This window comes from Diuraphis noxia, unplaced genomic scaffold (genome assembly GCF_037042655.1).
Source record: "Diuraphis noxia isolate RWA-SAM2 unplaced genomic scaffold, SU_Dnox_SAM2 contig0002, whole genome shotgun sequence".
NCBI classification, from domain to species: domain Eukaryota; kingdom Metazoa; phylum Arthropoda; class Insecta; order Hemiptera; family Aphididae; genus Diuraphis; species Diuraphis noxia.
The window spans coordinates 64,932,756-65,042,740 of NW_028301712.1; the positions used below are offsets into that span (position 1 = coordinate 64,932,756).

The following is a 109,985-nucleotide window of genomic DNA, read 5'->3' on the forward strand; positions in this document are numbered from 1 at the left end:
ATAATAGAGAATTTAATTTATTTTTGTTAATTTAACTTCGTTATTTTTATAATTTTTAACAAAACATTTAAAAATAAATAGGCATCTACATATATGTTTAAATTTTAAAATATATTTATGTTTGAGAAAAAATTAAGACGCTTTGTATTGATAATACTTTTCTTTGTTTTCGATGATAATTTATTCATATATAATAGTACTTAAATGTAAATTTTGTACGAACTGCATGTTGATCTAAACATACTTAGTTTTTATATAGGTCATAGTTAGACCGTCACGGTCTAGGGTCTGGTAAACATTGATGACAACACTAGATCAATCCCTCACGGTCTATGGCGTACATGTTTACCAATGCATAAACTAATCAGAAAAAAAGTTAATTTAATATATTTTTCTATTTATTTTACTTGTTTACTGATATTAACAAACCGAAATAATGTGTATTCCTGGTAAACAAAACGTGTAGTTACAATAATATGTCTGTGTTGGACGTCGGTTATGATTATGAAATCGTAAATATGTTTCAAAACCATATATTATTATGTAATATAGAGACCCGCTGTGCCTGCGAACTCCGTGTATAATGATGAGGTTGGTTGTAGTTAGGTGAGTAGGTTCTGACTTCTAAATAAAGCAATGCTACTTATTATAACAATTGAATTTTGAGTTTATGCCACGATTGAAATTCTCAACCATACATTTTTTTAACCAGTGTTTTTTATACCTGCCACCTAGAACGAACGTTTGGTATTGCTTCAGGACACTCTATAAGACTATAGCATTTAATTACAGTTGATGGTATTTTATAACTAAAGAAAAACCTATATGAATTAAATATATATATATTAGAAGAAGTCTATATTTTTAGAATCCGAGTGAAACGAGGAATATATTGGTTTAACAATGATTATCGTGGATACAATATGTGGTCTTTTGTTTGTATTTATATCATATTTCGTATTTAAAAATTACTTCAATCTTCTACATTGTTAATGATGTTAATTATTACATGTTACAACTCAATAATGACAATAACTCATATTGCTGCAATTTCAAAATACCAAAATAAAATCAAAACAAGAAATGTACTTATTACTCTTTACTACTTGTTATTTCTTGTAGATGGAAATATGGAATAATGATTAGTCATAAGTATGATACTTAGCAATATTAAAATTCATAAATAGTATTTAAAAGTTTAGATAGGTAGCTAATCAGCATAAAAACTCTTTTTTAACTCCCTGTTTATTAAAAAGACATTATTTTCAGGGTTTCAAGGAAATAATTTTTACTAGAAAAAATATTAATTTCAGCTTAAGTAAAAACAATGTGGTGGTTAAATAATACTTATATTAAAGTGGTCTATAATGGCATCCATAGCATATTTTTGTTTAACGTAATAAACATCTATAAAAAAAAAAATTACACAATTAAAAAAATTATTATACTATACATATTATATATATATATATATGATATATATTATATATTATTATATTATGAATTTGTCTCATATTACCATCACAGGACAGTGGTTATTATAAATTCAAAATCAAAAGTAAATAATTGCATTTTTAAATAAATTCTTGAAAGAGGTATATGTTATATGAGGAAAAGGAGACGATAAATACAGCTTAACTTGTATATATAAAACACAGTAGGTTCAAGGTAAGTACCTATTTATATATAGACAAAGAAAGAAAAAAGGTCATTAAAGTAAATGAAAAATTAATTTTAGGTAGGTAAGACTCAAGCTCACCAATTCCACTATCAAATATTACGCACGTTTGATAGTGTGATAACTTAATTGAAAGCTCTGACATTGTAGCAGCAACTATCATATTGTCCTCTATTTTTTGTACTCTCATTGTTCTTGGCATTACGATTTAAACACTATCGTATTAAATTATCGTCATGCAAACCCGTTTTAACAAGACCGTTATAACGTTTGTTGTAAAAGTAAAGCATCAACTGCGTATAGTTATTAACCGGTTAGGAAGGATAGTTTGTTTACAATATATTGTAACATATATTGTATACAATATTATATATTGTTTACAATATAACTGCTACTAGATGCTCAGAATGTTATTTTAAAATTCAACAATCTATAATTGAATTTAAATTTAATACACTTTTGCAGTTTCCTATTCATTAAAGGGAGCACTTAACAGCCATCAGCTTGTTACAGCCGATCTCAGTCTTTTTTCATTTCAAACTAACGGTTTTTAAAATTGGTTGATATTCTTTTTTTTTTTTTAAATTATATTGACGACCGCCCATTTTGCATTTATTTTGATGAATTTAATATTTGTATAAGGTATATTTCATCTTAAAGAAAATTTAATATATATTTAGGTAGGTATACTGAAATTACGAATTTGGATTTTGTAATATAATAATAATAACAACACATAAGTAACGTCTATGTCCATCGTTCTCAGTATTTGTCTCAATTATACAAACTAGGAAATAATCTATATAAAGTTTGTAGGAATATATATTTTATTTTGACATATTACATTCATGAATCATGAACAATAATTTCTACTTATGCAAATAAATTATTAGCATGTATATATTATGTATCTTCATTTCATAATAAAGAAAAAAATAAAAATTTAATCCATAAATTAATTTAAGTAGGTAGAAAAGGTAGATACCTAGGCAGTTATTTTTAATTTGATTTCGAAAAGTTAAAATACCTACTGAAGCTTTTTTAACTGCATATAAAGCAAACTGATATTAAAATATTTATAGCAAGGAAATTGATAAGTCATAATTAAGACACTATCGCTTACCATAACAGTGTATTATAATATTTTATAATAATCGAGGTTCCATTTCTGAACTTGAAAATAATAATCCAAATTCATACACTTATTATTACCTTGACCGGGGTAAGCCAGTTGTACTGAATGTAAAGATTAGGAAGTTGTCCCACGGCCAACGATCTCCAATAGGAACATTTGCCGCTGAACTCAAGGTCAAAAATAAACAATATGAGGACGAGTATATGAGAATTGTTTTCAGACGTTATTCGTAGTCCAAAGTATGCACAAGTGCTCATACCTTTACGGTTGTGCAGTGTGATATTTTTTAAATCATAAGTAAATCGTAGTTGAATTTTTTTTCTAACATTTTTTTATTCAAAATTCGTGTTACTTAAAATTTTTCAGTGAATAGTTTTAAAAGATTTTATTTACATACTGTTAGAGTTGGGTGAAAACGTAAAATCACTTAATTATCGTTATTTTTAAAACAATCCTATAGTTGTTTATACTCATACAGAAAAAATGGCGTTAGATTTATATAAAAAAAACGAATTCGATAAATCTAAAAAATCCAAAAAATCTTATGATGAAATCATAAAGGATATTGTGACCGATGATTTTCCATTGAACCCATTGGAATTGGTAGGCGAACTGAGTTTTGACGATCCTGCGACCTTAGTGGAAACCGACAAACTGCCAAGATCAGATGTGCAGGAGTTCTATAACGATGCCTCTATTTTCATCACCGGTGGCACTGGATTTATGGGAAAGATGTTGATCGAAAAACTCAGTAGATCCTGCCCACATCTCAAGCATATCTACTTGCTGATTAGGAATAAGAAAGGCAAAGATGTTAATGAACGTATTGATGCTATATTTGAAGATAGGGTAAGACAATTTTATTAATCACGTTTTTGATTAAATCTACTAAGGTTAATTTTTCAGTTTTATTTTTTAAAATGTTATTAAGATTAAAATGTTTCAGCATATTACATGCTATTAAAAGTCAATAAACAAATTACAAACTACAAGATTTTTTTAAATTAGGAAACGCCAAATATTTAAACACTGTGGTTGTGCGAGCAATACAAAATAATTCTAACAGCTATAGATGACAAAAATAATTAATTCGAAATTGAATACTAGAAATATATTTTTATTTATTTCTAAAAATTTTAAACAAATATAACTATCTTGTAGTGTTCTAATTTAAAATAATCTTACTGCATTTTTAAAGTCAAAACTTATGTTTAAAAATCTAACACTAAAAATAAAACATAATTAATTGTCGAAATATCACTGTGTGCATATTATATTCATTATTGTAGTAAGTATTTTATTGAATATCGAATAAGTAGTTTAGAGCATTAATAGTTATGTTAATGGCAATACGTTTGATGGTAAAATATTTTTCAGTAAAAAACAATAACTTAATCTGCATACACTAATATATAGCTGTATCTGCTTAATTAAAAGAAACAGTTATATGAATTTATAACAAGTATTTGACAAGTTACAAAAAAAAAAAAATTAAATTAGAGCCAATTTATATTCACATTTTTTTTAACAAGAAATTATACCGCATCAAAATAAAATTAACCACTCAATTATGTTAGACTGAATTTAAAAAAAAAAAATTATGGTTAAGAACATTTTAAGGATTAAAATCAAATAGGTATTACTTATGTCATTTCAAAAACGACAAATTTACTATATTTAGGACATTGAAAATTTATTTAAACTAGTTTTCTATGTAAACAATGCATAAAACAGTTTTATCCGTTATAAATAGTGACTGTCTGATTTAATTTTACTACGTTCTTGATTCTTTTAATGATAAAAACTTATGGAACCAAAGAAAAAGTAGCAGCTATATTTCAAGGCTGACTTCTTAACGTATTTGTGATGTCTTTGGTGCTTATTTAAAACCAACTTTATCTGTAAAGTTAAAAAGTAGTAAAAACACAACTTTTTTGTTAGATAACAAATTCTGAGCTGTCTATAATTGTGGAAATAGCAATAGTAAGACATTCAAATCTCATTTAAATTTTTAGAAAATATTCTATTATTATTTTGAAAAAATCAAACAACGTATGCTATCGTCAAAATGGCTAAGAGCTATTAAAACATTTCATTTTATTTTTCGAAACACACAGACAATAGACATAATCTATGATATTAACATAGCGTAATATTATTTATGGATACATCAGTTGTAATAAAATACGTGACTCAGTGAAATGAGTACTTACAATGCATATAGATTTATCTCTAAATGGGGTCATTGATACTTTGTTATTATTGGACACCACATCGATGTCGCAGTGGTTTGCACGTTTAATTTAATTTTTTTTCATGTAGAACGACAAAATTAATGATTAATTATTCATCGGATGACCCTTATTGTTTCGTTAATATATTATATTAATATTATAAAATATATTATTGCACTTTAATGATTACAAGAAATGTCATCACAATATATTACATATTATAGAGAATCACTTTTAAAAGTGTACATGTGTACAATGTATTCGTAGAATACTAAAATCTATCTAATTAATAGATAATTAATCAATTTTTTTCATTTATTCATTTTTTTTTTTTTTTTTTTTATTTGGAAACAAATTGTAGAATAAAATTTACTTAACGAATTTATTTTGAATCATTATTATTCGTGTTGATATTTTAGTTGTTTATGCGATTGAAACACGAGAGGCCGAAGTTCTATCACAAAATATCTGCGATCGCAGGCGATGTATCTTTGCCAGGATTAGGCATATCTCCCCGTGATAGACAAGAATTGGCTAAAAATGTGAATATCGTATTCCACGCAGCAGCTACAATCAGATTCGATGAACACATACGCACCGCAATCAACATCAATGTCCTTGGTACAAGGGAAATCATCAAGCTAGCTAAAGAAATGACTAATCTTAAGGTAACAATAATTTTAACACTTGTAAATAATTAAAAGCGTACTAGACGATTATTATTTATACGCTCGAAGGGGTCAATATCATTAAAATACAATAGTACTATCAGTAGAAGTTACGTAATGTTTAAAAAAAATATATATAAAGCAAAAAATATTCGACAGTGACGCAGCCGTTATGTACTAAAACGTGCAGGTTTTGGCTGTTGATATCCTCGGTTCATGATTTTTATTTTTTATTTTTTGCCATGTATTACCTAATACTATTTTATTACCATTAATATTAATCTTACCTTTTCGGATACCTTCAAATGCCAATTTTCATATCATGACATTTTACATCATAATATTATAACTAATATTAAATATCGGTAAATCGTGCAGTGATCAAACGATCACGTTTAGTTAAAACTACAAACAATAGTAAATGAACAAATTTACTAAAACTAAATAGCTCATAAAACATTTGTACCTAAAGTAAGAAAACGAGTTGGTGTCCACCGGGATCCAATAATTTTTATTTGAAAAAAAATGTTATGGGGGGAGGAAATTCGCGAATTACCTATGTCCGTAAGAATATGTTATGATGTTATGATAATATAAAAATATTATAATTTACAAACAATGTGTTTCGAGCTTTCAAGGAATTCATCGTCATAAACGAGCTCAAATCTTAAAAAACCCTAAAAACTACTTTCCTATAACTAAGTGACGACTGACGATGATAATCATATATAACTAAGTGAAGAACATTTCCCATATATTTTATATCCAAATTACATCACAGCCCCAATAAAGTTTTATAATATGTGCATTTTTATTGTACCTAATATGATGAGTTGAAAAAATTTTCGCTGTAGTATAATTACGTTAAAATTGAGAGTTAAATAATAAATAGCTCAGGATATATATATTTATATTATTTCTTACCATTATTAATTATGATATCCGTTATTTATATTTAATGTACTTGCACGTGAATGAATATCCGTAATAAACGTAACTTGTTCGTATGGTCAACTTAAAAATCTAGTTCTACAGTCGTGTTTCGCATCGAAGGCCGTGCTGTGACACTGAATTGCAAGTTGTACTATATCGTGTAGGCAGTTTTTATGTCTTAGAAAAATATAATACACAATGATAGAGACTAGTTTTAGTTCCTGTTTCATGAATTTATTATATAGGAATTTTATTTAAACCAATAATTTTATCAAAACGTGCACCAGATACTCGTACTTTTTGTACCTAACTATTATGGCTATTGTATATAAAAAAGCAAATCGGAACTTGTCAAAATATTCTACGTATTACGAAGGTATAAATATTATAATAAAAAAAAAAAGAGTCAAAAAGTGTGTATTGATATTTTCAAATTTAAATGTGTATATACATTATTGTAGCATACTATACATTCAACTATTCAAGAGTAATTAAATACAATTTTCATTGTCTATTAATAATAGACTATTATTTTTTTTTTATCTACATAATATATTCTATTCATGCTTCGAGGCCTACATTTATAAACATCTTACCTACTATATGCGTTTATTGTGCATCTCTTTTTCCTCAGATATCTATACTGTTTGAAAAAAAAATTGTTTTAAATTACTCACTATTATTCTATACATCTTACGTATTTACTACCTATAAGTAATTACACTATTACAGATGACATATTTTAATATAATAATTTTTTTTTATTATTATTATTCTTTAGTCATTGAATTTTATGGTAATATAGTAATATTCTAGTTATATTTAATAATTAAGTACCTATTATATTGTAATTTACTGATATATGATGTATTATAGGTACCTACTTATTACAATAATATAACTTTCAACTGTTTTATCATAACTTATATATGATTATTATAATTTAAAAATTAAAATGTTATCAATAATTCAGTTGTTTTGAATTTTTATAAATGTGTTTATAGTCTTGTATGTACGTGTCGACTGCTTATGCTAATTGTGTACATAGTAAAATCGAGGAAAAATTTTACGGAGCGCCGTATAATTACAATGGAGTGATATCTTTGGTGACATCGGCCAACGATGATAAAAAGTTAGAAGATATCACACCCAGGTAAGGGAATTATTATTTCTATTCAACATAAAAATGTTTAATATAAATTTATTTTAACAAAAATGTTTGCACTCTTAGCTTAACTGCAGGTTGGCCAAACACGTACACATTCACGAAAGCTTTAGCCGAGGATTTGGCCAAACACGAGGCTGTTGGTCTTCCGTTCGGCATATTCAGACCATCAGTCGGTTAGTCGTGTACAATTTGTACAAAGTTAATATTTGTTTTCACAATTTTATTCCTTATACATTATTACTTTATTGCAGTTATTTCGACGTATAATGAACCTGTTCGTGGTTGGATCGACAACGTGTATGGTCCCATTGGTATGATTGTGGGAGTTGGCGCCGGAGTGCTTCACACACATCACTGTGATGTTACCAAGGTCGTCGATTTAGTTCCAGTAGACTTAGTTGTCAATGCACTGATATGCTCGGCTTATAAAGTCAACAAAACTATACCAAAAATGTAAGTTCTCGATAAATAATATCATATATTTCATATATTAGAACTTAGCATTGACTGAAACCAAATCTCAATTATTATAATTTTTATTTACCTAAAGTATTAAATATTTTATTAATCATACTTGTTGAAAAGAATTGATATCTTTTTCAATCAATACATTCACAAAAATAAATTCTTTTTCTAATAGCATTATATAAAAATATGTTTTAGTTAACGTTGTAGGTAGTCAATTGCAATAGTAAGAAAATGAACATCTCATTGAATTTCGAGCTTTTTGAAAATCTATATTTTGTATTCAAATGTGGTTGAAGGTCAAATAAATATTTATATTATTTTGTAAAATAAATCAATTAATTAATTTTTTTTAATGTTTTAAATATTTGTTTTAGTGAATCAAATCCACCTATTTTTAATTATGTCAGTTCTAAGCAGAATCCAATTAACTTAGAAAGTTTCTTCGAAATCATCAAGAAATACGGACTCCCTAACTGGCCTACCATCAATGCAGTTTGGTACTACTCGTTTATGCCCACTAATAATCCATATCTATATTCCTTATTGTTCTTATTATTTCACACGATACCCGGTTACTTTTTGGACTTTTTATGCCAGATAACAGGCAGGAAACCAATGTAAGAATAAAACAAAATTAATTTAATATTTATAATAATATATTGATTATAATGTGTCTATTAATTATCCACAGACTTAGTAATATCTATAAAAAAATGAAAAAAGCCAACGCTGCACTTTCTTTCTTTGCAAATAATCAATGGGAATTTAATGACGACAATACTAATACACTGTGGAAGAACATGTCAGAATCTGATAAAAAGATATTCTTTTTCGACATAAAAGAAATGTCTTGGGATTATTACGCTCGAGCTTGTGCTATCGGTCTGCGTTTGTACTTGGTGAAAGATGACATACATACAATCAAAAATGCAAGAATCAAATGGGAAAAGTAAGTTGTTTCATATTCAATTCAATAATTATTGCTTTAGTCAAATAATAAAAACGGTATACCTATAATATTTTTATAAATACGTTTCTTAAATTACGTGCCAATCATTACAAAAGTTAATTCATAATTGAATTAAGTCACCACACGTAAAATTTTTAATACTAAAAAATATATACTAAATGTATACCAATGAAATTTTTTGACAATAATAAAATTACTGTGTGACTTAAGAAAGAAAGATCAATACATTAGAACTTAAAAGTAGGCAATCGGTTATTGTTTATTGCTATTTTTATATTAAAACACCATCACTATCTCGGAGATAGTATCTCATATAAAATCGTTGATCATTAGTAAAATGTTTTAATGGCAAAAAAACACTTATATTTTATTGACGACATAACTATATTCTATAAAATAGAAAGTATTTATTAGAATTTACATTAAAAATGACAATAATTTAGTGTAACCTTTCACATATTTTAACCTTTCACACATTAACATACATATAAACTAAATCAATATATTGAAAAATATTTCTGTTAGTTTTATGGTTAGTAAAATTTCAATAAATGTTTTTTTTTTTTTTTTTATCAGATTACGCAAAGCACACTTACTGTTAAAAACAATTATAGCAATAATATTTCTACGGATCTGCTGGTTCATCGTCAACATGTGCTTTAATTAGATGAGTTACTCATCATGAGTATTTAATTTTAAATTAACATGTGTTTTATATTTTTTTAATTAAGAAATATTTAATTGCTGTGACAATGAACCTAAATGGCCAGTAAAAGCCATAAAAAGGAAAGGAAAGAAATATTTAATTATTTATTACACAAATCAAATGTGCATAATATAGTTAAGCTTATAGGATTGATTTTTAAATCAACATTATGTTTACGTTAATTTTAGTAGATGGAATGTACTTTTCAAGACTGAACAAATAATATATCAACATATTGTATATTCATGCTGATTCAATATGTTTTTTTTTAAGTATGAAATAAAAAAGAAGAAACTATTATGATATATGTATATATTTGTTTTAATTTTTGTGTTTATCCAATTTTTACCTTTACCTATTTATAAACGTATATACAAAAACCGAAAAATGTAACAAACAAGTAAAGGTAACTGTGGAATAATTCGTCCGTACGACAAGGTTAGGTTAACTCTCTAGAGTTTGTGTAAGTAAGACACTATATAAGATGTATCTACGCTAGTTGTGAAATCTCTATTGATGAACACGTTCACCATGCTTCAGAAAAAATATTCCGAGACTATTAAGGCCGCAAACACTCGATTTTCAGAAGAAAAAAATTATGTTAAAAAATTGAATTATATATAAAGGTGGAATTTTTTTTTTTTATTAAGAAAAAGCATCGGGATTATGACCATTGGCTTGATTTTACATGATAATGATAATTTAAATTAAATTAAAGGTGGAATTATATATTAGCCCGAATTTAATAATAACTTTTTTTAAATATTTTATATTTACTTTTGAAGCATGAAAACAATTTTTTTTTTTTAATACTTACAAATACGAGTTTAATATTAGAAAACTTGGTAGCTAACATTGAGTTAGTATTTATACCTAATATTATGTTTATACAATTTGTGATTTATGCTAATGCAAATCTATTTTGAATTAGATAATTTAATTTATATAATTATACCTGAATTTATGCGTCATTAGATAATATTGTAATAATATCGCAAGTATGAGAATACCTTCAAATACATCATACATAATATTTTTGTAAAAACACAACAATAAAAAATGATACTGACAGTAGATTGCTCGTAGTAATTATCTTTAAAAATGAAAGTGTTACATTTTATTTTTTTAATTAAATATTTTAAATATGCATCATATAAGATTAATATAATAACACACGTGTTCGGAAAGAACTCGTTAATTGTATTCACAATTTACGGTTTACGATTTTGAATTTTCAGTACACCATCGTATTAGTGCCGGATCACACTATGCGTTTTGTCGGTTGCCGATAAAACGCAACCGATCGGTAAACGACTGCGACATCCATAATTAACATTAAACCGCATTATCAGGACCAGACTGACCGATTCGGCGAACTGATTTAAAATCGTCAGGAACCGGCCGCAACATGTTGCGGTTGACTTTGCCGATGCGTTTCGGAAAATACCCCAAAACACTTTAGTTAATATTGAGCCGACCACACATGCGAATCATCGGTTGCGGTTTTTTAATATAAATTATAATTTTTTTAAAGTTTAATTAAAATCGGCAACCGATAAAACGCGTAGTGTGGTCGGTCTTCTCGCTTGCGGTTAATCGGGATACATTTTATCGGCAACCGACAAAACGCATAGTGTGATCCGGCACTTAATGGATCGTTAACAACATTAGTTTTAAACAATCATAAAGGACTTAAACAAAAAATATATTATCAAATTTTTTCAATGCGTTCAAACAGCGATTATTTTTATTATTTTTGTGCATAATTTTTTTTTTTTTTTTGTTAATTGATATATGTAAATTTAATTCAGGTATAATATTCTTTGATTTTGCGCAAAAGTTAAAAAATAAGTTGTTTGTGAAATTACTAAAATCGTTTCAACCATGATCAGCTAGGAGAGTACAATATATACATTACTCATGAGTGCAAATTTTCAAAATTATTCACTTTTCCTGTGTATAAAATGTATAGTAATCATACTATTCACTTCTTTACTGAATTTCTTATTAAAAGGAAAATGTAGGCAAATAAAAATAATAAAAACGACATTTAAAGTTACATAATATTTTAATAGAATAATTTTCAAAAAAAAAAAAAATCATTAAAGACGATGTAATGTGCACTCTAAAATTATTAAACTTAAAAATAATTTTAGCTCTACCTAATTAAATTGTATCTCATTTTTACATAATACAGCTGCCTATACAAAATTTAAAAAATATGAAAAATTAACTTTATATGATAAAAAATTGTGATATAATAGGTAGGTACCTATAATATGTAACGAGTGGAAAACGTATACAAATCATTATTTATAAAAATTAGTTTTTAGTTTTTTAATAAAAACTAAAAAATATTAACTATTTTATTTTATTCCCTCATAATATCACTTTATAATGATCAATTTCGAGCTCTAATAAATAAATGAATATACGATTATACTCGTACAGGTTAGATTAGTTTAGGAAAAATGTTTTTGAAAAATTTGAAGAAATTCTTAACAATGTTAGAAAATTATATTACATTATATTAGTAAAACACACTATATAGTATCTATTAACATAGTTATACATTTTTTTATTGCATAAAAACAAAATTGAAAGTTATCAAAACGAAATTAATATTAAACTTATAATTATGACTATGCATGTGATTTAAAAATTATTCACCTTCGTCTTGCCAAGAACACCAGTCATGAGAATCTGATTTCAAAATATTACAAAGCTTAATAATATGCGTATTGTTAGAAAAGAGATGATAGGAATGTGTAATTACATATTTGCATTGTGATAAATCTTCAATATAGTAAGCCAAGATTTAATTTTTTTTTTCATAAGATATAGAACAAAAACAATGGATAATTTTAATAATTAACTAACCTATTATAGTACCTATACAATCTTATAATAATCTCATAATAAATCTGTATACATACATATTGCTTGGAGGTCACTTATTTTACATAGATGTATCTAAAATAACACGTCTTGAAATATTTTAATTTTGATATACACGAAATTGTAAGTGATTTGAAGATATCGATATGCGTACTTATTTGGTTAGTGATGATTTTATTTATTGGGCAATTTTTTTTTGGATAGAAGTAATAATTTATAACGCAATGCATTCCAAAAGTTTTAAGTAGAATATATCATATTAAAATATCAATCGATTGACCAATTTTGTAGTAATTTTTTCAGTACTCGATAGCCTGTACTTACTCTATAAGTAATAAGTATTACTTATATATTTGCAAATCTTTGAAAATAATAACGAAAACCATGTAGAAAATGTTAAAATATGATTTTAAGAATAATTATATTATGTTGTGGCTTGAAAATCCTTATTGTGATTATCATAATGTGTTTTTTTGTAAATATAAATACATATTTCATTATTATTTTTAAAGATGTCTTGTTATGCCGTTATAGACTTATAGTGTATTGGGAAATTTTTATAGAATGTTATTATAACCATGATTTAATTACAGAGAGAATTTAAAGTGTGATACTAGATGATTTTATAAGCTTTGTATGTTTTTGTATAAATTTTAGATTTTATTTGATACAGAATAAACTACTTGCGTGAAACCTAGTATAAAATTTACAATCCTAGCAATAAAAATTGATTGTTTTATAAAATTTTAACAACTAAATAATTTAAAAATTTGAACTTTGAACTTTAAACGATTATAAAAAAACGCACCTATATATTTTTTGAATATTTTCCAACTGCTGTTATATAAACTTATATAACCTTGAATTCAATTTTCAAACTTTTTGATCCAACGAATAGAAGTTTATTGACATTTATAGAATAAAAGCTGAAAACTGGAAAATTTTAAATGGTTTTAAATAACTTTAAAAAAGTTGAAATAATTAGAACATTTTATCAAATTTAGTAATTGATAAAATAAACATGGCGTAAATTTCAAGTTTCTAAATTCAGATATTAGTTTTTGAATAACAACAAAATAAGGATATCGGTCAGTACAAGAGAAATCGAGTGAATATCCGATGTTGTAAAAATTTGAAATTCAAATAATCATAAAAATTTAATTTGAATTTTCAGTAGATATTTTTTATTTGATAAAAGTAGACAAACTTGTGAATAATCTCGTGTTGAATTTCCAAAACTTGGATTTAAAAAGATAATTTTTTATGAATTGCTGTTATTAAACGTATGGAGAGCCTTGTTTTAAATTTTCAAGCTTATTAAAGTTTCAAATGTCCAAAAATAACTTTAAAAGATTTGAAATATTAAAAAAAAAATTATTAAGTCCTATACAAACATACATTCATTATATATAGAGAGAGATTATTTGTATACCAATTATAGAACTTTAATTAAAAAATAATAACGTCACTATATAGACTCATAAATCTATTGTAAATGCTAAATACACATTAAAAATTATAAATACGTACTTAGTAGTATAATCTTAAAATCTTATTTGCATTTACCTATATATTATGCAAAACAATATGTAAAATTCAAACTAATGTTAGAGTTGTAGGATAATGACCTTACTAGTTATAGCCTTTATTCCTAATTATTTAGGAATACGTAAAGTTGTAGGGCCGCCAGCGCATTCTGTCATTTCTGCAACAGTGACGCGGACACCGTTAACCACACTTTTTTTGAGTGCCAGTATTGGAGTAGTCTAAGGGAGGATCTTAGTGGGCACCTAGGGCATTCCCAACCGTGGAGGACATGACGGCCATTCATTGTTGCCCTGCTTTCGAGGACTTACCGTTGGACGACTCAGTTAGAGCCGAAGTGCTCTCGGAGGAGATGTTCAGGATCTTTTACAAGATGATAAAGGAGATCTTGACTCTCAAAGAAGAGGAAGAGAGGGCCAAACAGGCAAAGGAAGGCTAACGAATGAACCATGAAAGTGACGGATGGAGGACCGCTCGCAGAGGGGCAATCTGGAATGTTATGGTAAGGGCAGCGAACTCCGGTTAGCCCGTGAAACCGGCTCATCGAAGAAGACTATAGTTTTTAACATAAATGTATTCGATATTTGTACTGGTTTTTATAAGTAACTTTATTTTTTCGTGTATAATAAACGATGGCGACGCTGTCGACGAAATGCGCAAGCAGTTCCGGCAGCGTCGTTGATAACAAGGAAAAAAAGTATACCTAAAGTTATTGATATGTAATATGTAAAATATATGTATGAAATTAGGTTGATTGGTATCTAGTACATTTATAGAAAGTGGCTGTTGTTTTTTATATGAAACATCTAATACAGTGGTTGAGGCTGGTGTCATAGAATTCTATTACACTAAATAAATTTTACCTCCCTCGGTAAATATATCTTAGGTTATATTTATACTTCACCCCCCCCTAAAACAAATTTTTTTCGGAGGGTTAATATCACCTGTTGGCTGTTACACATTTGCCAGGTGTCAAGTGATGGCTCACTTAATTTATAAATTATAATAAATCATATAACATAATAAATTCATTATAACATACCTATAAGACATTATAAAATTGTTCAATCTTATATATAAAAAAAATGGAACCCATTTAAAAATTATATTATAGCCTACCGTTGTATTTAATCCTATAATTCAAAACCTGCTTGTAATTAATAGCCTTTTTTTGTCGATATTATTTTTTGCAATAAAAACCTAACCTTTATTGTTTATATTACATTTACAGATTGTTCTAATATATAAAATAAAGAAAAAAAATCTTTGTTAAGTAGGTACATGAAATATAATAACAATAACATTTATAACTGTTATATTATAATTTTTTGCTTTTAATTAATGTTTTAATATTTCAATATAGATACCAAGAGTAATGTGGACTAATGTGTATTGAGAATGGTATTTTTAATACATTTAATAATAAAAAAAAAACAGTTTTTTTTTTTTAAATATGAATTTACAAATAAATTGATTTTATTGATATTATATTTTTTTTTTTTACCTAGAAGCAACTTATATTTACAGTAGGTACTTATACTCGTTAATGTCAAATTGTTAATTAAATAAAACTTTTTATAATAATTAATTATGATTACATCACATGTATTATCTTATATTCTTATGCAACTGTTTAAGATTTCACGTTTTTACATTTCCGGAAAAGTATAATTTTTAGTATGAATAGATTTCAAGATTTTATCTATAAAAACTGACACTTATAATGTAATGTCACAGGAACTAACAAATTAACATATTGTTTAAATTTTTAATCACCTTGTTGTTTGTTATCTTTATACAGAACATCTGGAATGTTAAAAACGGACTGATGAGAGTCCAAATCATTTTTAAAGTTTCTTCCTATAGACCACATACCAATAATAGAGTCTTTCTTGTTTTGAAAGTTAACAAATCCTAAAACATAAAAATTCGTTGTTGTTACCAATATATTGTTCCTGTTTGATCACTTCTCTGAAATACACAAATTCTACTTTATTTTCATATAACTACTTTTTTTCTTTTTTTTTTTTAACGTATTTATTTAATTTGTACAATCTGTAAGAGAAATATTTACAATAAGCACAATGGAGGGGTACATAATAGGTCATGGTTGGCTTGAATGAAAAAGCTATTCAATAATAGCACTTCGTGGCGGGATAGTTGTGATTAATGGACTAGTTAACTAGTCGACTAGCAGATTAAGGCACCAGCTATGCTTTAAACGTCATCCAGGGTTATCTGGGATTGTTCGAAAAGAGAGGTTTTGGATGAGAGAGTTTCGGTGATTTGAAAGTTTGAGGTAGAAATGTTTGTAAAGAGTTTTGGCGACGTTTTTAATTGTCAGAATGAGGAGGTCCCTGTGGAAGATGTTATTTGAAACATAAAAAGGTGCTTTAGTTATATCTGCCGGAGGCATTTAGATTAAAAAGTTTGGATACGGTTTATGTTAGAGTCTTTGGCTGATTCCCAGAGTTGAAATCCATAGGACCATAATATAGTTTGAGCAGTACCTTATAATACATAAGGATTTTGTTATGTAGTGTGACGTGTTTAGAAGAGAGGAGGAGGCGAAGCTACCTTTGACGATTATTGAGTACTAGTCGTTTGATATGTATGTGGGTAGTCCACGTGAGTCAGCGATCTATAAGTATAAACCTAGGTAACGCATATTTTGAGCGGTCGGGAGAGGTTGGTCGTTAAGTGTGATACAGGAGCAGTTTATTGGTCTGAAAGTGAATATGCAGTGGATAAATTTGGATTCGTTGAGTTTGAATCCCCATTCTTTGTATCACGTCGAGAGCATGTCGAGGTGGGTTTGGATTCTGTTGGATGCCTCGAGAGGGTCATGGTTGATGGCTTTATCGTCAGCGAAGTCAGCGGTGGTGGTAAGGATGACAATGGGTTGGTCTGATATGTACAAATTGAACATTTAACTACTTAGTGATTTATTCATCAAAATATTTTAAATTTTAAATTTCTTGGTTAGTGGTTACTGTTTAAGTGGTTAATCACAATAACAAAAATATAATAAATTTAATGTACAATTACAAAAACAAAAATGTGAGTTTTTTAAAAAAATCATTATTTTGAATTTATATTTGTAGAATAGAATACAAGTAAAACGCATAAGTACATGTTTTTAAATGATTCTTTTAAATTTGAATCCAATTATGGGATTGGGTTTTATTCTTGACTACATTTATTACGTACGTGACGTACCTATCTTTACATTGCCATAATTCCTATTATTTTTACTGTCCTTGTCTGTAATACAGTCTCAAAAATCGTTTTTTACATATCTTAATAGAAAAATTACAACCTGTTCACTGGCCTTGGTTTTATTTTCCTGCTAACGATCGCCAAAATTAAAACTTTATTTCATATATAGACTTAATTTTCTATACTTAAAAAAAGTAATTATTGTGTAGTATAATTAAATCTTAAAATTTGACAAGTCCTAATTGATATATATATATATATATATATATATATGAAAGTAGCAAAAGAGTTGTGGCCCTTGAGCCAATCACAAGTTTATAGTTGGCATATTTTGGGCTCGGAAAGGTGCCCGCAGCCGTCTATATCATTAAGTCCATATTATTATACCAACGTACCTATAACAATAGGCAGGTAATTGTTTTATATTATAGCATAATGGAAAAATTCTTTAAATTTGTTTTAATATAAATTAAGTTATTAATATTGATTGTTTTCGACTGGAAAAAAAAAACTCTAAACGCAAGTTACCGATGAACATGGCCACGTTTTTATCCGCCCTGTTTATGACGGAGATTGTAATCGGCCCTAGATATCCGTATGGAGCGTTGGCCTTGGCCATCCAATCCTTGTTGAGAAAACCGTTTGAATTCGTGCCGACTTCCGTATCTAATATCTTGACGGGTATACTGTTGTCTATGCCCACTGTACTATGCGAGTCTACGACGAACCGGACGCCTGCTAGTTTTGACGACCACGTGCCGCCAATATCCCAAGCGGACGTCGCGGGCACCTGTTGTGCAGCTGTGAATATCGACCACACAAGCTGAATTTGTATTTGTTCGATACAATGGTAAATGACAATGTGGGGGAACGACACAAACTTATATCCAAAAACACTTTTATTTAAATGTGGATTTCAATTTACATTAATTATATAACGACAACAAATTTGTACGACTTTTAGTATCAAAATTATTTTTGATAAAAGTTTATTAATTTACTATAATTTTTTTAGTCATATATTTTAAATTTTTATTTTTATAATTTGCTTCTCGTTTAATTATAATATCATACTATTAATTTCCTATAATTTATTCCAAATATCTGTGGACTAGTACTTATGTGATAAAAATGTATTATAAATTATAATTATAATTTAAACATTTGTGTAGCTGAAATTTGGTATTCAAAATATAAGTAATGTTGGCGAGGGGGCTTTGCCCTGTGTACTTAAAACGCAGTTTTTAAATCATTGAATTGAGCTCGTATACTTAATTTAGTAATCTCTAATAAATGTTTAACTAGATAGGTGATAGCCTTATTTGTATTAATGCTCTCTAGGATAAAGTTTTTTTGGGTTTTTTTTTATTGGTATTTCAAGCCATTTTTTTTTTAATGATTAACTACTACGTGAGGTGTAATATATTTTTTGTTTTGTGAAATAAAGACATTGTGTGATAAGTGCCTAATGAGTAATGATTATGTTATGGTTACCTACTATGCAATGTAATAGATAATGGTGGTATCACTGGTATTGATGGGGCATTTACTAAAACTTTGGGATCACTATGATAGTTATTTGATATTTAATATATTTACTATAGATAATATGGCCTATCTATTTCTATTTTATATTAGGTTTAAAAACAATAATATAACTTTGTTGTAGTCACCGCTATGATTAATTACAATTATTACCCTCAAAGTAGTTTAGGTAATTAATATAATATTATTAGAGTAGTAATTTACTACAGTCTAAAATACAGCATTATTAGTTGCGTAAACTTGGCCCATATAAAATCACCAATAAATAAGCTTTGATAGGTACTTAAAAATATAATGTAGTATACACCTATATATTATATTATTATGTTTGAAAATGTTAATATAAAGTAATATTTAGTAAATACAAAATATACATAACTAAGAATATATGTGTGACGTGTGTTTTTGAACATACGTAATAAAGCAACACAAATAAAATGGAATTGGAATGGAATTGTATACTTAAATTTTTCAACAGTAAATTAAAATTAGACTTTAATAATGTCAGTCTACATTGATATTTGCATACGTTGAATAAAGATAGGTATAATAAATGGAAAATACTATGTCCGATGAACACTAATTTAATTTGAATAATAATTTCATTAAGTATTGACAATAGGTTGAATGACATAAGTGAAACAATGATCCCACCAAAATCAAAAAAATAAGTAAATATGCAATAAATAATAAATTAGGTATCTGACACAATAGGGTCATTTAATTTGAATAACTTTACATTTAACGCCTTAATTTCAAATTAACTTGTTCAATTTTATAATTATTGTAGCTTTACTTTTTTTTTAACGTTAAGCCCTTTAAAATTACATTATCAGTACTATAGGTAGTAGACTTATTATTTGATGAATGACCTGATCGGTGAATCGATTTATAACGAAGGCTTCATAATCGATGGTCTCTATAGCCTTTAGTCAAAATAGTAATATTATTTAATATATTATTGGTATTTGGCCTAATATATTATATTGAATTTTAGTTATGACGAGTTAAGTGTTATAATAACATTTTGATAGTTCCGTACTCCCGGTAAATATTTTTGCTATATTTATTTATTTCAACAAAAGTCAATAACATAATAATATAAAATTAGGTAGGTATATATAAATAATAGTAAGATATCAATACGTTTATAAAATGAGCTTAGTTCGTATTTGGAATACGAATTTCCTAGTTAAATATACTTCTATATTTCTTAACGGACATTTTTTTAATATAATTGAAAAATGGACTTAATTCTCCAAGTATTGATTAAATTACTCTAATGTAACATCAGTGTTCCTTTATTATTAATTATATCTATACACATTTCAATTGTTTTAGTAATAGATTAACTTTTGAAGCAAATTAACAAATAAATCAACTATTTCAATATTGGACTATTGACAATGGACTTCTTTTTCATCCATCTATCATATCATATTTTATGTGTATTACTCATTGTACTAATTGTATACAGGTTGTAACTTAACGCTATATGAGGCCAGTTCGGTGACAGTCTATAGTCTGTCCTCCAATACTGAGTACAGTGTATGATTTGTTTCCTACACAGATGCGTGCGTTAGTATAATAATTATAAGTAGTAATATAGATTGAAAAGTTTGCATTTTGTAAAAATTGGATTTTTTTTTCGTTCCCTATGAATGGACACTAGGCCTACCAAGGTCCAAATAGGCTCCAGGAAAGTTTTGTAGAGCAACATAGTAAAGCAATAGTAGAACCTATTAAATCTTGTGAATGATTTTAATTAGTAGCAATATATAAACACTGCAATGAGCTTATATTATATAAACCATAAATTAATATTTTCAAAATTAAAAATTCTCAAAACACATTTGAGATAACTTATGGGTCAAGAAATTCTAGAATCCTTAATACTGTGAATCAAATATAATATTAAAATAGGATTACGATTCCATCACAGATGAACTACGAAATACCTCAAATGAATTAAAATGAATTTCATTTTAAATACCTAGGTTTTTTTACTAAACAGGTCTCAACATTGGGTGAATACCTAGTTTATAAATTATAAAACTATTATAATTTTTATTTTAACAATAAAAGTATATATTTTATGTAATTATATTTATTATTTCATTTTTAATGATATTTAATATATAAGTATGTAATAACTAAGATGAAGTCATTTTTTTATTTTAATTGTCAGCTTTCTTTTTTATGGGCCTTTTTTACCAAACTACATAGTAAGCCTCTTTGAGCCAGGTCGACCCTGTATTATACTGCATATTATATGACGAAGAAATATTATACCTATAATATACAAATAATTCATACGTATAAAATTAATTTTATAATGATGTATTCGATGTTATACCTACCTGTCTACCTAGCTATCATTTTATTTTATTTAACATCACAGCAAATTTCTTAAATTCAGGCAGTATTTAGTTAATAGTTATTTTGTTGTCATATTAAATCAAGTGTTATTTGGTATAATTACTAATACTTAAATGGATTTTTTTGAATAAAATAATTCAGTTTAACTTAACTCTAACTCATTGTTTAGTCGAATTTGGAAGTATTTTAAGTTTTCTTTTAAAAATGCAATCAAAAACGTGATTAATAAACACCAGTGCCTATTTATGCAAAACAAAAAAAAAACATAGCGATATGTTTCTATATTCAAAACCTAAAATTTGTATTTTATATTATCTTACTTTTAAAATATCCTGATTCCCTTTTTTTTACTTTGAATCCGTTTCGAAGATGTTTAGATGATTTTAACTTATTTTTCGTACACAGTTCTGGCCTATTCAAAACAAGATTTTTTTTTAATACCATATGATTAACTATATTCGATTCTATATTTGTATTATTTCGTTTATCATTAAAATGTGTTGAATTATTGTAATTGATTTCTTTATTTGGAATCTGTAATAAAAAAATAACTGTCTAATTTATTCATATTTGTTTACTTCAAAATACAATATTTACTATAGCAAATGAAGGTATGGTATCTTTAATGATAATAGTTTCCACGCACAGCATTAATTTATAGACGAAAACAAAAAAATAGCTTCGATTTATGAAAGTATAATAACGTATCATGGTTTTGGAATATTGTAAAAGTTATATTCGAAAAAATCATTGTTAACTATATTATATACTTTATAGTTTAAAATTGCTATGACAATCTATTGTTGAATAAAAAAAAATTATTTATTTAATACCCACCTTACGTATTTTGAGTTACTTCTTAAATTACTTTTCAGAATAAACATAAACAGGTGTAGCTAATAATCAATGACTGGGTTTTGAGCGTTCATTTTGGACTGACGAGTTATATATACCTAAAACTTGGTCACCTCGATCACCCAAAAACGTAAATAATCTAACATAATGATCGTGTTTTTTTAAGTAGGTATTACTTAAAGTAGTTCATCATTCGTATATTAATATATGATACTACCATTGATATAGTTTGTATTTTTTATTCCTGGTTATAATATATTCTAATTAATCAAACTGTTGATGTGTATTTATTGAAATATAAAAATAATAACAAATAAAAAAGTTTATGTCAATTTTTTGAATCAAACATATTAATATTTAAGCAGAAATTATTAAACAAAAACTTGTTTCGTGAGTAGGATTTTTTTAAGGTTTTCATATTATATACTGTAGGTAATGTTGTACAAAAAGTCAGCACCCTTGGTACTACAAATTTTTTTGGACGTGGAATTATATTAGAAGATTTAAATTACAGTCAATATGAAAAAAGTAACTAAACTTACTAATTATACTAACCAGTTAAAAATAACTTAACTTTGAAATTTTAACTCGTTAATGCAAAAAAAATAAAATTTTGGTATGAACTATGAACAACTCTTATAATATATATACTATTATTAAAGTAGGTTTAACCTCAAGATAGGTTGATTTGTATATTTGTATATTTGAATATTTGTAAGTATATAGTCACTAAACCATTCTAACTGAAATTATTATAAACATTTTTTTTTTCATAATTTAAATATATAAGTACAGTATCTAATGTGGAAAACACTACAGTATTCAATGAACATAATGTCATGTACCTATTTATCAAAATATTAGCATATATTATATTGTGGTACGACGAATAATAAATGAGAGCAAAACTTAACAACCGGAAAAACGGTCGACGTTTAACATATACTTATGTCCTACATTTTTGGAAATAGCGTTTTAATTGCAGTGTAAACACAATAAAACCATATACCTATTATTATGTATTACGTGTCCAAAAAATATATAGGTATCTAGATTACGTGAACGCACAACAAACAAAACATACGTAACACAACCACTGCAGAAATGCGATGTAGTAATTCGTTAAGTAATAACTATTTACTATTCATTAAAAAAAAATCTTCCCAGTGCAGAGTCACAAATGGTTGCTCATCAACAGCCTCCAACAATGGTTCTGGAAAAACTACTCTGTGCCTATGACAGATTATTACTAAGTATACATTTTCACTTTTATTTTCCTTTCCGTGTGTGACATCCGCATATTGTCTTGTGTGCCATATATATACCGCAATGTATACAAATTTTTGAGACATTACGATTTTCGACAAACACACCGAATAATTTATCATTCACTGCTCTGCAATGGTAAACAAAATTAAACACGTGTTTTCAGTTCTTTTCGCACGTTTATCTGGATATTGTTTTTTTCAGGTGTTCAAATCAGTTGTATGCGTTTTGGCGTCTATTCAACTGGTCATTTGTGCGCTGCCTAACTCGTTTGAAATGCCATCCAAGTAAGTAACTTATACACAATAATATGTATTGTTAGTAAGTGTTTGAAATATTAATGTTGCACTTTATTTTTTAAAAGTTCAATAATTTATTCACCTTTCAATTACCTATTGACTACTGAATATTCATTATCAAATAATTTTATACTTTTAGTTAGTTAGTTTGGTACATTGGAATATTAACGTATAATATCTGTTACTTTTAAGTAACGAGGACCTCGTTACGAGGTTGATCGTTGATAAGCAGTTTATTATTTGATATGCAATCGACTATAAAATTAGATTTATATTGGAATTAGACCCAGGTGGGATAGGTACACCTTTTTGAATACTTAAAATATTCCGTACGTCCGAATTGTATGCCAAAAAAAAAAAAAAAAAAAAAAAAACATAAATTGGAATGTCCGAATTGCATGCCATCTCTTGAAAGGGTCTGTCCGAATTGCATGCCACCTCATCGAGGGACGAGGTCTGAATTGCATGCCATCAGATTATCAGGTTGATAGATTATTATTTATTATACTAGGTATAACTTAAACTTTTTTTGAACTTTTCTAATTAAACTTAATTTTCACTGAAAGAACGGGCTTTTGCTAGCAATTCGGACGCAGCCAAAATAATTATACTTATTTTACTTTCATTGTTCTATGTTTGATCATAAACCCATAATTAAAATATAATACTATATAAAACTAGCCTCTAATTTTATAAAACCATACGATGTGTCGACGTACATACAGCCAATTTTGAATTGGCCATCAACAATTTTAATTTTAAGATAAGATAGTCTAATTATAAATTTATCTCAATGAATTTTTGAAAACATTGATATAATTAGGCGTAACACTAGTTAAAAATCTGAGAGTGAGCAGAAGGGCTTCTATAACCGTAATTAAATAATAAATAAATGTTAATTAGTAAATAATCATTTGTTTTATGTATTTAAAATAAAATCTGTTACCTACCAATTCATAAGAACCTTATTAAAATTAATCAAATTTAAAATTTCCCTATCACTCTGAATTTAAATTAAAAACATCATTACTTATAATTATTATTACTAAAAATATAATTTAATATACATTTATTTCATAGTAAATTATCATATTATTTTATCGCAAAAAAATATCTTCACGGTCGGAATACTTATTATAGGCCAAACTAACAAAGTAAATGCAATTAATGATGTACGCAACACTAAGAAATGTATAATAGTGGGGGAATGTACATGAATCTACACAATTTTTATTTTTTTTTTTAGTATAAAGACTCTAGGCCATCTATACAATTACTATGGTATTATACTCGTATATGAATTGCCTATTAATAGATTATCATTAAATTATCAAGATATACGATATAATAATATATATCATTCTATTTACTTGCTATTATAATAAATATATTTTTCCTACAAGAATTTCTGCACTTCAACTATTGGCATTAGTAATAAATAAATCTTAAAAATCAGGCAAGAGATAATATTCAGAAACTGTGTACCAATATCCCGTATCCCTACCTTATGTCACCACTGAATTTATTTAAAACATATTGTAGTATTGTACAGCATAATTTGTAATTGATGATTAAAAATATTTTAGTATTCATATAAAATAAACTATAGTAAAACAATCACACATACCTATTTATACTTTTGTGCATATATTTTTGAACATTCTACAATATAATTATTATAGATAGATCCAGCTTGAGGCAGATCGAGCTGTGTAGTGACACGGAGCTTTGTGACTTGATGCAAATATAAATTGTTTAGGACCATAGTTCATGTATTCATCTAATGGTTCATATTCATCAATCGAAGTGTCTCTGAGGTAACACTTATAACACCCACTACATAGGTCCAACAAAAACATTGCCCACATAACCTCAATATTCACCAAACTGGTCCTAAATAAAGTATTATAAAAGGCACAGTGGTATCCCCTTTATTTCAAATTATAGTATGAGTAAATATTGAAATGTATATTATTATATTTATAAATTTATAATTATTAAAATTACGAACAGAGTGCTCAATATTATTATTTCAAATGTGATTACCTACTTAATTACCACTTCATATAAAAATATAAAAATAATAAAAATAAATTATACATTTTTCTAATGTGTTCAATATAACTTAGTAGGTTAGGTAAGTTAAATCTAACTGAGCTTAGCCACCTCCTAATCCTTATTATATATTATAATATAGTATTTAGTATTACGTTTTTTTTTTTTTTTTAATGTTATTATGTTCGAGGTTAAATTGAATCTCTTTAATAATATTTGAGGTTTTTTTTCTAATTATATAGTGGTATGCTACCGAGTCCTGTTACGTATTTTGAAGGCGTACAAAATGAAAACAAAACAAATGCTGGAAGGTCTCCTGAGGCTAGATTTGGATACATACCGTCTTCTTTTGGCGGAGCCTCGACTGGAATGGGCGTGAGTATAAACTAATATAGGATATAACATTACAATGTGTGATGTAGTATTGATTGTATGCATTCATTAAATTTACAAAACTTAAAATTATTTACTAATAAACAGATTTAGAACTATAGAAATATTTTTTTAATTGTTTTTTGACTTTTTAAATATAATATATGTTAGGTGTATATAATGTAAAGTAATATTGTAGTAAATTACGAAGAGAGTAAGCAAAGAAGTTTTTCAGGTAGGTGAGGATGAGGTACAAAAAATCTATTGCATACTTGTTATATAAATTAAAAATAATTTTTATTAAGATAATATTTTTGTTTAAGGGATATCAAGGAAATTCAATCAGTAGCTATGGATCCAATAAAATTGATATAGGAGGTCTAGTTGTTGGCGCTGTCGTAGGGCTTGGTATTTTAATTTTCATCCCGAAGATTCTTTACTTACTGTTTTCAACAACCAATCTTTTTGGTGCTCATCCAGTTGGCAGCAGTTACTCAGGATATGGAAGGAGTGAGTTACCACAATCATAATTAATTATTATAATTAATATTAGATGTATATTATAATAATTTTTTAGATGGCCTTAATTTATTTAAATTCATTTGTTTTACCTTTACTTAATTTTTATATATTTTTTATACTTTTTTATAACTTATTTTGATTATTACTTATAAAATAACCTATAACTATGTCTTATAAAATTACATTATTCTACTTAGTTGGAGGTTTATATTAAACCTAAGTTGATAAACAAAGTAGATAGGTATAAAAAGACTGAAATAATTCAATGCATTTTATTTTGTTTTTTTACATTTTATTGATTTTTAAAAGAAACCATTCCGTTTAACACTTAGGTGAGGATCTAATGTCTGGTTTAAATGGTATAATCACAAAGTTTGAAGAGTCCATGTCCAAATATAATATAAATACAACAGAGTGTATGCAAAAAGCACTTTGTACTTATATACAGTCCACGGAACAAGTTAAAGAAAAATCAGCAGTCAACAATTTTGTGGACACTTCAATAAATACATTAACACAGTATGTATTGTTTATATTGTTTTTAGAGTCACGATAAAAAAGCGTTTTTTCAATAATTTATTGCAAAACTTTTCTTAGGAACTCTGTAATGAATTTTATGATTGATGGTTCAAGATTCAAATCAGCTCTTGAAGCTGGGAAGAATGGAGAGTGTACGAAAACCTATAAACTATGTCCATTCGACCAAAACAGCATTTATATGTTCTTAAGACAAATTTCTACTAAAAAGTAAATCATATTTTTTGTGACTTTGCATATAAAGTTATTGTATCCATATAATTTAAATTAAATTCGTACTTTTATAAGTATATTAGAAAATACATTATAGTTTATTATAAAATATTAATATTTCACTTTATTTATTTTATTTTTATTCTCTTACCTATATATATAAGTATATCATGTTTATACGTATTATTATTATATGAATTACTGTATAAAATAATCACAAAAACATTTGTTTTTATAAATTTAAAGGTTCTACAACTATAGAAAAAATGTCTATCGACAACCTACTTATAAAATACCTATTGTCATTTATGAATTATTTGTATTACTATATTTTTTTTGGTTTTAGATTATGAGCAGGGTTACATGTAAGCAGTTAATTTTGTGACGAAAAAAAATTAAAAAATTATACACGGACTTTGCCCTAACGTAACTGTAAATAACTTACCTATCCCAGTATCCCTGCTCTTGACACTATTAAAATATACTTAGGACTAAACTTTGATAAAAGACTAACATGGCAAAATCATATTATAAAAAAAATTAATAATTAATGCCCGCTCCCGTTCTCTAAAAGTATTACTTTCTAAAAATAAATTCACATCTTTAAAAACAAAACTTCAAATATACAAACCACATATACGAACCACATTTCAACTTTATAATATCATAATTGTTAGAGATAAAAGAAACTAACTACTTACCTATTTTTGCATTTATACTAATATATATAATAAAACTCCAGTTTTTGGGTATCACAGGACCCAACATAATTATTTTGATTCGATAAGATATACATTTTATTTTATACTTATTATATTAAATTAATCCTACTACTCACGGCTCACACAAAGAACATAATTAGTTTATTTGATTAGAGGTTAGTCCAATACTTGTCATTGAACTATATTAAAAATGTTAACACTTGTTTTTAATTTTTTTATTTTCGAGCAATGGTGTACGAAGACGTTTTGTCTCGTTGAATCGCAATAGTTTAATTTCGGGAGAACGCTCTTAAATTAAATCGTGTATTTCGAAAAGTTGCAAATCATTTTTCAGTTGGAAATTTATAAAATATTTTATTTTTAAATCAAACATTTTATTAAGAAATTTTATGAAGATGTGGACACGCTATTATTATTGACATTTTTATACTACTATAATTACTATAATTTTCTTGACAGGTTTTTTAAAACTTTATTTGTGATTAAATCATGGTAATTTCTTGATAAGAAAAAAAATTTTGTTAGGTGAAATTGATTTTGTAGAAGGAGACATTGGTACCGGGAAGAGATAAACTCATTAACTTGGCTCAAGTGTTCAGTATTTGGAAAAATGTCTTGGTGGGGCTTGAAGGTATTAGCTAGATGTTCGGCAAAAATAAGGGATTTTTCTTCGTCTGTTGACGCTAGCAGATTATTACTTGTGAGGAGAGGTGGAATGATTTCTCGGATTTTAGTTAATTTTTTGTGACTCTCCATAAAGAAATTGGGAGTGGGTTTTAAAGAGTAGATATAATTCTCATACTGTATGGCTTTGTGCTTGATAAGTTCTTTTTTTAGAAGATTTGAGAGGTGATAGAATATTTTTTTGCCGCTGGGGAGACGAGAATTTTGCCATGTAGATCTCGCATTTCTTTTTTGGTTTAAAAGGAATCGTAAGTTGAATGGAGAGTGTTTTTAGGTGGTGAATTAACGGGGGTAGATTTAGTTGAGGAAATAGCTGCTTTTTTATAATTTCAACCAAGTTTTGTGCTGCATTCTCAACTTGATCTTGTGTTTTAAGTGAAACTCTAAGATCTATTAAATTGTCAAGATTTGTTTTGAATAAATCCCAGACGATGGGTCCTTTGGTGAGTGAGGGCCAATCATTTTGTTTAGGTGATCCACCAATTGAGAGGATTACGGGGGTGTGGTCACTGGAGATATGACAGATATTACTGATATATTAAGATGGTTTGGGATATTTGTTATGAAGAAGTCGAGTATATCTAGGTTGCGATTTTAATGTGAGGGTCAGCAGGTAGGTTGGGTTAGGCAGGCTACTATGCCAAACACATCACCCATTACCCCATTGAAACTGAGTGACAGAAGAGATGGGAGGTGCCGAAACCGGTCGTTGGACCAAAACGCTAATTCCGAACGTAGCAAGTTGGACGAGTAGGAGATTCGGCAAGGTGAATTATCATCTTGCACAGTTTCTCTCCGGGCATGGGTGCTTTGGCAAATACCTATGCAAGATACAAAAAGCCGAAAATACCAGCTGTGTCGACTGCGGAGCGGCGATGGACGACCCGGAACACGCGTTATTCTCGTGCGACAGGTGGTGGCAGCAGAGGAGGGAACTGGAGGTGCAAATCAACACGGACTTCACTCCACCAAACGCCATCGCAGTCATGCAGGAATCTACGCGCAACTGGGATGCAGTAAACAAGTACGTGGATCTCATCCTGATCGCAAGAGAGAAGGAGGAAAGAGAACGCCAACGAGGACCACAAGCTAATGCCTTATTAACGAACTCGTTAGTTAAGTCTGCTTTATTATGGGCCAAAGGCCACTATTTTTTAGATAGCGTAGGGCTATCTGTTCTTTTTTGAACCACGGCTGTGGTCGTAATTTCTAAAAAAAAAAATGTTGTGTTTTTTTTTTTGTATATTATTTTGAACCAACCAATAAACTAAACGATGCGGGGGAGCTGGCGAATTGCCTCACCAGGTATTTCCGGCCCCCTGCGATAACACGTTAAAAAAAAGAAAAAAGGTTAGGCAGGCTGTTGGTAACTTTTGTAGGCTGGGCATCCTCGATAGTTGGCTGGATGGGGCCCTCCGCATAATGTACATTTAGGTGGCTCATCTTTGGACTTGGAACATTCATTCGTCGAGTGAGAACCGTCACATTTTACGCAACGGGTCTGGGTAGTTTCAATAGTTCTTTGTGTGCCCAAAGTTTTGGCATCTATGGCATTGGGTTAATTGTTTTTTCGAGTGAGGTTCATCGAATTTGACTACTGAGTGGAAAATTAGGTTTATTTTGAATATGTCGTTATTATTTGATTCGGGTTCAAGATCTACGAAGAAGAGAGGGAGCGGTTTTTGTTTGATTCTGCAGAACGTTTGTAACTTGCTTAACTTTGAAACCATGCTATGATAATTCGTCTTTAATAAAGTCAAGGGGAGTAAACTAATGTAAATTACGGAGTACTACTCGGAATGTTTTTTCGTCTTTGATCTGGTAGGTGTGGAAATTGACTTCTTTCAATTTAAGTAATTGGACAGCTTTTCTGAAGGTATCAAGTGTATTTAATAATTGTAGTTTGATTCCTGATGTGTTACTCTTGTAAGTAAAATCATCAGTGTCGCAACATAGTTTAATTGCAGTGCAAAATTTAAGAAAATTTACATAGGATTTTATAAAAATAGGTGGTGGTTTGTGGATTATAGGTTCGGTAGATTCGGTCGTTTCCATATTATGATCATCTTCGATGTCGAGATTACCGTATCGATTCGGTGTTGTGAGAAAGATTCCTCTTGGGTGTTTATATATTGGAGATAGTCCAGGTAATTAAGTTGAAGGTCATTTATTATTTTTAGGTGTAGCAATTACCCAGTCTTTATCAGAAAGTGTATTTTCGATTATCGACCGATTGAGATTAGAGTTTGTTTGATTGTGCTTGGTTATAATGATGGGCGTAATGAGCCATTAGTGGTTTTAGATAACGGCCGGGCCGGCGATGCCAGCGGTGACTGAGTTTTTTTTGACATTTTGTTGTTAAGAGTTAATTATTATATGAATAATAACTTACCCAGATCCCGAAGGATCGAGAGACAGTAGACGTTCTTGAAATAGTTTTTCTTAAACTAAGCTCGGTATTTCTTAAATACCTACTATCTTAATATCTCAACAATTATGCTCTGTGTAGTGTAAAAAATGAATGTTCCTTTATTTGTTATAAAATCAAAAATATATTTTCGTTTTATAAACATACCTACCTATTTTAACAAAGTGGCTCACTTCAAAATAGCTTCATAAATTTGCTGCTTCCAAAATAAAGGTTAGTGACCACCCCTGGGTTATAGGTATACTGCAGCTGTTACGTCAGTAAGTTTAACATATACGTCTGTATATTCATGTTGTTATCATATTTTTAGGTTTGTTTACTTAGAAGATTGTGGACACTATAGAATCTATAGGTTTAACCTTAGATCATATACAATCTAAGGGTTTAACAAAATGGATGAACCAAAATAATGAAGAAATATGTTTCTTAATCTTAATCCTCTTATACAATTTTAATCTGATACTAATTACTCTATTTTATTATGTTCTATTCTTCTTGTGTTCCAACTATAAATTCAATCTGCGTCCAAAATGTTCCTAAGAAATTTTTTATGAAATATTCTTATCATTGTTCTTTTTTTATAAAGCCCACGAAAACGTGTTACGTTGTTAAACGTCGTAGAGTTGTTTTGAAACCGTAGTTTGAAGCGTAAGCACAGAATAAATTAAATCTATTCTGTGGTGTGAGCATTATTATTTATTTATTTATAAGGTGTAATCTATATACTATGTTTTTAAGTGATATTAATACAATGCTTTTTTCTTTTAGTAAAAGAAGTGTTCATACTGTAAATAGATAATGATGGTATTTGTCTCAAGTTCAACGGCCGGCTTTCCAATAAATTCAGCAACTCCATAACTGTTATAAGAAATTATATATTACAAATTCTACTAAATATTAAAATACTAACACATTATTGTTTGTACTATACCGCAACGAAGTTATTATCTTATATAACTGTATAGCTGTGTATAATTTATTATTGCCCCAATTTATATTTTATTCTGTGTTATTCTATACGAAATTATATTTTTTAGGTTAAAGGTGGAATTTTTGAAAAACTATGTAATAAAAATGAGTCGATTAAATAATTAATTTTTTAATTAATGCTAGTAGTATATATTTGTATGTTCACAGCCAGCTTTTCCACGGTAAAATTTTTTTTTCAAGTGGAAAATTCTCCCTTGGAGCACACTAATTTACCGCGTAACACAATACGGTGATTACACAAGATTGTCCACCTATTTGCGCCTTACACAAAAATATTTACCGTATCAACTATTTTTTCCCTTTTTTTAAAATTTTTTCAATCAAATATCGCTAATTTTTATAAAAAGGTCATAGGTTTAACTAGGGTTAAAATTCCGGTGGGCTACAGCCCCTTTAAGGCTTTAACAAAACTATGAATATAAAACATCCCGTTATAAGATCTATATGGGGAATCCCACCGCCCCTCTACATGCAATCACAACACTATATATGACACTATCATGAGTAATGTAAGTCAATCATAAAAATGGTATACTCTACTCAACATTTTATACACAACTAATAGTATCTTACTAATTTTATAAAAATGTATTAATATTATAATATATAACTAATTTGTAGTTTACCTGTAAAATAAGAGTAAGAAAAAAGAAAACAAATCAATTTTATAGTCAATAGATAACATTTTAATAAATTAATGGTATTTTTCTATCATGAGCATTTGCAAAATTTTTTAAAAATTTTTCTGTATCAATGTTTTAGATTCTGAACGGCGTGGAGTGATGAATGCATTGATTTTACAATGATGTGTGTTTTTTTTTTGTGTGTCTGCGTACAGCATAACTATTAGAAATAATGCTTCAATTTCAAACTTTGGGGGTGGTTTCCGATGTAAAAGTGAATATACTTGGTGTATTATAGAGGTCAAAAGTAAACACTTTCCAACAGTTTTCAAAAAAATCGAGAAAAACAAAAAAAAAGTGACAGAAAAACGGAATTTTTACACAAAACCAGTTTTCGACTAAATCAATTTTTGTATATGGTTGTAATTCAAAAACTAATCATTTTAAATACTTGAAACTTTCCCCAAATATTTAAATTAGTGTTATCTATATACAGTTTAATTTTAAAAAATTTTTGACTTTTGTTGAGTTATTTATAGATCACTGAAATTTTCGATTTTTATGAAAAAATTTTTTTGAAGTGTCGGTAAAAAAATGTTGGATGACCAAAAAAACTTGAAAATTTAATAAAAGGTTCCTTATGAATTGTTCTTATTGTAGCTAAAAAAAATTAAAAATCATTAGTCACCATTTTCTTTTTATAAGCGTTTATAGTCAAATTTTAACGAAATCTGTCGAAAACGCGAAAATTTGCAAGGAATTTTGAAGTTGAAAAATCATAAAAATTTTTGTGTTAACTAAGGATTAAAAATACAACACTAAGTTTTCCATTAGTTTCCTTCAAGTAGCTATAGAGAAAACTTGAAACATCATTTGAATTTTAAATTTTTACGAAATAGCGTAACGATAACGATTTATCCTGAAACGATTTTCAATATTTGTTATTATTCAAAAAGTATAAGTCATAGATACTTAAAAAATTCACCAGTTATTTAGATTGGCATTTTCTTTACATGATTTAATTTTCTTTGAGATATTTATAGACGACTGAAATTTTTAATTTTTCTAAAAAAATTTTTTTGAAGTGTCGATAAAATTTTTTTAGCCCTATCTAAATACTTTAAAATTTAATACAAAGTTCCTCATAAGTTATTCTTATAGTGATCAAAAAATTATAAGAATAAATAAGCACAATTTTTTTTTATTAGCATTTGAATTTCAAATATTAAGAAAAATTTGTCAAAACCATGAATATTTTTTTTTGTGTCTGTCATCACGTTTTGGGGCAGTAAAAGTGCTTCGATTTTTGACTTCAGTACCTCGTTCGAGCAGAAAGTGAATCTCATTGGTACTTTGGGGGGTCAAAAGTAAAAAATTCTTAATACTTTTCTAAATAATCGATAAATACAAACTAAAATTAAGGGAAAAAACGGGAAATTTTACGCACAATCAATTTTCGACAATATCAATTTTGGTTTTTGATGTAACTTTTGAAAAAATGACCATAGATACATGCAATTTTCACCGAATGTTTATATGAGTATATACTATCCACCATGCAATTTTCGATCATTATTAGTTTTTTTTAAATTAATATCGATAAAAATTTATTTTTTGGGTAGAAGATCTTGAAAATTTAATACAAGGTTTTAAACATATTGTTACAATGGCAGATCAGTAATAAATAAAATATATAGTCACAATTTTTTTTATAAGCATTCAAAGTTTGAATTTTGACAACATATTATGTAAAAATCACGAAAATTCGTAAATTATTTTATGTTAGAAATTCATAAAAGTTTTTCTTTTTAAATCAAGATTTGTAAATTAAATACAAGACTCCTAACATATTTTTACAGTAGCAGTTGAATTTTTACATAATATAATCACGAAAATTCGTAAATTATTTAAGCTAGAAATTCATAAAAGTTTTTCTTTTTAAATCTAAGATTTGAAAATTTAATATAAAGTTTCTTATAAGTTTGTCAACGTTTATTATACAAAAAAATATCCACCAGAAATTTAAATTAAGTGTTTGTGAGTGTTTCAAATTTAAATTTTTAACATATTGGATTTTAACTAGATTTCTCATTTAGCGATTTTCTTATATCAATGTAATTCTAATTCAAATGACTCTAGATACTTGAAATTTTCACTGAATGTTTATATAGGCATTTTCTATATTTGATAAGGATTTCAAATTGTTTTGATTAGTTTTGAGTTTTTTACTGACATATTAATTTTTCAAGTTTTTTAGTTTTTTTTTTCTATTAATGTCAATAAAACAAAATTAGTTGGGTCAAAAAGCTTCAAAATTTAATATAAGGCTTCTTACATATTATTTCAATAGCATTTGAAAAATATTAAAGATACATAGATATGAAGTTGTGCTGCTGTAGTATATTTGGCAGCATAACTTGGAAAAAAGTTCCCTGTAAAAATAAAGTCCAACAAATTGTCAGATTAGTCCAACGATATCCAACAAATCACTCTTGAAATTTTTTATAGGGGTGAAATTTTTCTGACGTAAAGTTGTGCTGTTGTAGTAATTTTGGCAGCACAAAAATGTCGAAAGCTCTACCGGCGAAAATAATGTCCAACAAATTCTGAGATTGATCCAACAATGTCCAACAAGTTTGTTGGATGTGTTTTTTGAGTGTCTGTCATAGCTGTGCTGCTAACATTTTCTATATTTTATAATATTTTCAAAATATTTTGATTTGTTTTGAGCCAGGGGCGTACTCAAGAGGGGGGGGGGGGTCGTGGGGTTTGAACTCATCGCGTGACTGCGGGTTTGAAAAAAATTATAACTTAAAAAGTATTATTTATCTATCTATCTATTTCTAAGCTGAACTCGCTGGGGGTGCAGTTGCATACCCTACACCTCCCGTGTGCACGCCTATATGATCTAAACATTAAAATTATAAATATCTTAATAGCCAGCCATTACATGATTTAATGTTGGTCATTGTATTATTTTTATTTTCAATTAATTAATTTAATTTAGATACATGGTAATTTCTAAATAGCTGTGACGACAGAAAAACAATGATTTATAATATAATAATAGTATATTATTATATTATAAAAATGTTAGCTTATTTCTGTGTATAACGTTTTAGACAAATTAATATATAAACATAATAATTTTTAATATATAATAAAAACTATACGTACGTATAATGTTTTGTTTATCCCGTGAAATTACTCATGCAAATATACAGGACTGTTCCGTTCACTGTAGTCTGGCTCACCATCCGTGGACGATGACTTCTAAAGCTATATTTATATACCTATATATATAAAAATGGATTTCTGTCTGTTTGTCCTATATGCATTTCTAAACGGCTGAACTGATTGCGATGAAATTCGGTACAGATATATGTATATTAGAACTATGGTCAGAAGATAGATTTAATTAAATAGCAATAATAGACCTAAATATCATTCAATCGAATATTTGAATTATTCTTAGTCTGTTCTCGATAAAACGAATTAAATTACATAATGTTTAACTAAATTGAATATCATTGTATATATGATTATTACTTAGTATATCTTAACCGTTGTCTATTTATATGTATAAAAGTATACTGCTAGCGAAATCACATGAAACGAATTTAACACACAGTTTGAAACATGTAAGAGGTAGAATTAAAAAAAAAACTTATGTAAATGATCAAATTCATTGCATATGTTATCATTATAAATGGTATGTAATTTGTTTTAGGTAATTCAAGACGATATAGAATCAGTTATATTCAGCAAAAAACCAAGAATGTTGATACCGGAGGTAAATAAGAATAGACTTTATAATATAAGATTAAGAATAAGAGTGTTAAGTTCATAATATTTTGTGCATGCGTGTACCGTGTTGCTGTTAGGAATAAAATATAATAGTAAATATTATTATAACTTATGCTCTTTTATGTTAGATGATGAAAAACATTGCTGATAAAAAGAAGAATCAACCCTTGGTTCTTTTAAATGATATATTTAACTGTCTAAATTATATAACCACCGTCATCAAAAACCCTCCACTAGTGATCTTAGTGGAATGTATGATAGATGGAAAGATTTTTTTTTCATTCGGTAATATGTTTGTATTGTAACATTATATGAGGTAGATCTTAATGTTTGTAATATTTTAAATTATAAATTAATATTAATATTTAATTTAACTTATGTTTTACTTATATATTATGTATGATTTCTTATATGGTCACTTATTAATATGAACAATAATAATATATGCAATTTTCTGTCAAAACCTTAATATCAAAGTTATCTTAATTTATAAATAAAAAATATAAAATCTAGTAAAAATAAAAAAAAGATACGTATGTGAACAAAAAATATTGATTGGATGAATTATAGCATTGATATTTACAATTGTTCAACAATAATCAGTTAATATTGCCTTTAATTTTAATTTTGTAGGTTTATCTAAAAAGGAAGTCGCCATCTTAATATTAAATCATTTTTTCGAAGATTAAGATGATTTTAAATATATTTTATAGACTATTAAGAGACATAAATATGCTATTTATACATGTACAATTTGAATTTAATTAGGTAAAGAATCTACTCAGTATACTCTGGTGTATGATATTTAATCCATGTACCTGCTTTTATTTTTTTGTTAATTACAATTAACAATAAAATAAAAGCAGTTACATTAATTAATGTCATACACCGTAGTATAATATATCTTACCTAATTAAATTTAATTGTATATGCTATTTATAAAATTTAATAGTCTATAATATTTATCTAAAATGTTATGAAGATCCTGTGTATCGTCTATCAATAACACATTTCACAATAATACGAGATACGGTTTTTGTGAATTTACACATAGGTATAATTTCATTCAAAAAAAAGAACCCGTTGGTATTCAAGTTTTTCACGGTCTAAAAATCTATGATTGTAATATTATTAAAAAATAAATATTTCGTCTTAGGTTGTTGGGTTATTATTTTAAAATATTTTTTCAGTATCGAATAAATAACTATTATATTGCATTGTATTGCCAATTTGAAATGGAAGAATCAACTGAAAACCCATATAGGTTATTGAGTATTATTAGTTACAATATATTAGTATTAATATCTTAAATTTGTTCACCTTTTTAAAAAATAACACTTTCTAGTGTACTATATTTTTGGAGACAAAATTTTCAAAATATTTTGATTAGTTTTGAGCTGTTTTCTGACATTTTAATTTTTCAACTTTTTTGGTTTTTTTTTCTTTAAATATCGATAAAAATTTATTTGTTGGGTAGAAAAGCTTGAAAATTTAATACAAGGCTTCTAACATATTGTAACAATAGCAGTTGAAAAATATTAAAAATACATTGACACGATTTTTTTATAAGCATTTAAAGTTAAAATTTTGACTAAATACGTAAAAGTTACGGCTATATTCAACTTATCTTTGATAGAAATTCATAAAAAAATTTATTTTAAATCTAAGATTTGAAAATTTAATTCAAGATTCTTTATAAGTTTGTTTACTTTATCAAATAAAAAAAAAAAATGTCCACCGGAAAGTCAAATATTTTAATAATTATTTATATCTATTATAATATATCACAGACAGATAAACCATCTCTGCTCAGAATCGTTTTTCCTATACAATGATAGAATATCATTGAATTCAAATTTAATTCCATCCATTACAGTATCCCACTTGTAACCTACTGTACAGCACAGTGATATCCACTTTCCTGTTTTTTTTTATGCATTGATTTGTTTTTAGATCATTAATATAACATAATTCATTATATTTTTAATAGGTATGTAATTTGATAATACTTATATAAATTTAGGACTATAGAAAATGAACGTCTATGACTTTAAAATTTAAATAATTAAATTAAAATTAAGAGTAATCCAGATATCCTTAATAAAATTCCTGATTGCTACAAAAACAATATTTCTGAAGTAGTAACAGTATCAATTTTTTAATCCATTATAATAATATACAATACTTCTGAATATTTTTTGTACCCTAAAATAGGTTATCAAACTAAAATATAAAATATAATTTAAAACCATTTGAAACTTATGCTCCACTCACTATTCATTAAAGCTATATAATATAATATATGTTGGAAATCTATGAAATTAATATAGGTCTGTTTGTTCTAGTAGTTTAATACTCAAATAGGATTAAAAATAAAAAAAGCGGGAAAGTGGGTGTCGCACTGCTGTACAGTAGGTTACAAATGGGTTACTGTAATGGATCCAATTTGAAATTTGAATCCAAAGATATTATATCATTGTATACGAAAAACGATTCTGAGCGGAAACGGTTTATCTGTCAAAGATATATTATAAATTATTAAAAATTTTCAAATCTTAGATTAAAAAAGAAAAATTTTTATGTTGTCAAAATTAAAATTTGAATGCTTGTAAAAAAAAATTGTGACTATGTATTTTTAATATTTTTCAACTGCTATTGTTACAATGTGTTAGAAGCCTTGTATTAAATTTTCAAGCTTTTCTACCCAACAAAAAAAATTTTATCGATATTTATAGAAAAAAAAACCAATAAAGTTGAAAAATTAAAATGTCAGTAAACAGCTTAAAACAAATCTAAATATTTTGAACATTATATATAATGTATAAAATGCCTATATAAACATTCAAACATTCAGTGAAAATTTCAAGTATCTGCAGTCATTTGTTTTAGAGTTACACCAAAATAAGAAAATGGCTAAATGTGAAATCCAGTGAAAATCAAATGTTGTAAAAATTTTAATTTCAAATGCTCATAAAAATTTAATTTGAATTTGATGGATAGAATATACTTATATAAACATTCGGTGAAAATTTCATGTATATGGTAATTTTTTTTAAAGTTACATCAAAAATCAAAATTGATTGTGCTTAAAATTTCCCGTTTTTCCCTTAATTTTTAGTTTATTTATCCCGATTATTTAGAAAAATATTGAGAATTTTTTACTTTTAACCCCCCAAATAATACTAACTAGGTTCACTTTCTGATCTAACATAAGGTACTGAAGTCGAAAATCGAAGCATTTTTACTTCTTCAAAACGTAATGACAGACATAAAAAAAAAAAAAAAAAAACACACATCATGGTAAAATAAATACATTCATCGCTCCGCTCAGAATCTAATACTCGCATATTTTAATATTTGTATATTTATTTAAACAATTAGACAAATTTTATAAAATATTTTCTATTTGTTTTATTTACAAATTTAATATAAGAACACACAATAGCACTGCTTCACAGTGTAATAAAGTATATATAATACAATAGAATAAAATATCTAATATTAAAAAAAAAAAAATATTATTAATTATCACAAAACTTATTATTATAAGTAGTTTGGAAAACAACATCCACAACAGCAAACAAAGTCCAGCAGTTTTTTTACAGAGTCACAAAATCCTTTAGGTGGATTAGGTATCATTACTGTGATGGTCTCCTCAGAAAAATGTACGTGTTTTTTACCGTCATTTTTTCGAATGGCGAACGCTGAATCATCTTCGATGTCTACCACTGTTACGTCTTCGTTTTCTGCACTATCTGTAACAATAATTATACAATTAACACAATATAGTGATACCTACTCTTAGACCGTATTATAGACACTTCCAATTAAAGCTCATAAATACACAAAACCAAAATATCAGGAACAACATTTTAGAATGCGCATTGCAGTATAGGATGTAACAGAAAGACCTGACAAAAAAAAAAATAAAAAAATATGCTAATTGAACGTATGACCACCTTTTTTAATATTATGTGATAAGTAAATAGTTTAAGAAATATACTCATGTCGGAAAATTTTCAAAAATTATATTTTGAAAAAAGTTATTATGTTTCAGATGAATTTAACCAAAAAAAAAGCGGGAAAGTGGATATCGCTCTGCTGCATAGACGTACAGTAGGTTTCAAGTGGGTTTATTGTAATGGACAGAATTAAATTTGAATCCAATGATAATATTATATCATTAAATACGAAAAACGATTCTGTGCAGAGACAGTTATTTATCTGTCTAGGATATATTATAGATTATTATAACTTATTAATACTATTATTAAAATATTTAACTTTCCGGTGGAAATTTGTTTGTCTTTTGATAAAGGTAAACAAACTTATAAGGAATCTTGAGTTAAATTTTCAAATCTTAGATTTAAAAAGTAAAATTTTTATGAATTTCTATCTAAGATAGTTTGAACAATGCCGTAATTTTTACATATTTAGTAAAAATTTTAACTTTAAATGCTTATAAAAAAAAATTGTGATTTATTTTTAACATTTTTCAACCGCTATTGAAACATTATGTTGGAAGCCTTGTATTAAATTTTGAAGCTTTTTTTACCCAACCAATAAAATTTTATTGACATTAAAAGAAAAATTAAATAATTAAAAAGTTGAAAAATGAAATATCAGTAAACAGCTCAAAACTAATCAAAATATTTTGAAAATTTTGACAAATATAGAAAATGCCTATATAATATATAAACATTCAATGAAAATTTAAAATATCTGCGGTTATTTGTTTTAGAGTTACAACAAAATAAGAAAATCGCTAAATGAGAAATCTAGTGAAAATATTATGTTGTAAAAATTTAAATTTCAAACGCTCATAAAAACTTGATTTGACTTTCTGGTGGATATTTTTTTATGATAAAGGTTGACAAACTTGTAAAAAATCTTGTATTAAATTTTCAAATCTAATATTTGAAAAGAAAATTTTTATGAATTTCCAGTTTAAAATAATTTGCAAATTTTCGTGATTCTTACTTATTTTGTCAAAATTCAAACTTTGAACGCTTATAGAAAAGAATTGTGACTATGTGTTTCTTTTATTTTTCAACTGCTTATTTTTATCAAGCATTTCTACTCAAATAAATTTTATCGATATTAATTTAAATAAAATACTAATAATGATCGAAAATTGCATTTATAAATATATATAAATAGTTAAACTTCAGTCAAAAAATTTTGAAAAAATGCATGGTGGATAGAATATACTTATATAAACATTCGGTAAAAATGTCATGTATCTATGGTCATTTGTTTTAAAGTTACATCAAAAACCAAAATCGATTTTGTTGAAAACTGATTGTGCATAAGATATCCAGTTTTCCCCTTAATTTTTAGTTTGTTTTTCTCGATTATTTAGAAAAGTATCATGAGTTTTTTACTTTTGACCCCCCAAAGTAATAAAAAAAACACACATCATGGTAAAATAAATACATTCTTCGCCGCTCAGAATCTAAAATATTGAATTAAAAAAAAAATCCAAAAAATAAACTACTTGACTTAGATAAATCTTTTTACATCAAATTTTTTCATATAATCTGGAGGTTCACAAATAGGCTATTTTGAATTTACCCTAATTTTTTTTATTTTCAATACTAACAAATAAAATATTTAAAATATATTATATGTGTATAGCACTAGGGTCACTTAATAAAAAAAATGAATAAATAAAAAATATTTATTTAAACAAAAGTTATTCCAAAAGTCATCTTCTATCTGTTACACCTTGTATATCTGAAAATTTCCTAATCAGTCTAAAAAAAAATCAGTCTTAAAAAAAATACCTACCAATCGAGTTAAGAAAATGTTAAAAATCATATATAGGTAGTCATCGAGTTCAATGTCGAATGGAAGTTTTTATAATCCGATACTTACCTACATGTATATAATAAAAAGAAAACTACTATACATAATATTAACATAACGTTTAAATCCTCGTTAATATTATATGTCTTCAGCAACATACTCACTGAATAACATATATTCCATATAATATATATTTATATTTAATAGGTTTTACAAACAAAAATTAGTTTTAAAATATATTGTATAAGTAATCCTAGTTTGACTAAAATAATATCAAGTAATCCAAAATTTACAGTTTATATTTTTATTTATTTGTTTGTTTATTAAGCAAAACAGCAAAACGTTGAGATATAATATAATTTTTATAATAATACTATTTTAATTAATTCATAATATTATAAAATCAATGGTACCAATAAGTATACGTCTTATCCCATGTATACTCATTGACTATTGTACCTTAAGGCTTTAGGTGCATTTTGTCTGTGGCGTGCCCAGGAGGGGAAATAGGTTTTACTCCCCATCAGATTAAGAAAATTATATAATAATATCACTACTCGTTATCACTTATCGTTAAATACCTATTAATAATTCATAATAGTTATTATTTATTAAATCACATATTTTGCATGTAATTAAATATTATAAATATACCTAATAATATTTAATTAATTTCGTTAAAATACATTGGAAAAACATTTGCTATTATTCTTCCTTTGAGCCTCGTTCAAACTCTTCAATTCTCAAGTTATGTTGAAAGTACAATAAATTCTTACAGAGATAATGTAATAGAAGAATTTTAAAATGAATTTCATAAAGTAAATAATTAGAGTAAGGAATTAAATTTGAATATCAGTTTTGTTTTAACAAGAACACAAAAACAATGCACTAAACAAATGGGTTTAGATGGAAAATCTATTAAATAATTTTATGGATTACAGTCTATTCATACCTTTCTTAGATAGTATTTAAACACAATTTTATGACAAATTCTAACACAAAAATGTATTAAACAACTTTAGTTGTCTTCTACCAAAGACACTAAGATCATCGATTTTAAATGATAGAGAAAATAAGATAATAAACTTAGTAAGGGTATTATATAATATATATTATATATGATTTATTTACGTAAATTTGAATAGTGTGCAGTGTCTACCTATACTAGCTAGTCGATTTTTGAGGGATTCAACGTTTTATTACATATACGATTTGTGTTAAACTTACGTTGATTTTATGTTTTTAATTTGATTATTCGTTATAGTCGTGAGTGTCTAGCACTGGGTCAACCATCAGCCAGATAACTAACAAGATAAAGAAGCACTACAAATGATATTTAAATACGAATCATTTACGCAACAGGTTTACAATGTTGGATACGACGGTCTTCGCAAATCCAACGTATCTATATAGGCTCTATAATAGTTCAAACAAATATTGTATAAGCTTATTTAATACGTTGTCGGTGTAAGCACATTATGAAATTGATATGCAAAATATATTGTTATCAAATTAAACAAATATAATAATACGCACCTAATATTATAAAAAAATGCACAATGTAATGTTTTACTTGTAAAATATAATAGGTACATTATATTTACTTTAATATTAGAACTAACTGAACTAAGAAATACAAACAAATATTGTATTGATTTGTGGAACACCGCAAATTGCTCACTACCACGGAAAATAAGTTAAGAGAAATTAAGCACTCTGTTGAACTCTGGTCTCTGGCCGAAATACACTGACCTAAACAGAAAAAATGAGGTAATTCTTAATCGACTTAGAATAGGCCACACAAAATTCACACATGGACACCTTATGGCAAAGACAGATCCACCCTTATGCCCAACATGCAATAAAAACTATAAAACTATTCCATCAAACACATCATCGTCCACTGCCCAAACTTCAATGAAGCTGGGAAAAACCTTCAATATCCCTAATAACCTGTACGAAGCGCAATTAGTTCATTTTTTAACTATCAAAACATAATTTTATATGTAAAAAAAAAATGAATTGTACAATAACGTATAATAATGTAAAAATGTAATACTTTTGTTAAAGCTAATAAACTACCTATGTAGTTGATGCTTAATCAATAAAATATATATATATATATATATATATATATATTAGAAATGTAGAACTACTGTATGTCCGAATACCTATGTCGGAAAAATAATATTTTTGATGTGAATTTGTTCAACTCAGAACTTCAAGTAAAGTTATGATTTGTGAGTGTCATATGTAAACGAATGTAAAATTATTCTTAAAAAATAGCATTATGTTGAACAGAATCTTTAAAATACTTAATATTTGTAATATGTTTATATGAATAGTCTATATTTTATATATATATTATGTTAATTACTTATTTTAATATTGTATTGTATTTCATGTTCCTATAACATTTTTACACAGAAAACCGGTAATCTTTGGGTTTTTTTTTTTTTCTAAAAATGCGGCATTCAATATAATTATCCTCAAAAAATACACTGAACCAAAAATTAATACAAATATTTCAAAGTAGGTATACTTACCACATATTGTCATACCGAAATGAATGGTACTTTTACTTGTATACAATAATGATAAAATACAAAATTTGTGATGAAAAATAAGCTCCTGCTTTATTATTATTCTAAAATCGTTATTTTTTTTTTAGAAAATATTAATAATTATGTAATTTTTTTAATAAATATTTTTATTTATTTAAATATTCTACTATTTTAAAATGGAAAACCAATGAACATATAGGTATATACGTTTACGTATTATATCTAAAAAAAAATACATGTTCCATTAAAAAAAAAAATAATAATACAATGGTACCTATAGGTATATATTAAATAAATCCAAGTTGTCTAACATTTTATATACATACGTATACGTTCTGTATACAGAATACCTAGATTTAAATATGAATTACTGCACATTATAGAGGATATTTTATATGGGTGTAAAAACTATAATATAATATTCAACCTATAATTCCATGTCAATAATTGTATTCTTATACATAACAATATAACATAATAGTATGTTAGTTTTGTAATTATTCTAATCTATTGGTATTTGGTTGTTATATTGTTACTGGATATCAGAATATAATATATCATATTTTACAACTTCGTTAATTTGATATGATGATAAATATATTATATTCATATTGAACTTATACCTACGTAGTCATATAGTTAAGACCACCAAACGAGGAAGTTCGAGATCCATAGTTATTTTTGTTTTTTATGTAGAAATTAACGCGTGACAGAATAGATATAATGTAAAAACAACGATGGCATGCATGATGCATGTAATAATTTTTAGCGAACATGGAATCGATGCCAATGATTAAACCTAGTACCATTATTATTGTCCCTATATGTGACATAATATCTGTGGATTTGCGATAAGGATATTATTTTGACCATGAAACTAGTCATAGTTTATTCAAAATGATTCGACACGCGACATGTTCATATAGGTAGTAATTTGTTTTCTATAAGTCTCAAATACGGTCTCCGATATGCGTGTGTTGTGTACAAAATATATAATTACATAAATAGGACATTAGTATTCGTAACCTGCATGGTCGTGAGCTTAGTAGTTTAACATGACATTGCACATTTTAATTTAAAAATGAATTTTAATTGCTCTCAAAGTTTTAAAACTTTGTTCCAGAATATGGCGTATACCTAAATATATTTATTTTTTATTTAATCGTCTAAGCTCTAAGTTCACTATTGGTGTAGGCGTAGGTTTCAATGTAAATAATCCATTTTTTAACTTTAATAACAAAACTATACCATTGTAATAATAATTATCTAATTTAAGACGAAATGACTAGAAAACAATATTTAGCCCATTTAGTTATACTGTACAAAATATTAGGCCATTTATTAAAATGTCTATCAATCAATCAAATATCGATACCCTATTGAGTGTCTAAACATCTATATTTTATATAGATGTTTAGTTTTTAAATTGATCAAATTCAGAATATAGATGTAGTTATACCTGGGTAGAGTAAATTGATAGGATCTTTTTTTTAAATGGTAAAAGCACAAATTATATCAATACGGTTGTCATCACAAGCACATGAATTATTATAACAATTTTTGCAAGCCTTACATTTTTACATCAATAGGAAGTATTAAAACAGTTAAGAAAGTTTAGCTTCACAAATGTGTTTTATAAGACGTATTCAAGTATTTTGTTAAAAAATCTCAAAGTATAAAAATAAAGGTATATTATAAATAAATATAAAATATATAGCCCCCTTATTATTTTTCTTAATTGAAACATCACTACAAATCCAAAACAAGCACTGTAATATTAAAAAGTGATTTTGTGTCTGTACACGTTAGCTACAACAACCCACTATCCGATACAAATCAATGCCCAGCAATCCTCCCAAAGACTTAAAAATAAATGGTGTTGTAATTATCTCCCAGTCGAACTTAACCTCATTATCACACCCCAGGAGGGTCGTCAGTAGATGGCTTATTCTCTCCTAAACACACATAGTTAAACTAATTTAACCTAAATTATTTGTACTATACAACAATGGGCCTAAGACAAAAAAAGTGAAAACCAAAGTCATTGGCGATTTAGAATTTATACAATTTATTATGACGTATTTGTTTTAAAAAACTCGTACAATCTATCCAACCGATATAATATTTATTTCTACCGAAATAGCCTCAACAAATCGCAGACTCTAATAGTATTTTGACAATGGATATTATATTATATATTGCTGATAATAGAGGTAATGCATACAATATTATTTTTACTGTTACTCAAACAAAATATAATAATATATTGTCCGTACAGTAGTTTACAGCACACACTACCGTACGCGGTTGTTCAGAACTTGAATCGCAGTATACAAAAAAATTATTAACTCATTATAGTGTCAGATATCACTGCAGTAATTGTGATATTTTGTGAGTAAACGAAAAAAAAAAAACAAAAATAATTAATTAAGATCATTAAAATGTTTTACCTGTAATTTTTGTTTTGGGTGGCGTACCCGGCGGCGTCATCACGTTTATCCCCCGGGGTCACTCATGTTCCCCTATACACGTATATAGCTACGCCATTCCGTGGTGTGATGTCCGTCACGGTTAAACGTTTTTGCATGAATGAACGAGAATCGCTTTTAGCATTAACAGCACACTATGCACGCACACGGACGACACAGGCAGACGCGCGCGCGTTCACCCAAATGTATTAAAAATATAACCGTTGTATTTGTGGGGTTTCCTAGGAAAGGCTAAATCGATATATAGTATAGAAAAAAAAAAAGCAGACCGAGGAAGAAGACGAGGAGAAAAGGGCCGCTGTGAATGTAAATTTTCACCGAATTCAATGCGTTACATCGCCAACCCAAGTAACAATTTTCAATCATACAGATTGATAAATATTTAATTCTCATTAAATTCTTAATATTAAATTTCAAATAATCTTGAGTAACTAATAAATATTTGAAATTCAATATATGTATTGTAATATACTTATATGTTTATAAATTATTGTCTTTTAAATATTTTTAATTCAACTATTATTCAATATTTAACAATGATTAAAAATAAATAAATATCAATGTTAATTAATAGTGGTTTAATAAATATGTAAAAATTGTATTCAACAAATCATTATATTATTCAATAACTGTATATATATATATATTTATATATATGTAGGTATATATTTATATATATGTAGGTATATATTTATATATTTATTTATATGTATATATTTCAAAGTATTTAAAAAAATTACTAAGTATTTAAATTTTGTTTTTAAATACTTTTTCTTGATGAAAATATTTGAAATGTAGTTTAAATACTTCCAGTTTACAAAAAAAAAAAATAAATTCAGAATTGCACATCTATTACAAAATTATTATCGGTGATACACTAGCTGATATTCACTATTATTATACAACTATAATACTTCTATACAGTCCATGATAAAAAATAATATGAAAATCCTGCTTATAATATTGCTATAATATTATAGCACTCCTACGCGCGATTTGTTCCCTACCCTGCAACCCGGTATGACAATAGTCAATAAGAAGTAATAACAAAGAGAAACAACTCAACAGTACCTACCTATAGGCTATAACCTAAGTACGTTCGTTCAGTGTACACGGTAAAACTGTATAATAAAAAAGCTAATACGTATGGACGTGATCTATACGAACTTATATACTATAGATACATATGTCTATATCTCAATTTCAAAACAATTATACCGTTTTAGCGCGCTTTCAATAAAAACTGTCCGACAAGTATACACCAATTTCAAATAAATTGTACGTAAACGGTTAACGCCAGAGTAAACACGTATAATATTATATTGTAGTAGTGATTGTGATATTTGGAACTGGCTGTATATGGTTTACCTTCACAGAAAGTTGACGGTGGTAGCGCGCTCGTCGCAGATAGCCAGATAGGTGGTTCCTATAGGACTCTAGGTGAAGAAAAATCCACTAATTTTTATTAAAATTTATTATTCAAAAACTAATGATATGCCCTAAATTCTGACTTCATTATTGTATATTTTAATATACCTAAAATAGTAACTACTAACTATATGAGCCCCTCCACCCAAAAACAAAAAGGGTGTCCCGTAAAGAATAAATCTGAAATAATATACATTATTATTGTGTGACACACTGACGCTATAGTATTTGGTATTTTGGTATTATTTTCTGTTATCAATCACAATTCATGAAAAATCTATTTTTATACTACGCACCATCGCGGATTTTGTCACGTCATAATATTATTATTATGAACCATATTATTATAATATAATACCGTGAATATTATAAATGATATTATCAATCAACAATCAATCGGTAATCGGTAATCGGTTTAAAACACTGTAAAGCGTCTACTTCTACTGTTTCTATGTTCATCTCCGCCATTACTCGTCGTTGTTCGTATGTTGTAATTCTAATACCGTGGTTGTAAATTTCGGATCGACGTATCGTGATCGTCATTTTCATTTTCCATCGTGGTGTGTGTCCTTACTCCAATACTCCATTGTGTTTGTTCTTTTTGAGTTTTGACTTTTATTTCGCGACATTCGCGTCTCGTTCTGTAATTGTTTTACCGTGTTTTACTGTTGCGACTATAATTCATATTCTTTTATTCAAATATTGATGAGTGGCTGAGTTTTCAACAAGCGGATAGCTAATTGTCACTGGTAGGTATATAATATAATTTTATTATTAGACCCGTTTCATGGCCAAGCGTTTTTCGATTTACATCTTAGTATAATAGACGCACTTGAGTTCAAGCAAGTCGGTGAGTACGAACTTATACCATATAAATCGAAAAACTCACATAATGTACGTATGCATGGCTGTAAAACGGATGTGCATGTCATATTAATAATATTAACAATAATATAATACTTTAAATTTTGCAATATTTCTATTGTTGTTTCAGTCTCAAGATTTACCTATCAAGTTTTCAGTTGACGCCTAGGATCCGTTGAAGACCTAACAATTTCAGTCATAAGTTATAGTATTATTGTATTGTTATTGGTTAGTACCTAGAACATTATTATTACTTATTTTATTGTTTACTATGTTGTAACATTATACTATTAGTGTCAGTTTTATACTTAATTTTTATTTATACCATATACCATTTTTGTTAGTGGTGATCAGTCATTTTTAAGGCCCTTCTTGTGTTATTACTGATTATTGTTATGGAGTAAAAAGTTGTCAGATAGGTACATAAACTGTTTTTGAAATATTTATCTTTGAAAATGTCTTTTACTTTAAGCAAGTCTACTAAACGTAGACGATGTTTGGAAGAGATCGAAGAGATAGGTTTAGCCATTGATAGCAGTGCTTCTTTCAATAATCATAATGGTAATAATCAGCCTAGTTCATCCGAACAGCATATATCACATAAGGTATCTAATAATATTAGTAATGTGTGTGATCCTACACCTATTTTTTTTACAAGTAACCATAATGGAGAAATTGATTCAAACTTAATAGCTGACATAAATCTAAATAGTACAAATATTTTTGTTTCTAATTTTTCATCAGATTCTGATTATAGTGATTCAGACTATAGTGAAAAAGTGTTGATTAACATTACTAAATGGGCTGTTCAACATAAACTATCAAACTTGGCTTTATCTGATTTGTTAAAAGTATTGAAAACTAATCATAAATGTTTTGATTATTTTCCGATAGATGCCAGAACATTATTAAAAACTAATGTTAGTAAACAGCCCTTACAAATTCAAATTATGAATCCTGGTATTTTTCATTATTTTGGATTAGCTAATGGCATAAAATCGGTCATTGGTTCAAATGTATTTTCTGGTGACACAATTAAATTACAATTAGGAGTAGATGGTTTACCTTTAACTAAATCCACCAATAGCCAGTTTTGGCCAATTCTTTGCTATATTTCTAATTTTAATAATACTAAGTCTTGTGTGTTTTTGGTTGGTATTTATTGGGGTACAGAAAAACCAAAAGATAGTAATTTATATTTATCAGAATTAGTTGCTGAATTAAAAGGATTGTGTTTTGATGGTATTGATCTACCTGTTGGTAAAAAAAAAGTTTATGTTGAAGCTATTTGTGCTGATGCCCCTGCTATAAGTTATATATTAAGGACCAAAGGACATACAGGGTTTTCTTCTTGCATTAGGTGTTCAATTACAGGAGTATTTTTAGAAAGAAGAGTTTGTTTTCCTGAAACTGTTTTCAACAAGCGTACTCATGAAGAATTTCTTAACAGACAAGATGAAGACTATCAAGTTCATAATACTATTTCCATTTTATCCGAAGTACCCAATATAGACATGGTATATAGCTTTCCACTGGATTATATGCATTCGGTTTGTTTGGGAGTTGTTAAAAAACATATTTTGTTGTGGTTGGGTACTTTGAAAAATTCACCATTATCAGTTCGATTACCAAGCCAGAGTGTTAAGTTAATATCATTTAGACTAATGCATTTAAAATCAAACATAACTTGTGATTTTGCTAGGGTTCCAAGAGGGATAAATGAAGTTTTAAGATGGAAAGCTACAGAGTTTAGGACTTTCATATTATATACAGGACCTGTAGTACTTAAATCTATTATTAGTCCTGAATGTTATGAACATTTTCTATGTCTTCACGTGTCTATGACTGTTCTTTTAAGTTCCTCTCATGAATATCTTTTAAATTTTATTGATAAACTGTTGAATTACTATATAAAAAAATTTGGTGAAATTTATGGAGAAGAATTTTTGTCACATAATTTGCATGCACTTGTCCATCTATGTGATGACTATAAAAAATTTGGGCCTCTTGACAACTGTTCTTGTTTTATGTTTGAAAATTTCATGCAGTTTTTAAAAAAAATGGTCAGAAGCAAAGCTAGACCTTTAGAGCAAGTTATTAAGCGTTACGAAGAATTTAATAAGTTTGGTAGACTTGAAACAACTTGTACTCAAAAAACTGAAAATGAATGTAAAAATATACATAATGAAGGGCCATTAATTGAAGGCTGTTCATCACCCCAATTTAAAATTGTATCTATGAAAAATGTTCTGATTAAGATAAGATCATTATCTGATTGTTATATTGGATATTTTGACAGTAACAAAAAGCTTATTATTATGAATGTTGTAAATGTTTGCTACCATCGTGAAAGTCAAACAAATGTATTTTTGGGAAGGATTTTCAATACTGTTAAATCTTTTTACACTAAACCTATAGACAGTTTGAAGTTAGGAATTGCTTGCGTTTCTGATTTGTCAGATGATTTAATGATATGTAACATTAATAAAATTAATTTAAAAAAGTATATGGCACTTGACCTAAATGATGATACTAATATTAAAATTGTTTTTCCTATATTACACTCAAAACAGTAATATTGTTCAAGGTTAAATTGTATTTTTATATTCTAATTTTTACTTTGAATATTGTATTTTTTTATTCTTATATCTGTAATAAATGAATGTATTATGATCTATACAAATTAATTGTTTTAATTTTAATAGAGTTTGTCATGGAGTCATTTTATTCAGTAGTCCATTTTGTTAATGAAAATACTGTAGAGGGTGTCCCTAGTAATTGGATCAAGGATAATACCTGTGCCTGGCCATTTAACCAGAAAAATACTAAAAAAATGATTGAACAAAAATATCATCCAAATAATAAAGAATTTACTTATTTTAAAATAAGAATGCTTTGTTCTGGTATAAGTAAGTTGTATTATATTTTCATTTTCAGTTTATAACAAATGTTTGTAGTTATAAATAAAAAGTAAAACAATCTATCTGATGAACAATATTAACACTTTGTATATATTTATTATTAGAAACTTTAGAAGAAGCAAGATTTAAAGCTAAAAAAGCTGAATTAACATCAGACCTATCTGATGATGGCAATAATAAAAAACGAGTGAAAATAAATAAATTCTCTTCAACAAAGTCTCTGGAATGTCCTATGTATAATTCAGGTAATATAATTAAATTAATTTTAAATGTGTTTTATATGTAAAATATTATATTATAGGTTTTTGGTTATAAATTTATAATATATTTTTAACATTTTCAAGTATTACAATTGAATACATACTATAGACAGTATGCTAGTTATTTATAATATATATTTTTTTAAATTTTGTAGATTCTGATGATGGTAGTGGCATCAGCATAATGAATAAAAAAAATAAGAAAATGCAAATAAATCTGTTGAAAAAAAAAAATGGTTGGTCTCCCTCTCCAAAAAAAAATGAAGGTATTATTATTGTATTTTGCTGTAAATATTCAATTTAATTAAAACTTTCTAATCATCATAATATTATAACCTGTTATAATAAATATATATAATTAAAGGGGCTGAAGACACATTATCTTTCAAAAGGAAACTTAAATTTGGAGTTGATGTTTTAAAAAAAAAAGTTAATCCACTAGAAAATATTAGTCCTCATAAAAGTCCTTGCAAAAGTCCAGGTAAAATATAACTATGTCTAAATATTTGGAGATAATTATTTGTTAAAACTTTATAAGCTGTAAGTTAATATGATACTTGGAATATTAAATCACAATATAGGATGATTAAAATACCAGTAAAGTAAAGAATAAATTAACCAAAACCTGATTTTACTTATAGTATATTTCATTTACTGTCTTATAGATGCTGAAAAATCTCCATTGTTAAAAAGAAACAGTATTGATGAACATAACCACACGCAAAGATCATTATTTTCACCTCTCATGATTAATTCAGATAATGATGGTAAGAAAAAAAATGTCGAATTATAAATGATTATTTAAAACTTTTCTATCCAACCTATGTATAGAATGATGTGTGTGTGTGTGTGTGTGTGTGTGTGTGTGTGTGTGTGTGTGTGTGTGTGTGTGTGTGTAGTATATACTCTAATAAATAGGAAATGTTATCATTAAAAAAAAAGATGTAATTTCAGGTACTGAAAACACATTTACTTTCAATAAGAAAGAAGTTACATTTGGAGATAATAATTCTAAAAAAAAAGCTTATCAACTAGAAAATATTAGACGTAATATTAACCCTCGCAAGAGTCTAGGTAAAATATAACTTTGTTTAAATGAATAAATGTAATTATAATTATTTGTTTAAACCTCATAAGCTGTAGGTTATAATAATTGGAATATTAAATCACAATATAGGATGATTAAAATACCAGTTAAAAATAAATTAACCACAAACTTATTTTACTTATAGTATATTTCATTTACTGTCTTATAGATGCTGAAAAATCTCCATTGTTAAAAAGAAACAGTTTTGATAAAAATAACCACACGCAGAAGTCATTATTATCACCTGTTATGATTAATTCAGATATTGACGGTAAGAAAAAGAAAATGATAATGTTGTATAATGATAAGTTAAAAATTTTCTAGAATACCTGGCACCCCATATTAGCTATTTTTATTGTTTGAATTTATATTAACTTAAATTTTGCACTATTTATTTATGATTAATAGTTGTTACCTATAAGTATATGGACATAACCATTTGTGTGAAAAATATTATAATATATTACTTAGAACCTAATGATCAGTGCCTATTTTCATTCACACCATCATTTTCTGTGTGGAAATGTCCATAAAATTGAAAAAAAAAATCTAAAATTTACGATACCCCTACCCTGGTAAACTAGAAATTTACTGATAAATACTTTATAATAAATAATAAATTAATTATTGTACATAAATCTAAAAAAAAGATAATTTTCAGAGGCTGAAGGAACATTTTTTAACAGAAAATTTACATTTAGAACTGATAATTCTAAAGAAAGAAGATATCAAGTGGAAGATATTAGATACATAAGTCCTCGCAATAGTCCTGGTAAAGTTATACATGAATAAATAAAACAATTCATAATAATTTTGAGTTTTGAGATAAAAATTTATTTTAAATGTTTTAATGTCAAACATGAAAACCTTTAATGAATGATTAATGTTATTATTTATTAAAATTATTTTTTATACCAAATCAATCACAAAAGTGTCTGAAAAAGTTATTAAAAGTATAATTATGTTACAGATTTTCCTAACAATGCAGTCCCTTGTGATCTGGATAAATCTACTGGAAGAAAATCATATTCATTATGTGAAGATCATGATGCTATCAATGGTAAGTATATTATTGGTTCCATACACTCAAATTAATTTATAGACTTATAGTATATTATGTTGTTTTTTTTGCTTTTAGATAAAGAGTTCAAAAAACAAATCATAAGACATGTTATGTATTTCAAAGTAGAGCTGAAACATATTACAAACACACTGACAAATAATCACTATGAATTGTTAGAGAAAGTACAATCGATAGAAAAGTTTCTAAATGATAAACCAACTACATTTTATGAACAAACAAATGTAGACATAAACTGTATGTCCGATTGCTCTATACCAATTGATAATATAATGGATTTAAACACTTTAGAGGACAAAACATTAAGCGATCAAGAATTCAAAAAAGCTTTGGTAAGTATATTATATTTTAAATAACTATAAAAGTAAAACAGAATTATAATTAATTATAATTATAGATAAATGAATTATCGCATGTTGGAGGGAAAAATGTAAAAACAGCCGTAAAGAGAATCATGTCAAAATTATTTACAAATGGTTTTCTGGTGGATTATTCATTTACTGGAAAAAAGGGGAAAAAAAAATTTTGCGATTTGTTTATATTTCCAATTATTTTAAGTGAGTATATTATTAAAAATTATAATACAATTTATATAATACTTGCAAAAAGGACCCCTACAATACTCTTTAGACTTCTGTACTAAATTTTTGTCCTGGCCCTTTTTTTCATAGTATATTTAAATATAAAAATGTTATTTTATAGTATTATTTGATATAAAGTAAGTGTATATTTCTGTAGAAATTACAAAACCATTTTAATTGGCCCACACGCCCTAAAATACCTAGGCTCCTGTACTCAATGTCCAACCCCCATCCCCCCTCCTTCTTATGGGAGCCCTGCTTGCAAGCTTAATAGTTGATTCTTTCAAGACAATTTATTGGTGTCTGACCATTATAAGGTTAGGTTGTGGTTAGCATTTTTTTTATGAATAAATAAGATTAGATTGTTAAGATATTATTATATAGGTTCAAAATTACATTTAATAACCATTAGTTGAACAGAATATTTTTGTAAACTGATAACTGCTTGTTATGTTGTTACGTGCAATAGTCTGTAGTGTAACCACAATTTTTTATAAACTATACTAAAATTTAGTACAAAAAAACATTTTAAATTTAAAGGACAAGTTGGGAATACAATTGCTTATCCCAAAGCTCAAAATATATCACAATATATCAATTTTATGACTTTTTTATTTTTTAGAAGCCATTAAAAAACAAGTACAATTCAAAAGTGCAAGTGATCATGAAATAGAAGAACCGTTAAAAATATATTTAGCTCAAGCACCCTTTGCAGAAAAGCGATCAAAAACTCTAACTCATAAGATATAATAAATTTAAGATAAATATGTAACACTTTTTTTTTTCTAAAACAAATAAATTTTGTTTTTATCAATCTTATAATTTTTTTTCATTTGGTTTTGTATAGGTATGAAAGTGAGTGGAAGTAAAAACTACTTTGATACATTACTATACTAATTTTAGTTTCTTATTAAAAAAGTACCTATATTGATATTTTTACTTGGACCTTTTTGAATAAGACAATTTATTAAGCTAAATAATTTATCATTAAACCGTAATAATTTGAAAACTAAAATGGTTGAGTAATATTAATAAATAAAAATATAATATTAATATATAGCTGCAGTATATTAAAACAGTGTCAGGTAAATATAAGTCAATGTTGACTAAATATTTGTTAAAATCATGTATTAAATATTGGTAAGTAATCTTAACTGAACATTAGTTGACAATATTAGTTAAATAAATAATTTTGGTTCATTCAATATTTACTTAATATTGTTAAATGTTTAAAAATGTATCCTCAATCAATATATAATGTTGAATCAATATTTAATTTTTTTTATCTTTATAAATAAATATTTGCTTAACATTAATTAAATGATAGTTTGTTACTTGGGAAACTATACATATACGCACACGTGACACACGTATAATATGCTACACATATAGGTACATAATAATAATAAATATAAATAGGTACGCACAAACGACCGCACATAGACACCTGACCCGACAATAGGTCGGCTGATCATTAATTTCACCAACGACGACGACGACGACGACGACGACAAACATTAATATCGACGACGATGCATTGCACACGTCGACCCCACCAAAAGTGCTACGTATTCCATTATAATTTACACTTCAAAAAAGTAAATAAAAAAATAACCATTGTCTGTAGTATATAGTCGCAGCAGGTATAGTTTTTGTGGGAGCTCACCTCCATAACAACAGTGCGGTGGCGGTAGATAGGGACGATACGACGATACATTGATATATATAAGTATGCATATGAGCAGAAGAAGTATAGCATCGGGGAAGTGTGAAATAAAATTAATGCTCCAACAAATATTATTATCATTATTATCATCATTATTATTAGTATTATTATATTATACAGGTATCACGCGCGCATAGGACGCGATGTGATGTGTATATAATATATGGTATTGGGGAAGTGCGTTATAGTGATGTTTGGAAGGAATACGACGACGTGACCTGAACAGAAATTAGGAAATTATGTTTGAATTACTTACACAATTTTGTGTTTTGTACGAACCGAAGGCTGAGTTAGAACCAACGCTGCATAATGTATAATATTATATAGGCATTAAAATATGCGTTGCGTTTAATATATTATAGTAACCACTATTGAATAGGTATACATATATATTATATAGGTATATGGTATATCGTGCCAGAACTAATATGGGTGAATTGTGTATGCGCATCGGAGAGCTGAACAGTATTGACAGACGAATTATATCCACCTTTGCGATCGATATTATTTTTATTTTTATTAATTTTTTATTATACTCAAACTATAGTAAGATTCAATTAGTTAATTAGCAAAAAATTATTATCACACCAATAATAACACTTAATTATTACACTGAAAAGCTGTCATTTCTAACTCATCACAATATTACTGTGGCAAGGGTACAATGTATTTTAAAAATAAAAGTAAATTGTAAAAAAACTTTGCCTTTATTATTTGCAGGCTTTTAAAAACTTACACTACTGTGAAATGTGAATAACCATAATAAAATACCATATAAGTTACATATCCTGAACTAATATATAAATTGTATAATGTGTGTGTATTTTGTTTTTTTTTATCAAATACACAATATAATAAATTATTATTATTTTAAGATAAAATCTTATTTATTAATTTTATAATAGCTATAAATCAAAAATAATATTTTATTTTTATCATAAATCAAATTTACAAGACAACAATTTAATATTGTTAATAATTAATTAATAATTATTAATGATTGTATATATTATAATATTATATAGATTACATGATGAGCATTCTATGAGATTTTATTTAATTATAGGCACAACATATATTATATAGATTCCATTTTCAAGGTTTTGTATTTTTGTAATAAGCTAAGTTTTATTGATTCATCTAATGGTAGGTAGCTATTACGTATATACGTTACGTATGTATAGTGTATACACACACACACTCACATATATATATTATATATTCATTTTGTCAACTTTTTTTTACAAATATAAGAATATCATGTTATATAAACATTTTAGTTGCGTATAAAAAATATGAATTGTTTAAAACGCGCATATAAGTTAGTAATAAATATGCATAAAAATAATTCCATATTATTCGAAAGTAATTTCTAATTTTATAGATTTGAAACTATCAGTCTACTTAAAAGATTTATAATAATCTTTGGTACCTTATCTATATATCCATATACTCATCAAAGTCATCATTGGTAAGAACAAAAGGGTTTTATTACTAATTATAAAGATTGAGAGACTAATATTAATATTCAACCTAGGTATAATATATTTATTTATTTTAAGTTTTAAAAGAATTTATTGCAATTTATAATTTAAATATCCATTAAGTTCTATAAAAACAAAAACAAAAGTATATAATAAGTTGAATTTTTTTGTTCTACTTATGAGAAAATCCTGTTCAGTAGGACCTTTTTTTTATTTATTTGTTTAATTAATGATTAGTGAAACCAATATTTAGATACAAATTATGTTATGTTCAATACTTCAATACTTCAATGTTACATTGTTTATTTTACTAAAATTAATTTTGCTAATTATTTTACCGAACTTAAATGTCTTTATTAAACAGTAAAACTACAATAATTACATTGTGACATTGAGTATTGACGACGATTCAATAATATATATATATAGTATATACCTAATAGTAAATAATAATATAATATGTAAAAACAGCGTATATGAATGAATAAGCTAAACCTATTTCTGAAATGTTGCTTAAAACGAATATATTTCAAAATTAATTTTAATAGATATGTTTATGTATGATAAAATCTTTATCGATTCATATAAAAATAGTTCATACTTCAATAATTTAGGTAGTATCATTGGAAGACGAAATTTCCGTTATACATTGTAGTACATTTTCATTCAAAATAATTTTATGCTATTATTAAATTGAACCATCTCTTTCTAAATTGTGCATTTAGTTTTAAAAGGATCTAACTAATACTAGGATTAATTTACTAAAAAATATTAATATAGAACCGTTAAATTGTATGTATTTTCTCGATTAATGAACCTTTACAAAACTCATTATCAGCTTGAAAAGTTCGTCTTACAAAATTCTCATAAGAATGTATAAAAACGTCAATTTTTAAAAAAGCTGTATTTAGAACAGTTTTTTTTTATTCAAACCTACTACCATGCAGATTTTAAAAAAAATGTCCAAATAATTATAAGAATAATAATTAAATTACAAAAATGAATTATATCATCTTGTAGAATTTAACTAGATTTAATCTGAATAGTTATTTTTATTATATTTGAATGGAGTTAATTATTGTTTAAGTGGAATAGTTGCAACAATGGAAAGAAGGGTTAGCAATGAGATATATTTATATATTACTAGCTGAACTGGCAACGCTTTGCTATTGTTATATTCTTCATAGGTATATCGTATATTTGACCCGTTGAACTTTGTATATCACCCACCTACAATTTATCAATCTTTTATGTATTAAGCTGTCCCGGGCGTGCAAAAATAAATAAATCTGCAGGTGTCATTGATACCTGTAATACGATATTTTTTGAAATATTTATTTTAAAGAACTTCAAGGTGAATAACATTTCTTGTTTTCAAGCCATGTGGTAATATAATAAACTGATTTTCCGGTTAACTTGTTCTTGATAATCCCACATACGAGTATAACTGTACAGTGTACATGTGAGAAACAGTTAGAGCGCAAATAAATGCCAACATATTGAAATGTATGGCCTTGAGCCTTAATAATTTAATAATTGTAATAGCAAACGAAACTTAATGGAGAATTGAAATCTCTTAAACTGGAAAGGTAAATCAGTAAGAATCATAGGTATACGGGTTATTAACTATTAAGACAATGTATCCCACTGTTAGTCCAGTAAGAATAGTACCTAGCTTCGATAATATTATCACACACAACTTTTATTTGCAGTTTCGTACCGTTGCATAATTTTAGGGGATTTAAATTACGTAATAATATTATATTGGTGCTTCAACTTTAAGTTATAAAGTTGTAATATAATTACAATGAATAATATAATATTAATATAACGGAGAATATTGTCAATAAAGACAACGATAATGATACGGTATTAGGTGCTACGTAATGAAACGTAACCGTCACCGCAGTAGCATGTTCGACGACGGCGCGAAATACAAAAATTTCCCTTTCAATTTTGTACACTTTCTTCTTTTTCTTCTTCTTCTTCATCTTCATAGCCCAAAATCAAAGCAATCATTAACTATAGACATATTTGCTACAAACATGGCGAGTGCCAGTATATTATAAGTTATTATAATACGACGCAAATGACGGATATAGGGTAAAAAATTTATTTACATAGTTAATTTTTATTAACGAATTATACACTAAAACCTTCTCTCCAGGGAAGAATTAAACATAAACCACGACATTGGAGAAAGTCTAGGTCCAAATCGTGAAAACGAAACAAAACCAATATATTTCTTCAAACAATCACAAATATTAAAGTTATTATATAAGTTAACAACAATTTTGACATGTACATAATTATAAGACACAAAATTTCCAAAAATTTCCATATTTATTTTGTATATTAAAAATTAACAAATTTTTTTTTCTCTTTCTTTCTAATTATATTAATTAATCCAACGCTAATGGACCATAATAGTTGTCGATGCGGAAATTCTTTGTAAATTTCAAGACCAATAAAAAAAAAAAAAAAAACCTTCTCTGAATCTATACCTATTTATTAATGGAAAATGCACTAAAATCCGTTGACTACTTTTTGAAATTTTTGCGAACATTCAAACAAACGCTCTCTTTTTATATAATATTAACATAAAATATTACAATAAAATACATTAATAATAATAGATGATACATACTGAGCATGGTATTGAACTGATATATATAGCATACCTATACCAACAGAGCTATAAGTTAAATAGGTATAGGTACTATATAGCTTGTGTATACGCTATATATAGCTGGCTTATAAAATATATAGGTACCAATATACATTATAAATGTTAATATGTTATCACCATCATTGCCTTTCTTATGTTTTAATAATTTATTTAATTATTAGAAATGTTATACATTTAATAAACCACGGGTTATTTAATAGATAATAATTTTAAAAAAAACACATTTTTCGTTAAGACATAAAGTTTTAATTATATTATGTAGGGACCAATTTAAAAAAATATTAAAACCCATTAAGAATTGTTTTTTTAAGTATATCACCAATTAAATCTAATTCAAAATACACAATTTTATTCTGCGTACATACCTACTTATTGATTTTGCTGTAGACAATTCTAATGGAGTTTAGTATTTGTTTTATCAGTTTTAACTACCTCTAAAAATCATCAAAATTTGATAAATATGGATATTTTTAGTTGAGTTACTAAAGACTAAACTAGTTATGTATGTAGATCGAAGATTTTGTATAGGTTTTGGTTTTAAAAAAAAAAATATAATATACACATTTTTTTCTGACCGTTACAGTAGCCATGAGTCATGACAACCAAATTTTAACCAAATTTTAATTTAAAAATAATTGTTATAACATTATAATATTTAGCGTTTTTGTCGTTCAAAAAATAATAAATTTTCATTACCATACCCCGACCAAAAATAAAACGAACCCGCTCAAATTCTGGATAGAAGTTTTTTTTTCGTAATTTGATTTTTTGCAATGTTATAGGTACAATATGAAGTCACATGTTTTTGAGTTTAACAGCGAAAAAAATTTCAAATAGCACTCTACGTTATTTTTTTTCAAATTAATTCTCATAGTGTTTCTCATTAACTGAAATAAATTACAACTATATAGATACCAACTATGTTCTCATTTATAAGTTTTTACTTCGTGCCTATTTTATTATCTATAGGTTAAAGGTAAAAACCGGCGATTGTAAACTGCGCCCGAGTTTTTATCAAGAGTAAAAAAGTACAAAAAAAAAAAGGTCATTTGGGCGCAGTTTACGTATGCCAGTAAAAACGTACAAAACGCTTTATCAGCATTTATTATTTAGATAATTTGTATTTAACATAACTATATATCAGAGTAATAGTAGTACATTTTAAATTTATTATAATTAATACGAATATTATTAAATTATCTTATGCCGGAAAAAGCCGTAGAGGTGGAGTTGGTTATGTATAATAAAAAGTCAAACATTTTTTTTTTCAAACGTAAAAAATACCTAATCAATTAAATACATAGTAAGTTTATTTACTTTTTTTCCGTAAAACGAATTGCAAGTTATGCATAGACCTTAAATATAAAAAGAATTAAGTCTTAACTGCTGGTCAAATACCTACGACATTATAGCTCAGAGAATAATATAAAATATCAAAGTAGAATACATATAGTAGATATAGTAGAATAGTATGTATAGTAAACTAGTTTGATATAATATAAGAAGTATATATATCAGTACAATGCTGTATACTAGTTATTTTGGAAATCAATAATTTTAAAGCTGAAAAATAAATTGCATCTTAAAAATGTCAGTACACTTTTTTTTATTTCTCCGACCCAAGCTTAATCTAGTGAATTTGCGTTCAGAAGAACGAACCTTGTGTTTTTAGTTTAAGTATTACATCGAATTTACCATTGTCAAACTTAAAGTTGACAAGTGTTTTTTATATTTTAATGCTTATATAATTATATCGCTTTAAATTTTAAATTATATTTTAACTAAGTTTAAAATTTAAAATCGTAAAAAATCCAGCATACAAACACAGATAATATTCTTAATTTTAAGTTAGATGGCCCAACTTTCCAAAATTCGCATCGCACGCACCACGCTTAGTATTGTAGTGTGCTCACAATACTATAATCACAATAATTCTAATTCATAACTACACAACATTAACTTCTTTAATATCTGAAAGTTTTTTTTAAAAGTTTAAAAGTTCCAAAAAGTTATTTTAATTTTAACACAATAACTTAAATAACTTATGTATTTATTTGTTTCGCATAATTCCCACGTTTTTTATGAAGCAGCATTTAACTATAATGGCTGTAGTCAATTTGCACCAAAATTGACCCAAAATATACTCAATATGTGTCATTTTCGCCATTTTTTTAAAGGCGTTTGTAATTTGCACAAAAATTAATACCGATTATTTTTTCGATAGTGCCAACTTACAAAGTTGTTATATCTTTATATAAATTTAGCTTAGTTTTTATTTATAAAATAGCTAAGTTTATACACGTCATATTGTTGTGCGTTTATTAAAATCGTATAATTATGAATATAAAAAAATAAATGTGAAATTAAACTCCTATTATTATGAATATAAAAAAATTATTATTGTCGTTCGTGTCTCTCTAGTTTTGACGTAAACGGAGATATCGAGGAATAATCAAATATTTCAAAATCGAACAAACAAATAATCATTTTGATGCAAATTACAAATTCTATTTTCGACTATCTGAAGATGATGCAAATTACATACTCTTATTTTGGTGCAAATTACATATTATCCTTAATTTGGTGCAAATTACAAACTACCACTATAATATCAACTCAACTATATACCTGCTACAACCCCTCGGCTACATACTATTTGCGTCCCGAAAATATCTACGAAAAAAGGTCTAATCCGAATTGAGGCCCGAGTTTATTTTGGGTACAGACGAGTTGTGGCCCGGGGTTTTTTTAATTCTAGATAATTTAATTTTAACCGAAAGACCTTTCATGCAGTGACTTGGTATACTTTATAAGTACGTCCTGATATCTTCAACGGATGTAGAACGAAGTTTTTCTCGATTTAAGAATATATTTACTGAAAACCGTTGGCTTACTGAAAATTTATCCAAGTCTTTAGTAGTCAACTGTAACTCTTCAGGTAACTTTGAAATATTATAAAAATATACTAAATTTATTTTTGTTCATGACTTTTTATTTAGATAAGTGAAGGTTCAAAATGCAACATCCTACTTTATACAAAATACATAGCTAAATAAGTACATTAGGTATACATCAATTATTTCAAATAGATATTTAATAAATTTTTTTTTGTCCATATTACTCATTTAATGAATTATATATATTTTTCATTTTTAAACTAATTTATTTAATTAACATGCATTTTTGTTTGCATATTTGAATGAAAATCAATGCATAAATGCATGCATATTATAACATAATAAAATATAATTACATACATTTAATTAATTTAATTTTAAATTGCGGGATGCAATTCATATGTAACTCAAAAAAACTCGGGCCGCGATTCGTATGCATCCCCAAAAAACTCGGGCCGCAATTCGGAAGAAATTTTTACCGCGGGACACAACTAGTAGCCACCTAACCCCCATGTAATATCGTACTCGATTCCGTCGAAATGAATAAAATTGATGGGTTAATGATAGGATTTTGTTTATATATTTATGTGTCATTTTCTAATGAAATAGTGTCACAAAACATATAAACACTACATATTAATTTAATAAAGACCAAAACATATTATTATTTATATAATTACCAAATGTACAGGCTCTATTATCATTTCAAATACTATTATTTTTAGCGCAGTAACCACATCGTGTTTGACAGCGCGTCTGGTATATATTATATATATATACCTATTATATATATATATCATACTCATAGTAAAATATCAAAATTCATATTGATATTTAAATTGATTATTATTTTTGAAAAAACAATTCACATATTTTGTCTTCTTCAATTCTGTCCCAATTTGTAAATCCAGGAAGTAATAGAGATACATATACGTCATACGATAAACATCAATATACGCCCTATCCACTGTGTTTGTTAATATAATGTACCCATTATAATACTAGTGTAATGTATTATTTATTGTGTAAATATAAGCTGTAAAATGAATAAAGCAATAAAAATAGAAACATCGGCACCTGCTGTTGTACATAAATACTGCACTTATACATTTTTTTTAAAATATATCTAAAATGTCATTTTATATCTAGGTCTTATTATTGGTTATCAAAAAAAATAATTGATTAATATTAATTTATTATTCATATTATTAACGATATCTACCTAAATAGTATTCACTTGATCCGATTTTTGTATAACAGTTCAAAGAAACCTTAAAAACATTGTATAAAGTCATTACCTTTACAATTTCCAACCCCGCAGTTCGTTATTACTGAATTAAATATTCGACTTATTTACCGTACGTCCGTACCCCAACCATGATAAACGTGTAATCTTATATTGCACCGCAGTAAAATAGTAAAGACCTCTTTAGAATTTTCTAGGTTTAAAAGTATTACTAAATTTCTTTTTATTGAGACTAATTTATTGACTATTGAGGTGAAAAATATAAATAAAACATAATATTCAATGTGCACCGAAAAATTGTGTATAATATAATCATGTAGGTATATAGGCATACCTACATGACTCTCACAAAATAACTTTTTATATTTTCCTGTAGTTAATTTGAACTTAAGTGTTAATGAATCTTATTAGCAGTTTGAGGGCACATTAATATCTGTTATATTCTTATATTATGTCTCATTATTGAAATTACATTCAAAATAGTTTGGATTCAATATATGATCCATAAGTAATATACTTGGAATACATAGTTGTCATCAATGCTTACAATATCTAATTATACATATAATATATAAAGTAAATATTTAACTATTAAGTTATTAATATTTAAATTGTATTCAATATTAATTCTAACAAGACAAAAAAATTGTTTACCGTTACCATGTAACGCAGTGTAAGATATGCACCAAAATGGAATAAGAAAAAAAAAGTCGTATCGAACGAAAGTGCCAATAAGTCTTAAATATCTGTGTGATAGATATTAAATAATAGATATTTAACTTAGAACTATGTCGTTCAACGTTCAACAATGAAAAAACCCCAACATAGTGAAATAAATTGAATATGATATATGTGAAAAGTTTGATTACTATCGTTCCACTATTCCCAATTTCAAAATTCATATAAATAATAGTCCAATTTTACAGATAAAGATAACTTAGGTGTAACAGAATACTATTTGCTTAATGAATATTAAATTTTTAATATTCAACTGCATAACTTAAATGATAAAAATCCCTATAGATTATATATTTGTCGTCATGAATGCATGAGTATCATCTAATATAGACTTATTAAGTACTTAAAGCTTGAATCTCACGAATGTCAATTAATCAATAAATTTATAAAAAAAATTATTATTATAATTAAGAATTAGAACTAGAATTTAAGGCCAGGGAATTTTTTTCAACAATTGTATAAGATATTTACAAAAGATTAAAAAGTGCTAAATAATTTGAGTTCCTTTAATTTTTTTTTTTTATTCACTCTTCATTCCATGATAATCCACCTGCTCATCAATATAGGTTATTGAACCACAAATCAAAATCTACGTTTCGTTTAAATTAGAGGTACTCAAACTTTTTCGACCCGCGGCTCCTTTAGATGTTCATATTATTTGGACGGCTCCCAAATTATTATGAAGAAATTGAAACAATACATGGATACAATATGGCCAATATTTTATATGGGTGATAATAACTGTGACTTTAGTATTGGAAATAAAACTTCAATTAGTCACGTCGTAAGGTGTGTAATTTTCATTTCCATAATGATTGCAAATAATATTTATAATAATTATACAAGACCATGATATTAGTTTCCGGTGCTTTCATGCTGCTCGCTTTGCAAACTCTCACGACGCACAGTTTGAATACTTCAGGTATAAATTCTTGATCACTAACTGCTATATCTATATAATGTTTATATATCATTTTCGTTGATTTTATAATTGGTAGGAAATCAAATTTGAACATTTTTTATGGTATACGAATGTATCATAATGTAAATTAATTTTTCTTACACTGTTCAGAAATTAGTTTTTACAAACGCTTTAACTTAAATAAAATTGATGCAAAACATTTATGTCTTTAAAAAAAATTCTATAAATAGGATAATATAAAAAAAACCTTATCGAAAAATAATAATATTGAACATTTTGTTTATTTGCATCGCTCAATCCATGTAATATATATAAAATAGGTACTTTATTGTCCAATATTCAACTTCAAAATAGCCTCGAAATCCTAAGAGGTTGCATAATATGTCTGCTAACGAGAATATCTAATCATTGTTTTGTGAGGATAATCTTATGTCCATACTATTCTCTTTTTGTGTTTCTTCCGAATTTTCTTCTCCGCTTTTGACTGTTGACTCTTTTACTCTCCGTTCCTTGAGATGTTCGTTGTACATCCATCTATTAAAATTTAATACAACAGGCGAATAGATTAATTTATATTACAATATTTTTAATTTATCACATTATGCATGATAATATAATCTATGGTTCACTATAAACTTACAGGAATATAATCGCTGCTGGAGCTGTTAAAAAGCCACCAAATAGAAAAAACGCTCCAGGAAATGTCTTTAATGTGTGCTTATACACATAACTGTACATCGGTCCATAAATCAATGGTACCAAAGCTTCACAAACGCCAAATATTGAATTCACTTTGCCTGAAATATTTTCAGCACAATTAACATGATAATTTGTGATTTTAAACAATCCATACCTAATTCATCTGATGGTACGAGTTTGGAAATAATTGACCTCATAGCAATAAATGATGTACCGTTTATGATTTCCACAAGTGGTGCTGTAAAAATACATTAGCATGATAGGTAGTGTTTTATCTTATTGCATTTTTACAACTTTTACGATTAGAACAAATAATTAAATTACAAATAAAATACCTTTGTTCTTTTGTGACTCATAACTATTTAATTTTAACATTTATATAAATGAAAAAAACTTTTTAAATATTACATATTATTAGATTAAAGTGAATTTTATCAATTAAAATTTATCATTCTATAGTATTGTACATTATTCATAGACAATATTCTATAATTTCAGAAAAAAATATAATAAACACGTCAAATTTAGATACTGAATTTTAAGTAGGTATTATAATTTAACTCACCTAAGTAAAAAATGAAAGCTGTAGGGGCAAACGCATAAACAAATCCTGCTAATATTTTGCTCATACACGACATTACTCCAATTAAGGCATCGTCGATTCCTAACTTGTGACTGAACACACCAACTGAAAACATCGTACCTAAATGATAAAAATAAAGATATAGTTTAAATTATACAATTATTATCACAAAAGCAATTAGTTAGTAAATTATGACAAACCTATAGTGTTATTAAATATCTCAGTAATACTACGTAGGTTTATTTTGAGTATTGGTATTCGAATACTAGAAACATTTAGAAGTATTTCACTGTACTTGGGTACATTTTATCTTATACAGTTAAACCTAATAATGCATCTATGGAGAGAGAATATTTAGTGTTGATAGTTTAGCTTTAAACTAAAAAGAAAAAACTAATAGTATAAATGGTATTCATTTTGAGCAAGTCATGATTTTAAAATGTATCCAACATTAGTTATATGATTCAAGGCATACATAATTATTTAAAGAATACAACTTTTTAAAATAATATGTGTTCACCTTAATAGCTATTTAAAAATTAAAAATTTTAAATATCTTCGATTTTGTAAATAATTACAACTTAGCTGTTAAAATTCTCATAAAAATCTTTATTTATATTTAAAATTAATAAACGAATAAAAAAAATCCGTATCTTTAACCCCATTGTACTTAATTATTAACATAATATTGATATTATTTTATAAAATAAATAGTACCTAACTATTTAAATTACTTTTTAAAAGTTTTGATTATCTGATACTTTAATAAATTACAAAACTAGTATTTTTTTATAACAGTGCAAACCTATAAGATTGGTAACCATAGCGTACGTGGAAAACAAACTGAAGTCGATTTCATTCCAATTGAATTTTAGTCGTGTAAACATGTACATCATTGACATTTCCCCTAAAAATCAAAAAAATTATTAAATTGAGCTATAGGTGTAAATAGTAGGTACATACTGTATAAAAATCACAACATCTCGTGATTATATGCAATTTGATTATGAAATAATCAAATATCTGAACAATATTATGAATATGAAATGGTAAAATAATAATTAATAACTAATAGCTACAATGATGAGTTTTGTGAAATTGTGTAATAAGTATTGTTTTACAAAATGAAGTTAGATAGACAAATTCCTTATGACACATCAAAGCATAAACGTAACAAACACGAACCCGTTAAAATAAATAAATTATATAGATATTAGATAGTATGATAGGTACATGATAGGCACACGTGTTGTATGCAGCTATCTACCAATAAAATCATATTTACAAAAATCTACGCGTTCGTGTCGTATACTATCTACCAAAACAATTATATATAAAAATCTACAAACTTAAGTTACTAACCTGCACAATACCTGTTGGTTCATAGTTGTTCATATTTTTACAAAAATGTTTTTTATGCCTTGTAAAAAACATTCGGGTACATTTTTTTATTGACTTTTCTCCGCCATTTTTCTTGTAATTGTCTTTCTAGAACATTGGTAGTTCCACGAGCTCTGATTCGATACTTAACTTGCATGTGGTTTCATAAGCATTCAATAGTCTGTGTTTGAACATCTGAACGTGGATATATAAAGTTTTTGCTGTGGTTAACTGTTTGGTGAAGAAAACCATGTTCTTTAAGAATGCTGTAAGCTATCCATTCATCTGGATAAATTGTGGTTTCCGGTTTTACTTCTTGGAAAATTATGGAAAATAGTGTTTCACCACCTCATTTATCAACTATAAAACAACAGCGCTCCAAAATATTATCTTGACGCAAACAACATACCAAACACCCAAGGTCCTTGAACGCCATTTCTGTTTTGGTTTTCAATATTTTAATTTTCTTCGTCAGATTCGTGTTTAAAATCAAAACAAGAACTTGAATTAGAATAGGAATTTGCATTATAATTAGGCCTATGATCTTCTTCTTCTCCTTTTTTAGTGTTAACCTTTAAGACCATACTGACAACGATAAACTTTGCCACCATCCCTGTCCTCCGCTACTTCTCTCCAATTGGTACCGGACACTATCCTTTCAACTTCTCTTTTCACACCATCTTTCCATCTGAGCTTAGGTCTACCAAACGATCTTTTTCCTACATGGTCTTCTTTGATCATCCGTTTGACTAAGGTACCCTGTTTGCGCCAATCATGGCCTGCCAAACGCAGTTTTCGTTTGGCAATCTCTCTCACTATATTCGATCTCTGAAAGAGTCTTCGGAGTTCCTCATTATGAAGTTTTCTCCATTGGGGTATGATCACCAAGCCGTAATCTACCTCTATTGTACTTTCATTTGCCTTGGAAAAGAGAATCGTCAATCTGTACGATGTATCTTTTACCTGCCATTTTTCCTCGATGTTTAAACTGTTCGACAACAACGTCTAGACACAAATTATACCAATCTGAGACAAAGTGATGCCCTTTACCAGTAATTTTATTCTATTTGTATATTTTTAAATTGATTCGCCCAGCACCAAACAAGTTCTAATATTTCGCATAAGCTTAATCCACTATAGTCACTATTAATTTAACAATTTTTGTTGGTGTAAGTAAAAAATGGTTTTTCTTTACGTATGGATTGCCATGTTTGATAACCCATTTTTATATCGTAAATATTTTGTCGTAATAATATCTCTGTTTACATCACGTTTTCTGTTTTTTTTTTTTTTAAGTTTCTTTCATTTCACCATTAAATTGTTCTCCAATAGAATTTAACTTTGTACACAATTTTGTATTAGGTAATAAATCATGATCTTTTAAAATTTGTATACAATTTTCTCGTCATTAAAAATAATATTTCTATGTAATTCACCTAAAGTACCTACTTATTTTATAAAACCATAAATTTACAATTAATGAAAAACACACAACTACGACGTTTGATCTTGGCGATCAACGAACACATACTAAATTCTAAAATACTAAAATACAAAACTTTTAAATTCCTAAAAGAATTATAAATATATAATATAATATATAGAAACACAATATCGATACTTTCAATACGGATTTCGATAGATAACGTAGATAACGGTAGATAGCATACGATACTGACAATTTGTTGGTAGATAGCATACGATACGTGTACCCTTTTTTCAACAATATATTCTTTGTTCATTTGCTAAAATAACACGCATAGAGAGTATTTATTTAATGAGTTCATTGAAAAAAAGTCTAAGAGAATAGAAGAGACTAATATTTATTTTATTTTATTTAAATTATAAACGCCAAACGCCTATTACAAAGAGGTAGAAAACAAATTAAGTTAATAGAATTATTAATTCAAAAGTTCAAAGTACAAATATAATGTACATTTTGAGAAGACGTTGCACCAGCATATTACTCGTATGTTGTCTACAACCTACACACGTACGACATAGAAAATGTTCGTTCACTAGTTTCAAATAGTTTCAATAGTGTGTTGTTAGTTTTAATATTAGAGTGAATTTTCCTATTATAAAATGACAAGTTGAGATTATTATCTCGAGCTCTATGTAGGCTTTTATTGATATTATTATTTTTAAGTAAGTTATAATTATTTTGAAACTGTATACGTTTTATAAGTAAATTCACTCTAACAGCTACACTAATGAAACTATGAACGAAAATATACTATGCCATACGTATTTAAGACGGAGACAACACATACAGGTACAAAGTCCTCTTAAAATACGGGTATTAGTAAATATATGTTAAGAGCATGCGGTGAAGAGGTTGGTTATGGCCGTACGAGATGGCGTGAAAGGGGGATAACGAAAAGGAGCTTGTTGCGGCCTGCGGGTAGTGTACTCTAAGGGAGAATCTTTTAAGAAGATTTAAAGTATTCAAACATCTATAATTGAAGGGGAATTAATAAATAGTTTATCAAGTTCAAGGTGTTGCGAGAATAAAGTTAGTACGCAAAAGACTTCATTGATAGGAGATGGGTATTATATTTATTATATGTTTAATTTAAATTAAATATATAATATATTATGTAATATTGTAAAAATTTAAAAAAATTTTGATAAAATTAATGATAATATTAATATTTTAATTTACGAACCATACAAAGGACCCATCACGACAATGACGACAACTAACAAAGAAATAATTCTTAATTTTCTGTTGTGTTGTCCTTCCTTGAACGTCACTCGAATGGCCTCCTTAATGTTACTCAGACTGAAAAAATCCTCGATAAAATAAAAACAAGATGTCGACTTGGTTGGTTCATTGCTTTTTAAATAAGTCTCTGGTTTTGGTTCTTTGATAAATATCCAGCCGTATGAAATCGTAAATGCATACATCACTATGGCTATGGTGTACACGCCGTAAAATCCTAGTCCTCGAAACAATACACCAGACAACGCGGTACCAATAGGAACGGCTACGGAGTAGAAAACGTTCGCTATTCCAATTCTGAGTGTGCGGTATTTTACCTGAAAACCCAATGAAAGTTGAAAATATACTGTAGTCGGGAGAAATCTCAAATTTGGCTAATCGAAAACGTATTTATTATGATTTTTTACGGCGTGAGATACAAATTTTTTCACGATTACGACATAATTATTGACGTATGCTAAAACTTTTATTGTTATATAATATAAGTTTAAATTATATTTACTTTCATTGAATGAAAATATTTTCCAATGCAAAGATATTCCAACTGCGTAGTATAATAATTTAAAAAAGAACACTTACATTGAATTACCTGGTTCATTCAGAAAGTAGACAATACTATTTAAATTAGGTAAATAATTAACGTATCTAATTGACTACCTATATTAGTCACACTGTCGGCTATTTATTTTTAAACTTACCGAAGATACGTCACCTATATAGCTGAATATGGCCATGACCATTGTCATCCATCCGCCGGTCATGGCTGGAGGTAAGCATTCCACCAATCCGACCACTTCCACGGGAAGCTCGTAAAAATAATAAGTACAGACAAGTAGCCCCACGCTAGTTAGTAGCTCGCCCACGATGGGTATTAACATGCACGGCTTGCGCTTGTGGTTCCGGTCGCTCCATGATCCGATGAAAATTATCAACACCATCGGTATGCTGCTCTGTACGATCGTTTTCCATATGATCATGTCGGTCACCAGCTCCTGGACCATGACCTCCTCTTTGGCGAAGTCGTCCGAGTTCCGATTGTCCAGCGCCGAACAAGTGCTGTTGGACAACTTCAGGTTCACTCGGCACGCCTTCTGCAGGTTTAAGTTCTGCGTGCACAGCCCCGTCAGAACGCTGGTCATGATGTAACACCCGAACATGGGCTCGATCGTACAGTGATCAATGATGAACTTGAATTTCGAGACGATGCTCATGGTTTCCCACGCCTCGGGATTCTCGTCCGGCGCTGCAGGTGACGATAGCGGCTCGCACTTTGTCTCGGCTGCAGTCTCTTCGTGCGCGACGGTTTTCGAGTCGTCTTTGTGCATCATGTTGTTCTTGTTATTATTATGGCCGTTGACTAATCGAACAGTTTAATGCCAGCCAGTTGAAAACAACAACTTCAACTTGGCAGCGTCCGGTACTTACTAAAATTATCATACAATTTTAAATCATATAATTTACGATTGTAATATATTTATTTACCATATGATTATATTATTATTTTAATCAAATAAAATAAAAATTTGAAAATCATTTTTGTTATTTAGATCTCATTAATATTTAACCTTTAAATGGTGACGATAATGCAACATATGCATATACGATATGCATGTATATTAATACATATATTAATGACATTTTGATACTGTTAGTGCTAAATAAAATTTGATGGAATTATTTATTTAAAATGTTTATACCTCGACACACAATAAATTACTAGAAACCAGTAACCACAGATAATGTTCACATCTTTAAATTTTATATGAGGTCAATCAACTTTAATAACCTATAGAGGCCACAGTTTTGGTTCTTTACTTCTACGGATATTAAATTTATTATGCTGCGACACTACATATAAAGAGAACTTCCTTTTAATAGTTATTATATCAAGCCAATTTTGAAATTTGAATACTCGTAACGTTTTTGTATATATTTCTGTGAGATATTTTATTTGTCAAGATAATAAACTTATTACCTACATTATAAGTTGCTTTCTTCAAAACGATTAGTGCATTTATTTTAACTTCTTTAATCTTTTGTTTAGTTATGATTTTTATGACAACATAAAAATAATTGGAACTTTAAAGTAGGTAGGTACATACTCGTATGTTTAAATATTAAAAATTAAAATTTGAAACAATGATAATAATGAAATAATAATGATTACTAATGAGTAGGTATTATTTTATATTACCATCTACGTGTTGAAAATAATAATATATATATGCATATATTTATTCACAGTACAATTCAAAACCAGCGAAGATATTTGGCTATAATCTTTTTCTTCCTCTATCTCTTACATAATCTAACATGACCTACCACATATGAGTAACTTTTAACCGATTTAATGAGCGTCACAGAAATTGGGTGTATCACTAAGCACTTAGTGTTTTAAATTTGAAAGCAATAATAAACCATTACATTCAAAAAACCATTCTGATTTTATTTTATCAAAAACTTCTGAAAAATTAAAATGTATACACTTCAAACGAACACCTTATTTTTTAATGTATGCCTAAAGATAAAAATGCAGTATGCAAACTACACTTTTTAATTTTTTATACCTGAAAAAAGTGAAAACCATAACTTGCAAAAACATACACACCACTGAAATGTCAAACCAATATGTTTTTTTATTAATTATTTTAAGGCGTCAACTACGTAGTTATTAGCCAGCGTTACATTTTTTTTTTTCATTGGAATTAATTGATAGAATTTTCATATATATATATATATATATATATATATATATTAGTTCAATAGTTAATTACTATTAAATTAGTACATGTTTTCTTAAGTAATATTATTAAATCAGATGACGGATTTTGGTTTCAATCAATGAATTTCATTATTAAATAATTTCTATGTTAAGAAAATGTGGTAACGTTTGCTATTTGAATCACTAAACTAGCATTTTATTTATGAATACTTTAAACAAAAACACTATGAATCACTGCTTTGAATCACCAAAATAATTTTTTTAAAGTTAAGGTTCATTTAAATTTTAAATTGTCCATTATCATATTTACTTTGTGCATTTATTGTTATACGAAAAGGTACCAACCATAACCACCAGGTATTTACAACAATTTACTAATACTTTTTTTTTCGTTTTGTATGTTGAATAGGTTTCATTATAGAGTAAATTTAAATTTTTAAAAGTTTTGAATTATCAATTAAAAACCGTTGTTTCACCATATTCAGTTTTCAGAAACAATATAAATATTATTTCATTATTATCTAGTTTATGGTATCAAAGACTACAATAATTATACGACTAATATATTTTACATAGGTGTTTTATATTAGAATTACCTGCTTAATTTTAGAATTAGAAACACTTCTTTATTACCACATAACATTAAAACTAAGAATTTTTGCACGAAGTTCACACTATTTTTGTCCTAACCTAAAACAAATTATGGTAGTAATATTAATATTATATTCTACAAAATATGGAGTGATGATATAAAATATCAAACATTCGAAAAATCCCAGTCTTATACAATCCATTACTCTTCGAATGATAACTGTGTTCCTCAGGGCCGGCGCTACTGTTTGCTAGACCCTGGGAAAACTTATTTAACCAATAACCATAGTCACCAGTGATGTACCCAGTGGGAGGGTTCTAGGTTTCTAACCCCCACTGAAATTTTTTAATTTTACAAAAAAATCTTATTTACCACCATTTCAATACACAGAGTCGATCAATTGTTGGTAATTTTTAATAGATATAAATTAAATTGTTAATTAATTATTAATTATAATTTGTTATAACTAAATTATACAAAAACTGTTAAGCAAATTATTTAAATTGCTTATTATTATTTAAATTATTTACTCATGTAAAACCCTAACCGAACTAAAATCCTGCGTACGCTGCTGATAAGTCACCTATAGCCTTAGCCTATACGATTTTCATATAAAATATTTTTCAATGTAAATTTTAAGTGCAAGGCCCTGAACAAATGCCCCGTTTTACCTCCCCTCAACACCGGCCCTGGTGTTCCTTCCCAATACTTTTCCAATAAGATTTTACACATTAACACTGTAGGTACCTTAAAATAAATCCATACCGTATAAATCATACATAACATTATAATTTCTTCTATCACATATAGGCCTAACAAGTATTCGCCATTATATGTATTTTATGGTTTATTAAAATAGATATTTTAAAATATTTTAACTAAAAACTTCTTCTTAGAAAAAGTGTTTTATTTATTTTTTAATTTATTATTTCCTAGTATTTTTAAATATGAAAAACCGAAATCATACAATCTTTGATTCATTTCAAATCAATAGTAGTAATAAAGTAATGCTAGCTATGAAACTTCTAGAGAACTTTCAACCCAAAAATGTGTTTTCACAAAATGTGTTTGAAAAAATAATTAAGTACGAAACCCAAGCAATTACATTTTTACTAATAATAGTAAACCAAAAATCTTCCTCTCAAGTTTTTAAAATATAAATATATTAATACACTCATACCACAATTTATTCATAAAGTATATACTATAAATAGAACCTAAAAAAAATCAGATAAAATGATGGGTGTACCTTTTATACGTCAAATACAATGCTTGAATTAGAATAAATACATTTATATATTATATACTTCTTGATAATGTATAAAAGGCCCTCTCGTTGATGTACTTAAACGAGCTCTAAATTGATTGAGGTCTTCATAATAAAAATAAGTTTAGTTTCGATGTTTAAATCATATACTGAAAATGTACAAGGTTAAAATAATTTATTATTTATACTACAAATATAATTTAAGTTTATAGTTAACAAATATGTAAATACTTTTGAATTAATTGTTCACATTTCTATGATTAGTATAATTTCAAACTCAAATAGAGCGTAAAGGCGTATATTATAGAATTGCTTTATACAATTATACCTAGGTAGGTAGTTACAATAGTTACATTACCCAAATCAATAATCATAGATTAAATTATGAATTTCCAAAATATATTTCAACTAACTATTTTACAAACTATATTAACTAGGGTATTGTTGATATTTTATATTATATTCCATACTTCTGAAGAAAAATATGGAGCAAGATTTCTTTATAAACTTTACCCAAATTTATTTAGGTAACTTTACTCCCACATTTTTCTTTATTCTTCAAAATATTCTTATTATATATTAAATTCAAAATTATTTGTAATATTGTAATAAAAAATACGAGCAAATCGGATATGTCAAAGTGAACAATCAAATTGATGTAATTACAAAAAACGATTAATTTAAAAAGTATTAAAATATACGAGTGAAATTTCTCAAGAATATAACAATATAACACTGATTAATATTAAGTAAAAACTTACATTTATTTTAAAAAGCGACAATACCAAAATGAACCAATTTTAAAGCAAAGACGGTATGCATTTTGTTTGACTTTACACTTAAATGTGAAAAACATAATATTATATTCTCGTATAATAAAAATATTGAGGTAGTGCATAACTCGCGGCGTAAGTTCAGACAAAAAGTCTGTGCGAATAAATCCCTTATAGTGGATTAGTGGGTCACTGATCCATTGTTGGACATTGTCCGTGAGGTTTTCCAATGTGAAGGTTACATGCATTTCAAAAAAAATAAATAAAAAAATGTAGGTATATTATGAAAATATGAGAAATAATAATAATATGTGGTTGAGCATCGGCGTCTTATTATTGCAGCAATTATGTTTTGAATAAATAAAAAAATTAAAACGACGAATGATAACGATTTACATAATATACTTTCAGTGCTTACCTCTTGTCCATTTACACGTTTATAAGTGCGTATAATAACAACATCCCTCAGCGACTGAGCGTATATAGTGAGTACGTGTGAAATAACAATATAATATTATTTTAATAATATTATACCGCGTTAACGACGATCGCGGTTTACTTCAAAAGTTTAATATTACTACAACGTAGTTAAACTACAAAAAATGAAAATGTTATAAATACGTTATAAAACTTGTTTATCATCACGACCACCGTTCTAATATTTCATTGATTTAACTACAACAGTTGCAGTATTATAACAGGTGAATAAATTAATATGATAAATGATAATGTATAAAATATTAAATTGTATAGTAAATATCAGAAACAATATTTGTACATCGTAGTTATTGTTATTCACTGTATAATAATATTATATAAAAACACGACGGCGGTCGTTCGATAACACCAAACCGTAGGTACAGTGATTGTAATGATGATGAAGACGGATTGTCTTAACGTACGCGATTTATTATTATTATTTCATACGAATCGTCGTCGTCGTGTACGGCTACAGCGGATTTGCGTGGACTTGGCGCATCGCGCGAATAATATGTATTCGCGTCCGTAGATAAAATTTAAAATCTCGTGAATGTGGGTACATCCAACACCCTACCTATCACGTGCAAGCGTATATACAATATATATATATATATATATATTATATTATATACAGAGCGAATACTTAATAGCAATATTATATTAATATAAATAAATATATACATCGTTGCAGTCGTAACGTCCCGTTTAAAGCGTGTGCTTATTCCACCGTCAATTTCGCAATGATAAATGTTAACATCGTTTTATTTTGCGACGCGTGTGCCTAATATAATGTAAGTGTATAATATATGTAAAAGAAGCACCGCTATCGTAATATTCGCTGCGACGGAGGGTGGGGACGACAGCGAAATGGTTCTTCACGTCCTATATATATATATACCATCACAAATGAGATGATGCATTTGGCTCTCTTATTCTTATATCAACAGATAATAACATTATTATTATAACACGATACGCCACTCTCTCTGTCACTCACTCTGTATACTCACTCTGCGTGTGTGTCTCTCTCTTCTCTCTCTCTCTCTCTCGCACACATACACTCACTCTCACTACTTTAATATTGTGCTTTTTTGATATTTTAGAACGTACGCTTGTTGATATACATGTGTTTTGAAGCTTTATATTTAAGCGGTAAATCTGTACTGACACACTACCTATTAAAGTGAACGCTCACGCCGAAGTCTCTTCTATTTTTGTAAAAATTATATTTCCGTTATTATAACTATTCTATATAGCCATATAGGAATGAATATTATGTATAATCATCAATCACTATACGATATCGACTGTTAAATTAGTGTTTAATGATTGCGGTTACTTGTCCTCTTTCGTCATTGAAGGAGTAAACAATCATAATATAATATATGGGCAGGTAAGTACTGAGAAGAGGAAATACATCATTCGTTCATGTAAATTCATATTTATAGATAATGTCTAATTAAAGTTAATTTGATATGTTGCATACAAACACGAAATAAAAAATTAATTTAGTATGTTACACACGAATCTGTTCAGTGTGGCCCATTATCTTTTTTAAAGAATAAAAATAAAAAATTATAGTATGTCAGAAAACATTATTAAATTTATAGTTCGAAGAACAAGACAAAATTCAAAAGATAGCTCTTTAAGAGTTTAAGATTACTCATTCGTAAAAATAGCACAGAACAATCTAGTAACCAATATTGTTATTGTAATAACATATATAACAATAACATCAATAGCTAATATAGGTATCAATGTCCAATACGTCAATTTTATCAAAATTCACCTTAACACGACGGTATGAATATGTAGCATACAGTTATTATAATAGTATAGTTAAACTTAAAATAAACATTGTAGTATTTATTACCTACTAACCAACTAACCTGATCTAAAAAAAGGATTAAAACATTTTTTTTTCATCTTTTATGATTATCATTAGGTTGTTAATATGATTTTTACGTATTTTAGAATCTGAGCACTCAGATCACTATAATGGATTTAGCAATGATGTGTGGCCATGTTGTACTATAAGTAGAAGTGATGACTTTTATATTTTATTTATTTCATACGAAAAACTTAAATTACTTATTCTAATCTAACAAGCCAGTTTCCAGATAGGATTTTGTTGTAGGAATTATTTAACCGTCTTCTCCATAACTGAATAGGACCAAGTATAAATATCAACATTCACTTGGGTCGAAAAAACGAAGGATATGTGTTACAGATTTTTAGAGTGATATCTACGCGTTTGGCCAAAAACCAAAGCTCCGTTCATTTTAATAAGACATTAAATGTGTATTTACTATAACAAGAATAAATGAATACTAAATTTGCATCAGTCCGTTATAATCAGATGTTTTCATATCCGAGTGTTTAACTATTACATCACAATATTAATCGAACATAATTTTAAAACAATTGAACAAATTGAGTAACTTTACGCTAACGAAATTCTATTGAATAGGTACCTAATAATGATTTTTTTAAAAGATAACGGAATAAAATAGATATAGATTAGCCCATTAGCCTGATAACCTAATTAATCGTGATGAAAATCCAATCTTCAGAACGAAAAATTGTATTTATTTAATTACGCATTCAATATTTTATATTAGTAAAAACCATAATTATTATGGTTAATAAAATAAAAAAATCCAAAACATCGGGAAAATTCAAAATAAAATTATTTTATTATTTATTTTATTTTAAATGTGTGTCTTAAATGTCAATACAAATGTAGATAAAATAATTATTTTAGTACTCGGAAAACAAAGTTATAACATAATTAATAATAGGTACATAACATATAGTAATACAATAACCTCTCTACTTCTAAAAATTATCAGTTTTCATACAAATTTGTTTCCTTAAAAAATTGTGAAACGGTGTAATACACTATTTTTCTATGATATAAATATAAAATAATATCGTCAGATATTATAACTTCATCGTATGTTTGTTTTCCCTGTTGTTGGTAATGTTAGCACCAATAATCCTGAAACTAAACAGTTATTGTTATAATATAAATGTCAATAATACAAGCCTATTTCAAAATTAAATATTATGAAAGCGTTAAATTATCCTAACGCCTAATATTCACGACACTATAATATGAACTTTCTTGATTATTTTTTCTTTATGATCGATCAACGTACTTATTGTATTCAAAAACTATTTATTTTTTATGTTAAGTTACAATCTATTCCGTTTTTCTGGCACCTGCATGATTACCACCTTCGGCAGATATCTGCGATATTATCAACTTATCTTTTTCTCTAATTTCCTCTTAGTCTTTAGCCATTCCAGTTTTTATAATAATTGTTTGATTATACATTCATCTAAAAGTGCCCCTGCTCGTTTAAATCTCATTCATCTGATGAACTGTACAATGTTTATCCGACAAAAGCTAATGACTATAATGGCCTTCTCTTTTGTACAGTTCTTCCAGTTGTGCATTTGAATATTTGATCTTATTTTGTTTTTGTGTTGCATTAAACATATTAATTTATCGGTGATCGGTCTATGTATTTATCTGAATATTTTTCTTTCAAATCTTTACAGTATTTTTATGACCGATAGTGATTTATCTAATGAAACTTATATAAAATTTCTCTTTTACCATTTTTCATTTGAAAACTCACCCTTTATCATCGGTTAGAAATAGCATTCAACCGACATGTCGAAGCACTTAACCTTACATTTATTTCCTAGTGTATGTTATTTTTCTTTTTTGAGTGCCTAATCCTTAAAAATTAGGACTCTTTTTTAAATGCATCGTTTCTCATACTTTTTGATTTGGAGTACGCGCGGATAGATAATAAAGATACATTGGTTAGTAAGATTACATATATTTGTACATAATTTTATTATGTTATTGCTCAGTTCTCGATTATATACTACCTCAAGAGTTCTCCGAATATCTGAAGAAAGATAATTAAGTACATATCTTATTATCTGTGTCATTAATTATTTTCTTTCTCTGCGTTTTTAATGTATACAGTGGCGTGCCTAAAAAAAAATTTCGGGGTGGAGGTGAACATCCCCCCCCCTTTAGACACTATACTAGTCTATATATAATATATGTACTATTAAAATAAAAAATAAACCAATCGAACGTTAAAATAAGATAATGGACTTGTTAGAATACTTATAATAATAAGTAGGGGCAAATCTTTTATAGACTAATATATACACGTTAGCAATGTTAGCATATGTTATTACTTATTATACACATTATAAATTCAACAATTTTGTTAGTACTTACTTATCAAAAATGAACACGATACCAAAATTGGAATTACACAAAGAGCATCGATAAATACTCCAACAATGATATTACCCATAAGTGCGCCAATTTTTCCAAACGTAGAACCTATAGATACGGCCATTCCCCTATAAAAAAGTACAAATAAATAATCATTTTGTCAACCAAACTTCAAAATTTACCTGTATTCTGTAGGAAATAACTCGACAGCGATACAATACATAAGACTTATACCCACGCTGGAAAGAGCTTCAAATATTGAAGATAACACGAGATTCTCAAGAGAAGACGTAATGAAATATAAGCAAGCAGCAGACAGACCTGATCCAAAAAAGCTTACCACTAGATAAAACAGAAATACAATTAAGCTCTGTTAAAATAAAACACAAAATTTAATAACTTCTAGTTAAATCATAATTTTTAACTGATTTTGTGAGGATGATGATCAAAATTCAAAATTATATGTATTGAATACTATGTTTAAAGGTCGTTTAATATAATATCGAAATACTCTTAAATTGATTAAAATGGTAATACTATATTAACACATGTATAATAGCTAGTATTGTAGTATTTTTCTAACTATAACTAAGCGATGCATGTTCATTGTTCACCCATTAAACATAGTATTACTTACATAGATCAATAACCTATATACATTTAAACGGCTATAACACGTTTGTGCACTAAAATGTAAAATGTATACACCTTTGTTTAAAAAGTATATAAAATATGTACATACAAATATTTAATATATCAAAATAGTATAGGTAACATATATAGGTAAGTATATACTGTAAATCTGAATATACCTTTAATCCAGCGCGACGGTACTATACGGTAGTGGGGCGAAACTAAGTAAAACGAAAAAGCGGAGCGGTCACTACTATAGTACACGAGCACGATAATACATTTTATAGTAGAAAGCGATAAAATGCATAATCACAGACGTTATCGAAAATTTCAAAAATCTATTTATCTGTAATTTTCAAAGTTGTATTAATAGTACAAATTAACAAAATAAATTTGAATTTTGAAAAAGTGCACATATTTCAATCAAAGAATCGTTTCCAACTATACAAATTATTGCTTGCCAATTTCATTTGGGTCAAATCTGGTATCGTAAAATTCAATAAAATAATTATTTACTTGATCCGTATAAAAATAATACAGAAATAGGGTTATGGCCAAAATAATGTTTTTGTCTAGCATTCTTACCACCTGAACAAGTTGATGATGGTTTTGATGAGCTCATTTTTATAGCTCCTACAGATAACTATACGTTTACTGATTATATTTTAGAAAATAATATTAATGAAGAGTCTCAATTTCCACCAAATATTTGGTCAGAAACTCCCATAAATAATACTAGGACAACCAACGGACCCTAAGCTGTCCATAAATATTTCAATGCACAAATTTACCATCCGCATCCAAACATACACCATGTAGTAGACGTTCTAACTAACATTCAGGCAAAAACTGCATTAAAAATAAATAGTATAAAAAAAAATCAATTCAATTACACTAGAGAAGAGGCTGAACTTAAAAGGAAGTTTTTGATTAATGATTGGAATGCTTATGACAAAGAAGACATTACACTAATTGAATAGGTACTTAAAAATTATAGAAATTTGTTATCAAGGAAATAAAATATAAATATTGTAATTACATAATATTTTTTTTTTATATATAAAACTTTATACCTTCATTATTTTGATTTATATAATATTACTATTTTTATTTAACACTAGTATAAATAACTAAAATAACTCACGTATTTTATAACACTTTGTAGCTATATTACTATTTATTTTATTTCTACTTATATTATTTTGATTATTTTACAAAATAAATAGTAACTTACACTTTATAAAACTTGTTGCCTATATTATTTTGATATATATGTATATTTTATATACTTTTTAAACAGAGGTATATACATTTTAAATTTTAGTGCCCAAACGTTGTGTGGATTTTGAATAGGTACTAAACAGGAAAAAATGCCCAAACGTGCAGCATCGATTTAAACAATAGACAATGTTTACTTTCCTGAATGAATGTTATATAATATTTATATGACTAAAAACAATTAAAGTTTATATTAAATATATTGATACTAAAAAGTAAAGCCCAATAAGCTGTTATAATTAAAAAATTTGTAAACTTAATTGGATTTATTTTACCGTAAATACATTTTCAAAATTGTATGTATTCCAATAATCAATAAATTTATTTAAAAAATATATTACTACATTATCTTTACTATTGGGTTAAGTTTGAGCGTGACCTTTACCCTTGATTTAATTGAATTATCTTTCATTCACTTTATTTTAACATTTATATATATTATATTATTATAAATTATTAAAAATAAATATTATCATAGTTATTCAAGAACATTTTTAATTAATTTTTTAACAATTAGAAAATGTAGTATCATAAATAATTAAGTACGTGTTATTACTTATTAGAACATAATTTAAGCCAAATAAAATATAAAGTGTGAAATATTAATTAAATTGCTAGTTATATTTTAATCAGCGGTTCTCAAATTTGTTTTTTCACGTACCTTTTAAGTATATTATCAATCAGTCGCGTACCACTGATAATTAAAAATCTCGACAATATCATCGATTATACCTATACGATATCTTATTTATTGACGTATTTTCCGTGAAATCTAACCTTTATTATCTGAATATTAAAAAAAACACACGACATTATAAAATCATCGTTACGCTAAGAATCTAATATTTGTTTTTAATTTTCCATCCTATCACCATGCGGCCTTCACGTATCACCATGGAGTCTTTCACGTACCACAAGCGTACAGTTTGAGAACTGCTGTTTTATATAATTATATACCATTAACTATAATATATGTAACTTATTATAGGTTTCTAATTTTAGGGTATCAAACATTGGTAGGTGGCTTGGCGTGGAGCGTTGGCTGCTACCAATCGTGGAAAGCGACTGGGAATAAGTAACGGCCACAAGAAAAACCTTGCCACACATACACGTGTTTGCTACCTACCGTGACAACCATAAAAACAACATACCGTACCAAAAGCCTTACCACTACTACAGTTCATAATCCCTACAACACCTAATGATCTTAGTCGCCGGACTTAGGATTAATGAAAAAAAAAAAAAAAACATTGGTAGGTAGTTGTATATAAATGATGTAGGTATTATAGTTTCTCGAAAACTTCCTGTATAAGATAATATATATAAAATAAAATATTGAACCAATAGCTAATTAAAAATAAAATTCTGTACCTAAAAAAAACCTGAGTCCTAATCTGTTAACGAACATTGGCACAATAAGACTTGTTGGTAAGCATGCAATTCCAATAATCACTATGTTCAAATACACTGATTTATCGATATTATCATTGCACGCTTGATCTGTCTCCTCGGGTTTGACATAAAACATGGATACAATTTCGCACATATTTGTCATGTTTTTTGGACCCGAATATGAAGTTTCATACCATCGAAACCTATTCATCAATTCTGGAAACCATAGCATCAGCATATAATAACTGCGAACAAACAAATGGACGTGTTACTAATTGATGTCTCACTTTGGCTTTGAAAATTTTTGACATTCACTAAACGAATAGGTGTTACCTGGTAGTGGCACCATATTGTATAATACATGTAATTATGGCTATAAATTTGTACTTAGATGTAAACAACCCTACAGTACTCTCGTAGAGCCCTTTAAAGAAACCATTACTCTGTTCATTAATGCAATCGGGTAATATTAACGAAGTCACCTAAAACATCCATACAAAAATAAGTCAGTGTTGTCGTAAATATTTGTGGAAAGTGGCTTTGCAGAGCATTTATGATTAAATAACAATTAAACTTGCCGGAAATTTATCTTTAGTCTTATTATTCCATTTATAAACGAATTTCAAGCAATCAATGGTCTCGTCGTGTTTACCCTTGGCGAGTAAAAACTTTGGACTTTCCGGCAATCTCACCAACAAACATGCTAATGTTAAGCTCGGAAGAGAACATATAATTGTAAATAAATTCCATGACCTGAATAAAAAGAACCCGTATTCGATTCTGAATGTCTGTGGTATAATTAACCACGCCACGCCTAAAAAATATTAGAATGTTATTTTTGAATATTTGTATGAAATTTGTGACATTTTATTAAATTATAAATTATGTTGTTGATATTCATTTTATTTGATTAACTTGAAATATAAACTAATATAATACGTATATTATCGTTTATAATTAAACTAAAACCGTTTTTAGCTATACCTATAGAATAACACAATATGGAACATCGAAATAAAGAGATATGATTAAAAAAATTGTTAAAATTAATTTTTATTTATTTAATCAACCACTCATTGAAGTGCTAGTATTATTTATAACTTGCAAATAATCACACTACCCATTTTTATTTTATTTTTTTTGTATTTTTACATAGAACAATATTGTCTCGATTTATTGTTATATAATATGATTATAAATTTTAATTGACCAACTCCGATATGGCATTCCAATAAGTTAAAAAGAAGCTAAAAATTATATTCTATTATTTTATTAAAAATTAATTATCTACTTATTTTGACATTTTGTGATATTTCCAAATCCCCAACGAATATGACAATAAAATTTTTGAAAATATTGCAGTTTAATTTAACTGTTATATATTGCACAAAACAAAATATAAAACTCGTATTATAGAATATTAATATACATTCTCAAGTATATAATATTATAATATAGTAATATCAGTTTATTTATATAATAAATTCTATGTTTAAGCTTTTAACATAGGTAGTAGATTCAAAGAATATATATTTTTTTAATACAATTATATAAACATTGAATATGCACAATACATTAGATTTTGTTTAATATTGTAATTCGTAAGTTATAAGTTATATTAAAATATAACATAAAAATTTAACAATGTATATATAAATTATCTGATTTTAGTATTGTTTTTATTAATGTTTTATTTTATTTTATCGTTCAGTTTTTACTACTATGGTGTAATTAACGTCATACCATATTAGAAAATTGATAGTATTTTTTAGGTAGATACGGGTTAAATATACAAATCAACATGGTTTTATTATATTAAAATAAAATATTATCTTATATCTGTAGTAACTATAATATTATTTCTACTTGAATTTTTCTGTCTCGAAAATACTTTAACCGAGCACTTTGGAAATTATGTATGATTAGTTTTAAATTATGCATTACATAATAATATTATTATCAATAAATGTATCAATACTTGACTGTCTACAGTCTACTATAGTACTAAACATCGCTGACGGAATCGCTTTCGAGGTCACACTATACGAAGTGTACACCAGTTCACTGTCAACCCCTGGCCAAGGCTAAGTGCCGGACCTGCAGGAAGGGTGACTATTGATATTATTCAAATATTATAATACTCACATGGTAGTAATATTATACCGACCGTCCAGAACATTTCCATCCAGCATAGAAATTTTTCACGATATTTGGTGTTTACGAACTCTCCTAGGTAAGAATATAACACTGTAGCACCGGACACTCTAAATACGAACAAAATAAATATTTTTTAGAATATACTATTAATGACTTATTTATATCGTACAATAAATATACTATATAATATATATATACAGATATCGGTATGGGTATGATTTATTTTTAGATAAAACCGTCCTCTAACGCACCTTTCTATCAATTTCTCCGAAATTGTTCGCAGTTTTTAATAATTCTTCTTAACACTTTGAAAAGCTTTAACAGTTTTAACATATTGTGTAGATAAAATGGTCTACATCATAAAAGATACCTACAGGTGAAATTATCATGGTAAAGCATTTTAGAGTTTTTATATCAGGTAAAATCTCGGAAAAGTCTTCGCAGTGAATAATTATTATAAAAAAGAGTGTTACCAGTTCGAATATGGTATACCTGAAAATGGTGCGTTTGAAATAAAACTAGCCGAAAAATAACTTACGATGAACCTTGTACCTATCACATTTTCGAGTTTGATCAAAAATTGTTTTATCCACATTAATTTTAAATAAAGTAGGTAACAAAAACCAAAAATTTCATATGCTTATAAATGGCTCGTCATGAGTAAAAAATAAAAATGTTTTGAACATTTAATGCCTCTACGGTTATTTTTTTGACCAAAATCGATATTGTCGAAAACCGATTGAGAGTAAAAATTTCCGTTTTTCGTTTTTTTTTTTTTTTTTGCTCTTCCTGGTGGCCTTTGAAAACTATTGAGAATTTTACATTTTGACCTCCCAAGTGGTGCATTCTAATTAGTGTTACACTGTTACTAGATTCACTTTCCATCAGAAAAAATACTGAAGTTGAAAATCGAAGCATTATTTCAAATTATTATTGTGTATACGTGTACAAATAAAAATAAGCACACATCATATCATTGTGAAATTAATACATTTATTGCACTGCTCAAAATCTAAAATATTTTTGTATTTTTGTCAATCTTTGTCTCTGTAAATATTCTAATAACTCAAACCTAAAGGTCATTGAAAGAAAATACGTGAATTAATTGATTTCAAACTAAAATTGTATTCAATTTTTGATTTTAGATTCTGAGCGGGGTGATGAATGTATTGATTTTACCATGATGTGTGTTTTTTTTTTTGTGTGTGTGTCATCACGTTTTGGGGCAGTAAAAGAGCTTCGATTTTTAACTTCGGTACCTCGTTCGATCAGAAAGTGAATCTAGTTGGTACTTTGGGGGGGTCAAAAGTAAAAAACTCTTAATACTTTTCTAAATAATCGAGGAAAACAAACTAAAAATTAAGGGAAAAACGGGAAATTTCACGCACAATCAGTTTTCGTCAAAATCGATTTTGGTTTTTGATGTAACTTTAAAACAAATGACCATAGATACATAAAATTTTCACCAAATGTTTATATAAGTATATTCTATTCACCATGCAAAATTCGAAATAATTAACTATTTATAGGCATATGCAATTTTCGATCATTATTAGTATTTTTTAATTAATATCGATAAAAATTTATTTGTTAGGCAGAAAAGCTTGAAAATTTAATACAAGACTCTTAATATATTTTTACAATAGCAGTTGAAAAAATCAAAAAAAAAAATCATAGTCACAATTTTTTTTTTATAAGCATTCAAAGTTTGAATTTTGACAAAATACGTAAAAATTACAAAAATTCACAAATTATTTTAAGCTAGAAATTCATAAAAAAATTTCTTTTTTAAACTAAGATTTAAAAATTTAACATAAGATTTAAAAATTTAACATAAGATTTCTTAGAAGTTTTTCAATCTTTATCACAAATAAAAAGTACACCGGAAATTCAAATTAAATTTTTATGAGCATTTGAAATTTAAATTTTAACAACATTGGATTTTCACGGGATTTCACATTTAGCGATTTTCTTATTTTGGTGTAACTAAAAAACAAATGACCGCAGATACTTGAAATTTTCACTGAATATTTGTATAGGCATTTTATATATTTTATAAAATTTTAAAAATATTTTGATTTGTTTTGAGCTGTTTACTGACATATTAATTTTTCAACTTTTTTAGTTTTTTTTCTATAAATAACAATGAAAATTTATTTGTTGGGTAGAAAAGCTTGAAAATGTAATACAAGGTTTCTAACACATTGTAACAATAGCAGTTAAAAAATATTAAAAATACATAGGCACGATTAATTTTATAAGCATTTAAAGTTCAAATTTTGACTAAATACTTAAAAATTACAGCAATGTTTAAATTATCTTAGATAGAAATTCATAAAAGTTTTTCTTTTCAGATCTAAGATTTTAAAATTTAATTCAAGGCTCCTAACATATTTTTACAATAGCAGTTGCAAAATCAAAGAAATACATAGACACAATTTTTTTTTATAAGCATTCAAAGTTTGAATTTTGACAACATATTATGTAAAAATCACGAAAATTCGTAAATTATTTTATGCTAGAAATTCATAAAAAATTTTCCTTTTATTTCCTTTTATATCCAAAATGTTAAAACTTAATACAAGGCTCCTAAAAGATTTTTATGATAGCAGTTGAAAAATAAAAGAAATACATAGTCACCATTTTTTTTTACAAGCAATCAAATTTTAATTTTGACAACATACGTAAAAATCACGAATATTCGCAAATTATTTTAAACTAGAAAATTCATAAAAGTTTTTCTTTTTTAATCTAAGATTTTAAATTTAAATACAAGGCTCCTAACATATTTTTACAATCGCAATTGAAAAATAAAATAAGATTTTTAATAATCTATAATATATCCTAGACAGATAAGCCGTCTTCGCTCAGAATCGTTTTTTGTATACAATGATATAATTTGAATATACTAAATACTTGTATTGCTGAAATAAATGAATTGAGAAAAGTATTGAAACAATGATATAAGATACAGATATATTATCGATACATCACCGAAATTATACACTAAAGCCTTATAATATATAGGTATTATTAGTATTCCAGGGATGGCCCTCAATTTAATATATAATATTATTTCAATTAATGTTTGAACACTTCATTTTTTGTACACAAAATATTTCTGACATATTATCACATCATTCGGCCAGTTAATATCCGAACATCTATATGACCTTCAGATAGACCATCGTCGAACCGATAACCCTCATACCAATTATAATTTATACATAAGTGTAATGAAACCAATAATAGATTCCTCATATAAACTATACAACCTAACCCAGATAATACCCGATCAATTGCCAAAATCAAAAGTCAAGAGATATACCAAATATTTAGTATTTAGCGTTCACCATTTAACAATAAAAAAAGGTCCTATAGTAATATTATATTTAATGATTACTGTCTGTAGCACCTGCGCACGCTGGTCGTAATACAATAGGTTAAGTAAAATATGTATACGTATGATAATTTTGATTTACCCGAATCCACTCATCAGTCGACAGAATATTAACACTGGATAGATCTGAGATACACTGGATATGATATTGAAAACACCATCCATCGTCATACTCATCATCAAGGCATATCTTCTGCCCCTGGAATCAGCAACGTAACCCCAAATAAAAGACCCCGAGAACATTCCTAAAATTAACCAAACGTGGGATGAATATATTTCGCCAACGAAGTGACAAAATATACGTACCAATCATCGAAGCTCCGTTGAGAATGCCTTTGTGAATAGAAGTCATTTGAAAATCACATTGTGCTGACGGTACAACAAAGGACACTGACGTCACGCTAATGGCGATCGCCGTGAAAAGTGAACCACAAATAAATAATATGTAATAATGAAAACTTCCAAACCCTATAAAATATGTTAAGATTTGTTAATTTTATATGTACCCATATTTATGTATAAAAAAAATTATAAATTTTAATGTTTCAATATGTAATCACACGCATATACATTTCAAAACTTAATAATATATTAAATTTAGGTTCTAAGTGGAACGATAAAATTATGTGTGTTTTTTCTTATGTCCGGAGTCATCTTTAGGAGGGGTAAAAATACTCCTATCTTAAACTTTGGGGGCAGTTGCTGGTAGCGAGTTAGATCTATTTGATATTTTAATACTTAAGACATTAAAAGTAAAAATTCCCAATACTTATAACAAACAAAAATTGAAAAAAAAATGGAATTTCCGCAAGCGTTTTCATAGTCAATTTTTTTTTTCTAAAGGCTTCAATCTTAAATTATGAAAATGTCTGTTATTCACACGATACATAACAATTTATCCTGAATTAATTTTCATTATTTTGTTATTATTCTAAAACAAAATAATCGTAGAAACTTAAAGCTTTTCAGTATTATCATTCCTATGCTCAATGATATTTTCAAAATATATATATTAAGAGTACCTACCTAATATTTTAAGTTATTTATATGCATTTGAAATTTTGAAATTTTAGGTTTTCTTTTCTGTAAATATTGATTTTAAAATGCTAAACTTGATCAAAAACCTTGAAAATTTAAAATATGATTTCTGATAATAGTTGTGTTAATAGTAGTTTGCAAATATTGAAAACAGCTAGGCATATATAATTGTTTTTATGAATATTATTTGATAGTCTAATTTTGACAAAATTCGATATTTAAATAAAAAAATAAATATTGATCTTGGGGACTTGAAACTTTTAGCAATTACGTGTTCTGCGTATATTAATTTTTATTATATGGGTACTATACACAATTAAATTTTAAAAACATTTAGATTAATTGTAAGATAATATTATTCCACGAATCTATTCACACGCCATTTATTTACGGTACGTCGAGCGTCAGTATCGACTTATTATATTTAATAACCAACAGTAATGTAATATACAGTGGCACTTATAAGGGGGTGATAGGTAGTTCGCCCCCCTTCATGGGATCTTCCTTGATCACATTTTTCGTTTTAATACCACGGATTATATCTAAGTCAAGTAATTTATTTTTCAGAATTTTTCTAAAATCCAATATTTTTTTGGTTAAATTAATTTGGAACGTAATAAATTTTTTTTAAATATGATTTTTCAGAAGTTGGTAACATATTATAAGTATATTTTTTAAATTATTTCCTTATCATATCATATTAAAAATTTTTGTCATATATGTTGATTAGCATATTTTTTATCAGGTTTTTCTGTTACACCCTGTATGGCTGTATACTATATAAAAAATTATCTGGAGGGAGGGTTAACTTTATTTGTACCCCTTCCCCTTGAACATCATGTATAACCGCCACAGAGCATTTATAAGTAATGAAATGCATGTAGTTTTTTATGCAAAAATTATTTCTATTTCCATTAGGTATACAAATAAATTACCAAAAGCAGTATAAATATAATACTATAACAAAACATCATTGAAAAACAGAAATTTAGGAGACTAACAAACCTCCACTTCCGATTTAATAATAACTAATAAGGCTCTGCTCAAAATCGTTGTTCGTATACAATGAGTATATCTACATTGATCTACCTACTCAACGAAGATGCATACTCGTCACCTTCTTATTGCTATACAGCAAACTTAAAAGCGGCAGTGAATCTAGTTGGTACTTTGGGGAGGTCAAAAAGTAAAAAATTCTCAATATTTTTCTAAATAATCGGTATAAACAAACTAAAAATTAAAGGAAAAACGGAAATTTTACGCACTATCAGTTTTCGACAAATTCTATTTAGGCTTTTGATGTAACTTTAAAACGAATGACCATAGATACATGAAATTTTTACTGAATGTTGATATAAGTATATTCTATCCACCATGCAAAATTCGAATTAATTAACTATTTATAAGCATATGCAATTTTCGATCATTATTAGTATTTTTTAAATTAATATCGATAAAAATGTATTTGAGTAGAAAAGCTTGATAATTTAATACAAGACTCCTAACATATTTTAAAATAGCAGTTGAAAAATAAAAGAAATACATAGTCACAATATTCTTTTCTATAAGCATTCAAAGTTTGAATTTTGACAAAATACGTAAGATTCACGAAAATTTGCAAATTATTTTAAGCTAGAAATTCATAAAAATGTAATACAAGATTTTTTTAAAGTTTGTCAACCTTTATCATAAAAAAATATCCACCAGAAAGTCAAATCAAGTTTTTATGAGCGTTTGAAATTTAAATTTTTACAACATAATATTTTCACTAGATTTCTCATTTAGCGATTTTCTTATTTTGGTGTAACTCTAAAACAAATAACCGCAGATATTTTAAATTTTCATTGAGAGTTTATATAGAATATAGATATTTTCTATATTTGTTAAAATTTCAAAATATTTTGATTAGTTTTGAGCTGTTTACTGACATTTTAAGTTTTCAACATTTTTAGTTTTTTTTCTCTATTAATGTCAATAACATTTTATTGGTTGAGTCAAAAAGCTTTAAAATTTAATACAAGGCTTCCAACATATTTTTTCAGTAGCAATTGAATAACACTAAAAATAAATAATTACGATTTTTTTTATAAGCATTTAAAGTTAAAATCTTTACTAAGTATGTAAAAATTACGAGAATATTCAAATTATCTTAAATAGAAATTCATAAAATTTTTTCTTATTAAATCTAAGATTTGAAAATTTAACTTAAGATTCCTTATATAAGTTTGTTTACCTTTATCAAAAAAAAAAAAAAAAATGTCCACCGGAAAGTCAAATATTTTAATAAGTATTAATAAGTTATAATAATCTATAATATATCCTAGACAGATAAATAACCGTCTCTGCTCAGAATCGTTTTTCGTATTTAATGATATAATATCATTGGATTCAAATTTAATTCCGTCCATTACAATAACCCACTAGTAACCTACTGTACAGCAAAGCGAAATCCACTTTCTCGCGTTTTTTTAAACTTAATTATTAAGTATAATTTAAATGTTTCAATAAATTTCAATATTTGCTTTGATAATAATCTTATTATTAAAGTAAATATAAACACAGTTTAAATAATAGTTAATTTGACATATAAGGTAGATAATTTGAATTTCTAATAAATATTTGAAATTTGGACATCATAGTTTTTAAATTTAATACCTACTAATAAATATCAATATCGTTGATTAATTTCTCCTACTGTACAATATAGGTAACAATTAATATTTATTTATTTAGTATAATTTATTATATACAACAGTTTTTTATGCTACGTGTCTCGTATTTAACTTTATATTTTTAACATAAATTTCGTTAAGATTTCGATTAATTAAAAAATGTATACCGCCTATGCATCTGTATAAACGTATATGATGAACTGGCAATTTGAATAACTTTAAAAGTAAATAATATAGGTACTATAGTTTCAATTCACTTACCAATCATTTCGATAGCATCGTCTAAGTGCACAGGTGATTGAGCAACAAAGCAAGTGGAATCCTCGACGTCTAAAATAAACATAATATAATTCCCACATTTCTTTTATATATTACTCCACTAAATTTCAATTTCTTTAAAGCTATAGAAAATCGTAATTACCCTTTGATTTGTTTTTGTTCATTTTAAAATTGAATAACCGACATGCACCAGTGTATAAAATATAAAAAAACACCACCTATTGACGGTTAGGTGGTGGATGTATCAACGACAGTGTTTGTGATTGAAGTTATTTCTTTGAATGTCCGGATGATAATTATTTCAGACGTCCTATTAAACGATCACGACTAATTAATTGCCATACTATTCAATGGCCATATATAATGTATTGTCGGCCAACATCCATCAGTGTATGATACTAACACAATCATTAGTATTAATAACAATCAATTGTCATAACTTTAGATTGCAAGCTGTTGACGCGCGTTTTAATTGGTCACGGGACTACGGGAGTCTGTATTTGTACAAAAATATTTTCAATTTTAGGATTTATTTAATAGATGTTAATTAGGTACGAATGGTACGATACAAATCAAGGTGCGATAGTAATATAATTTCAAGATATTTCAATAATTCCACGTGATTACCTGAACAGCATTTTATTGCTGTATTATATATAATCTACAGTATTCTAATGGGTATCTAACAAAAAAATGTTATCTACTTATAGGTGTAATAATTTCACTATCGATAACTCTAGGAATCCGAATAAGTCAAGTAGACAATAATAACAGTATTAAATAAAATTCATCTAAATTTTTTTATTTTGTCATATTAATATATTGCAACAGTCTAAATCACTATATATTTTATTGTCGTTTACGAATAACTTTTAAATGTATAAGCCTTTTGTACTTGTTCAGTGTTCTCACACCAAATTTTAGTAAGTTTACAGATTATATAATAATATCTCAAATATGTGTTTACACTATAGCTATTATACACTTGAGCATGAATATCTCATATCATTTAATGAATATACATATTGTGTATATCAATTGTCATATTATGAGTTTTTTCTGTACGGAAGAAGAATTAATAGTATAATCAATTAATAGTTTCCCAAATACGAGTTGCAGAGCTGGTTTAAGGTCCAATATTGCCATAAAGTAAACATAACCAGAAAAAATGTATTGAGTTGTATAACTTATTTATATATTTATAAATACACCTATATAAACAATTTTTTTTTAAGTATTTAACTCAAATTGAAAATATAACACAAGTAAACATTATAATAAGTTGAATAATTATAATATTATATAGATTTACAATATTGATATTATAGTTAATCTAGGCATCTTAAATAATTGCCATTATTTTAAGAACTAAACTTTTGATCATCTCCTATAAAATTATCCATCTTTCTGAAAGAAATGATATTATAGCCACTATACGATATAATACAATTTTCCAATAGTAAATTTGAGGTTACATTTCTTCTTGAAATTAATGATCAATAACCTCTCTATCTTTAGATGTTCTTAAAAATCATTCATGGACATTTGTATTATGAACTATACTTTTCTCATGTTCAGCAACTAAATGATGGTATTTTTGACAATTTGTAAATCCAACATTAGGATTACTAATGCTTGTTTATTAGAAACAAAAATGTAGTAATATTGCAAACAGTAAAGTGCATTTTTTGATTTTATTAGAGAAATCAATTAAATTTTTTTGCGTTCGCCAATGGGGAATTGCCCTTCAAATATATCAGACGGAAGTTTTCTAATATTTTTGTCGTATAAACGTTCTGTAATTTTCAAATTAATATCAATCAAATTAAAAAAAAAAAAATTTTAACGAATAGGTACTCAATTGTATCAGAATTTAAATTCAATTCTGATCAATCTGAGCCAGGAAATTGTCTTGATATATGGAAACATATTTTTCATGAGAGCGCAACAAGTCTTAAGTTTATATCGATAAAACTTTATCATTTTTATTTTCAAGATTATTATAGTTTTACTTGATGAATCAATTACTGGTTTATTAGAATTACTAGAACAATGTCTAGAATAGTATTCATCATTGTTGAGTTCTTATAGAATTTAGTTATATTTAACAATTGAATGTGAATCCTAAAAACAAAGAATATACAATTTCGACCTCAGAACAAAGTATCGAATTAAATAAAAATAAAAAATATTTAAATTCATCAATAACTGCATTCGTATATACGTAACATCAAAGTATGTACAAAGCCTTACTTCATATAATTATATATAATAAAAGACGGTTACCTACCTTTTTAAAAAATGACCAATTATAATGTTTGCACTATAATTTTTTCTTCTTATTTTAACTTTTGTCTATTTTTTTCTTCTGATAATTGCTAAGCCTTATTCTTTTCATTTTTACGGCAGTCTATCTATTATAAGTTTAAATAATCTATTATGTTAATTTACTATGTACAAAAGTCAACAATTACGATTTACTAACTAATACTAACACAAGGTATAGATACTAGAGAGTCTAGGCACTCGTCAAAACTAATCATGAAATACTGCATTACTACTACAGTAACACGGCGGCGAATTGTAAATATGTGATAATTGTCTATTGAGTATTCAATAAGTAAATTTAAGAGTAATTGATAGATAAGTATATTTGAAAATATAAGTACCTCTATGGATTTTCAATCGTAATCGAAAACGAATATACGATGTAATATCATTAACATACTGGTTCCGTTCTAATGTAGGTAATGTAATGTAGGTAATAAACTATGAAACGGTACTTTTTAAGGTATTTGTCCGTTTACTAATGATGTGAACGCTTTTGTTTACATGTATGTAATAATTCACTTTTTTATTTCTATATAATCATATATACATAACAATACTAGGGAGTGGGAAATTATTTCCCATTAAATTTATACAAAATGAAAGGAGATGGTGTTTATCTTACATTAATGGATGGAACAGTCACTATATTAGGCCCGCTCAAGTAAGTGGCGTTTATTATAATCACTGTTCGGATTATGCGAAGCCTAAACAGGCGCGCTCGGGGGGGACTTGTTTTATTAGGGTTGTCCTGAAAAGGACAATTTATATTGCAGCGTGTACGCCTTCTGCTTGTCGGTACCTTCTCCGCGTGTTTGATAGGTTGATTTGTTCGATGTTCTATGACTCCCTCACTGCTGTTTATTCCGCCCGATCGGGTCTCTATGTCACACGGGTATTGCGGTGGCGCGTCGAGTACCCGCGTCGGAGTTCCGGCCTAGACCATTCTCCGACGTCAGATATAACGAGAGGTTACCGTTGCGTTACTCCCGTGGACATAGAGGGATAGGCAACCAGCAATGTTCTCGCTTATTGGTGCGCTGGAACGTCGTTGCTCGGGATCTGCTTAGTTACTGAATCGTACGATCTATTTGTGGTGATACTCTAAAAAGTTGCACACGGGATCGTACTTGTTCACGATGGGTCGCTCCTCAACTCGTTGGGACGCTGGAACGTCGTGGCACGAATTTGGCGAAGTCACCGATTCGTACGATCTGTTTGTGGCGATGCTCTAAAAGAGTTGCACACGGGATCGTACTTGTTCACATTCGGTTGCGCACTCAGGCGTCGTAGGCTGGTGATAGTTTCGTCGTTAGACCGTACGATCAAACTGTGGCGATGCTCTAAGTGAGTTGCACACGGGATCGTAGCGGTCTGTGCCCACCGGTGCACTTGAATGCTGCGTGTCGGAATCGGCGCTGTAGTTGAATCGTACGATCTGTTTGTGGCGATACTCTAATAGAGTTGCACACGGGATCGTACTTATTCACTCTCGTTCGGGAACACTGACGATGCCGTGGCCGGAGACTGCTTCGTTGTTAACCCGTACGATCAAATTGTGGCGATGCTCTAAAGAGTTGCACACGGGATCGTATGGGTCGTTGTCCTCAGGAGCTCTGGAATGCCGCGTACTGGAGTCGATGTCGTCGCTGATATTCGGATCGGTTGGTTCACTGGATTACTCCTCTTGATGTTTCTTCGGTTCTTCTGTCTTCGTTGGGGTTGAGTTGAAGTTTGAAGAATGAAAGAAGAATGTCGCTGTTCCGATGAATCTTACTAGTATAAGTACTACTATCCGTACCGACTAGTAAACTCATCTACTGCCGTGCTGCGTGTTGTGTTTTCTTTCGTAATTGCTTTGATGATATCACCGTAGTTTTTAGGGTTACGACCCTGGGGAAAGTACTGTTGCCTTCGTCTCGATTTCCCCTATTCGTTGATGTGCTTTTTATGACTGCCAGATGACCGGAAGTACTTATAACACCTCTCAAAGTCCAAAAAGCGGTGTTGTGCTTACGATCTGCCCTGTGATTGGCCGTGTTCGTTCTCTACTGTGATTGGCTGTTGGACATACGAGTTGTTGGCTCTGACAAGAGCCTTTTTATGATATTGTTCCGTTTTACGTTCTGTTACAACTAATAACGTATCGTACGATCATCCAATTCTTATCACAGAAATTAGACAATTTACAAAATCTTAAATAAAGTTTTACTGAAAAATACAAAAATAATATTGAAATAATTTACTCATAAATACGTTTTTTTAATCAGATTAGAAAATTCAGATAGGTAATTTAAATCTTCTGTCACCATTCCTAAAAATTGTCCGTCTATGAGAAATACTCCTTTTGCTAAAATCCTACTCTATTTAATTTATAACTTTTAACATTATCCGGTTAATATTGATATTTCAAATTTATAAACGAATGATTACTCATAAACCAAAACTTAAAAGCATAGTTATGTCGGCATTATCCAAATTTTAACATTGCCCGTAACATTCATATCGATAATTTTACCGTCATCATCATACTTATTATTATTCATATTTTTCACGATTTTTTATCGTTATTATGACTTTATATCCATATGCCTATTAAAAATCGTAATGACATTATCATTAAATATGCACTATACATGTAATGATTAACATCATTTTACTAACTATAAAAAAATTATAGTCAATACTAATAGGTAATTACTAATTATAGAGCACTAAATATAAAAATGATCGAGAGGGCTGGCTGAATACGTGAATCAACACTTAGAACACCCACTCCCATACTCGGCTACTGGTGTAATAATATGCAGTACTTGAATATTAGAGGGGCGTGAAGGGGCACTTCAAGTTTTTACACTTTTGCATCCCCTTTCTAATTTTTCCCAATTCGTGCACTGATTATATTATATATTATAGGTAATATTTATACAATATTCATCATACATCATATATACTTACCATACATATATAAACACAATCTAAATAATATATATATAAACGGAAATACTGATTTATTTAACAGCATGAAGAAAAAAACAGCCAACATTCACAAATTTACATATTGCATTAAAATATAAAATATGAAGATGGGGTATCAAATATCATGTCAGAAACTCTCCATCCAGATACCATAAGTCACATTATGGCCTTTTTAATTAAAACTAATTTTATAAATAGTTTATAATCTGTTCTTGTTTATAAAATATGTGAATACGGTATCCTTAAAAATTATTAACCTTATACTCCTTGTATGCCAATGGCCGTAGACGCCGAAGCTTATTTATTTAAACAAAAAAATAAAAATATATATAAATAATATGAAGATATTGATTTTCGTTCAGACAAAAATAAATTTAATAAACATAAAATTGTAAAAAAAAAAAACAAGTTACAATAATTTTTTAATGATACAAGTTCAAATTTCTCTCTTCTAGTTTATATTTTCAGTTTATGGTGGCTCTTCCAGTTTTTGGTAATGCTAATACTAATAAGCCTGAAACTGAAAAAATATTTTTTATTTGTAACTATTATTAAATTAAATAACAGAAAACATCTTAAACCACGATTAAAGATATACAGCTTGCACATCGTCCTCTAATAAACGGCTTTCAGATTTATTTACTAAGTGACTATATAAAACAGCTGTAAATAATTAACTACTGGCGCCCATATGTTAAAATTTTAAAGTATCTCGCATATTATTATGATTTATGATAATATGCAGGTGAATAGGTGATATAATATACTTTACCACCTTTTTATTTATTCGAATGACAATTAGTATTTCGGTATTCGTAATATTCGTTATTAATCGTAGATCGGTATTCGTAATATTTGTAAGTGACTGTGAATCGGTATTCGTATTTACTGAATTTTAATAATATTATGAACACGATTTAAGATATACCTACATTACAACATTTATAATATGGAATATTTCCGCTTGGAGCGCTACACATTAATTATTGCAATAGTCATATCGTATATCACCTTATCAGTAGTCGATGTGCAACCTGTATATCTTTAATCGTGTCTAAAACATTATATTTCTACTTCAAAGCATTTACTATGATAGTTGATTTATATTTCAGGCACTATTTCAGGGTCTTAATTTTGTTTCACTACTAACTTGTCAAAAATAATCACAATTCAAAATTTTTCGGAATACAATTCAAATTTGTATGATTCAAGTTATAATATGGTAGATTCATCTAAATCGACGAGTTATGATAAAAAATGTAATCCTAATCTCATTAGGTATCTATAATAATATACAAGAGTTAACAGTACTTAGCCATAACTACTGGTTATTACATAATATTAATGTTTTTTTAATAAATTCATACAGTAACTTAATATTACCTATACCTTTTAGTAATATAATCATAAATCAATTAATTCAAAATATGTTTACAAAACTATCTATAGGTAAAAATATATTGCCTCAACATCGCCGCGTAATAACAAACCATAGATAGATACAATACCATCTAAATCTTTGAGATTAAAATTAATGTGTTAATGTGTTATTGGGCTGGATATACGTTTTTTTGTTCATTTTTCATTTTCATGCCTTCATGGTTAGTGGTTACTTATTAACATAAGCATAATTATGACTCATAGATTTTCCTTATAGAGGAAAAATATCGAGAAGCACACATTTGAAACATTAGTCATAGAATGTACTATAGGTAACTATTCATACATTTTTTATTATATCATTAATAAAATCAAAAAACCAAATATAGCTCCAGGAGGAAGATTACTTTGTAACTAATTTGTATATTTTAAATACTAAGTATCACGTGTGTTACTATTAATAATTATAGTATATTATAGTTTTTGAGTGGAGCTATGAATTTATTGGTTTCGCATTGATGTGTGTGTGTGTGTGTTTTAATTACCTTTTGACACGGAAAAAATGGCTTTGATTTTAAACTTTGAGGGTAGCGTATTGAAGGAAATTGAATCTAATCATACTTTTAGGGATTCAACACAGAAAAGTTTTGAGAAAACTTGAAATTTTCACTAAATGTTCATATTAGCATTTACTAACCATAATATTATTTTCAAAATATTTATTTTCATTCTTTTTTACAAGTGTTTAAAATTAATATTTTGATAAAATTTATCGAAATCCCGAAATTTATTAACCCGAATAATTATTCTGTTGTTAATAATTACTGAACATTTTGTAATTTAATATTTAAGACTTAAAAAATATGTAATTACCTACATCGTTTCTTATACATATTTCTTACAGAAACTTAGAAACCTATAAATCCCAAAAATTCAAATGCACAATTTTTGGAATATATTTCGAATTCACGTGTTGACAAAATTGAATAATTAAATTAAAATAAAGATTTTTAGTTATTTTGTTATTGTTTTTAATTTGTATTCTTAGGGTTTTAAAACCTTACGAGGCTAAATGAAAAACAATCTGTATACAGGGTGATTCTTTTAAGTGGGTACACTAATTATCTCGAAAAGTATTTAGGTACTTTTTTCAAAATATTTTTTTACATGGTTTCAAGTTGTTAAAAAACCAACGTCTTTATTAAAAAATTATATTTTTAAATATTTTTTATCCTTATCATTTTTTAAGTTTTTTACTTTTTTGAATGACAACATAGAGTTTTAATTTCATATTCCAAAGCAGAATATGAAATTAAAACTCTATGTTGTCATTCAAAAAAGTAAAAAACTTAAAAAATGATAAGGATAAAAAATATTTAAAAATATAATTTTTTAATAAAGACGTTGGTTTTTTAACAACTTGAAACCATGTAAAAAAATATTTTGAAAAAAGTCAATACTTTTCGAGATAATTAGTGTACCCACTTAAAAGAATCACTCTGTATTATAATAAACATGAAATACTATTACTTAACTATGTATTGTTCTATGGTATATAACATTGTATGCAATTTTTCTTATGGCAAAATTAGTTCAACTTATCATTGTGTAAATCTACTAGGCGTATAAGGGTGATAAAAAAAGAAATCACTAATGATAAAATGAACAAAAAACGAATTGTTAAATATCTTTAAAATATAAACAAACAAACCATCACAACTCAAAATTTGTATCCGTATCTAAATAATTATTTATCATTGAATTCAAATCTAACTCATTTATTATAGTGACCTACTCGGTGATGAAGTATTCATGTACCTATCTACAATCAACACTTAGTTTAACGATTTTTTCGATTTCTTAAAAATTTGGTGTGCTTACTTATCAAAAAAGAGCACGATACTAAAATAGGAACCATACAATGTGCATCAATAAATACACCAACTATGATGTTTCCAATAACTGCACCTACTTTGCCAAACATGGAACCAATAGATACGGCAACGCCCCTAAAAATAACAAAATAATATAAATTTTAAATATTTCTAACTTTTTAAACTTACCTATATTCTGTCGGAAATAGTTCAACGCTTATACAAAATACTAGACCAATACCCAAGCTGGAAAGTGCTTCAAATATGGACGATAGCACGATATTCTCGAATGAAGACGTAATGAAATACAAACAAGCAGCGGAGAGACCTGACCCGAAAAAACTTAACACTAAATAAAAATAATATTAAATTAGATTAAAATAACTAAAATAAAAATGTATGAATTTTTATCGATATTCATAGCGTTATAACTTATAACATTAAGTAAAATATATTCAAACCTAAAAAAAATTTAATTCCAAATCTGTTGACTAATAACGGCACAATAATACTTGTAGGTATACAAGCAATGCCAATGATGAGAATGTTCTCGTATACAGATTGATCGATTTCATCATTGCATTTGAGATCTATCTCTTCGGGTTCAATTTTAAACAGAGATACGATTTCACACATATTTGTCATATTTTTGGGACCTGAATATAATGTTTCATACCATCGAAATCTATTCATCAGCTCTGGGAACCACAAAACCATCATGTAAAAGCTGCACATTTAAAAATACAGAACCAACGGGTTCATGTAAAATTACATCGTAGATTATTATTGGTTAACATATTATTTTTTTTTATTATTATTCCCTTAATATATTGTTACCTGGCAGTGCAACAAAATTGTATCGCACATGTAATCATAGCTCTAACTTTGAATTTAGATGTAAACAGCTCCAGGATGCTCTTGTAAAGTCCACTAAAGAAGCTATTTTTCTGTTCATTTATACAATCGGGTAACATTAATGAAGACACCTAAAACAATCAGATACAAATAAAGTAAGTGTTATTTTAACATTTGTTAAAAGTGGTCCTACGGGAGCACTATCCACTGATAATTGCAACTTAAACTTGCCGGAAATTCACCATCAGTCTTATTATTCCATCTATAGACGAATTTCAAGCAATCGATAGTCTCGTCGTGTTTACCCTTGTTGAGTAAGAACTTTGGACTTTCCGGCAATTTAACCAATAAAAATGAAAATATTATACTCGGGAGTGAACAAATAATCGCAAATAAATTCCATGATCTGAACAAAAAGAAACCGTATTCGATTCTAAATGTTTGTGGTATAACTAACCATGCCACGCCTAAAAAATACTACAATGTTATTATAATTGAATAGGTATTTTACTATATTTATAATTTATTGATATAGCTATTAGGTATCTATTTGATTATTTATTACATTGTATCAATTTAACTTAACTTAAAAAATACACTCAAATATACACAATCTCATATAAGTATAATGTATATACTATATATTATAATAATAGGTTTTAAATGCATAGGCATCGTTACGGGGTAGTGAGGGGTAGCAATCGCTACACTACCATTTTTATAGGAGTAGCAAATTAATAGTTATGATACTCTACGAACCAGTACGAAGTACGAGAAATTTATAAAAATAATACAATTTTCTTGTTTTTTTTCTTCGGAAAATCACTACAAGTATAATATTTTTATATTACTTGTATTTAAAAAATTATATTTCTACGACAGAAAAAAATGTTAATAATTAATTTATTGATTAATTAGTTTAATATTGTCTTAATTAATTTAATGTTGAAAAGTTTTTTTTTAGATTTCACAAGATCAATTGGGGGAGAACTAAAGCTCAGTAGCTATCTCACCTCAGGATTTCTACTGTTGCTACCCCATGACTTTACTCCAAATGACGTCCCTGGTTTTAAGTATATTGAATGCCTAGCTATAATAATTACTATTAATAAAGATAATATTTAAATATTGTAATTCTCACATGGAAGTAATATTACACCAAATGTCCAGAACATTTCCATCCAACAAAGAAATTTTTCACGATTTTTGTCGTTTACGAACTCTCCGAGGTATGAATAGAACACTGTAACACCAGATACCCTAAAAACGATTGATGAATATATTAATATTTATTGTGTATTCATCTGTTAATTATACCGTTATATCACGTAGGTAATAATTATTATATACACTGCTTAGAGCAGTGACATACAGCCAAGAAGGTGTATCGGATATTGTTAACAACCCCCTTACTCATATTAATTATACAAACAATATACATTTTTACAAAATATGTTGTCATTTATAATTATATTTATAGTATTTGGTATTATGAATAATATGATGATACATGGCTATAATGGAGAGTAGGATTTACATCCCACAAGTTGTCTTCCTGTGCGTCCAAATTGTATGCCAAAAAAAATAAAACATAAATTGGAATGTCCGAATTGCATGCCATCTCTTGAAAGGGTCTGTCCAAATTTCATGCCACCTCGTCGAGGGACGAGGGGTTTATCTGAATTGCATGCCATCAGATTATCAGGTTGATAGATTATTATTTATTATTTATTATTTATTATTTTTTGAACTTTTCTAATTTAACTTACTTTTCCACTGAAAGAACGGGCTTTTGCTACATTTAGTTTAGTATAATAAACTGAATATATTTTACATTTGTACATGGTATATTTTAGATAAATAATTACAATAATAATATAAAATTTGGTAATTAATATAATAATATTAAATTTGGTCGAATTTAAAAAAAAATAATTTAAATAATAATATACAATTTGGTCCAGTTTTTAAAATAAATTATTTTAATAATAATATAAAATTTATACTATAATATACTATAATAAATACGGTTCAAAATAAAATTAAAGTTTAAAATATTTCAAAATGACTAACCAGTTGCAACAACCTGTATGATATATACAGCATTTCTATACATGCGGTATTTTTTTTAAAAATTAGAAAAGTTTAAAAAAAAGTAAGTTATACCTAATGACTAATATAATAAGTGTATAATAAACAAACTATTTCTGATACACGGCATGCAATTCGGACAAACCTTTCTATGAGGTGATGACATGCAATTCGAACAGACCCCTTTAAGAAATCGCATGCAATTCGGATATTTTTTTTGTTTTGGGAATGCAACTCGGACGCAGCCGTTGTATTCATATAAAAATTAAATAACCCTCCCACCCCCACCCCTCCCCCCCCAAAAAAAATAAAATTGTATAATCCGTAAAGAGGCAGCTTTTTAACTTGAACAGAGTATAATAATTATAATATAATATGTACTGGTAAATGACGGATGGACGGGCACAACAATGATAATAAAAAGTGTTCTAAACATTTGTGTTTAGATATACAGAACTCAATGAATTCACACATGATAATACAACTTACAAGTGCATAACTCTCAAGTTAGATAATTATTATGTTAATAATTTTTCCATACCCAAATCCACTCATTAACTTGCAGAATAATAGTATTGGATAAATCTGAGACACGCTAGATATGAGGTTGAAGATACCATCAATCATCATGCAGACGACTAATGTATACCTTCTGCCTTTGGAATCTGCCATGTAACCCGTAATAAAACATCCGAAAAACATTCCTGAGAGAAACCAACTATTAAATTAAACCACATATTATAAACATGAGCAATGCAATTCGTTGGTACCTATCATCGAAGCTCCATTTAGGATGCCTTTGTGGACAGATGTCAAATGAAAATCACACTGTGCTGACGGTATAATGAAGGACACTGACGTCACGCTAATGGAGATTGCTGAGAATAACGATCCGCAAATGAACAATATGTAGTAATGAAAACTTCCAAATCCTGCATTAAATAGAAACATATTAACATTTCTTGCTTCAAGTGTCTAATAATATAGTAAGGTATAACTTTAATCAATCACACGATTTCAAAAATATTAACATTTTAATATTATATTAGCTTTTTTTTTTTACTTGAACGCTTATTAATCCTAAAAACTAGTCAAAATATAATTGAAATAATGTTATTTTATTGAAAAATAATAAAAAATAATAATTATAATGTATTCATTTAGTAGGTGTCTAAACGTAAGGACTAAGGAGTATATTTGTAATGTATGCCTACCAATTTCTATATAATAAACATAATACTTAATCTAATTTAAACTCCTTTTTTAAGTTAAAAATATGAAGTTAACTGTTTTTCGTCTTTTAAATTAAAACTAGCTTTTTAAAACTGAATTAAACTTGTAAATTATAAAATTAAATAAATATTTTCTTATCAATAATCATACATTTCTATCTCTTTCCAACCCAAAGTATCCTTTTGGATATGAAAAGTATAATTTAATATTCAGGGTAATTGCAAGCCAAGCATGCTCACTCCATTTTTTCATTAATGATGAATTTATTAAAATTCTGATTTTTTTAAATTTTTAAGTATACCTAAACAAAACCCGTATTTTTAAATTCCCGAGATTTACTAAGAATAATAGTCCTTAAAAATGGTTTTACAAAAATATTTCAAAATATATGTTATTGTATGTAATATTGGAATTAATATTTATATTACACTCGGGAAAATTTTATAAAATATTATTGTTGATAAATAACTTTATTATTTATGCATGACTAAAACATTAAAATCACCTTAGCCCTCATATATCTTATAAATTCATTACCATTTACCATAAACCTTTTATCTTTTGGACACAAAGTAACTCAAAAGGTCAGCTCCCATTTCGCCGCCGTTTCATTTCGCCGCGGTACCATTTCACCGAATTTATTTTTTCGCAGTTCCATTTCGCCAAATTTATTTTTTAAGTAACTCTTTTAAGTAAACTTAAGATTAAAAATTACATTCTAATTAGTTATATTTATGTAATATGTAATCTGAAATTATTACACGAGCTCCACAGTTTTCAATACACTTCCAATATTTTTTATTTTTTATTTTTTTATCAATTCTAAAATAATAGTTATTGAAAATAAGGCATTCCCCTTTTCGCTGTGTAGAAATATATTCAATATTATGATTAATAAATTTGGATTAATTTGGCGGCGAAATGGTACCGCGGCGAAATGGGATACGACCACTCAAAAACTACTCGTACGAATTTAGATTCTGGTACGTTAAATTTTTTAGAAAAATTATCCACTAAATAATTTATAGTTGAAAGGGTTCTCATTTGAAACAGAAGTTCTCTACAGGGCATTACTTAAGTACTAGTAGTACTACGAAAATCACGAGCATTTGAAAAAATGGTCCTTAAGTTCATAGGCGTGTCTAGACCTTTGACGCAGAGGGTGCAACCTGGTGCGAACCCAAGGGACTATAATGGGCCT

General features: G+C 27.3%; 8 protein-coding genes and 1 long non-coding RNA gene across 17 annotated transcripts in view; 4 read left to right on the forward strand and 5 right to left on the reverse strand.

Moving 5' to 3' along the window:
- The first annotated feature begins 3,030 nt into the window (after positions 1-3,030).
- On the forward strand, positions 3,031-10,271 carry LOC107166733 (fatty acyl-CoA reductase wat-like). The gene is made up of 8 exons (XM_015515525.2): positions 3,031-3,662; positions 5,467-5,715; positions 7,653-7,801; positions 7,880-7,989; positions 8,068-8,269; positions 8,659-8,901; positions 8,976-9,233; positions 9,831-10,271. Exons 1-8 carry the CDS (start codon positions 3,297-3,299, stop codon positions 9,919-9,921), a joined length of 1,668 nt encoding a protein of 555 aa, XP_015371011.2. The 5' UTR covers positions 3,031-3,296; the 3' UTR covers positions 9,922-10,271.
- A 5,900-nt stretch (positions 10,272-16,171) lies between these two features.
- LOC149058790 (uncharacterized) lies at positions 16,172-22,257 on the reverse strand. Its single transcript, XM_089218477.1, has 4 exons — positions 22,144-22,257; positions 21,867-22,080; positions 18,151-18,423; positions 16,172-16,317 (listed from the first exon to the last, which is right to left on the reverse strand). Exons 1-4 carry the CDS (start codon positions 22,255-22,257, stop codon positions 16,172-16,174), a joined length of 747 nt encoding a protein of 248 aa, XP_089074603.1.
- A 1,194-nt stretch (positions 22,258-23,451) lies between these two features.
- On the forward strand, positions 23,452-28,694 carry LOC107167001 (DM4/DM12 domain-containing protein Desiccate). Its single transcript, XM_015515894.2, is given in 9 exon segments — positions 23,452-23,633; positions 23,635-23,783; positions 23,786-23,805; positions 23,872-23,954; positions 26,264-26,396; positions 26,717-26,903; positions 27,248-27,434; positions 27,513-27,662; positions 28,012-28,694. Coding segments are annotated over 9 exon segments (1,044 nt in total). The 5' UTR covers positions 23,452-23,505; the 3' UTR covers positions 28,019-28,694.
- Positions 28,695-29,757: 1,063 nt separating this feature from the next.
- LOC149058791 (uncharacterized) lies at positions 29,758-30,258 on the forward strand. The gene has a single exon (XM_089218478.1). It carries the CDS (start codon positions 29,758-29,760, stop codon positions 30,256-30,258), a length of 501 nt encoding a protein of 166 aa, XP_089074604.1.
- Positions 30,259-40,333: 10,075 nt separating this feature from the next.
- Positions 40,334-48,136, reverse strand: LOC149058792 (uncharacterized). The gene is made up of 2 exons (XR_016190316.1): positions 47,742-48,136; positions 40,334-40,674 (listed from the first exon to the last, which is right to left on the reverse strand). It is a non-coding gene; the product is annotated as an uncharacterized LOC149058792 (long non-coding RNA).
- A 523-nt stretch (positions 48,137-48,659) lies between these two features.
- Positions 48,660-56,824, forward strand: LOC149058793 (uncharacterized). Of its 4 annotated transcripts, XM_089220081.1 has the most exons (14): positions 48,660-49,957; positions 50,203-50,300; positions 52,778-52,981; positions 53,098-53,238; positions 53,409-53,519; positions 53,618-53,734; positions 53,919-54,020; positions 54,196-54,327; positions 54,510-54,611; positions 55,002-55,112; positions 55,311-55,400; positions 55,479-55,753; positions 55,819-55,978; positions 56,625-56,824. In XM_089220081.1, the coding sequence occupies exons 3-14, from the start codon at positions 52,786-52,788 to the stop codon at positions 56,750-56,752; spliced, it is 1,665 nt and encodes a 554-aa protein (XP_089076207.1). In that variant the 5' UTR covers positions 48,660-49,957; positions 50,203-50,300; positions 52,778-52,785; the 3' UTR covers positions 56,753-56,824. The 4 variants fall into 4 exon arrangements, with proteins under 4 accessions (XP_089076207.1, XP_089076206.1, XP_089076209.1 ...); XM_089220080.1 differs by having other exon boundaries at positions 48,660-50,300; XM_089220082.1 differs by having other exon boundaries at positions 48,662-50,300; positions 54,208-54,327.
- An 11,139-nt stretch (positions 56,825-67,963) lies between these two features.
- LOC107167202 (putative peptidoglycan muropeptide transporter SLC46) lies at positions 67,964-79,437 on the reverse strand. Of its 4 annotated transcripts, XM_015516153.2 has the most exons (10): positions 78,864-79,437; positions 77,655-77,821; positions 76,410-76,503; positions 73,790-74,515; positions 73,036-73,408; positions 69,792-69,893; positions 68,969-69,106; positions 68,558-68,641; positions 68,345-68,501; positions 67,964-68,238 (listed from the first exon to the last, which is right to left on the reverse strand). In XM_015516153.2, exons 4-10 carry the CDS (start codon positions 74,417-74,419, stop codon positions 68,106-68,108), a joined length of 1,617 nt encoding a protein of 538 aa, XP_015371639.2. In that variant the 5' UTR covers positions 74,420-74,515; positions 76,410-76,503; positions 77,655-77,821; positions 78,864-79,437; the 3' UTR covers positions 67,964-68,105. The 4 variants fall into 4 exon arrangements, with proteins under 4 accessions (XP_015371639.2, XP_015371659.2, XP_015371630.2 ...); XM_015516173.2 differs by lacking the exon at positions 77,655-77,821; XM_015516144.2 differs by lacking the exon at positions 76,410-76,503.
- A 2,164-nt stretch (positions 79,438-81,601) lies between these two features.
- Positions 81,602-98,558, reverse strand: LOC107171992 (synaptic vesicle glycoprotein 2B-like). Of its 2 annotated transcripts, none has more exons than XM_089219509.1 (12): positions 98,335-98,558; positions 96,187-96,354; positions 96,027-96,095; positions 92,362-92,523; positions 92,138-92,300; positions 88,644-88,762; positions 87,077-87,312; positions 86,832-86,980; positions 86,478-86,743; positions 83,378-83,537; positions 83,196-83,323; positions 81,602-81,932 (listed from the first exon to the last, which is right to left on the reverse strand). In XM_089219509.1, the coding sequence occupies exons 2-12, from the start codon at positions 96,206-96,208 to the stop codon at positions 81,877-81,879; spliced, it is 1,530 nt and encodes a 509-aa protein (XP_089075635.1). In that variant the 5' UTR covers positions 96,209-96,354; positions 98,335-98,558; the 3' UTR covers positions 81,602-81,876. The 2 variants fall into 2 exon arrangements, with proteins under 2 accessions (XP_089075635.1, XP_089075636.1); XM_089219510.1 differs by having other exon boundaries at positions 96,187-96,538.
- Positions 98,559-101,366: 2,808 nt separating this feature from the next.
- LOC107166686 (synaptic vesicle glycoprotein 2B) overlaps positions 101,367-109,985 on the reverse strand; it is a 12,656-nt gene continuing 4,037 nt past the window's right edge. The window contains exons 4-12 of one of the 2 annotated variants that reach the window (XM_089219508.1): positions 108,322-108,483; positions 108,093-108,255; positions 106,602-106,720; positions 106,474-106,550; positions 105,443-105,591; positions 105,067-105,332; positions 104,795-104,954; positions 104,613-104,740; positions 101,367-101,871 (exon numbers count right to left, since the gene is read on the reverse strand). In XM_089219508.1, the coding sequence (XP_089075634.1) occupies positions 101,816-101,871; positions 104,613-104,740; positions 104,795-104,954; positions 105,067-105,332; positions 105,443-105,591; positions 106,474-106,550; positions 106,602-106,720; positions 108,093-108,255; positions 108,322-108,483 (1,280 nt within the window). In that variant the 3' untranslated portion in view covers positions 101,367-101,815. Of the gene's footprint in view, positions 101,872-104,612; positions 104,741-104,794; positions 104,955-105,066; positions 105,333-105,442; positions 105,592-105,691; positions 105,928-106,473; positions 106,551-106,601; positions 106,721-108,092; positions 108,256-108,321; positions 108,484-109,985 lie in introns of both variants that reach the window. The other variant, XM_089219507.1, reaches the window with a different exon arrangement.

Coding starts and splice junctions, on each gene's coding strand:
- LOC107166733 (XM_015515525.2), top strand. CDS start 3,297: ATGGCGTTAGATTTATATAAAAAAAACGAATTCGATAAATCTAAAAAA. Junction 7,802..7,879: donor TTAGAAGATATCACACCCAG/GTAAGGGAATTA, acceptor TTGCACTCTTAG/CTTAACTGCAGGTTGGCCAA. Junction 9,234..9,830: donor GCAAGAATCAAATGGGAAAA/GTAAGTTGTTTC, acceptor TTTTTTTATCAG/ATTACGCAAAGCACACTTAC.
- LOC149058790 (XM_089218477.1), bottom strand. CDS start 22,257: ATGATACGTTATTATACTTTCATAAATCGAAGCTATTTTTTTGTTTTC. Junction 22,081..22,143: donor CCATACCTTCATTTGCTATA/GTAAATATTGTA, acceptor TTTTTATTACAG/ATTCCAAATAAAGAAATCAA. Junction 16,318..18,150: donor AAACGTGGCCATGTTCATCG/GTAACTTGCGTT, acceptor TTTATGTTTTAG/GATTTGTTAACTTTCAAAAC.
- LOC149058791 (XM_089218478.1), top strand. CDS start 29,758: ATGGGAGGTGCCGAAACCGGTCGTTGGACCAAAACGCTAATTCCGAAC.
- LOC149058793 (XM_089220080.1), top strand. CDS start 52,786: ATGGAGTCATTTTATTCAGTAGTCCATTTTGTTAATGAAAATACTGTA. Junction 52,982..53,097: donor AATGCTTTGTTCTGGTATAA/GTAAGTTGTATT, acceptor ATTTATTATTAG/AAACTTTAGAAGAAGCAAGA. Junction 55,979..56,624: donor TATATTTCCAATTATTTTAA/GTGAGTATATTA, acceptor TTTATTTTTTAG/AAGCCATTAAAAAACAAGTA.
- LOC107167202 (XM_015516163.2), bottom strand. CDS start 74,419: ATGATGCACAAAGACGACTCGAAAACCGTCGCGCACGAAGAGACTGCA. Junction 73,409..73,789: donor ATATAGGTGACGTATCTTCG/GTAAGTTTAAAA, acceptor TTGGGTTTTCAG/GTAAAATACCGCACACTCAG. Junction 69,894..73,035: donor CGTGATGGGTCCTTTGTATG/GTTCGTAAATTA, acceptor TTTGATTTTTAG/GGGAAATGTCAATGATGTAC.
- LOC107171992 (XM_089219509.1), bottom strand. CDS start 96,208: ATGAACAAAAACAAATCAAAGG. Junction 86,981..87,076: donor AGACTAAAGATAAATTTCCG/GCAAGTTTAATT, acceptor TGGATGTTTTAG/GTGACTTCGTTAATATTACC. Junction 86,744..86,831: donor CAATATGGTGCCACTACCAG/GTAACACCTATT, acceptor GTTTGTTCGCAG/TTATTATATGCTGATGCTAT.